Source organism: Pagrus major, chromosome 11 (assembly GCF_040436345.1).
Source record: "Pagrus major chromosome 11, Pma_NU_1.0".
In the NCBI taxonomy this organism is placed as follows: domain Eukaryota; kingdom Metazoa; phylum Chordata; class Actinopteri; order Spariformes; family Sparidae; genus Pagrus; species Pagrus major.
In genome coordinates this window covers 29008879-29153057 of record NC_133225.1, presented here as the reverse complement: position 1 = coordinate 29153057, position 144179 = coordinate 29008879, and the positions used below count along the sequence as shown (strand labels likewise).

The 144179-nt window shown below is 40.0% G+C and overlaps 2 protein-coding genes across 2 annotated transcripts; both read left to right on the top strand.

Annotated features, from left to right (window-relative positions):
• The first annotated feature begins 79307 nt into the window (after window positions 1-79307).
• On the top strand, window positions 79308-106051 carry LOC141004308 (complement factor H-like). The gene is made up of 27 exons (XM_073475738.1): window positions 79308-79783; window positions 79877-80059; window positions 80306-80411; window positions 80585-80661; window positions 80821-81003; window positions 82662-82844; window positions 82985-83179; window positions 83262-83441; window positions 85255-85419; window positions 85525-85692; window positions 87749-87913; window positions 88789-88956; window positions 89833-90000; window positions 90877-91044; window positions 92365-92532; window positions 92876-93064; window positions 93160-93354; window positions 96241-96361; window positions 99002-99111; window positions 99409-99591; window positions 100836-100941; window positions 101351-101427; window positions 102351-102542; window positions 102705-102893; window positions 104378-104563; window positions 104896-105075; window positions 105811-106051. Exons 1-27 carry the CDS (start codon window positions 79714-79716, stop codon window positions 105999-106001), a joined length of 4266 nt encoding a protein of 1421 aa, XP_073331839.1. The 5' UTR covers window positions 79308-79713; the 3' UTR covers window positions 106002-106051.
• Window positions 106052-108502: 2451 nt separating this feature from the next.
• Window positions 108503-142826, top strand: LOC141004499 (complement factor H-related protein 1-like). The gene is made up of 7 exons (XM_073476014.1): window positions 108503-108682; window positions 109843-110025; window positions 110152-110346; window positions 110464-110634; window positions 141018-141206; window positions 141536-141715; window positions 142501-142826. The coding sequence occupies exons 1-7, from the start codon at window positions 108613-108615 to the stop codon at window positions 142689-142691; spliced, it is 1179 nt and encodes a 392-aa protein (XP_073332115.1). The 5' UTR covers window positions 108503-108612; the 3' UTR covers window positions 142692-142826.
• The last annotated feature ends 1353 nt before the right edge of the window (window positions 142827-144179 follow it).

Sequence of the window (144179 nt, the reverse complement as noted above, 5' to 3'; positions counted from 1 at the left end):
TTAAGGTGTGAGGATGTGTTTGAAAAGCTTTTTAATTAAATCCCTGCAGCCATCTGAACACATCATGGCATGTCACATCACATGTGTTGATAAATCTGCATCCTCCTGGTTTATGAAGTCAGAGCCCTTACGCACCATGTTTACCTTCATTATATTACATGCCAATGACACCAGGCTGCCCACATCAGACAGGTTGATTGTAACTCACTATTCCATCTGTTTATGAGGGAACCAGATTTCTAGAGACATTTACATTTACATGTCCAAAGCAACTTACAGTAAATCATACATTCACACACTGATGATGGTGGCTGCCATGCAAGGTGCCAACCAGCACATCAGGAGCAGTTTGGGGTTCAGTATCTTGCCCAAGAACACTTCGCCATGCAGACCAGGGGAATCGAACCAGCGACTTTCCGATAACAAGACGCTGGCTTTACCCCGTTCTTCATCAATCCTGTGCATCACAACCACCTCTATGTTTTTGTTTTGTTTTGTTTTCCATATTTTCTTAAGTGTTTAATGTTTTATTCCTGAAATGATTTGCTGTGCAAACATCATCATGTCATCATGTTTTTACAACACTATATGACAACTTCCAACGTGAGATACAGCAGAATTTAAATCAAAAGTCATTGGATTGATGTGATCATGTAAAAGGTTTCACCAAACTTTTTTTCATCAATTATTTCTATCCTCATTGTATTAGTTGTTAAAGCAACATTATGTGACTTTTTACCTTAAAATAACAGCTTCCAAATCATTTTGATGCTACAGTGTCTTGTAACAGGGTGAATGGTGTCTCAGTCTCAGCCTCTCCTCCCCCATCACTTGTTTCTGCACTATGTAACCTCAGTGAGAGGGTAGGATCACAGCGTTACATACACGTTTATTTCAAGATACAAGTTTTCAACACACAACATGGTTATGATGTAATGAGTTTTATTTGTAGTCAGCACCTACATTACTCCTGACAAATTGTTACAGACCTGGGATTTGTAGTTACGACAGTGGTGTTGCACTCAGAAACTGTGGGGGGCGCCAAATCGCACTAAATGCCAAATGTAAACACTAACTCTTCCTCTTCTTTTGAAGCGATTCATGATGTTGTTTTTCCGGTCAGTACCATCTCTGCCTCCTTTGTTTTTTTCCATCTTCACCCACACAGCATTACAGACACATTATGATGTCAACAAAAACAGGAGTGTAAGTAGTGCTTACCAGCACTGACGCAATTTGAATCATTATTTCTGTCCCTAGTGTGGACTAACCTGCTATTGAAAATGGAAGGAAAATAGTATTTTAATTGGTTTACTCAGGGCTACAGGAAAACTCAATTTCATGGAATCAAAGGTTCATGTAAACAGCTTAACCCCGACGACACCTCCATCAGACTGTGACCGACGGCCTCTATGTTTCTGACACATAAACACGACGGTAGTTCAACCTAAAGCCAGCCTAAATTTCACCATTTATCTTATGTTCAGTGAGTAATGAACAACAGAGGTGGAAATGTACTGAAGACAAGTGTGCTGGAGATGTGATCATCCACCCTGAACACATCACGCTGCTCTCCAGTAGTGCAATAATGGATGGTAGATGGCTGCCATTACGACCTTCCCTCTGCACGTCGGAGCACTGTGAGCCACATGAAATCAAATTACTGCTCAAGAGGAGGTTTACTCTCCTCACCCGGCGTCTGCCCTCTCTCTCTCGCCCTCTCTCTCTCTGCATCCACTATCATCTAGGGGCAGGTCTGACAATGTTTGGAAAAAATAAAAAAACACCTAAATATTCTACACTATGTTCAGAAATAGCTGCTATATGCAACCCCAAATGGGTTACATCCATGGTCAGATTGGACACAGACATGTAAAAAGCCAAACCACCACAGAGACTGACACCCAGACTGTTGTCATTTTGTGTCTATTTGTGGTCAATCTGTATCTGCTTGTGGTCATTTTGTTTACCTTTTCGGTTGTTTTGTGTCTCTGTGGTCATTGTGTGTCTCTGTGGTTGTTTTTTGTTTCTTTGTAGTCATTTAGCTTATCTTTGTAGTTGTTTTGTGTCTTTTTGTTTATTGCGTATTATTTGTGGTCAATTTGTGTCTCTATGTAGCCATTTTGTGTCTCTTTGTGGTTGTTTGATTGATTAATCTAACAAGAAATGTTACCAGTCACTTGATAATGAGGTTTTGTCCTGCCGCGCCTTGCCTTGTACCTGCTGTGTCCACTCCCTCTGGCTCTACCTCTGTCTACCCCTCTTCCCATCTTTTCAGTTCTTCCTCCCATGCCGTCTTTTCTCACACTCTGTGGAAGAGGAGAAAATGTACGAGAAAAGAGAGTGCACCGATCCTTTGAGATCTCATAAATTCAATATATTCATATTGCCTAGACTCCCTAAAAGTGCTTGGGAGTGCATTCAGTGGGTCCATAAGTCACAACATTGTCAGAGAGGCGATGGTGATGCACGAGGACGCCGGCACTCAGTTCATTCCAGAGCAGGTACTCTCCGTCAGATAAGAGCAACCTTAATTCCTTCCGTTGGCCTAATGTGTTTTTAATGCAGCCTTGTGACTTATGTTGCTGTCAGTCGGTCGGCCTCATAGGGATGCCAGGATGCTAGTGGGCGGCACACGGGGACCAGGAAAAGGTGGCAAAGATTAATCGGAGCTGCAGAGGCATCACACATTTGATCAAATCCGTATTGACTGAGACCACTGAGAGGGCTGCATCTCTGGAAGTAAAAAAAAAAGGAATAAAAAGCGGGATGCTCCGGCTTGTCTCGGCTGCAGGATAAATGAACTCGGTTTGTTCAAACCCGCATTTGATGAAACAATACAGATTGATCTCAGAGGCAATTTATGTCAGCGATACCTTGTGGAGGCAGGTAAATTTCTCATTGCAATGCGGTTCTGTGAGAACGTTATTAATTGTCTGCATGTTTTCAAGCTTTGGAGACTTATTGTAGAATCAACTCACAGCAGTACATCATAAGGCACATGTCACATTGTGATCAACAGGCACTTCATTTAAAACCAGAGGGAATTCACAATGTATGGTTCTGCTCTCTAAAATGTCCCTGGAGGAAATGTACAGGGTAACGCTGTTATTTCCACACTTTCACATAGCCTGTATTTACATTTGTATCACTTGCAAAGATTTATTTGTCTCACTCAGATAACAGCAAGGAAGTCCAGTGTATCTGACAGAAACACTGCAGGATTTTCCAAACAGTTTCTCCCACTAGTGGGCCGACAGAGGAACAGCATGTGACAAGGGGCTTCTACACTACATCAGGCCTGTTTTTCACCTTTGTTTTCTCTTTTGATGACTTGCCTTTTTATTGATCATACTGTGAGTGTGCGCAGGGGGAGGGGCCACTTACAGTCTCTCGTCTCATCTCGTCTCTGTTGCTAGGTCGTTACTAAGGGCCGGCCTACTTGCTGGAGAATTAAAGGTAGGGATTGTTTTGCAGTTATAAGTCAGACCCATCCATGGAAACAGAGCTAACATTAGCAAAAAGTGTATTTATTTTGAGAGCTAATTTCCCCACAACACAAATACATTTTAATTTTGTTGTTTATTTTGTTGATAATAGTTGTATGATCACAATATTACACTCCAGGGGGAGCTTTAATCATTTGTGGCTCTCTAGTGATGCAAACAAGACGTCCGGAAGCATCTCCTGTAATATTTCTTAATTGGTGCATGGAGGTAAGTGATATAACCTGTTTCTGTGTGATCCTGCCACTTCAAACCAGTGAGAGGAGAAAATAGAAACAGAAATTCCCCAGTTAAAATAACTAAAACTGTTAATTCAGGATCCCATTACTCAAGTCTGTATAAAGGGTTTTACACTCTTTATCTCTCTGCCTGTACAAAAAGCAAACTCTGTGGCTGTTGGGGTGTTTAATCAGAAAAACAGGGAGCAGAATAGTTTCTAGAAGATTCATAATAATAATATGATTTAAACCTGCATTCAATATCTTTTGATCAAATGACTCTTTGGGATAAGGAATTGCCATGCAGCAACATATCCTGCCATTTCCAGCAAACAAGCTGAGTGTGTGTGAACCTGTGCAGAAGGGTTTGGATTTGACTCCCAAAGGATTCCCCATGATTAATCTGAGGGGTTATTTCAAAAATGTCCTTCTACCCTTTCACTTTTCATCAGCATCAGTCTGTAAGGCCTCAAGTTACAGGCAAATTGTGCTTTCAGGATAATTATAGACAGAGTTAAGTTGATAAGATGGAGGTATTTATCAGTTATGATAAACAGATTTTTGTCCCCTTTTTTCCCTAAAGTTTTTTTTTAGACAAATACCGGATGCTTCTCCCTCTGCAGGCCACTAGAAGTCCTCAATAAAAACAATCTCAGAAGAAAAAGAACAATGACGATGCTTCGTTTTAAAGTCACAAACCAAAAGGATTGGGAAACAGAGTGAAAGAAGAGTGAATCATTGTACTTTCATTCATGAGGTGGATGAAACAAAACTCTAATGGGATGATATTGCTCTGTTTCTGCAAACATGCAAGCAGAAATTTGCATTGCGAACATGTCGGCTGAAACAATTTAATAAGCTGACAGTAGCTCATAATCGCTGACTTTTGGTGTGTGTTTCTGCTCATTAGTGGCCAAATATTAATTAATGCCGTTTTAATGATAATTTATAAAAGTCAACAGTTTTATTTGTCACAGGCACAAACAATATGTGCAGTGAATAAATATGTGAAATATAAATATATAAATGTAAATCTGTAGAGTCAGTAGATTACATTAAATAGTACAATAAATTAGTGAGATTCTGCACAGAACCCAAAGGATAAAAGACAACGACCAAGTCAACCACAGCCTGTTCATCCTGGTGGCCATCAGAAGATACAGAAGTATCTGCTGCCGTACCAACAGACTACAGAGCAGCTTCATTCTCCAGGCCATGAGACTCCTCAACTGAAATCAACGCTTCATTTTATAAAACAGATGTAGCACAAAGGACTCAAACATAGATTCATTTTTTAAACCCTTGCTATATTATATATACTCTTACTATACTATATAGAACTGGTTTTCTATACCAACACATAGCGGAGTTACATGTTTATGTAATGTTACTGTAACATTAATGTTGATTGCTGACTGGAGCTGCAGGACAAATGTGTTTTACTTCATGAACAATATTACAGAGAGGAGAGGGGGAAAGAATAGAGTACCAGAGCCTCTGGTGAGTGGGCTGCTGAATTCACTGAGAGTTGTCCTGAATTTAACCACACAGACACACACACCATCGGCCACCATTGGTGTGTGTCGCCGCTTGCTAATGTTAGCTTAGGGCTAGTGTACATTAAAGTAAACTGGCTGCTGAGAGAAGAAAAACACTGCATGAGAAACGCAAGATAAATGCAAATGTTCCTGCCGTCAGATAGATAGATAGATAGATAGATAGATAGATAGATAGATAGATAGATAGATAGATAGATAGATAGATAGATAGATAACTTTATTAATCCCTGATTAATAAAATGCTGAGGTATCGAGAAGTGAAGGTAAGTGGAACATAAGGTGCAAGAGTATATGGTGCAGTTTTATTTATTGTAATATAAAATGTAACTACAGTAATAATAATTTAAGATCATTTGTGTGTTTTGGAGATTTCCTGTGCCGTTCTTTTAGGCAGCGGTGTTGAATTAGTGAGAAAAACGCTTCACTGTCGATGTATACACCATTAAACAACCGCCACTGCTGATGAAAATCTATCTGACGTGACTCAGGCACAAATGTTCACAGATGGGGTAATGTTTTAAAGTTTTACTCACTCAAATTTAGTCTCATTTGCTGACTTTCCTATCCTGGAATTAGCAGCGGAAAACTAATGAAACGCACCGTTAACTTGAGTAAACTTCTCTGGGTTTGAACATTGGTGGAAATATTTGGAATAATGTCTAATGTCTAACTTCTTTGTTTCGCTTTTAGAAAATTTAATGCAGAATTCTTACATATTATACTTTTAAATAGTAACATTTTGTGCACATTGGGGTGTAGATATGTAATATATAAGTTGTTTAAAAGGATCTAACTGCACTGTCACCTGCTTTAAATTCATGTCTGTAATGTAATGGAAAAAATCTAATAATTTCATCCTAATGCATGCGACTCTATCTCTGCCACAGTGAATGTAGTGTGATGTCCTCTCCATGTGAGTCACCACATGTTTTTTTTTCTATGACCAAAGGTTTCGCTGCAGGGCCTCCAACATGTCCCCTGCTACACATGCTCATCAAAATGTTCAAAAGGAAACCTTCCTTTAAAACACCAGCATGCCTGTTTTTTTATTTTTTTGCTTTTCTTTTCTGGAGTTCTGTCCCCCGGCCCTGATAATCCCCCACATCCTTGGCTAATCAGCGGGAAAGGAACAGGACAGCAGTGTGCTTAGGGTTGAGTTTTAAAAATGCATGTTCTTCCTCTGAACACACACTGCCACTCACTGGGGAGCAGGCTTTCTCCCTCCTGTGGGGGAGAGAACCACAGGCAGATAAAAACTCCACACAGGGTAATGACATGCATGACTACCGCCTGCATGCACATGCGGTAGATCAGTGCTGAAGGTGAGGACATTTCTTGAGCGGAGCAGAGATAAACAGAGAGGAGGCCGAGGCCACGCAGGTGTGAGGTTGTGTATGTCTGTGTAGAAATGCGGGTTTGTACAGGGTGGGAGGTCTTCTGCCAGCTAATTGTGTTTTCCCGGCCTTGTGCCTGCCAATAAATTGGCCCTGTGGTCTCTCCCCAGCCAGCCCGGCTGCCACAGAAAGGTCACAGGTGCTGTGGGAAAACAAAACTCCAGCACTGCATTCTGTATGAGGTGCTGAAAAGTCTGAATTCATTGTTTTTTTTATATTATTTCCAGCAGGTTTCCAAATGCTTAAAGGGGCTGTGTGTAGCTTTGGAGAAAAAAAATCAAACTCGGAATTTTATATTTACAATACTAATGAGGTAATAATACAAACTCGGAATATTTATTCCGATTTAAATTTTTTCTTCCATAACTGAATAAACAAGCTGTTCAAACTTTGACATGTTGGTGAAGCCACACTGGTCCTTCCCATTATAACATATATCTACCTCCTTATTACCCACCATCTTGTTATTTAAAGGGCCTATTTGTCAGAAAAGTTTAATTCCCAACTCGTCAGATATTGATGCTTTGGGATTGTAGGTCGGGTCAGCTGCTGCCTCAAAGCGTCAGTTTTTACTGAGTTGGGAATGAGACTCAAAAATTAACTTATCTTACAAATAGGACCTTTAACAGATTTCTGTAAACTTTCATGAATAGAAATTAATTCAGGAATTCATGAGAAGATATCTGGTGAAGGTCCTGGACTCAAATGTTGTATTTTTAATAAACTCAATGAAAGTATCCAAAAACTCGTCTTTGATTTCATTTATTTATGCAGCTGTCTGCCAGGTGTACAGACAGTTTTCGATTTATCTGGATTTTTTTTGCAAATGTTACTATTTTCTCATTAATTTCAATAAAGGACAGCTACAGCGTCTGTTACTGTTGATCATTTCACATGCAAGTAAGATGTGAACATGCCAAGTAACAGCTTAGCACTGACTGCTGCTATACAGTGATACTGACAGTAAAGAGAATATAAACATATAAAATATCACACAAACAGTTCACACAAAAATTAAAATTCAGTCATTATCTTCCACCTCCATGCAGATGGAAAGTCGGGCAACACTTTGCAATCCAAACTTGTTTTAAGAAACAACTGAAAAAAACATCTTTCCAAATCAGTCTGGGTTTCTGGGTTTACGTAGACCTGGATTACACTGGACGAGCTGTTTGGTGTTTTGTTTCCTTTTTCTAAAACTTAAAACAAGTCCCCATCGACTTCAGTTGAACGCTGCAATGCTGTTTTGCTGTGAAGCTCCAGAAATGTTATGTGTTCTACGAAACTTCACCTGACTTTCCATCAGCATGTGGGGAGGAGATAATGACTGAATTTTCCTTTTTGAATAATTTCTCCTTTAAAGAACACAACATATTACAGACATGTAATTCATTTAACATATTTGTGTGATATAGCACAATGTTCTGTAAGCATTGCTTCTGGTATAACATTGTTAGGGGTTCAGCCACCATATCACTTCCTCTATTATATATAGCAGAAAAACCTTTATGTAAGAGATGAATGCAGGAGAAAGAGAAATGTGATCACACAAGAAACTAAAACAGAAATGATTTAATTAGGTATACACTGTGCATCACTGGGTGAGTAAAAAGTGCATCCCCACCCATAAATTTATCTGACAGCTGTCAGCATCTCTGTGTATCTGCTGAAATATTCTAGAAATATTGCTCCCGAGGCGACACTGGAGGGAAACAAGCTTTTACTGCAACTCTTGTTTCAGCCCCGGAGTCGCAGCCTATGGACGCTCCTCTATAATTGTTTGTGTTTGTTATTGATTGGATCACATGCCACAGTCGGGATGAGTGACAGCTGCTGGAATGATTCAAGTCCACCCAGTTGCATTCAAAGGGTTAACTCTTCACATGCAGCATTCCTGTGAGATGAAAACTATCCAAAAATCCAGCTGGAAGCCAGATATTAATCTTTAATCATGCACTTAGGCGACTGTACGGTAGGTTTATGATCACAGTCTGTTTTTCTTTTTCTTACTTTCTCCTTTATGTCCTTGTTTATGCTTTAACATGATTATTTATGTGCCATTGTTTCTGTGGGCGTGTGTGTGGGTGTTTGTTTTTTGGCATATTTTTGAGAATCTACCTGTGTGATATTCATTTGTATCGGCTCTTGCATTGCCTTTTTCACTGTAACCCCCCCTCCCCGTGTTGTTTTGTTGCTGTTATACCTAAGAATTCTCATTTCTCTGAGCTGATGTGGTACTCCGGGGCTAAGCTGTGGACAAATAGCTGCATTATTTATCTCATTAGTGATAAATATAACCCATTGCACTGCTACATTTGCAGGTAACAACACAGATAATGGCGCCTTGGCATTGCTAAGTCTTTTTTTTCCCCTGTCCTTTTCTTCTCCCTGCCTCATTGCTGCAGCGAGAGCCATTTCTGTGAACAACAGGCACACAGTTTTATCTCCGGGCCATTTGGATTTTCACTCATTTTTTTCCAAACCTCATTTCATCTGTGTTGAATGGTGCTATCTTTAGCTGCAGGCTACAAGCTGTGACTGCCTTCCAGAGTGGCTCCACAACGGCTACATGGACGCTGAATAACAATCGCATATTGCTTTGATTGGACGGTTCATTAGCGCCTGACGTCACGGCTGCGGCTGACTGTCCATCAACATGATGCAGATGGACAAACTATTATATTGGGATCTACACCACTTGTTTCATCTGCTGGGTGATATGAATTAGAAAAAGATTTTGTATCGATTTTTTTTGCTATTGATTTTCTCTCTCTTATGTGCCTGAAGCAAGCGAGCCAGTCACTCTGATTGGCTACATGGGCTCTGGCTGTGTTTATGTTGGATTAAGGAGCCTGGGTTTAAGAATACACTGTTCTGTCATCCTCGCTGTGTTAGTAAGATGCAGTTCACATTAATGTTCTGTTTGGGATCCAGGACACTCAGGGCCCTCTCACAGCTCAGAGCACAGACACTTAAGAATGTTTTAACACACTAATACTCATGACTGCTCCTAATTTAATGATTAGGCTGTTTAAGATACAGTGGCGTCTATTAAGAATTCCTTCCCATTTAGCAGTAAAGGTGTTATTAATAACATTCAGCTACTAAATGCGGCATTTCATCTCCCCTTCCATTGCATTCACATCACAACACTGCTGCTCAAGTGGTTGCCAGTTTGTTGCACTAGCTAACATCGCTAGCGCTAGGTAACGTCCACATTGCTAACCCTACTTACTGGCTACTTGCTGTGGGCAGGAAACATGACTTTTTTTATGAAAACATTGCCAGCAACCGTTTATGTCTCACTTTTCCATCATTGTTTTGTCGCTGTGTCTCTCTAAATAAAGACAATATAACATCCATTCCTTCAATGTACAGTATGATGCTACATACACTGATAAGAACAAATCAGGAAGAGAACGTGGGTGTCTACGTCATCGTTTCAAAAGATCTCATTTTCTCAAGATCCAGACGTAAACACAGACAACAGAGTTTTTGATTATCTTCACCCGGGAAGGAGTCTCAAAAAGGTCAGTTTTCAGTTACCCAAAAATGCAACCCAATCGCGGGAATAAATGTTCACCAATTGCATTTCTGCAAAACCACAGATAACTTAAAACTGGACATTTCTTTATGTTGCAACTTTCCATTTGTTTAAGTTGCATTTTCTATTCTACAACACTTTGCTTATGCTCTGTTTAGGTTTAGGCACGAAAACCACTTGGTTAGGATTAGGAAAACATCATGGTTTGGCTCCAAATACCTGTTTTGGTCTCAATCACGGATGGAGATGGTCCGACTTCCTGTAAGAAATAGCTACTTTTGGTCACCACAAGAACTGCTGGAAATGCCTGCAGCTGTTCTTAATAAACACCCAGTTTCAACGCCAAAAAAACAGATGAAAATGTCTTCAGGTGTCCCGAAAAATATCCAGCGGTGTGACTCAAACTCCGGTCGCCCATTGAACTAATACCTTCCCCTCTACTTCCTGCTGCAACAGTGGCTGATAAGCATATAATGTGAATGTGATATACCATGTTTGGTCAACATTGGACGTATCTGTGGTTTGCAGAAATGTTAAAGGAACATTTTGTAACTTTTTGACTTTTTAAATATCAGCTTCTAAATCATTTTGATGGTACAGTGTCTTGTAATAGAGTCAATGGTGTCTCTGTCTCAGCCACTCATGTGGCTCAGGCACCTCTTGGCGATGCCTCGGCCTGCTCAGTCATCCTCCTGGATCCACACACTTTTCATTTCAGTGTTTTCATAACATCATTAAAGGTTTGAGGCAAAGGGTCACCACTTCTCTACGTATCAAGTTTTAATACTATTTAAAGGATTTAAATATTTGATATTGCAACTATTATTAATATCACTTTCACCACAAACAGAAGCTAAAGGCTCAACCACTGCAAGGCCACAGTAAAATATGAATGTGAGAAACATCTCCTCCCTCCTCCGTTGGTGTTTGTGAGTGAGAAATTTCTACATAATATAGTTACGGTCACACATTCTCCAGACTGTCCAAAGTATTTCATGGAGGATAACGTAGTTTAGTTTGAAATGAAATATCTGCGGCTTTGTCTCTCACTCACTGCTCTTCCTCTTTCTCTCTTCTTCTCCTCAGCCCAGTCTCACACATTGCACTTGCTACTTTATTTCTCTCTCCCTCCATGTATCAGTTTCCAAAGGCTAATGCACTGAAGCAGATAATTATACACACCCCCACCCCACTTCCATACTGGCTTCTCAAACAACATCCCTCTCCTCCATGTGTGCACAGTGAACCTGCATTGATGCAAGAGAAAGAGAAGACAAAATCACATATTCAGCGTGCGGTGATAAATGAGGACACATATGCGGCAAACAAGCTGTCGTTGTGACATTGCTGAGGGCATTTCACCCAATTACCAAAATAGATCCATGTTTTTTTGTGTTTTCCCATCAAATCACATCGACGGATGCTGTGCGAGTTAAAAGCTTAAGACATCACTTAAACTCAGAGCATTGCAAAGGCAGTGTGCGGAGTTGTTGCTTACTGAGGAAGTTGGGGCGATGACAACATTTCCTCTGACAGAAGCAGGCCTAATGGTTATATTTTAATGTGTAACACTGTGTCTGAGTGTGCTCAGGGGTGAAGTAAAGGTCGGGGAGGTAAAATAAAGTTAAGATGAAAGCCTTTTCAATATTCACAGCCATACTCTGAGATTTTCAAAACTCTAACTTCCCCGACATGGTGCCTATAAATAGGCAAAGTAAATGCCATACTTCATCTTGTCTCCTGCTTGTCTTTACTGAAGCATAAAAAATGATGATATGGTCCTCTTTTTTTCTCATTTCCACCAGGATTCCCCAAGTTATTATTTGCCGAGTTTAGTCCTCAGTCCTGTGCCAAATTAATCTTTTGTGTGATATGTAAGTTAAGTCTTTTATTTGCTGCAGGAAAGTGAATTCCAACACATTTTTTTCCAAGAACTTCCATCAGTGTGTCCTTTGTGTACCCAGAATTAATATGTGTGTGTGTCCAAAATTAATGCAGCATAGTGACATATTTTTAATAGTTTTGAGACAACAGTGGAGCTCGTTGGCACAGGGGATTAAGATACCAGGCTTTGACTACATGTTAGTTCATTGTTGTTTTTGTGCTTTTTATGGGATTTGTTAACAGCAAGAAAACAAAAAAGTAGGATATCACCAGACTTCTTCTTAACATTCAACTTCAGTGGCTGACCTCACTAATTCTCTTGTTGCTCACTGGGGGGCAAATACCTGAAGCAAGGTTGCAAAATCCGGGGGCCTGAAGCCTGAAACCAGAGGCTGTTATAGCAGCATAAGGTCCGTGGGTTTGGAACAAGGGTAACACTTTACAATAAGGCACATAAAAATGAAAATAGATACTGAGGAGCAAGTAAGGAACGAATCAGGAACTACTTGATAGTTGATGAACGTTAATGAGTAATTTCTTGATAACTGAGATTCCAGGACTAGTAGATAATGATGAGTTACTGGAGAACAGACCAGGAGATAATACATATATGAATCATTAGGTAATGATTAATTCATAAATATCTGTGAGTCATTATACTATCAACCAACCAAGTCACACTGAGTAGTTAGTTACTTGATATAGACTCATTGGTTACTAATTACTTTATCATTAGTTACTGTTTTTGTGTACCTTCAAGTAAAGTGAGCCATCATGATGTGTAGTTACCCACTTCTTTTCTTTTTGTGTACTTTCATATGAAATTATATATACTACTGAGTAGTTACTAACTAGTAACTCATTGCTTAATGATTATGTAGTGAGTATTTTATGGATATTCACAATTAGGATAGATATTTCACTTAACTTGAAGGAACACAAAAAGAATAACTAATGATGAAGTAATTAGTAACTAATGAGTTTACAATGGGTTAGTACTCAGTATGATGTGTCACTTTACTTGTAAACAAAATGAGTAACTAATGATTCAGTAATTTGGAATTAATGAGTTGTCGCTACTTCATGCTACTCAGTGGCTGGTTGATGGTATGTTGATTCACAGATATTTATGAGCCAATCATTACCTAATCTCCAGTATGTCATCATTATCTACTCCATAGTCCCTGAATCAGAGTTAGAGGAGATATTCATTAAAGATTAATTGATTATCATGTCATTCCTGATTCAGTCCTTACGCGCTCCTCAGTAACTACTCACATTTTTGTGTACCTTTATTGTAAAGTGTTACCAGAACAAGCTGTTAAACATTTATATATGGGTGTCCACATCCTTTTGGCCACATACTGATTTTCTGTTTTTATTTGTGTGTATTTGTTGGAGTTTGTCTGTGAATGTGCACACTTCCAGCATGCCTTCTTGTTGTCAGCATCATCACAGGTAAAGAGTGACAGATCAGCACAGCATTCAGGTTAGCCAGCCTGACCATCTGTGCAAGGTGACTTCCAAGAGGTATGTGTGAGTAGTCATCGATATCATCACTAGATACCATCTCAGACTTTACTGCTCTGCTGCTGCCACTGAATAGCACCGCGCATGCATGCCCACAACTTAGGAAAATAGATTACTGGACCGGTTTAGAGGTCTGTGGCTCACAGTGCTGTGATGCCTGAAGTCCATCTGGAGGACACCAGATGAAGAACTGATTATAGAGGACATATACAGGATTGGACATGAGAAGAACAGAAGAGAGGATTGGATCAATAATCTGTGCTAGCAATTATCATAACTGATAGTATGCATCCATACATTATTGAAGAGTGCTCCTTTGTTTTCTCTATCTAAACGAGCAGCAAAGAAAAACTCACTCTAGTTGTTTCAAAATAATAAACCCACACATTTTAATAGATAAACATCAATTCTATGGCTGCTTTACATAATAAAGGAGTGATTCAACCCACAGTTCATGAGAACCCTTACATTTGTTATTTCAAAGGTCCTTTGTGCAGAAGAAGTGATGCTTCTGCGGAAACGGAGAAATCTTTGGAATAAACAGAAGAAGGGGGAGGTAGTTAGCGTGCAATCAAAGACAACGCAGATAAATAAGAGAGCGCCACCCACGACCGATAGTTGAGCTCTGGGAAATGAAGTGCAAAAACAGCACTAAACGCTTTGACAAGAGCCAAAAAAACATGCTTTCAAACAGCAAGACAGCACTGCTGTGCCTCTGCTGTTTCTCTATGTAAATATTGTTTCTTTCATGACTCTCCCTCTTGTATACTTGACATGTACAAGAAATTGTCTTGAGTTGAAAAACAAAGAGGTGAAAATTTTCCAGCTTGTGACAATGTGCTTGTTTGTGTTATTTGGAAATTATCTGCTAACCCGTTAGCCATTACAACTTCATAGGGCAAAAATGAGTTGAAGCTGTGTGTTTTAGAGTCCTTCAGATTAGATTACATTTAACTGTATTGTCATAGCACAACGAAATACAGTTTAGCCCCAAACCAAATAATGCAAACAAAAGCAAAGTGCATGTCGATGTATAAAAAGATAGATATACAGAATGACCAATAAACTAATGGAGCACATTGAACAAAAAACAATAGACTATGACCATATACAGGTTAAATGAACGCAGCTATGATATGTAAGTTATGATGTGCTTTATACAGTAGAATGAGTCTGGTTACATAAAGAATAAACAACAAGCAAGTACCTGATATGTGTAGTGTAAATAAAGCAATAATATAAAGTTGAATGAGGTCAGTATGGTCAGATTCGCTCCCTGGTGACCAAAAATTGATGAATGCAGCTTTAAATCAAATCCAACCTTCACCATCCAGGCTGTTCATAGTCAAAAACAGGAAACTTCAAACTTTCAACCTCTATTAAGTCTAATTTGGGGTAAATAAATATTTGAGCACCATTTCACTACTTTTAAAATCTCTAATTAAAAACATGGATTACTTCTACCCAAAGGTTAACTTGATAGCTTGCAGGAGCCAGTGAAAGATCCAGACAGAGTGGTGTTCATTTGTTGATTTCTCCATCACATAATGTTATAGGAATAGTTGAACATTTTAGGTTAAACGTTTATTTGCCTTTTTGGGAAGAATTAGAAGAAAATATTGATATCACTGTCATATCTGTGCTGTAGTAAGGGAAATAGCCTAGCTTAGCATGAAGAGTGGAAGAAGGGTGACACAGCTAGCCAAACATACAATAGATAGCAGATAGCAAAAGATGATTAAATCAACAGTGAAATATTGTCAGGCAGAATTATTTAATCTACACTGATGCCGACATTAAAACCACATTGAAAGAGCTCCAAATGTTTAAAGATTAAGATTAAGTTTAAAGGATTTGAAGGTAGTTTCAAAACTTTGGGGGGCAGCATTACCACTGACTGCTGCTCGCTATACTCTTTTCTGTAGCTATCTTAGGCCCTATTAACTGAAGCAACTCTGCCTAGACCAAAACGTCAGATCATGAGGGAGTCACTTGGCAAACAGGGCTCAGCAGACTGGGACTGAACACAGCCTAAGACTGCCAGTTTGAAGACAGAGGATACAGTACAGAGACCTAATTAAATAAGTATGCTTAATAAGTGTTAAAAGGTCACTGTTTTTAACTTTGGGCAGAGGCAAGCTAGCTGTTTAGCCTCCTTCCAGTCTCCACACTAAGCTAAGCTAAGGGAAGCTAATTGCCTCCTGGGTTTAGCTCCATAACTACAGCACAGACATGAGAGTGGTATCCCATCTTACTCTTGTAAAGAAGGTGAATAATCTAAAATTGTAAAGCTATTTTTTAATTAGTTTTAAACACTGCAAATCAAGAGGTGCTTCATTTTACAGTACTTAACTTTGAGCTAAATCTTAACTTAGCTCAACTCTTAGCTCTTAGCCTTTTGGGTTTTGTTTTCGGTGTCCATGATTTTCATAAGTTTCTTCAATTTGATGTGCCTGGAAGGGTTTTCCATCCTGCCGTCCAATGCATGCTGGAATACATCTTTCCAAATACAATATATAAATATGTTGGTAGACAATTTATTTAATGAATGGGTTCCTTGCTCCCTTACCTGCCCAGACAAACTGTTGCTCCATTTTCTCAGTGTCACCCTGTACCTTGTTATCAACAAACAACCCTATTTTAATGTCAACATGCTGCAGTATAGTCCATCATTAGCATAAATAGCAGATATATGATATTTAGTCCCTAATTAGCTAGCTCGGCATGTACAAAATGGAAGTAGTGTCGTCTTAAAAGAGGAGAGAGAAAATTCATGGATTGAAGCAGAAGGAGTTTAGAAGTTTAGTATGCAGAGGCGAATGCAAATTTTGTGTACTACCAGACAAAACTTCTCATAATTAGCCCCGCAAATAAAGGCACACAAAGACGTGGCACATATTGGTATTCTGCCTGTGTGTTTCTGCTGTGGTGGGTGGTCAGATTGCAGCGACTACCCCACCGAGACTGAGTGGCACCACACACCACATGTGCTTCAGTAGGTGGGAGTGTGTGTGTGTGTGTGTGTGTGTGTGTGTGTGTGTGTGTGTGTGCGTGCGTGTGTGCGTGTGTGCGTGTGCGCGCGTGTGTGTGTGTGTGTGTGTGTGTGTGTGTTCAAGGTGAGAAGGAGAGAAGTAGATGGATGATTTGTGTATTCAGTTACTAACTGAAACCTCAAGCCGTTCAGTTCATCACACAGGTCGACAGCTTTTACTTGAAATGGAAATTGCATTGCACAGTGCGTACTCTTTATTATATTACATCCTATTGTATGTCTGTAACAGCTGATGCAAATTATTCCCCTCTTATTTTTTTAGGATATTTAGAATTTTAATGTTTCTTTAGAGTGCAGGAGTCTTTCAGTCGTGTTATTGATGGAGCTGCTTGGTATCATCCCCCCGCTCTTGGTTATATAAGCGTATAGCTTATTTATTATTTAGTTCTAGTCAAAGTGAATAGTAATTAGCCATGACCCTGTTTGATGCTGCAACTGGGGCCTGTTAAATTGATGCTGTGGAATAACTCTGGGTCCAAAACGAACTCAGTTCAAACCTGTTCATTTATTCATGTCAGGCTCATCGGCAGTGCACTTACATAAAACTTTCCCTCTTCTTTGCTGGGGTTGCTCGGTTCATTTTTCATATGGTAGTGCATTGTGTGCATGTGAGATTTGATGCTGGCGGTGGAAAGGCAGAGATAAAGATTGTGAGATACTATCAGAATTATCCACCGTACATGATTATAATTTGTAATTTTTTCATTCACACAAGATTATTAACAATGCCTTGAGGTCTATCAGATACTGTTAAACAACCCAGTACTGAAAATGAGCCTGGCATGATACCGTAGAGGGCAATTTACACAATGACATGAGCCTGTAAATAGCTTCAAATTATGTGTGTCATTATTTTTCCATAACACATTAGCGCTTACTTTCATTAGCAACTCCAAAAAGTCTAACAGGGTGTTGAAAGTGTTGGTAAAGGGAAAACAGAGCAACATTAAAAATAATTCCTTGCCTTTGATGTAAAATCTTCAAGAAGATTTTCCAGAGTCAGGGCTAACGGGGGGATGATCTCATATAGGGTTTTTGCATTGCTTGAGGTATATATTTTAGTCATAGTTTAATTATTTTCCATAGAGCATGCACATGAGGGGAGCAAAGGTTATGAAAAAAGGTAATCAACTATGCCAAATGAATACACTCCAGCAACTGTGCTCTGGGGGATAATACATATTTATTCAAAATCATTCATGTTTATGAGCCACAAAGATTCGCATGACTTCCAGAGTGGAAGAAGACACACACTATTTATGCATTTTAATGTTCCATTGTGGATACAAAATCTTAGAGAGTTCAAGTTTCAGCTGCCTCCCAGTGTTTAAATATTGGCAAAGCTATTCAGACCGCAGGGGATTTGCTTAGAGACAGAGCACTTTCTAAAGACTGGCATTAATGAGAAACTATTAACAAACTCTGCACAGTCAACATGTAATGACCTGCAGGTTGGTATAAAGGCTGCAAACCGTTCAGGTCAAGGGTGAGGTTTTTTTTCTATTTCAAGTCCACCACTGCTGATTAATTCCCCATGCGTGCACAGATGTGTTCAAACATGTGTCTGTTCCAGTTATCACCACTTCTCTCCCAGTGATATCACCAGAAAAAGACCCCAGATTACATTCTAGCTTGACACCAACATTTTTACAATGGGAAATGCAACAATTGTATACATCAGAGTGTGTTTACAGGTCTTGAGGATAACTGAGGAAAAAAGTTATATGAACATACCTGCCAACATTAGGCTGTGAAAAAGAGGGAGATTTTATGGGGTATTGGCAAATGGCCGACCCTCAGTGCCCCCGCTCCCATTGAGCCCACCCCACAGATTAGTAGAGAAAACACAAGGATGTGTAAGTAAAGTGACTTATAATAAGTCTTGAATTCATTGCTCAGTAAAATAATTGTTTAAAATTTCCATCGGACCATCGTATCATGCCGAGACGAGTTCTAAAAACCTTCCAATTTACACCAATGCAACTACATGTGTCTGTACTTCCATTTTCAGTGTCGGGTTTTCAGGCTTTTTTATAACAGGATATATTGTTGTAGCGCCCTATAGCATGATCAACAACGAGCGCAGTGATTTGAGTTACTTGATACAGTTGCATTTCTAGTAATTGTGAAATGGTGAAAACAAAAGGTGTTGCGTCACATATTGAAGTTGTCAGTTAAGCATTAGGCGCTGATTACATTGTTAATGTGCGTCACGTTCTGAAACCAGCCACTGGCAACTCGACGAGCTGAGTCGCAGGCAACGCCATCGGCTATCTTGAGTAAAGCTGATACGTGACGGGACTTTCTCCTCCAAAGTCCTAAATTGGTTTTGACGCCTTACAAATCTTTGGTCTGAACTGGGCTTAAGTGTGTGCGTGTGCGTTGAGGAGCCCTCATTGCCAGGCAGACCTTCAAAGAGAAGACAAAGGATAAAATTAAGCAGGACTACGATCTGCAGAGTGGAGGCAAGAGGACAAGCAAGTGAGACGCGGGGCATGTGGAGGAAGGGAAGGTTTTGCACCAAGTTGAGTGAAATTTGAAAGTATATTTTCTAGTTTCCTTCTGTCACAGTGAATGATACCAGTCTAAATACAGTGACTTCCCTGCCCGGTCCTTTCCCCTGCTGCTTGTATCCATGAAATGCAAACACAGTTACTGCGGGGCATATAATTAGAACACTGTAAGACCCGATCATGTATGATTCATCACGGGACACATCCAATTCCAAATCAAAATCTACACCATAGCTATCTACAGGGGGGCTGCGGTTAACCTCATGCGTCGACCATAAATCTGTTTTCAATCGCGAAGCTGACGGGATGCAAACTCTCCAGCATGAAAGTCAAAACTGCCACACGCCGCTCCACCACCCCGACAACCACACCCTTAATTCCCACTTTGGTATATAAAAGCACTGGGCGTAAATTGTTTACTTTAATAATCAAATCCTGGGGAGACTGTGTCCTCTGATTGGTCAGTCTGCCTCCTTCTAGTTTGTCCTCATCTATGACTCCCTGCTGCTTGTCACATTTGATGTTGTTATATATATTTTAAAAAGTGTAGCTACACTCCGTGTGTTGTGCGAAGGCATTCTAGCCTTGACATTCTGTTGATCCTCACAGCAAGAGAAAGAACAAGCACAAGAATATCCACAGGGAGGTCAAAGGTCAGGCTCAGCTACAGAACACAACCCTGTAGGGGGTAGAGACTCAGTAGTTTGCTAAATGGCACTTCAGTAAGAGGATGCTTGCACTGATAGGCGACTGGACCAGTTCCTTCGGTCCTTCCGTCTGTCTCTGACGCCTGATACTGAAATTGCTGCACTGTTGCACACTTGACATCTAAAATAAAGCTCGCAACACAGGAAAAACTCAAGTAATTATGCAATGCCAACAATGTATTCTTAATATTTAATGGGCAATACTAAACATATTATTATTTTTGATACGCAGTTAATTTCTCTCATATTCCAGGTTCTTGGAGTGACTTTCATCATTATTCACTCCCAAAAAGTAGTACAAAAAAAGTACCAAAAAAAAGAAAAAAGACAACAACACAAATAGCAGCAGCCACATGGGTAAACAGCTCCACCAACACTCTGCCCTGCTGCATAAACCGCATCATGTCATGCTTTTCATACTAATGAGAGACAATTAGTCCTGAGAAACAGTGAGACACCCTTTCATGTGTCAAACACAACGTTCTCTATCTAATGCAGACTCATTTGTTATGCACCCAGGGCTTATTACTGGATGGATGGCTCTGGTCATGATTGTTGACTCAGCACTACGGTATGAGAATTTAATTGCGAAGCATTGTCTGCATCATGTGGCAGCCCAACTGTGCGCGGCTCCCCGATGTATTATCAATTACGTTACATCAGATTTATTGAGTGTGTTTTTAAAAATGGATCTCCTCCCAGTCAAGTGCTTGTTGTGATTTGTCCTGACAGGCATGCATGAGTTATCAGGCCTCTTTGAAACACAGTTTGTCAGATTTTCACTTGAAATGTAAAGTAGAGGCGTGAATAGCAAGAATGCTTCATTTGGTGCCCAATTCAAATGATTTTGTGTTCATTTGAATCATAAAACATGCTATTGTACGGAACATCCGAGGCAGGGCCGCCCAAAGTGGGGCTTGCGGGCCAAAGTTGGCCTTCGTAAGGTTCGGCATGGCCTGACAGATGTTTCTCGTGAAAAATAGCAGAATTCATGTAAAATACAAATATGATATAAATTGTTGTTTATGCTGTTTTATTTTTTGTGGAGTAAAAATGCTCTATGTAGAGTCCCTGCTTTTTTTTCTTAATCTGAGTACAGCATTTAATTTACACTTTGCCCAGGAAGTCAATTAAGGGAACTCTGTACTGCATCTTAACAACACAATACAAAACAATACAATATGTCTTTGCTTTTTGCCAATGGCCCACCATTAAGTTTCCATTTTTGCCTTCCAAGTGTGGGCAAACCCTGGTCTAGTGATTCAGTCAGTTGGCTTTTTATGCACAGTTTTTATTTCACAGTTATTCTCTCTAGAAAATGGACCGAAAACCTTTGTCCTGTACTTTTTTGTCAGTGAGGTAGACGCATGAAATAATAAAGGCCCCCATCTGACATCAAACTGGGAATAACACTCAACAGAAAATACATCTGTGCAAATAAATTATTATTATTATGATGATTATGATTATTATGGTTATAATGAGATGAGTTTTGTTGTGAACTGACGCTATAAAAATAAAGATTGATTGATTGATAATATAATTAATTTGGACTCATGTTGCTGATAATTAAAGTCCAATATTTACTCTTCTTTCAGCTCTGTTTTACAGTTTATATACGTAGTAGCCCACCTAATCTAAAATAATCTGTACTCCCAGGTTCTCATCTAATCAAATCGTGATCATTGATCAATGTAACTGTTTAATGTTATTGTATGTAGCCTTATATTTGTCCATTATGTTTCCTTTTATGTCACACTTTATCATTGATCAAAAAAGCAAATAAAAAAAGGTTGTGAATGAACAAATGGAATATATGCTTTGACCTTCAAGGAATTTATTTTGAAAGAATAATGTTAATCTCATCAGTAGATGAACTGGAGACTCTCAGTGCCACAGTGCACTGAAGCTGTTTCATTAAACACATTACAAAGACACTTGTCACCCACTGTAATGTAAAACAGATACGTACATCCGGGGTCTGTCTTCATGCTGTTATAACTTATCCAGCAGTCATTGCAGTGGATGTTTTAATTAAATCACCAACAGCAGGACAAACATCTGTATAAACTGCTACCAACATCTGCCCAGACTGCACACAAACTGGTCTTATACTGTACTGTCCCTGTTGGAGTCCTCTATGTAATGCTGCTTGACTCTACAGTGACCGCCCAACGCTGTATTTGAAATTCCAGTTTTTTGCTGATGATTACAGATTGGAAGTGTGAAATTTATCACATGCAATACCTACTTCCACACCCTCGTCTTGCATTCGTCGCATTCGCCTCTGTTGATTCTCTATATGTTGCAATCATGAGAGAAGTGCCAAGTCTGATCAGTGTGAGATAGCCCTCTGTGGTACAGTATGTGTCACCACGACACAGTCACAGCTACGAACAGCAAGCTCGCTAGTGACTAACCTGATTCCATCTGACAGCTTTCACATAATCTCCACATCATCCCCAAATAGAAAAAAGGAGGCTGTGAAAGTGGAGGCTGTGAATTAATCAAAAGCAGGCTTCAGTTTTCGGCTGCTGTGCAGTGCGGAAGTCTTACTATCAATTTTAACTGCCTTTGTTTTCTTGTGATAACACATATGATTATTTCGTATTAAATGGCATGATTAATTTACCAGTTTCAAAAGATATCATCAAGTTCATGCATCATTTTCGTGGATTTTGGATGTTCGAGGATGGTTTGGAGGTTCTCCTTTAATAGGATTTTTATTGCTAAAGGGGAATTTTGGTATTGTTAAATCTGGGCCCTTTAATTACATGTTCTGATGGGTGAATGAATCATACTTAAGTTTTGGAGTTGGTCCAGCAGATTGCCTTAGCTGTCAGCTGTCAGCCGCAAGATGGTGGCAGTGGTTGCAACGTAATCCTTTGGGCAACGGCCGAGTTACATCCTCAAAAAGTGGCTGTTTTTGCCACTGACTGTCTGACACACCTACAGCAGTAAGCAGTGACTGTCGTAGGCTTGTCGGGTAGGCTTTGCAGCACTACTTTGCTTGTGTTTATATGGCATTTAACAGAGTTGTTTATTTCTGTGTTCATTAGGTTAAAAAGCTACGGGAGCTTGTTGAACGAAGTGAACTAGACACTAACACACATCTGCCTGCTGGCCAGTGAGAGCTACCGGGCAGTCAGTGTGTTTGTGTGTTTTGGGGGAGTTCTGGAGGGAGGGGGTGAGATTTTTCTGGTTGGATACTTTCAAAAATGTAGCTTGCTCTTGCTGGTTTCTACAATCCTACCAACCTCAGCTTTGACAGTTTTTTCTTCTTCTTTTAAAGGAATACTTGAAAAATCTTTCTTTTGAGTGTCAAGTACTCACCCCTGTAGGCTTACTGTGTGTCACTGACGAGAGGCAACAGACCAAAAAATGGCATCAAAACATTCCCATGAATTTCTCAAGCCACTCCTGCAGCATTATCCACTGCTCTCAGTCACCATTGGCATACATTGTAACTGGTGTAAATCCAAGCTGACAAATGCTGCAGTCGCAGTGCTGAAGCTCAACATTTCAAGCCAACAGGGAATGAGTGATTTTAAATGGAATATTTCATGCATTTTCTCTGAATTTCCTTTAAAATGGACACTAAATTTTACCTAAAGGAGACAAGAGGACTGTTGATGAAGGTTCTCAGTCATCCTGGTCATGGTAATTCTAAGTGCTGTATTGTAGGCAACTGGATGTGTTTCAGTTTCCTGAAGAAGTTTCACCTCTCATCCAAGAGGCTTCTTCAGTTCTAACTAACTGGAGGGGAGTTGCAGGCTTTTAAACTTTGTGTGGGAGTGTCCTTACAGAGTCGTTAAGGACACGTGTGAGCTCTCAGTTGTTAGGGCCACTTGTGGGTCGGTGACATAACCGGCCTTCATGTGGGTTGCTAGGGCTAGGTGAGCCCAGGCTCAATGTTGAGGCTCAGATTGATTGAGATTGAACATATTGGCCAGAGAAGACAGGTGGTTTGAAAGAGGAGTAAAAGAATCTCACACGTGTCCTTAACGACTCTGTGAGGACACTCCCACACAGAGTTTAAAAGCCTGCAACTCCCCTCCAGTTAGTTAGAACTGAAGAAGCCTCTTGGATGGGAGGTGAAACATCTTCAAGAAACTGAAACAAGTCCAGTTGCCCACTATACAGCACTTAAAAAGACAAGAGGACTGTTACCCTAATGATCCAAACGTTCTCTAAAGCCTGACTCAGCTTAAGCAGTGCTGCCTCTGATTCATAGACTGAGACTTCAAATGAAGACCAAACAGAGGAAAATTGAGTTTAATGACCATATTCTGCTTCTTGGATGATGCAAACCTCAGCCACATCATGTCTGTCCTGACGGCCACTCATCATTGTGACAGCCATTACTGAAATGAAGTCAAACAACATGTAGCAGGAGGAGAGGCCTGAGAGTTCCTTTACAGGGCAAAAGGAATACAGCAGACAGCCATGAAAGACAAGATCTGAAAGAAGAAAGGAATTATGGGTCATCCCTTGTGATGAGAATGACTGTCACAGAATAATGAGTGCAAATCAAGTGGAAGGCAGATAAACTCCCATAGAATGTGTTTTTATCATCCCTCATTAGCATCTGGACCTTGCACCATTCCAGTACGCAGACTCATAACTTTACCAACAGTCAAAAGAAATTCTAATTGAGCAGTTTTATTAATGCTTTGCAACCACTCAGTCTGTCTCTCTTGCCAATGTGATGGCATTGTGCTGCTATTTAAGAAGTCAGGGCATTGTGATCTGTTTCCTGGGAATGCAGTTGTTGTTTTCCCCATTCTTTTTTTTTTTTAAGGGTAATTATTTTTTTTTCTGCGTGCCTTTTATCAACTGCTTTAGTATTTGCGGTTTATCTGTCACTCTAATGAGGCTGTTTTTTCCCCCCATCCCCACGGGGTGTACGAAATAATTTAAATCTGTCAAATTATGCAATCCCACTGCACATGGAAAACGACTGAAAACAAGACAGTGGGAAATTAATTTGAAGTGATTTGAAAGCAAAGTCTGCACCGGGAAACAAAGAAGCAAAATGGGAGTGGGCTCATTCAGCGGGAAGAAACATTACTGAGCCCTTTGAAAAAAAAAAAAAAAAGAAATCCTTGAAACAGTCGTCTCTCTGCACAGGCTTTAAGTTTCCGCCAGCAGTGCTATAAAAGCTTCAATTTGAATACTAATATCACATGTGCTTCAGTGGCTCAGTGGTCATGTGAAGACTGCAGGGATGCACATGGACTTTATAGCTCACTGTTCCCCAATTTACATTCCCCCTTAGAAATATGCATAGATCAGATATAAGCGCTCTGCAGGAGAGGCCGTAAGAGATTAGGCAGGTTATCAAAGGTGTCTTTTTCTCAGTAATTCTCAACTTCAAGTCTCTCTGATCTCCTCCAGTACCACCGCTTGGAGAGGCCCTGAAAAGAATATGTTGTATTCAGTAAAGAAGATAAAAGACATTACATCTCTCTTGAAGATGATTTAGCCACCCGGTGCATCAGTGCAAAGGTGAATTCATCTCCATCATCATTATCATTCCCACTACTGCTGTCCACCATATGTCCAGATCCATATATATACATCCAGTACTTGCAGTAATATCAGCAATTTTTCCCGAAAAGTCGAATGAAATGAGAAAGATTTTAAACATTAAGGTTGAGGGAGGACAAAATTCTGTATTCTGTCCACAAATGTAAAGTCTTATCCACAATTGGTCCCCTAATTATTGCATTTGAGTGTTTCACTGGAGCGTGGGTGACCCATTTCAAAGTAGTTCATTTTCATGAGAAAGTATATGTTCTTAATTACGTGGCAGGGGAGTCATTCTGCTTTCATAAAATGTTTCGACTATGTCTGCTCTCGCTTTATCACCAGGGAAATGAAAAATGTCAGAAAACATTTAATTGTGCTCTGTAAGTAAGGTGCATATGTAATGAAGACGCAAGACAGTTAGTTTTTTTGCTACAGTGAATATTTTTGGGACTCTGTTAGTATCAACAGAAGAGATTCATGAACATAAATGTGTATGCTCGTTGGGAAAATATCTTCCAGAAAAAAAGCACAAGGTGAGCGCTGAGCAGCATGAGTGGATCGCCACTCAGCCTTCATTCTTCATTCATGTGAAAGTAAGTGAAAGTTGATTGTTTAATCAACGTTTACTTTATAATATTATATATTACTTAATATCCGGTTTAACCTTATAGTACAGTGTGCCTCAGGGATCGAGCCTAGAGCCCCTTTCAGACATGCACATTTATCTGAAGGCAATTTAACATGTCAAGTACCCTGGTCACTTTCACACCAAATCCAAGCATTTCCATAACATTTTCGACACAATTTTACAACACAAATCTGAATTGAACGCTTGCTTTGATGAACATAAAGGCTGCAGGAGCACAACAAGCAGAGTGAGAGAGAGATGAAATGTAGATGTTCATCACTGTAATGTATCTAATATCTCAATCATCCTCGCCATGATTTTCAGTCATGTCAACATCCTCTTAGACTTTCAAAAAAGTGTGCTGACGAACAGTTCACTTATTATGACATATTATGACTTTTGGATTGTTATTAATGTTGTCAAACGGTTGTCTTGTTTTGGCTAGGTTTAGGCAAAGAAACTACTTGAGATTTAGTCTGCCTTTTAACATACTGTATAAATTTCATCCAGAGATATGTTACAAATAGCAAGGCTCTTACCATCATTACTCTTTGTGTACTGAGTTCAGTTTAACCTCCAACAGGTTGAGCCACTGACATAAACTTATTTATAAAGCCATTCTTGAGTTCATAAATTATGTATTTAAGAAAAAAGACCACCTTTTTAATATGGATACATTCAAGAAAAATGTGTGAATATCTATGCCGTCCTTGCCAGGGTTTTTGTTAACAGTCCCCAAGGCCGGCACTGAATAGGTAAGAGCGCTTTTATTGATGCTGTTTGCTGAACCAACAACCTTCTGCAAAAAAGGCTGAAAACTGCAAACAATGGCCTCTTCCAGGAAGTTTAGCCTACATCACTGCTCTTCTGGGTCTGGATGGTTCTAAAGTTGTTTTTAAGGATTTACGTTAGGGGGGGGGTCTTTTCCTTGCAATGTTATTATTAATTCAGAAACTAAATTTAGGCTTATTATCATAACTAAAGATTAAATCATTAACATTTTGAAATCAGAATTATATTAATTTATCAACAAAATAAATGACACCTTCAGGGTGTTGATATGGTTGCTAATAGTAACAATATATTTTGAATTTGAACAGGTTTGAAACACAGACATGTGTGGGAGGAAAGGCTTAATCCAATCATTGTTGTTGCACATCCTGCTAATCCTACAGATTAACACTGAAGGATAATTAAAGGTGCCCCGTGCAGTTTTCTTCCAAACAAAATAAGTTTGGTGTACGTGAAGTGTTTCCCATCAGAACACTTTGTGTGTATGCTGGAGGTTGAAATAACATGTCAACTGAATATCCTTCCTTGTGAACACTTTTAAATCCTGCATTGTTTGCATCTATGTTTCCTGGCTTCTTCTTCCCTGCCTGTGGTAGATCATTGCTGTGTATATCGCTGCAATACTGCCACCTTAGATCAGTGGAATAGTGTGAAACCATTGGCAGGACTGTGTATTGTGTCATCTGCACGTGCCTGCATGTAGGCCGTGAATCATGAATCCACCATTTAGACCTGATACAGCAGCACCGCTGACAGGACCTCGAACTGCAAACAAGGTCAATTCTGACTCTTTCCTCAAATGCATGACATCATCACAATGGAAATTCTATGGGCCAAGTGGGAACTTGTGAGAGAAACTCTACTGCGCATAACCAGGAAGTGAACCCGGAAGCTGTGGTCATATGCGCCAGTCAAGCAATTCTCATTAGACTGAATGGGTGCCATCTTTGCATCCATCTCCATCTATGTCTGTTTTACATCATATGGTCATGTTACTACAGGAGGATTTGTCTGGCTATTCACGTTATCTAATAAAGTTTACCTAAAGCTGTGCTTAACTTTAATAATGGGGAAATAAACAGAATAAATGTGATACAGTTGACAGAAATGTTGCTGGAGTTGTCTCCTGCGTGACCGTGGGAAAGAAAGGTCTGTAAGTCAACCAGCCGGGCAGTTGGCCGGTGGGCTGGCTGGCTACCCCCGCAGGCACTTGTGAAGCTTCTCAACTCCAAAAACGTTGGAGCATATTATCATATCATATCAATTTCCATAAAACTGCCCAGATTTGAAATCTACACAGTGGATTTCTGGAGGAAAATATTCTCTGAGGTGAAGTTAGAGATGAAACGGCACACAAAAATTGTAAATAAAACTGCAGTGTGGTGCTTGAAATGTCTGCCTCACAGCCTGCCATCGGACAGTCTGAGGAGACGCAATGCATTATGGGGCGCCTGAGTATGTGCAGTAAGCTGCCGGCGTATATTCAGAAAATCAGAATTCAGAAATAGGTTTACTAATGACAGACTTCACTAAATGGTTCCTGTTATATCAAATGAGTATTAAGGACACTTACCAATAAACTGATAATGATAATCTTTTGTAGTCACAGTCTTTTTCCTGCGTTTCAATGTATTTTTAATCAATTAGTTAGTTTCATTACAGCAGAAAGTATTAACAAGAGCAGCAAAACTTATTTCCTTAAATCGTGTCCTTATATGGAACTCTCACCGGCTGTACGTAATTTAACTTTATCTTAATTAAATCAATAATATTACCTTCATTATGTCTGGTTTAATTGCATGCTAATATATCCACTGGGTTTTCCTTTTATTTTTTGGTCCTGTTTGTGTTTCTTTCTCTCATTGAGTCGACCTTGAGTCTTAAATCCCTGTGTGTCCTTCATCAGTAATTAACAGCTGTGTGCTCTTCTCCAGAGATGTACAGATGTCTGTTGCCTTTGTCGGCAGCCACGCTGTTTCCTGTTTCTGCGGCGGTGTGAGTGCTGATGGTCTTCAATTCTCTGTACAGCAGGGGGAAATTATCGGGACCTCTTGAACTCCGGAAACCCCTTGTGTGAGCTGAAGGAGTTGAATTTATTTCCCAAAGATATAGCTCCCAGAATATGGTTGAGCTCTCCCTGGAAAGCCAGCAGATGTCACTCAAAATGGAGTCCACCAGAGAGAGTCACAGCTTTCCCTCCACTGGGGTCTGCTGTCAAATATTTATAATTTCCTCATAATACTAGAAAGATATTCTTGCTTGCATTCAGTGCCGGCCCAAGCCTTTTGGGGGCCCTAAGCACCTGTGCTTGACAATTATTGACACAGATGTCACACTATAATGTTACATTATAAATTGTATTAATACAGTGACAGATTATGAACTACTGTCCCCCTGGGCACAGATGCACAAGGACCCCCCCTACCTTATTTGTACGAAAGTTTCCTGTATTCTGGTGCATTTTTGGGATGGCCAGCTGGAGAAGGGCAATACCTAACGTTCAGATTCATGGCCTTTTGCTTTTTGACTTATTGAGGTAGTGACTTCACGCAACGACTTGGGCTTCAGGGCCCCTTGACCTCTTGGGCCCAGTAGGCTCATTCAGTAATCCATCCTTGCTCACATGCCACAAATGTTTTGGGGCTCCTGGCCCCTCTAGACCTCTGGCCCCCTGGGCTTGGTAGACCCCTGTATTAATATAGTTGTTATTTACACCAAATCAGTCACCTTTTAACCTTAGAGGGTACTAAAATCACAAATGTATTTTAAACTTCCATATTCAAAGTGAAGCACTTAGTGTGGTTTACTGAACTTTAATTGAAAAATAACAAAACACAACAGCAGAGATTGCATTTGTTGAAAACAAGTGTGGCCAGGTCATAAATGAGGAGACTGGACACAGTAGAATAATTATTGTGGGTCTTTTATTCCCCGACTGCAAAAAACAGCATTAACACTGCAATTTTGAGGATTTGAGGTAAACAGTATTAAACAAAGACAATATTTTCCCTCACTGTACGTCACACTGATGGTAAACCTCAGTTAGCTTATGAACTTCAAACACTTATCTCTGTGTCCTAGACATTTGCTCTAGTTAAAAGTGACTCTAGACTTGACTAGACAACAGTAGTGGCTCTGCAAATCATCAAACTAATCATCATCTTATTTGCTGATACTCGTAACCATTCTTGTACTTTATCGATGTTAATAGGGATATTTTTCACACGCGACATCAAAATACGCATTTCAGCAGTCCGTCTTTCAGTCCCACTACTGCTACTTCCGTGTAACTAACTCTGCACGGGAACGCCGTGATTTCCCATGATCATGTGTGTTGATACATGTGTGTTACAATCCGTGTCTGAATTCCAAATGCACACAAATATCACACAGGATTTCAAGAGAAATTAACAACGTTTCTTCATTTCACATTAACTTTACACAATAAACCCTATTAGAATTGAGAACAAGGAAACAAAAGGAAATGGAACAATCCAACAACACAATTAAAGCAGCACAGCTGGGGGCAATGATCCAGAACAAACTTCTGGATAGATTTTTGTTTGCTGATTTTCACTGGGGACAAAGTTGCTCACAATCAGGATTCCGGACCCAAAATGCAACAGTAAAGGTTTACCACCTTGGACAGCGACCGCCTCACACAGCTCCCCAGGAGGAAACAACAGGGATGTAAACCTGCAGACTGGGACACAGCTGCTGAACCACAAACTGAGCAGAAGAGGAAGTCCAAGGTGAGACACTGCACAGCCTGCATGAATGCTGCTCCCACCCTGCTGCTGCATGTCCTTACAATCCCACACACCTTGATGATGTCCAGGGCTCTCAGGTCAACTGCGCTGCCTGTCCTTCATCCTCCACACTGGATTCTCCTGGCTTGCTCCGTGCTATAATCCAGCTCCAGTATTTTGTTTAACTGGTGTTGCACAAGCTCCATTTGTTCTACGTGTTGTCTTTTTCTTCAAAAGCATATGGACAGTATGGTTAGAGATTTATGAGTTTATATTGTGTCAAAACTGTTCCAAGAGGAAAATTCAGTCGGTGAATCACCACTCTTTCATCTGTAAACACTGAGCTGTTGGCAGCAAGTCAAACAGCTGCTTGTTTGCTATTGTGCTCTTTTATACTTTAATATCTGGTTCATTTCACACCCACAATGAGACACTAACAACTACTTGCTTTGATGAATAGTTAAACTGACTAAAAGCTTTTATTCGTGGGCTGGTTAAGGCAACGTTTTTGTCAAACTTACACTTAAAAATATTCTTAAGAGTCAACTTCAAGGATAAAAGTTATTAAATGAAGCGCAGCGCAAGGTCAGTCAGGAAGACTATCCTGTGCATTCATCCACTATTCTCCCTCTCTCTGTCTCTCTCTTTTCCCACTTCTTAATCAGCTGACTTTGGTCGTTTACTCTTTCAGTTAAACCATCCACATTTTGCAAAGATTAAGTCAACCAATCACGTCGTCGCTGTCAAACTTGAAATCCCTTCTCTGCTGTTGTCAGCCGTCGTTTTAGTGCAAAATCGCTGCGACCCTCCTCCGCCCCATTCACCTCCAGTTTATCATATCCAGCGCCCAGGTCGAGCTCACGGGAGTTCACCTCATTAAATCCAGATCACTGCCACTAGTGCCTTGGCTCCACTTGGGAGGTTTCCTGTACTACTCACGACTTCACCTTCCCTCTTGAAAATAAGTGATGGGGCCTAATCATCAGCCCATACGTTCTGCACTGCTCCTCTTCATCCCAACACCCCCTCTGCCCTCCTTCCTGTCTGTAGATAAACTATTCCTTTGATCACCAAATCTCTGGTCCCTCCCTCTCTTCCCTCCTCTTTCTCTCCCAAAAAAACCCTTTCAAATGTGCCGCCTCACGCCCAAGTCAAATACTCCCTTAAAATATCTAACCTGGACTGACCTACGCAGGTTTGTGCTCGCTGTTTGAAAATATATTTTAAAAATAAGTGACTGTTCAAGTCAGATTAGAGGGCATTGAAGTCTCTTCATCTACTTCTCCCCTTCAACAGCTGCAACACCAGCCTCACACATTTTTTCACCCCACTGTCATAACAGCAGGTGAGCTGTACATTCTAGTTATTGTAAAGTCCATTAACATCTACAAGTAACACAAATATTCATCATGGACTTCTGAAGTATACTTCAGTGTGTGTGCACATATTACCTTCTCTTATTTTCCCTTAATGAATGGTTTGGTTTGGAAGGAGAGTGGCTCCTACGTAACGACAGTAGACTGGAGTGGATCTGAGGTGTCGTGGAATTGTGTAGCCGCCTCGTATTGGCTGTGAGAGGAAAACAATGGTGTCAGTAACACACAAATCCACTTGTTTGCTGGTGCAACTTCGGCCTGGAGAACATCCAGTAAATGTGTCGGATGTGTGAAAATCTGCACGCTCGCTCTCTTTCCTCCACCAACAGGGTCGTGTTCAGACACACACACACACACACACACACACACACACACACACACACACACACAAACAACACAAACCTTCCCATGCCTCTCAGTGAGGAGATTGTCTGGATCTTGCCTATTTCATGGATTAGTTACAGGAGGGGCTTTTAAAATTGTATCTGAGTGAACGTTTTCGGATGGAACCGCTGTATAACCTTGCCGCTTCCACACTCTCTGCCAGACTAAGGCTCATCTTCTCAGTATTAAAGGCAGACACAAAAGAATATCCTTGCTCCTGCCTTGTACGCTGTGAATGCTGGGCTTCTTTTCTTTGTCCATCACAGAGTCTTTTGGCTGCGCTATTCACAAAGCATTTTTCAGCAAAATATCTAATTTAGTATTGTTGAGGCTTTGAATAGGGCGGAAAATGTCGTGCATAGAACACAGAGAGAAATAAATAATTAGTCAGGTTTCTTTAATGGAATGAATGAATCAAACTAAACTGAAAAGGAAAAAAGCAAATGTCATAAAATGAAAGAAAATCAAAAAACGCCTGACAGAAAATATTACTGAAGAAGGATATGATCTGAAGAACTCAAACCTTTATTGTAATTCTTTAAATTGTGGCCAAGAATTCAAGTTAAACTCCCCAGAGATTTCATGACAAGAACAAAATGGGTCTCATGCACATATAATCCATCTAAGAGTCACATTCAACAAGCTTCCCTTATGTACAATGCTATGCTCACTAAAACCAATAACAATGTGGTTAGTTTTGCAGAAGCTTACTCATAAACTAAGGATCTGGAAAGATTAAAAATCAGAACTGATGATGAAGCTGAGGGACAGTGGAGGGATTACCACAGTAATGAGTTCACCCTGAAAGGAACATGAATGTTTGCCACATTTCATGGTGATCCGTCCATTGCAGTAGTTGCTGAAACCACAAATGTGAACTTAATGGTGGCACTGGAGTCCAACCCAGTATCACACAGGGCCTTAGGGGTGAAGAAATTTCATGTATTGGATTTGCGTAAATGGGCACAGATGGTCCATTTTTTTCCTGCCAGCACAATTTTGAAAGGGAGAATTAGCGTACATGTACACAAATCCTAAAGATTAAATTGCATGAACTATTTTGTAATTAACAAATAACCAAAATGCCCGATCTTCCTGTACTTTAACCCAAGTGACTGTGACATTCACACCTGTAAGCTGCTCAGTACAACCACAGTTTGATCCACTGGCCACTGAGCTGCTCCACGAGAGCAGTTGGAATAAGGGCCTTACTCAAGTGCACCTGCGGAGGGGCAAGTGCTGCTTTCACTTTCCCCTCCCAGATTCATCCTGTGACCCTCCTGTCAGAAGCTCGCTTCTCCAACCTTTAGGCCACCACTGCCCCTACTTTATGGACTTTGTACATACAGTAGTTTCTTTCAGTCAAATTAACATGGTGCAGGCACGAAAGATAGTCGTGCTGAGAGTCACAAAGCTCAATGTCTGCTCACTCAGTTATTACAGTTGGGGTGCCCTTAAGCCAGGCATTTCATTCCCACCGGTTGCAGTGAAGTTAGTTTAGGGTCAATACTAGGGTTCACATTACCATCACTGTAAGGGAACAAGCAGCAAAGGCAGAGGCACACGGTTAACCTTGAATAAAGTTAAGGCTTCATTTTGCCAATCAAGTGTTCAATCAATGCAAAACAAAACAGGGTTGCAGAAATGCTTAGAACATATTAGCAAAGGAAAAAGTATTAACCAAATAGTTCTTAATCTGCGCCCTTTAACTAGTCAACTAATCAATAATAACAGAGGTGTGAACTGCACAAACCTGACCTTCTAACACAAAAAGAAGGGTCTATATACACATAGGCTACCAAGCACAAACCTGACTCCATACCATTAAATGAATCCAGTAACCAATAACAACAAAGTACAAATAAACAACATGACCAGGACATACTGAAAATATTAATACCACCCAAAAAATAACCCAACAAAGTGTCCACATGCAGTCATTCTTCAGATGTTTCATAGCTCAGAGTTCCCCTGCCCAGCAACGGGAGTTGGTTCGTTCCACTTCCTGCTCCTCAGCATAAAAAGCTGTCTCAGACTCAGCTCCCTCTTTGGATGGACGACTCATGTGGAGACAAAAACAAGGTACAATATATTAACAATTCCACACAACTGATAAACGTATGACCACTTAAAGTTAACCAGAATGTGTGCGCTCAAATTTGAAACTTGATATCATAATGTAAACCAGAGTAACTGTAAAAAAAATAAATTAAAAAAATCTTAAATACTGAAATAGAAAATGGTTAGAAAATAATAACACTGTATAGTGAAAGCCATCGATGGCGCCATCACAGTCACTTTCATTCAAAAATTGTTAAAAACTGGCGGGGGCGAATATCTGACACTGACCGAAAACTGCTTTTTCACATCTAATGATGTAATGTAGCCTACCAAAGGCTGCCTTTCCTTCCCTTTTCATGTTTAGGGAATCAAAACCCTAGTTCTTTAATGTACATCAAAAGGATTCTTGTTGACAGAGTTCTGGTAACATTAAAAATAGATGTCCCTTACCTTTAATGAACAAGTACAAGCCTGAGGACATTCTGTTAAAAGTCTCACTTCAAAGTTTGCCGGCCCTGTTATGAAAGAGAGCCTCCAAAGCTCTATTTGTCCTTCAAGACTTCTCATCAATTCACTTTTCATGACCCGATCACACATGCCAAAGTGGAATACATCAAGGGGAATTAGATTATGGTGCCCGCTGCTGTTTGTTAATGAGCTATCACTTCGTGAGAAATCAACTTGAAGGTTTATTTATTGTTAACTCTTTGCCCTGGAGTGCCAATTAAGCAGCTTGTGGGACCTTTTGAATGCCAGTAATTAACAGTCATGATGAGGTGGGTTTTGGCCAACGTTTAGGAGAGCCAACAGATAAACGTAAGATTTCTAATTGTAGCAGAAATAATCTATATAAAAATACACTCATAAAATAAAAATAAAAATCACACTGTGGGTCTGCAAAAGACTGACCTGCCTACAGTAATATGATACAAGTCAAATACAAAAACACCATAAAACTGCATAAGCATTTCATGGAAGAAGAAGAAAATAGATGGGATTGCTGTATTAGCCTAATGTTTTGGCGGGGATACAGATGTAAGAGAGTGAGTGGAGGCTTTAAGATATAGAATATATATCAAGATCTCTACACATGTTAAAGTTTAGTGTTTTGTGGACAACATTTTTTGTTCTATTGTTTATTATGTGGGTAGATGAATTGTTTGGTGTTTGTGTATTCATATCTGCAAACTGGCTTGCTTAAAGAGTCTTTTTAATTGAATCTGAATCATATTCAACTTTCCTGGTATGTTCATTTGTCGGTAACAGAAAATATGTAGTAGAAAGTATTTGTAGTATAAGTATTTACTTCAGAATAATAAGTTGAAGCCAAAAAGTAATTTGTGAACTTGATAATTTGAATGTTCAAATCTGTTACCTGTTGTTAAACAGCAGGTTTTCATTAAGCAACTGCCAAGTATTTCATAAAATCCATTTTTTAATTGTGAAAGTTTGATTAAAATTAAAGCACATTTCCTCCATGTTTACTTGAACACATTTGACTTCACTCTGTTTCAGAGCTTTGTCCACATCCTGCACCGAATGATTATGGGAGCTAGTGGAAATCTGCTTAGACTCCAGGCTCCGTGGGACTAGCAATTGGATGAAATGCTTAAAAGCCAGACTATTTTTCTAAATTATTATTTAAATGTGCCTCAGCTTTTAGAAATGGCACAGAATAACACCTGTGCAGCCACACATTCAAAATAAATCCCCTATTCAAAACCGGTGTAGCTCACAACAACATGATTTTGAGTTCTGGTAAATGTGGGTACTCTGCCAGTGGTAGCAGTTGACCCTCCCCACTCTCCACTTTTTGTGCTATACAGTCACAGGCTGCTGAATCCATGCTGGCACTTCATCACTTAGACTTTCTCCAGAGCCTTGTCTTTTTTCCCTGGCAGGCCTCTGACAGCGCACTGTGAAAACAACAGCAGAGGATGCAGTCTCTCTTTTTTTTAAACTGACTTCCATTTACCTGCTATGACACCAGCTAATGATTGAGCTGACAGTGTGTCTTGTCTGCTTCTTATCCAGGAGTCTGGCTGCCTGTTAAGCTGAACACCAGGCTAGGTGTTTAACAAACTAACATTTTGCAGATGGACTTGGCCACACAGCAGAGTTGCTATGCTTCAGTGCTTTTCAATCAAAAAGTTGACTCTGTAAGGACACTCCCACACAGAGTTTAAGAGCCTGCAACTCACCTCCAGTTAGTTTGAACTAAAGAAGCCTCTTGGATGAGAGGTGAAACGTCCAGTTGCCTACGATACAGCACTTAGAATTACCATGACCTGGACGACTGAGAACCTTCATCAACATTTCTAATAAACTTAATACCAAAGATTGTTCAATTTCGACAATGTTACATTTAAAAAAAAAAAGAAAAGAAATAAAAACTACTTGCTACTACTACACTACTACTAAATACCTCAGCTCTGGGTTTGGAGCCAGTACTCCTGGAGGAATAAACCCAATCACATCAGTCACTGCATCAGAGTCTGCTTTGATCCAGAGCCAGATACCGATGGGAAGAGAGCTCAGAGATTACTTTTTAACTTTTGGGATTAAAAAGTGGTTTTATCTTCACTCCTATTTATCATCCTGACTGCAGAAGCGATACGTGGAGGTGACCTCCATTGTCGGTGTTTATTAACTATAATGTTGACTACTGATTGGAGCTGGAGCGGAAATGAGAGAGTTAAAAGAAGAGAGAGAAGAAGAGTCTCTGCTGAGTTAAGGTTGACCTGAATATAAACACAAACATACACTTGGTGCGTGCTGTTGTTTGTGTAGGAGATACACTAATAATAAACACTCGTTAATGGGGCACCACCTCCGTTATTTTGTCTATTTGAATAATCCGGAGGTAATTAATCAAATTCGACTGGACAAGTTTAACTTGTATCAATTTTAATCAATTTCAGATCAATTTATTCATCTCATATATGAAGCAGTGAGATTCTACACATATCCATCGGTTCTCCACATTAAAACAAACCTGCACAGACAACGACATGCGGTTAAATATGTTTATTGACTAAATAATTCAGGTTAAATAAATGAAATGGCAATTTAAATGAATAACACAGGTAACAGGAAATGTGAAATAACTAAGTAATGGGTTATTAGTGGAATATAGGCTGATGGTGAGATCATGGGTTAGGTTGAAGCATTTAAATATTACGGTAGTAATTTTAATACTAACGAGACCCTAACCGAATTTCTCTTAAGCTAAAAGATTAGAACCAGAGCCATAGACCATCTCATGTATCATGTGTGAATCCAGCTGTTGTGAGTGATGGAGAGCCTACTTTCTCAGCCGAGTTGCGGGGCCGCGGCAGCGGATTCCCTCGGGTGATTTGCGACTCTAGCTGGCGGTCCGATGGCCGAGGGTCAGCTCGTCCGGTATCAGTCGGTTGGGCACCTCGGTCCTTTGTCTTAGGAAGAGGGCAGCTGGTCCCGTACCGATCCGGTGCAGATCTTGGCTCAATGCCCAGCGGGATGATACCGCTAGCGAGCGCTGGGGGCTTGTCAAAGAGTCTGTCTTTCGTTGGAAACCGCTTGCACGGTCTCGGACACAGCAAGTTGCTGTGTCGTGATGATGATTGTGATAAAGATGTTCTTCTTCGTTTCTTCGAGTGGTTTTCAGGCTCTGACTTTGTAAACTAGATTTAACTTCTTGAATAAAATAACTGAGGATGATACCTTGATCAGGCGGATCTTCCGTTGTTAGTTAATGCAAGGTAATCTAAATTAAGTTCACTTCTTCAAAAGCGGGTTACGATACTTAACGGTATAAAACAAATTAAAACAGAACTTCGTTCTGGTCCAAACTTAATAAAAGAAGCTAATCAATACTGCGAAAAATATAAAATGAGAAAAATCAACGCGTGAGCACTTCTGATGAGATCGCTGTCTTGGAGCGTGTTTCAAAGTAAAGTAAAGAGCTTCAAAATAAGTTTCAAAAGAAAACTAAAAACAACTAAAAACTTTAAAACAACTGAAAAAAACAAAACTTTAAAAACAACAAAAACTAAACTAAACCTAAACCGAGAGACGTGATCTCTCCGTTTTATTACTTGCAAATCGAGGCGTGTCTAGGCGGGGCTTACCGGCTTTTATCTCCAAGATTTAGTGGAGGTGTTAAGATTCACAGAAACTCACTGAACTAAACCGTGCTTCACCTTCTCAGTTTCTCACCATGGCTCAATAGATGTACTTTGTCTATCATGACAAGGATTATGACGTGATTAAACATTAATTATACATATTCAGCTTAATACTTGTTAAAACAAAGACATATCAGAGTCATTTACTGGTTATAACCGTGAACATATTAAACAGAATATTTCTCGTCCAACTGCATCAGGACTCACCATCAGGAGGTGCTGTGGTTCCACCGAACACAGTACAGATTAAACATTAAAATTTGATTTCAGTCAATCTTAATCGTAGAGAAACGGGAGAAAGATCAGTTTTATGAGCTTCTCTTACTGTTTCTTAATGTGTTAGAAATAAGATTGTGAGATACTGACTTAATGGTTAATTAGACATGGTCTGAAATCTGGAAGAATACAGAGGCCATTTGAATGGAATGTGAGCAGATAAGGTACCAGGCATAAGTCGTAAATTAAAAAAAAGACAGAGTAACAGCATAGAAAAACACGTCAGAAGGTGTCCGATGTCCACTCTGTGAATGTTTGTGGATCAGAAGTCATAGAGACAGAGAGAGAAATAGGTAGAAAGTGATCAGGCGTGTTACTTAATCTGCAAATGTAAAGACATTGTATTAACACATCCTCTGATGACATTGGTTCGTCCCTCCTGGTGAACTGTCACAGGACTCACATGACCTGTGGGAAGAGTTTTATCTGTTCAAAAGGGGAGAGAGAGTTCAGAAATGGGAGAGTAAGTTCATCCAAAGGCTTTGGGTTGTAAATTAATTACAACTGTCCTCATTTGAAGTCTTTATGGTCCAGAAGAACACTATCCTCTCTGCCAGGAGATAAGATGGTCAGCCTGGAAGGCGCCTCCTTCCTGTAAATAATCTTCATCCAGATGAGAAGAATTAACAAGAACAACAGGGCCCCAATTTAATGCAGAGGCGATGGACAGAGGTTCCTACATTTGCTAGTTGCGGGCTAACGTCCAGTAAAGTAATCTGGCTGTTGGGGCGAATAAACACTCATATGCGACACAAGTAAACACAGATGATCCCATGGTCATACTCACATGAATATCCCAAGGGGAAATTTGCTTCGCTGGCAGTGAATACACAATATAACGACCACCACTGCTGATGAGAATCTGACATGACTCTGGTACAAATGTTCACAGACCAGGTAATGTTAAAGTTTTATTCTTATTAAGTTTAGTCACATTCTCTGAATTCCTTCCTCACTCTCTGACTCTCCCAGAAGTTATAGCCGCAGGCAACCTCATGAAACACACCGTTACCTTCAGTAAACTTGTGGATCTCTCTGGGTTTGAACACTGTTGGAAACATTTGGGATAATTTTAAGTGCACAACTCAACAAGATCTATAACAAGGAACTAGTCGATTCTAGGCATTTGCAGGAATCCTACTTACTATATCATACATATAAAGCACATAAACCCCTTTAGGTGGTATACTATTACAGTATATACTTTTGGATAATTAACAGAGATGCATTAACATTAAAGCAGCAATTCAGAGCCAATTGTATCCATGTCATATGCTGTTGGTTGTTTAATCTTTCACAACGCATCATATTTTAGAAGCTCATCATATGTTTTGGATGAAAATCTTGATGTAACTATAGATGTTAAATAATGACTGTTGTGGCTTTTTTCAGGGCCGATACCGATTATTAGAAATCAAGGAGATAGATAATCGATATTTGGAACGATATACATTTGCAGTTGAACTGAGAATATTAGTGGCTGAACAACCAGTGATGGAATAAACATAAGTACAATTTACTCAAATACTGTACTTAAGAGGTACTTTACTTGAGTATTTCCTTTTTCTGTCACTTTATACTTCCTCTCCACTACATTTATTTTGATAGGCAGTAGTTACTAGTTGCAGATTCATTATATTTTATTCTTAAATTAGTTTATTTTATCTGCAATCTGACAGAAAAAAATATTGATACCAATAATCAGAATACTATTGGCCCTGATATTTGGCCAGGTTGATAATTGGTCAACTCCTTTACATAACTGTAGATTAGTAATAAAATACAGTATTTTGAGAAGTATAAAGTACCATAAAATGGTAATACTCAAGCAAAAACATGTCAATTAATGTTCCTTTAGTTCTAATATGATGTATGACTACTGGAAACTATTCGGAGACATTCAGCACTATAAACTTCTTCCTGAGAGGCAATCAGAAAGTACTACTCAAAACAGGTGTGCTTTTTGGGTCCTGAGTCCCATGCTAGAAATACAGGTAAAGCCCCTGAGTTCCTAAAAGGTTCCTGGATTCCTGGAAATGGTCCTGCAGGGGCTTTTTTTTGTCCTTAGGTGACAATCTGAGGGGCTATTTTCCCTTCTGGGTGGCAGTGAAGGAGACACAGCAGCTCGTACTGATCAGGATTCATGTCACACGTCTCAGGGATGCGTAATCGTTCAGCTGTGGACCCAGCAGGTCAGGGTCTGACTCAAGGGTCCTTTCATGGTCGCTAACCTCAGCAGGGACATTGCATTTCAGCAGAATGAGGATCAGTTGAAGACACATTACAGAGGTGGCTGCAGCACTGGGCTGGCAATGATGATCTTTGACTGTTCTGCCTCAGCAGCCACTCGTGTGAAATTTATATCAATCAGGAGCAGTGACTTTTCGCTGCTGTACTTGCCAAGCATTAGAATGTGTTTATCTCACTGCGGCTACATGGATTTTAAATAAATCCCTCAAATGCTGATCTTATTATTCCCAAAGTCTTCTGCTTTTGTTGTATAACTTACGACTGAAAACAGTTTGAAGGTCTGTGGACAAACTAAAGTATAAATCTCCGGAATTCAGCTACCAAACAAGTCACCAATAAACTAATTGTCACTTTTAAGCAGACTTTTGACTATTTTCATTCCCTAAAAGTTGACATTTCATCTTAGTCTTGCTTTGCCGTTGACAACTGTCCACAGATCATTTTCAGGTGTATTTTTGATGAGAACTGCACATGTGACGTGGAAAAAATAGGCTAGTTTCCAGGATCCGTTGCCTGCAGGCAATGTGTCTGTTATTATTATTACTATTATTATTATTTTGACCTTTTCTTGGCTTTATTAAAGACAGGTGAAGAGTGACAGGAAACAGGGAGAGACAGAGGGGAAGACATGCAGCAAAGGGCCACAGGTCGGATTTGAGTCTTGGGCCGCTGTGGCGAGGACACAGCCTCTGTACATGAGGCGCAACTACCCGGGCTACTGGGGCACCCTTAATGGCTGCTCTAACCAGTTTACACGGCCGCAAAAATAAAAAGTGAGGGGTTCTGCCGCTACAGGACCCCCTAAAAAGGCATTATAAAACCATCAACTGATTGTTCACATGATATACAAACTTTCTTTGATCATGAAGCCTAATGTTACTTGACAGTTCTCTGCTTTATCAGCCAACTGTCTTAACTATACTGCAGACTGGAGTCTCTGTTAACAGTGACAAACAGATCCAAGTCAGATATGCTCAATGTACAACATCAGCAGAATTTACAAGAAGGACCAAATTACATTAAAAAAAATTGTCATATACAGCATTTCACAACGTTTAAATATCTCCTAACAGATTTTATAAGGGAGTCTGGGGAATTTCTTGCCCTCTTCATCTCCTTGCTGTTGTTATACTAAATAAGTATTGGATGTAAGTTATCTAGGCTGTTTAAATCAAAGGGGCACAATTTAGTTTTAGAGAAGAAATTCAAACTATACGATAATACGAAGTATTAACAATATTAATGAGGTAATAATACAAACTCGGAAATATTTATTTTTTCCATAACTGAATAAACAAGCTGTTCTCAGAGGAAAATAAGGTCCCAGAACACTGTTTGAAGCTAGAAAGGTGGCAGGGTCCGCCAAATATAAACAAAGTAAAACAGTACAAAAATGTGTTGTCCTTTGAGGTAATTTTGTCGGTTGTTTATTCAGTCATGAAAACAAAGAGAGTTTGTTTATTTGGTTTGTTTAAATAAAATAAAAAATAAATCAATGAAGATCTTTCTCTTCTGATTAAAAATTTCTTTCTTAAAACTACATACTGCACCTTTAATGCTAACACCTGCAGTGTGCCTAGGCGTAACTACTGTATCATTGTGTCTACCGCTGCCGTGGTATCAATGGGTTTTTAGTGCCCATGAGGATCTTGCAACCAGTGTTTGTGTGTACTTTAGCGAACACTATGAATGAGGTTGTGTGTGTGTGTCTGTGCACCTTTGTTGTGAATGCTTTGATAAGCTTTGAGACACACCGGGGAGCCTCTCTTCCCTCTGTTCCCTCGGCCTGGCAGCGAGCGCTGATTAGAGGCTGAGCTCGTCTCGCCACATTGGAAGGTTTTTCTCCTGATTCAGAAAACGTGCCTCATCTGAGCCGTCAGAAAGCCATCGACTGACGCACAGCCTCTTTTCAGCGGGAGACACGGGTGCATTACAAGACACAGTGTGCCTGATGAGCCTGTATGTGTTCGTGAATATGTTGTCACAAGTGCAGAAAAGTCTTCAGTATGGGGGGATGGAGCTCCTCAGCTGGTTGAAGCGATCATAAAGGCTTAAGGTGGATTTATATTCCTGCATGTTAAGATGGTCTTGTAGATGCCTCCAGTATTGTAGCTTATAGTTCAGCAAATAGTTTCTGCCCATTTGTTGTAGCACCCCACCGGAACTGGATGGATTTATTGTAAATGATCAGTCTTGTCGATCTTGTTTTATTTCTTACATGTTCTGTTGGCTTGTGTGATGTTACACCTTGTCTTCCTACTGGCAAGGAGGGCATTCATCAGTAGCTGAGGCAGTAAAAAAGTTTGGTATGTAACAGGTCCAGACATTTATGTGTTGCTTCCGGGAAATAGCCACAACCTTGCACTCTTGATTGAAACTTACTCGACCTCAATGATTGATAGAGTTTAGCACTTTAAAGCAGTTCAGGTGGTAAGTGATTTATAAACAGCATGTTTTAAACTCCAGGCTTACCATAGCTATTAGTGATGTGCGGGTCAAGGTTTTTTATGACTCGCACCTCACTAACCCGTTATGAGAGCCAACCCGTCCATCCAACCCATTAAGTATTGTGCTAAGCAATGACCCATGCCCAGCCCGATCTGCAAAACAGTTGTTAAGACTGAGGAATGAGACAAAACTGCGTGTCGTTGTGCTCAGCAGTGCTGTGGTCGGGAAATCTTGATAAAATAAATGACAATATTATTGTTGAATATAGCAGCAAAGTCTCTTTCAGTCTCTGACACACACATAAACGTTTTCTTCACATCGTAACATCAAAATAATAGCCACATGTGTCAGCCTACTATGCAGTGTTTTAGTCTATTGTTCGGCTGCACTTTGTGGAGTCAATGGTTCCAGGATTTAACCCATTTCGACGCGCTTTGAGCACATGGCCAGCTGAGCTGAGAGTGCTTTCACTGGATGCGCGTGTTGTGAAAGCACAGCACCATTCGAGCCAGCATGGAGAGGAGAGGGTCTGTGTGGGTATTTGAGGACATTTGTGTGTTTGTAACTGAGAGACTGAGAGATTGACAGAAAGAGGGAAAGGAAGTGGAAAGTGGACTACTGCACAATATGTTTCTGTTAGTCTTTCTAAGTTATTAACTTATTCTGACCACTGTTTTCTCAGTCATTGACCTGTAATCTCCTCTTGTAAAGCTGACCCAAACCATGCCTGACCCACAGGGCAGTTCCTGGGTCCTGCGGGTTATGGGTTGACCCGCGCATCATTATTAGCAATACACTTGCTGTTGAGATCATTACTAGAAACCAATACTGTATACCCGGCTACTGGACTCACAAGCTGCTGATACCAGCTCCTTAATGTCCTCGACACTTTCTGAAATGCAGAAGAGACCACTAGGGGGCGTCAGGGCTTGTCGTATTTAGTTATTTACCAGAATCAGACAGATATGAGTTTGGTAAGAGGTGATGCTGCAATTTAATTGATAGTTTGTGCTTGTAGTGCCTGTTAGGGGTAATAAATGTTGTAGATAATAATTCAACAATTTGTTGTTGTCCTCAGTGGAAACTTGCCCCCCCCTAGCATTTCCATACCATAATGGTATCATTGTTGGCGCTGGATCGTTTCTGTTTTCCTCAGTCACAAATAACAACAACACAGGACAAAACATGAGTTTATTCAATCATTTAGTCTAGAGACTAGAGATTTATAGGGAACCAATGCAAACACATATGGCTTCATTATTCTATATCCATTACATTTTGCAATCAGCATTTACTTCATAATGATACGTTGAAGCAGAAAACTTGTCTATTGCTAGTTACATTTCTTATTGCTCCTAGTGTTATATAAAAACACTGTACCACGCCACATGTGTTCATTGATTTTTGTTCATTTATAGATAAAAATAATACACAAGTAGAATCAGCAGTAATAAAATACAGAGTAATAAAGCAGTTCTTCAGCAGGTCTTTGCAGTGGTTGAGGTACTATAAAACACAGCTGCCGTTCAAAGAACATTTTAAGCCCCTGTATGGTTCTTTAGAGGTTCACAACTTATACTATTTGATCTCAGAAAGGATAACAGGGATTCAGAAACAAAGCTTTTGCCATTGCAGTAGTCTTCACATATTTAAAAAGCCATCTAATGATGATTTCTATACAGTTAATAAACTTCATTTTAGCTGTGCTGAGCATTATTTCAACATTTTCATACTGTAAACCAGCATCATTTTCAAAAATCCTCCATCATTCACTTCCAGCACATTTACAGGCCTCTGTTATGAATGTGAGATTAACTACAATGTCAAATACCTTGAGAGTATTAGTGGATCTACCAGGTACTCCACAAGAAGGCCACTAAAACCAGGACTGTAGAGATAAACCAACAATTGTTCGGCTTACATTTAGCCCATGACCCTGTGGTCAGCAACCCCCAAGAGATCTGAGGCACTCTGATGAAGTCCTTTATCAACTCGTGGGAAACCACTGTGTTTGGACTCAGGAGACTCTTTATAAGGGCCACGGAAAGACAGTTGTCCCTGATGCTTTAATAAAGGACTTTTAACTTACAACAGAGTGCATCAGAACTCTCGGGATTGCTGTCCACAGGCTAGTGACCTTAACATGAGCTGAGTAATCATTGTTTTATGTCTGACTTGCTCCATCCTGAAGAGTATCTGATTGTGTGGAGATTATCCTCCACTTATTAATACCTGGTGTAGTGCTCTCCATTGTATTTAGTCATGCAAGTGTCATGGCTCTAAGGATGGCAATGTCAGACGGTTGGACAGTCCACCACTTTAGTTGTCACTTTAGGCACATTATATATTACTATAGGACAGACTGTCATCCCAGTTTTGGTCCCTACATTCACCCTCACATACATTCATGGCTGTCTTTTTAGCATCACCATGAGGATGACATCCTTTGTTTTTCATTTAAATATAACTTGAATGAATTCCTACACATTAAGGTTCATAGCTTGACATTTTGGTAAATACACTAGTGTGTTTTTTGCGGAGAGTTAAATGAGCTTGATACCACTGGTATGTCTGAAAAGTAAATATGAAGCCACTGCAGCCAGCTATTTAGCTTAACTTTAGCATAAAGGGTAAAAACGGCTTGCATGTATCTCTTCAAATGTAAGAAAATCAGCCTACCAGCACATCTTAAAGTCTGCAATAACTGTAGTAAGTTGTATCTCATTTAAAGGTCTAATATGTAAAAACGTTTGCATTAAAATGTCCAAAAGCAACTATACCATTGTTATATATATTTTGTTGAGTTGTGTGCTGACTTTATTCCAAATGTTAAGAGCAGAGAAATCCACAAGAGACCTCAGGTACCGGTGCATTTCTTTTAGCCGCCTGTCGGTATTTCTGGGACAGGGAAATTGGCAAAATTACCTCATCACCAAGATTTTCATCAGCGGTGGGGGTTATTTAACGGTGTGTTCATCCTCAATGACGAAGGTTTGACTGCAGGACCATTTGTGTTTATTAATGTTACTCATGCAGGGTTCATCTGTCCCAAACATCCAGATAAGTCCAAGTCTCCGGAAGCCCTGAGATCCCAAATTGGCTTGCGCTCGTGCACGCACCTCAAACGGGGTGCACGCAAACGCATTTAGCTTAGCAGCTACAGTGAAGATTTCAGCTTAAAAAAGGGTGTTAAAAATCAATCAGTTTGGGATGTCAGGGTTTCTGGAGACTTGGATTACACCAGTTTGGAGCCATTTAATTTTTTTTCTGTAATTTTTTTACAGTCCCCATCTACCTCAGTCGCTTTGGAGAATGCTGGAATGCTGTTTTGCTGTGAAGCTCCAGAAATATTTTGTGGACTTCGTAACAACACCTGACGTTCCATCACCCTGGGGGTGAGGAGATGATGACTAAATTTTCATTTTTGGATAAACTGTTCCTTTAACATCAGCCTATCAGCAATGTCATTGTGGTCATATTCGCACGAGGACATTAGTGTTTAGCTCAAAGCACCACTTTGTCAAATGTAGCCTCAGAGCCCCTAGAAATGCTGTAGAGTCTGAGGGATCTACTTTAATTACACAAGCGTACGTTTTGAGAATAAAACATGACACACCACTTTTGCTAAAAAGAAAGTTGGAAAGGAGATGGTTCCTCTCAGTATTAAAGAGCTGCAGAAATCTGACTCCCACAAAGACAGAATTCTGAGTTATAACTGACCAGCCTGAAGTTTGTCGAGTTGTGTAATTTGCACATGATATAATGAAGGTAAACGCAGTGGACAGCCGAAAGTACCGGCACTCTGGTGGGGCACTTCTCAAATCAGAGGTTGCAGATTTATCAACATAGCTGTTGTTGCACCGCCACAAAAGTAGGGCCCTTAGTCTCGTTTTCTTTTTAAGAGCACAATTGATGGTCCTCTTGCACCAACCATTGCTAATTAGATCATGAATTACCCTTGTTTTTATCCTTTATTCTATTTGCTTAAACAGGCCAATCTAAAATTAAACTGCAGATCTTTGAATATTAGACCATAAAGAGCAGGCTTGCAGTCCTCTTTAACTTTTAACTGTACACACAGCACCTATTGCACTCCCCACATTACTCAGAGTGCTTTAATTTTCTAAGCATTTACAAACAACACCTGCTCTAAACACCGGCAATACATTTTGAGTTAGCTCCCCCCAGCCAGTGAGCCGTGTGGTCTGAATGGCTCATTGGCTTTATGATGATTGCATTTTGTGAGATAACCTTTTCTTGCTTTCCACAGATGTCAGTAATTTGGGGGGCAGTTTCTGTTAATAGTCGGAGCTCTTTGGTATCCAGCATCCTCAGAAATCAGTGGTGGCTGAGTGTAAATGAAATCTTCAATCATCACCATCCCTGTTTGAAGGTTAGATGAGAATATAATGTACAGTTGATGGCACGTTGAATCTGAATTGAACTCCTTTTTATGTTCAACACTATTTGTTTCTTCTAAAATCTTATTTGCTCTGCTTCTCTCTCTCGCTCACCGTCTTTTCCCAGTGAGCTAAAAATGGTGTAAGTTGCTTCCTAATGACCTATCCTCTCATGCATATTTTATGCAATGTTCTCATTCACATTTGAAAAGAGGCTAATTCACAGCATAAATATTTGATACGGACCTTTTATATCCCCACCTCCCACATTTCAATTAACTGCAAAATGTATCTTTGGGCTCACCATTTGCAGCTTTGTTAGCCACCATGGAAACTATTCCCCTCATTACCGTTATGTTTGTAATGCTACCATAAAAACAGGCAACACAAAGCATTAGTAAGATTGCATTTGCCATTGATTAACCTTTGAAAGCCTCCTCAAGCCATCCCTGTTGACCACGTTAAGCACACTTCACAGGCCATGAGCAGACTTTTAATTTCCGATGATTCCAAGACAAGTGGCCATGGCTTCATAAGTTGTGCAGTACCGTCTCGGTTTCACTGTTAGACCAGAGACACAGGAGGCCAAAGCACCTCATCAATCAAACTGGGAGTAATCAGACACAGATTGCTGCAAATCGCCCAGGAGGATGAGGATCAATGTAAAGCAAAATTAACCTGGGGACAAAATTGACAAAGATGAAACAACTGGTACAAAATTGGTTATGAATTCCAATTATGATAAATACTAGGGCTCAAGGCGCTAGCCCTTGTTTGTTGGCAGTGGATTCTTTAAAGGACGCCAAGTGGAAATCTTCTGCATGTGTTGATAAGGAAGGAGACTGGTCTCCTGACTAAAAAGAAATAAAAAGTACCGGTGTTCACCTTATCATTATTAGATTATCAGGGCACCTTATAAGACCCCGAGGCTAGTATGATACTGCAGGTCACACTGCTTGTTTTAATACAAAGGAAAGAGCTCTTGAGAAAACAGAACACAGAGCACTTTGTTTCTACATTTATTAGCAGACTTGTTTTCAGTCATTGTTTTTCATTTCATTCAGGAGTGTGAAAGGAAGGGTGCCAACAGTGAATCTACAAAAAACTAAAGATGAATCCACAAGGATTTAGGAGGATGGACAGCACTGACAGATATAGAGTATCGCATCTGGATTTGTAAAGATCAACAGATCACTGGTTTAATGCCCTAACAACTGTCAATTGCATTTTCAAATTTGTCTCGAGGGGTATTTTTCAACAATAGCTTGACTTTATTTGGGGTTTTTCTTGCAGGTCAGCGTTTGGCGTCTTATTTTTCAGTGAATTATGATTATTTGAACTTAACTGAGCCAAACCAAAAAACACCACACTTCTGGGAATCAATAATAAACAACAAAAGATAGAGATTCAGTTTGTTACAAAATGTGGTTTCTCAAATCTGCCCATAGTAAACCCTCTTCTTAAACAAACCAATAAAGGATCTCTGCAGCTGCAGGCTGCTGGTAAGCTAGCTGTGTTGTCTGCTTTGCAGACACTGCCTTTGAATTTGATGATCGAAATTGGAACCAGACAAGTTTTTAAATAGTGCAAGATAAATACATGCAGTCCTCGCCTACTGTGTGCTCTTAAAATTGACGGTTATGGTCTTTTGAAGTGCATGTTCAAAATGTGCTTGTTCAGAATGGGCTTGTTGCTTTCCCTCTGGTATTGCTCCTTGCAGCTTTCTCGTGAACCGTTCATCCAAACTATTTCACACTCAACACTAACTGAGTTCTCAGAACTTTACATAAAAACTTAAATAAGCTGACGAGTCGTTGGGGACATCCAGCACTATTGTTTCGTGGGTTTTTTTCTCACTTGCTTACTGCAGCAAATTGTTGCATCATGCAAATCCCCATTTTGTTTAAGTCTGCTTCTCCATGAGATCACGTGATGTGGGGGATTCGCTCCCTCTGGTGCGATACCCTTATCTGTAGTGTGTGACTTGCCATTATTTGAATATCTTGCCGTGTGTGCATGTTTAAAATCAGAGGGAAGAAATCTGTTGAGTTCGTCCTTATGTTTGGGACAAAACCCGATGACAAAATCAATTAGGATTTTGAAAAGTCCTGTAGGGTGAGCCCAGTTTCAGTCTGTAAAGCCATGAAGCCAGAGCGCTGACGCCACGGCCCCAACACTGCACAGAGCAGTGTTCACTCTTCATTCAAAATGTATTAGTATGAAACATGTTGTACGTCTAAATTTTGTTGTCTTTTCTGTGTGAAATCCTTTAACTCTCAGTATGCAGAATATCATGTGACACTTAATGCAGGTTTTCACAGAATATAATATATATGTACCTCCTGGATGATTCTGATTATAAAATTATTCATTAATAACAAGACACAATCATAATTTATGACATCTTTTTAAAAAGCCAATATCAGTATAACCCTGACATGCAGTGTGTCAGATTTTCCAAAGAACGAACCGGAAGCCTTGACAGGCGTCTAAAGCCTGAATAGAACCGAGCCATCCTCTCTATCTGTGACAAGCCACTGAACCCCAACCAGTTTAACTGATCCTTTCTAGAGCCGAGTTCTGCCGTACTCTTATCTGAAGGAGTGTGTTGATGTGACTGTGTCATGATAATGAAGTTAGGGCCACAGAAGCCTGTCTCAGTGACTGAGTGATCGCCTGAGGGCTTCTGCCACCACCCTCATTCATCACAGCGATGATAGTTTTCCCTCTCTCTTTTTTTCCCCCTCTCTCTCTCGTTCTCCTTCTCTCCATCTGTCTCTCTCATTTCCCATTCCCAGTCCCTGCATTTGCATTTGTACCCTCTCAGCTGTTCATTAACACTTGATGAATGCTGCCGTGTAAAAAGGTTTCCTTAAAGTCATTTAGTTTGTGAGTCATGAATATTTTCTGCAATAACACACACCACACCCATCATACACTCTTTTTCTGGCTCCACGGCTACAACAAGGTTCCTAATGCAGGTCATCTGTCAGACACCCACTCCTTATTGTCTGCTGCCTCCGTAGATGTGACACAGTCCTGGGCACCAGCACCTCCTTTCACCCCCGAGCAACCTGAAACCTTTGAATATGGGCAGGAGATTGGTGTGGTCTGACTTCACATCACCATAATGTCCCTCTATTTCACCCCACGAAGCAGAGAGGGTGCACGCCAAACATGCCCCCCCTTCCCCCCATCCCCAAGAATCTGGTTGGCCACTGGGCACTGGGTAAGTCCAGGGGCCCCTGGACATTTTCACTGTTTTTGATTCACAGTTTTTCTCAATTGCTCGGACACATTTCTTAAAATTATGCTCCATTTCTTAAAACTCTAAACACAAATGCATAACTGCACACTCATCCTCACAAACTTCAAACTTCCATGCCAAAACCACGTTCTCTTACATCTAACCAACCTTTGTCTGTAGACCTCACACAAAAGCTATCAAATACACATACACTTCAAAATAGCCATAACACACTGATGAGATCAATTCACATTACTACCAGTTACACAGAAAGGACCCAAACACAAACACAAAAATCCAAAAGTGCAAACAATAAAAAGCAATGCAACAAAGGAAAATACAAAAGTAATACAAAAACTAAGGACAAACCAGAAAACCATTAAATTTATCACACCAGTGTGTAAATGATGCTCGGTAAGAGATATTTGTATGATAGCTGTGTGTATTGTTTTGGTGGAAAGAATCAGTTTTGACAAGAGAATGTGTTTTGAGTGCAGTGTCTCATTTTGCAAGAGATATGTGGAGTTTTGACAAAACGGTTATGTTGTGTTTAGAGTTTCTAGACCATAGACCTTCCACAGCCATGCCGAAGAAAACACTGCTCTCTGGGGTTTAGGTTGGGAGAATACGCAGGTAGAAAGATGTTGCTGAAACGTGTGCTGTTTGTGAACCAGCCGTCTCTAACTTCAGATGTTTGTGCAACCATTGTTCCAAAACCTTTGAGCTGAACCATGGCCCTTTTACCTGTCTGCCCTGAAGTGCAGATTGGTGTGTGAACAATTTTGACTCTTGTGTCTTCATGGGTTCAAGAAATGATGTGTAAAAAGAGGGAAATAATGTTTATAGTTGTGGGAAATGTGTCTGTCTTTTGGTAGATGGTGTCATGGTTTGGGATGTTTAGTTAAAAGGCTCAGTTTAATTGTGTAAGCAATCGAGGAAAACTGCAACCATTTTTGTTGGAGAGTAAATCAAGTTACCACAAAGAGGCACAATAGATCTAAAGAGACATAAAACGACCACAAAGAGACACAAAACGACAACAGCGAGATGCAAAATGACTACAGAGCCCTGAAACAACTGAGATGTAAAATAACTAACGGATGCAAAACGACCATGAAGACACACAAAATGACTACACAGAAATGCAAAATGAATACAAAGACATGAAAAACGACTATGAAGAGATTCTGCTCTACTATAAAGCGATGCAAGATGCCCATGAAGAGAAAAGGAAAGACTACACTGAAATGCAAAACGACTACATAAAGATCCAAAATGACGATAAAGAGATGTGAAATGACAACAAACAGATGCAAAACGACCATGAAGAGACACAAAATGACTACAAAAACATTCAAAATGACTATAAAGACACAAACAAGTCTTTCAGTCTGGTGGCCCTGCTCCTATGTGGGAGGGTTGGGGGAGTGTTAAGAGGTCTGACTGTCGGCTATTTAGAGTTTTAAGGTAGCAGCTATTATTGAGAGTTCATATTAGAATACATTATTTCATTAATTACAGAAGAATTACATTCAAGCCAAAATAAGCATTAACACGAAGAACCAAGGCTTTAAATGTGTCTAACACATTATTTCCTTTCAAAGGTTCTGAAGCCCACGCCTGCCCATACGTCACCTCTGCTCGCAGTTTTTCCTGTCATCCTCCATCCTTTTTCAATCACTTCCACTGTCATTTCTCTCCTTCTCGCTCACTTTTTCGCCTCTTGCTACTCTTTTTCCTCACATGCCCTGCTTTTGCACTTTGCTGCTGCCATTAGTCTAAAGTACTGTCTCTCATGCATTAACCTTTGGCCCACATTGGCTCCCATTGGATCTGCCATGTCTCACGGAGGAAGAGCTGAGGTGTTGGAGGACAGACTGAGTGCACAGGCCTTATGCTTTCACAACAGCCACAAGAGCGCAAACCAGTCCTGTGCTGATTAACATCGTGCTCAGTCATACCTTTAGCAAAAGTTAATACTTTACAACGGGAGGGTTTATATTAGCAGCGACAGAGGAACAAGATGAAACACGCGCTTTCATGAGCCTAATGACTCGTATACTAATTGTGATTGGTTGATTTGCTGCGCCGCTGCCAGATGTAATACCGATAGAGAGACAAGAGCGTTTTGATGATGGGAACATGAATGTTAAGACATCGGAAATGACCTTTATCGACCTTCTGCACCTGCTGGCTCTCTAATTGGCAGCGTTTTGATGTTTCACTTGGTGTAAATAATTCAAATCTTTATTAAGTCCTATCTACTTGCACTGCCATTGAATATTAGCAGATAGAGGCAAATGTCAACTTACTGCAGTCTTATCTGTGGTAAAAGGGGTTTGTCGCATTGATTCAACCTGTGTAGTATCTGTGGATATCCACCACGGACTGTATTTTCAAAGGTAACGACCTCACAGTTGAACTTAAGCCTTGCTTTGCAAAATAAACAGCCTGGAATTTGGGCTGGAATTAGTCAAGGTCAGTCCTAAAAGGGTGGGACATGGTAACATGTGAAATTAAGTTTCAAGTCTGTGCTTTCGTTGTTGTTGTTTTTTCTGACAATTAGAACTCCATTCTGCTCCTGCTGATTACATTTACAGCAGGTATCAATTAGCCCCAATACCAGTTGTTATGAAATTAAGTCCACGTGAGTGCTTATGTTTCACCTAAATGCTGCATTGTAATTAAACACCAGCTCTGTCTAACGCTGTGTTGATGCTTTCTCTCAGGCAGATTTCACAAAAAGTTCATCTGTGTGGTTATTCTGTACATGTGTTCAAAACTGGTGGTTACCAACAGAATAAAATCCTGAGGGGTATCCAGGAGCATGTGACAGGGGGCAGAATTTAATGTTTGCTAAACTCCTCCCCCAAACAGCAGCTGCCCAATCATAGCTTAGCAACCGTAACTGCTACAGCAACATGTTCTCACTCCCAACTCGTCAAATTTGGCAGCTTGGTCAGTGGCATTAAGCTTTAAACTATCACGCTCTGCCTACTTCTCTAGCGTCAGTTTTGCACATGAAAGGCTCCACTGTCAAGTTAGAACTTATACATTATATGCAACATCTGGTTAGACTTTCAAAATAAAGGCGCTGTGCACAAGTTTGCAACAATACGTAATGTACAACTTCTTGTCAGGCTTTCAAAAAAAGTGTACTGACAAACGGTTCACATTGTATTGCATATTATGACTTTTGGAATTGTATTAACATTGTCGAACAGCTGTGGTTTGGTTAGGCTACAAAACGACCCGTTTGGGGTTCGGAAAAAGATCATTCTTTCAATTAAAATAAGTAACCTAACTCACTTCACGTACATGACATCAGTTTCTTCTTTTACGTACGTTCACTTACATACGCTACATAAATTAACAAATCACTCTCGACTCTTGGTCACAAAAAGGACAAGAACCCTGGTCTACGGAGGGACAGTCCTGTGAAAGTCCTGTCACCATATTAAACAGATTAACAATAATAACATTGCTGCAAAAGCACAGATAAGTTAAAACTGTTGTAACTTTGTTTCTTTGGGATCAATTTCCAGTTTTTTCTCTCGTCACAATGCTGTACTTATGCTCTCGGTGAGGGTTTGGAAAACATCATGTGTAGGCTTAACTGCTAACATTTTTTCCGGGCTGACTTTATTGTCTTAAATGACATCAGTGGACAGAAACCGTAAACTTACTGGGAATTAAATCATTCTAAATTATTCAAAGCATATTTTTCTGTATTGTTATCTGAGTTTTCATATCGGTGCACCTCGGGCAGCATATACGTCTATAACCAAATATATTTGTAATAAGTCAATATCCTGTGGTGTAATCCAAGTCTCTGGAAGCCCGAGATCCAAAAGTGATTTGAAAAGGCTTCATTTTCACCCTTGATGCACGATTGTGCACCCTCTTGGGACGGGGCGACGTTAACACTTTGAATTTAGCAGCTACTGTGACGAGTTTGGCTTGGGTGTGAATAATGTGTTTATAAATCAATTAAGGATCTCGGGCTTTGGGAGACTTGGATGATGGTTGACGAGCTGTATGGAGACATTTTATGTTATTTGTTTTGCTCTGAAGCTCCAGACATTTTTTGTTGACTACAAAACTTCACCCGACCTTCCATCAGTAGGCTGAGCACTACTCACCCAAAACCCTCTTATTAAACTACTGAATTTTCATCGTTGGGTGCACTTTTCCTTAAAGTAATGCATTACTGTAACACATTACTCTTTTATTGCATTACCTTTAACACCGGTCACAATCTGTCCCCCAGTGGAAGAATCAGGTGTTGCCTGTTTAATCAAACCAGTGGTAATGAACGAGAAACAACATATTTAAATCATCTTTCATAATCATAAAAAAAAACATTGTATTGGATTAAAATACTTCGCTATTGCCAGCTCAGTTTGTGTCTCCAATTAACAGACGGCGGCTTGCAGGTTGGATGTGGCTGTGACAGGTGATAATACACTAGACAAATGTGCACACTGTCATTGGAATAACACAACAAGTATTATGAAACCAGATACCAGCTAGGTAATTAAAAGCCAACTGTACACCTTTCTAACCTGTATTGTGTAATCTCTGTGTCGTTCGGCAGTCATTTCCTCTGATTTTCAGAAAATAACATCTGTAAATAGCATAAAATGTTAGAACATTCAACTTTGTAATTCATGTTAGTGTAGTCCATGTCCAAATGCCGTTGACATCCTGAGATTTAAAGGCTTTGTTACATGCACACAATGTCTGACAGAAAATTTGTGATAAACCCTGAAACAACAACAATAAATATGTCCTTAGGACAAACTAGACGCACACAAAATAGAGTCGTTAAGTGGGGAATAAATAGGGTTTGCCTGCAATAAGACTGCAGTGTGGGCGTTGTGTAGTTACAGGATTTTCTGGTGTGACAGCCTCTGTTAGCATGTTGGATTAAGCACAGTGAGCTCTGTAATACCCCAAACCCTGCAGCCAGCAAACAGAAACACTGTGAGGTGGGCTATTGTAACTGAGAGAGATAGCTTTGGCGCTCCTCAGTCAACTTTGAATTCCTGCTTTATCAAAACATTTTGAACTTAAATCAGTTTGCAGAGACACTGCAGATTCCTAACTGCATATATTTTTGTGTGTGTGAAATGATGTCTCTATTTTGAGCTCTTGGTGTGCTGCCTTCCTCGCAAAGAGAATGTTTGTTTTCCTTTTGCTACTAAAACAGTCTCTTTGAATCCCCGCAGGACTCGGAGGCCTCCACTCTTGCAGCCTTGATATTGATGCAATTTGATGTTCACATCTGTGTATCTGTAAGGCATTTTTTTCTCTGGCTGGTTTCTTCAAGCACAATCTACAGTATACTTCAGTTTCCCTGCTGGAAAGATGATATAATTGGCCCGCACACAGTTATGGTTGCATCTTTTCGCAGGAGCCAATCAGGCATCATTAGTATATAAGCTAACTGAGAGCGTTCTGTGTGTCAGTGTTTCTCAGTACAAGCTGCTCTTGTTTTCTATCCTACCGTGCTTATTCAGAGGATCAAGAGTCTTTCTCAGCACGACGTGCGACACAGAATTGCAGAAGCTTACCCGCACACATACACATGGTCTGAGACAGAATTGCTTTTAACCCACTGGCAAATGGAGAAGCAGGAGGAAGAGTTCAGGTTCAGAAACCACGTTTAGTGTGACTGGCTTACATTCAGAGTGTACGTATGGCGGCCAGTAGGGTTGTAACACAACCTGTCTGTGTTTGTATGCGTTTATCTCACAACATGAGTCTACAGTCATGCTAGTGGCTCCATGAGGCTGCACTTAAGCACAGCTGTGTTACATAACATGCCCACAATGAAACATGCTGATGTTTAGCAGCAGCCCAGTTGCCATTACAAAATGTTGGCAGCTACCGTGTCTGTAAACCACTGAAATGTTCATATTTGTTCATGTCATCGGCCTGTGTACCACATTGAAATTTCTACAAAACATGTCAGCACATTCACATTACATGTTTATGACTTGACTTCCCAATCAGGAGGTGCCAAGCCAGTGACTGCAGTTCAATACTGTGTATCAACATTTGTAAGCACGACATCACTGGATATTTTAAAGTGATAGTTTGGGTCTTTTGATGTGGGGTTGTATGAGGTACTTATCCCTAGTCAGTGTATTACCTGCAGTGGATGACCTTCAGCTCTCCCCCTGCGTGGAGAAGCAGCGCGTAGCACCGTACTGCTGTAAACGATACCGGCAGCAAGCATATTTTAGCCACCTAAAAGAAGGCACGTATGCGTTTAAGTGTACGCTATATTTTGAACATTTTTGGCGCTTTACATCACTGTCAGACAGCCGCTGAAAGTCTGACCCAAACAGCTGATCTGTGGCGTACTACAGCTCCTGCGTGTGAATACAGACATTGTACGGTTGATGGCTGTCTGACAGCAATGTAGAGTATGAACCTGAATTTTTTTCATGATTTCTAAACTGATTTATGGACATCAGATATCCTAAAGTCACTGCATAGTGATCTGCCGACTGTTGGAAGGTTTAGCATGTGGCAAGGTGTTTGTGTTTATGATGTTTAGATCGGACTCAGCTAGCACTGAGAAGTAGTGTTGTGGTGTTTGTGGCAAATTCTGTCCCACTTGATCCGTTCATATCCTGATAATGTATTCATATTTTGCCTTTGCCCCTGTATTAAGAATACTGGACTCAAAACCCTAGATCCCTGCATTTGATGAAGAACACAACCATTCCCTATATTTTATTTAATCATATCATTGCAGGCTTAAAGTCTACAGTATCTACAGGGTGGACGCCAAGCAAACATCCTGGATATGTTTCCAGTCCAGTGGAGGGCAGACACACATTCAAGCAGACAGCTGACAGCTGAGGAAGACAGTTAGACTGTTTACTGCCTGAACGTCAAAGAAGAAGAAAAAGGCAAAGAAATAAGAACAAAATGGCGAGCTGGAATGAGCAGATGTCAGTTTTTATTCCAATGGTGTATTCAAATTGTGAATATGTGAATGCTTTGGTCGGGCAGTTGGTTAGTGAAACTGCTTGGTTGGTTTGAAAATCATTTTGTTTACAATTCAAAACCCTTTCATCCTGTGACCAGTAAGCAATATCCATCAACAAGAGGAAATATGATGATGTGTGTTGTAAGTTTACTTGTGCATACTTCCTGTATACTTGTGTGTAAAATGAAACTAACAATGAAAGGATGCTGTTACATTTGTTGATTTTAACACATATCTATTTATTATACAAAAAAGAAAAACCTTTAGTCCTTTGAATTTATCTGTTCTCGTGATTGTGTGAAGTACCAAGTGGTTTCACGTCCGCAAATATTGAAACACCGCCTCCAACACTGGCAGCTGGCTTGGCAGCCATCCCGCCTACTTGTCAGGACACCACCGTTCACGCCGTCTCTGGATGTCATGGCAATATCTTGTGAACAGAGGACCAACCGCAGGAGAGAGTAGTCTTTCTTTATTCAAACACTTGCAGGTGGACACTTCAACATGCAATGTTTCTGGCTGAAGGCACAATACATCCTCTTGTGGGTTTTCTTACATATACATGCACACAACCCAAACTCACACCCACATCTGGAGTCTATACATCACCACTCTTGACAGTTATTACCTGTTGGGACTCCAAGCCAAGGATGAGACAAAGGGGGGATTGGTAACATAAGAAACACAAACACAAGGCATAACTCCTAACCCCGGAAACATGTCAACTCCACACAGAACGTGTTGTCAATAAACATAATCCCTGCCTTTTAGAGGTGACGCTGTGAGTTCCTGTGATGCTCTGCTGACATATTGAATTTGTTGATGAGCATCAGGACCTCTAATGAAAATTAAACAGCCCCTCAAGTGTTTATAGTCCTGGAATAAATTAAATCTTATCCCAACAATTCTCTCTTGTCCTGTCCCTCTTTTGAGAAAATAGATGGAGAAGCTGAGTAAGGAAACAAAGAAAACTCTTAACTCTTAACTCTAAAACTAATCTCCTGTTATTCTCTCCTTAGAGATCCGACCCCGTCTTGCCGCCCCGTCACTCCCTCTTCCTCCCATCCCTCATCCTCACTTTCCTTTCGTTCTCCCTCTTACCTCGGTTTTAATGCCAATTCTCAGAGGCCTGACTGTGCATATAACCCTCCATGTCTTGATAAGCCTCTGATAAGCAGTCTGTCTCCTCTCCCCGCGGACCCGGGGTTTGAGTTTCTCTTTCTGACCTCTCTTTGAGGTCCAGGTTTCTTCCCTGCGGAGCAGCCAGACCCAAAGCTCTCATCCGATGACCCGTCCGAGAGAGCCATGCAGAGCTGACAGGATCAAAAGCAGAGGCGTCGAGCTCAGGGAATAGAAAGCTCTGTACATGTTCAGACTGGAGAGAAGGGACAAGACTCACCAGCATTTCATGTACCTCTCTCTCTCTCTTTCTCTCTCTCTCTCTCTCTCTCTCTCTCTCTTCCTCTCTCTCCCTTTCTTATAGCGGGTTATTTTTTACTGTACACATGTCCAGTCGGATGTGCTGCTGCATACTAATGTGTTCACGCTCTCCGCGGCTTTGAGTTTTTTCCTTTGCTGACGTTCCCCGGCAGAGGTGTGATGTGCTGACCACAAGATGTTAGTAGGTAGATGTAAACAGAAGCACTGAACCAGAAAGAGAGGTGGACATGTTTTCCCACAAGGCAAAACAACTAATCACATGATATTGTGGACGGATCCCACAGCTGCTGCAAAGAATTACACAAGTTTGACAAAGGCAGAGTGCACTTGGGAAGTTGAAGCCAATGCAACACGTTATGTCTCTTTATTTCTTTATTCATTATTTTTATTTTCATAAACTTTGCATGTGTTCATGGGTCAGTCCATCAAAATTCAAAAAAGACATTTTCAATTACATCTGTATTATCATCTAGCCATGCAGAAGGAGTTTGACTTAACCTGAGTTTGACACTTCTGTTGCCAAGCCGACATGAAGAGAGTAAACGGATTTGTTTCCATTGTACTCTAAGCCCTGAAAAACCCTGTACCAAGAGGCTGCACTTAGTGACAGTGGTGCAGTGGGACTACTTGCTAAAATGCTCACAATGACACTGCGAATATGCTCATGTTTAGGAGGTATACAGTAATGCTAACTCTAGTCTTGCATAGCCAGATCTATATCCACAGCATTGTATCAGATAAGTGCTGGGTTTTTTGAATGGGTTTTCATTTAAAGAAATTAAAGCATCATTTACTCTGAATTGAAATGACTAAAATAAGGTCTGTGGTTACCTAAGGCTTAAGACATTTACATGTTTTCTTCTGCGACATAAAATACATCATTACATGTCCCACAATTAAATTATAAAGCGCTCACGTGTCTTACAAATGGCTAAATGAGACTACAGAGGTCGTCAGGGACATTACACATCATCTACTCACTAGTCCGTCTTTAAAGGCCGACTTTAGTTCTAAATTATTCTAACTGACTGTATTGTAGTCAGTCTGTAGCCTTACATTAGCTTTTTACTTCTAGCGATTTCATTTATGCCTTGAAAATTCATAAAACTGGTGTTCATCTGTGAAGATAATCAAAACAAAAGAACAAAACGTGTAAGTATCATAAACTTGTGTTTATCACAAATCTTATTTTCAGCTATAATCCAAAATCCAATTCAAAAATCTCATAGGCTTTTTGTCGAGGGAACCAGGGCGATGCTTACATCTGGGTTAGCCTTCAAAAATATGTCATCCCTACACCACTCTATTCTGGTACAGGGGGAAATAACGCTTTGGCTTGTTTGCGTGTCTTCAAACCGATCACAATCATCTTGGGCAGCGCTAAACCCTTTTGCACAACGTTGGTTTCTAGTTGACAACTGGGTGATGTGTGCTGTGAACATTTAAGAACCAAAGTTTAACTTTTTGAAAAGGTGTATATTAACTCAAACCATGTTCTCCTGAACCTAACCAAGTAATTTTGTTGGCATAAACATCGTGATCTTGAAGAAGGCCTGAGGGCCAAAACGTCATCTAATTAAAGAGAACTGCATATGGAGCCAGCAAATGAGATGATTTTTTCACCTTCTAGCATTAACCTAACCAAACAGGGACAGTAAACTGAAAAGAAAGGGAAGAAGTGAACTTGAAACTTATTGAGAGTCCTACATTTAACCAATCCAGCTTTCTGGCTTTTCACGAAGTTGACACGACTGTGATGAAGCAACATTAATTATGATGATGAAAGAAACAACAATACGAGCCGCAAAGCAACGACATCACAACAGCATGACTGACCTCTGACCATGCAAAGCTCCCTGAGGTAGATGCCTTGCAGAGAGGAGGTGAAGAGGGCACCAATGCTTAATATCACAGTTTTACATTCATGTGATAATTAATTCTATTCAAAGTAAGTTGGCTGACTGAACTATCTGCATAGTTATATACCACCCAGGATATATTTGACAAAATGTTAAATTGAATTTAGGTCAGCTGACCCTTTAATGTAAAACAATTAAATGTTTTGCTTTCTTTTCATTGAAGAACTTCCAATTCTCTTTCCAACTGGATTCATTGACATTCAGGACGCCTGCAGCATGTTAAATGTTATCCGTGAGAAAACTCTTGCTTCTGCCTTCATGTAATTCCTGGTTGTGTGTTTTCTTGCCATTCCTGAAATTTGTCAAAATTAAATCTGGATTTAGTGGAGATAATTTCTACTCCCACCGGCAACCCATAATCTCCTTCTTTTAGAGGCTTGTCACCCGACGAGATCTAACTGTGAGGAACAAGTTACTTAAATCATAAATTACACACGTCTTAATGGGATCTGAAGAGGTTTTTCCATTTCTTTTTAGTCTTCTGTACTGACATGTGTGTTTACCAAATGTTTTTGCAATCATAACGCTCAATTTACGTAGGACTAATTAAGATTTTCTACCAGATGATGGCGCTGAGTGAAAGCCAGAGGATCACCAAAGTCTTTTCAATCCATCCTGATGAGAATATCAATGTCTTTGTTAAGTTTCAGGGCAATCCATCCAGAAGTTGTCAGGATATTTTTCTCAAAATTACAAATGTGATCCTCATGGTGGCGCTAGAGGAAAAGTAAAAGGATAACCAAAAGTCATTAGAAATCATCATCTGTGGACTATTACACCGGATATGCACAGTAGATTGGCCTGCAGTAGATGCATTTTGGATGCATTTTAAACCTGATTTAAAGAGACAGTGAATGTAGTCAGGTCACACACTGATGCCTGAACCTGAGAGGTTTCTTGCATGGCACATGAGCAATGCTGGCATGTGGTCTAATGCTTTTTGGTGTCTATATATTTTTACATATGATTACTGTGCAGGTACACAGCTCCTTCTTGAAACAAAGCTTCTTAACGCGTTTTGGCCTTTCGTACACTTAAAGACGTTTTAGATCCCTGAAAATGGGCCTTTGGAAAAACACCTTCCAGGGTGAAGATATTCGGAAACTCTTTTTCAGTGTTTACATCTGGACTGGAAGAAATTGAGATTTTTGGGACCAATGATGCAGAAACACAAGTCCGTCAGTGTATGAAGCATCGTTGGTAAATGTGAACAGAGTATGTGTTATGATGATGTTGGAGTATGTGAGTTTGTACAGTGACAGAATGAATGTTGTATTATTTGATGTAAGACACAATCTCTTATTTGAGACACAAACGGACATCTATAATACAATGATGGAAAGGAGACACAAAAACGGCTGCTTACAATGTTTTTCTCCAAGAAGTGTGAGGAGCAGTCACGCTTCCCTCGTTCATGTATTTTCTGTACACAATCTGCTCCCTGTTTACAAAGGCATGTGTATGCCCAGTGTACACGAATGGCCATTTGTTATGTGTTTTCAGGTGTGTTGTGTTGACGGAGAAACGGTGCTAAAACGCTCATCTCCACAGATTTTTTTTTTCTTTTAATGTTTAATTTAGCTCATTGCAGAACCTGCAACTTTGATTCCAAAACATAAAACTACACCTTCACAGCAGGGCTGCGGTGCCGTTTAAATCTCATGGTGCGTTAGAGCGGCTGCTGATGCACACTCTCATGACAAGGTCTTTCATGCCAGTGCAGACAATGCGGTCGAGGCATCCAGGAGATAGTGCCTGGCAGAGACTTGCTCGACCCAACTCTGATCACCAGCAGCGAAAAAGCAGATAAGAAGTGACAACGCAGTCTCCAAGATAACATGGGCTGGATTTAGGTGACAGTAAAACAGACTTGGGGCGGTTTTCTTTTTAAGTTTCAAGAGAAAGAACATTAAAAACAACATCAAAGGTCAGAAGATAAAATGCCAGTGTTAGCTGTGGGGGGGCTTCACCAAACCCAGGCACAAAATGCAAACGTAACAGATAGTGTCTCTAAAAAACATAAAGATCAATTATTCATAGATAGAAGAAAATGCAACTGGAGACATACTGAGAGTGAAATAGAAGCCATATTTTCAAACTATCTGAGCTAAATTCAGACACCAGAATCAAACTGAATATAGAGGAGGCACAAATGTCACTGCACAGTATTTGCAAACAACACATCAAGTTCGACAATAATCTACAATATATGTGCTATTTTTGGGGGGTTTCTGTCTTTTTTATCAAATCTGAACATCATAAAAATAAGCTTGTTACTGTACTCTAACTTCACTCTACAATCACTTTACTTTGGCAGGGTAGGAAAATTCTTTTCTCGATGCTTGAAGAATAAATCAGTCAACAGTATATCTGCCTGAGTAAACATTTCATAAATCTTTTCACTTCTGCCTTTCTTGGTAAAAAATACAAGAGAGACAGAGTTCCTGGTCTGATTTTCAACATCAATGGGACAATAATCTTTGCTCTGAGATTAACTCCTGGGTCCTTGGTACAGCACGCACCGTAACTGACCAAAGCCATTATGAGTCATCTTACGAGCACCATGAATGTCTGTACAAAATGTCATTGCATCCATGTAGTAGCTGTTGAGATATTTCAGTCTGGACCAAAGTGATGCCTCAACCAAGCAACAGACTTACATCCTTAAAGCAATGTCTGCATCTCAAGAAACACCAAGGTTACAAAACTGCTTTAATCTACATAACATTAATATGTCCAGGTAGGTTTCCACTTCTGCTGGTCCGGTGCACGAGCATAAAGGAAAAGTTCCCAAAAAATGAAAATTCAGTCCTTTTCTACCCATCCCCATGCTGATGGAAAGGTGGGTGAAGTTTGTAGTACGCGAAACATTTCTGGAGCTTCACAGCAAAACAACGTTGCAGCGTTCTCCTAAACAAGTGAAGTTGATGGCAACTTGTGTGAAAACATAAACGGCTCCATACAGCTTGTTAGGGCACAGACGCCCCCTGATCCCAAATTGATTTGAAAAGATGTCATTAACTCGCTTTCAAGCAGAAATCTCCACTGTAGCTGCTTAGCTAAAAGCCTGAACCGTGGTCCACACTGACTGCTTGGTTAGTGCGTGACGGCTGCGTTGCTGATCTGCTGCTCGCTCGCGTGTTCGTGTGCCTTTGGTAATTATCAACAAATATGATGACGTGATTTTCATTTAACCCAGTTGAAAGAGTGAGAAAGCGGGAGGGAGGGAGAGAACGAAAAAGTGTGCAGGAAAAGACCTTTCCTTTGCCTTTCGCCTGTTGTGTGTATTATCTCAATGTCTGCGACATAGTCTAAAGATACACAGATCGACATCATACCAGCACTTCACTATAGTTTTAATGACTTGATTTCTCAGGTCTATTTTTGCCAAGAACTGCACGTGTCACAGAAAAATAGGGACTGCTCATGCAGGCTTTGTTAGCGCCTGTTAGCATGCACTTCATCTGAAGTGTGTGCATGAGTTTTTTTACATTTCAAAACAAGATCCCATCTACTTCAGTTGTTTAGGAGAGTGCTTCAACGCTGTTTAGCTGTGAAGCTCCAGAAATGTTTTGTGAATTACAAAACACCTTTGTAGTCAATAATGACTAAATTGTAATTTTTTGGTGAACTTGTCCTTTTCAATGGATCGATTTTATCTAGAGCAGCAGAACCAGTATTTGTCAGGTCTTGGTGGACATCTGACAAATGCTGGACACATCTACGGAGCCTCGGGATAGCTGATAGTAGTACCCAGATGGTTCAGGTAACGTTGTCTATGTTGCACAATAAAAAACTTTTGTACAAAGCCTTGTTTTGATCCGCTCCTGTTGGCCCTGTTACAGTTACTGCATTACGCTGTTAATCAGTTAAAAGCCAGTGTAAAGACACCCTTCATTTCTGAATAAGGCTTTTATTGTGGAACATTTGAAGGAACATGTTGTGGACAACTCATTGAATTGCAAGGTTCCCACATGCACTTGAGAATGCTTTAGAAACTTTAGAATAAGCAAAGTTAAGTTGAATGGACAAATGAAAACACAAAGAGTCACAGATGACACGGTGGATTGTGGTGCGGCTACACTCTCATTCATGGGCTCTCGTTATGTCCAACTCGGGAGCGGCTGAGTCATGTGCAACACCAAGTGGTAAAATTCTGTATTACCGTTCCGGTCCGGTTCTTGGCCTAATACCAGTTAAATAATAAAGCAGTTCCTGTCATTACATTATCCATACAAGAAATGGAGTCAGATGTTCTACAAAGGAACTTAATACTTTAATTGCAGTAAATTAATGATTCAGTACAACAACAAAATGTCCAAGATACTTACATGTATTTGCTGTTTATCATTATTAAATATTATTATTATTATTATGACTGTATTTTATCTGCCAGGTGTTACAAACACCTGGCAGATAGAAACAAGAGTTGAGATCACATTCAGCTTGAGCCATCAGGTCTTTATGACATCTCCTCAAATGCACCTACCTGTGTACCTAAGTGTTCATTTGTTCTTACTGTACCCCAGAATGTCAAACAGCAGCACCCATGACATCTTGAGTGCACGTCTCTCTGCCTTAGCTCATTAACAGCAACCGTAAGGATGCATGTATACATATTCAGTGACCCGGTTTTGTGTAATGCTGCGGTTGCTGCAGCTGAGCACAAACACAGGGCCATCTATAAATAATAGTGCAGCAGTGAGTTGGCTTCAGTTTGTCCTGACCCCGCAGAGTGACTGATTTTAGAGCAAGTCTCCAGGGGAGCCACTGAAACTGTCATCAGGGAGCACCTACAGTATGTGCAGTTCAAGGGGTTTGAGGTGGGAGGCTACAGTAGGTTTCCAGTTGTCTCGTGGGGTTAGTGCGACTTGTCTACTATCCCTCGTTGTCTTCTACATGAATAGCCAAAATTGTGAGGGCAGCTGGACAAAATCACATTTAGAACAAAAAAAACCCATCCGTCCTCTCACCCTCTGTGACCTGCTTCCAGTTGGAAGCCTGTCTGAGCCTTCATATACCAAGCAAGGAAGACAAGTACGTAAACACACAAACACATATTGTAGCAGCGCTGAGCTTTACGCCCACTCTGTTTCAGTGGATACTGTACATGCACAATGAGGTTGAAACAAATTCTCCTGCTTTTGGAGCAGCTGGCAGGTTAAGTGCCTTGCTTCGGGGTATTAAGAAATTACATTGTTGCTGATGGAAGAGAGAGCAATACTTCCCATTCATGCAACAGCAAAAGAAAAAAAACCTGGCCAGTGTAGGGATTTCAGCGACACTGTGTAGTATTGGATCAGAAACAGTAAGCCAACAGGGATCCTCAGCAGATATCACTGTGACTTTAGACTACTGTGTCGCTTTATCAAAAGCAAAGTGCTACATTCAGTGTAACTGTTATTGCCGCTAATCTTGCCCGAAAGCACATTCACAATTACATTCACAAACAAGTTGTGCAGAAACTTCAATGTCTTTGAATTTCACACCAGCTGAAAATCTTTATTTTGCTTCCAGGTTGTTTTTTTTTAACTTCTCATCTCGTTGCAGTGTACTTCAGGTGTGACCAACACACTGTTATGTTTTTCACATTTGAACGCCGGACAGTTATCCAGAGAATCAGATCAGGATATTGTCCACACTTACTTGTTCACACATGCAGCACACAACAGGAGATTGTCCGTGTCAGACGGCTATGACTTCTCTGTAATGATGACTGTTTTTGTGTTGATATCAGTACCACATGTATTTGGACATATCTGCAATATAAACGAAAGAGTGGAAAGTAATACACAGGCAAGCAGAGAAGAGTACGAGGCAGGTACACTCGGTGCATGAAGATCCCACTGTGGAAAGAACGCTGCAGCATTTTGAATTTGTGTCCAGCAGCATGAATGGGCCATATGGAGGCGCGAGGGAGTGAGCAGGGAAATGTTTTGCTGAACTTTCATAATGAGCAGTTTGAACGCCATTTTTGCATGTCCTGGTGTACGGTTCAATTTGTGTTACAGCTGACTAGTGGTGTGTGGCAGTGTGGGTGGGGAAGCCTCGTTCGATCTTCCGCCACAAGTGTCACTGTTGCGTCCGCCATCTGTCTATTTTTGTCACTGACCACAGCTTATGGATTTTTCCGATATTTCCATATTTTGTTGCCCGACTTATTAAAACATATGGGGAACGGTTCCCCTTTTATTTGTGACTGTTTAGTTATCTAAATTCTTAAAGTACATCCAAGTTTTAGTTCTACAAGTCAGATGAGGGGAAAATCATTAAGTTTAGACTAAATGTGTGTTTTTTTATAGTAGATGTCATTTATGTTCAAGATATAGTATCAGTTGCCATACCGCCAGACTATGGAGCAGCTTGATTCCCCAGGCTGTGTCAATTCATCGTTAACACTCCATTATATATAATAGATGTAGCACAAAGGACTCAGACATAGTTTTGTTGTTTTTTTAAACCCTTGTGTTTTCAAAGATGACAATAAATTGACCTTGTACAGTAACCTTTTATATACCTATACAACAGGCATGGAAAACCGAAAAGAGTTATGAAGATCACACTGTTGCAAAGGCAGCATTAACTGGCTCTGATTTTAAACAATCTTAACTTGCACGGTTATTTCTGCTTTCACAGCAGCGCTGCTTTTGAAAAATATTTTCACTGATCAAACTGATCAGCAAACGATTCATCAAAGTGGCAAAACAATGGCTTCATTAAATTCAGATTTTACAACCACTAATCACAAAGCAATTGTGGTGCAAAAGAACCCACAATTCACATATTGCTCACATGTTACTCCATGGTAATTTAACACAGTTTACTTTGCATATAAATCCACTGAGTGCAATTTCCCAAGTCAGTGACAAAGCTGGAATCCAAAGGTAAGTGACAAGTGTTTCTTGCGGACATATTTGACGCATTCATCACACGAATCAGGAACAACGTTGTTAAGCTCAGTGGAAGAATCACACACAGCAAGCCTTTCATTCCCTTTCAGCTCTCTCTGAACTAATGAAGAGTTATTACTGAGGTTAGTCGACCACAGGAAAACCCTGTCGCTGACTCGCCTGCTGTGGAATTAAAGTTAATTGTCTGTACCGGGGATTAGGTGTAGGCCAGAACCAAATCAGTCTGCTGTTTGAGGTGCAAAGTCATCCCACATCCTCAAATTGAAGTATTACTTTCAAACTGTATAACATCACTGTCCTCCATATCTTTGTCACTTTTAACATCTCCTGGTAGCAATGATGCTCTCTTTTTTTTTTTTTACTACCTTTCAGTTCAAAGTGAGCTTAGACCACAAAATCCATGACTTTCTTATTCCAAACCTTTCCCCAAGGATGATAATTCTACACTTAAAGTCAGACTGTAATAATCAATAACTCATTCCAGCTTTGTGTTTTATGTCCCGGTGTCATGCTGCCAACTGCTCTGCGACTGATAAGAGACTGCTGAATTAAAACATACGTAGTCTGCTGAAAGTGAGCAGTACAGCATGTATATTTTTAATGATTAACAGGGAAACTGGATGACTTCAAAAATACAGATTTACCAAAGTGTTTTTCTTTGTATGGCTGAAACTAACCAACCTTATCCACAACGAGAATGTATGAGTTGCAGTTGGGGTCTAAATTAGGGTAAATCGATCCACAACAGTGTAAGTCACCTGTGTAAGGGCCCTGACACATCAGGCTGATTGGTTGGCTGTCAAGGCCATTGTTGAGAGTCTGCGGTCATAGTATTTGCGATGTGTACCTACACTAGTGGCACTGCCGTAACAGTAGTATAGTAGTATGCTGGCTAGCATTAGCCTCAAGGGCTAGAATATTTGACGTTGATTGGCAGGATTGTCATCTACCACAAGATGCCTCTCTCACTGGCTGTTCAGAAAAAGTACAGATGTAATCATCCAGATTATAAATTGTAAATATCATAAATGTTTGATATTATCAGGGCAGCTTAATAATGGATGTGTAAACCCCTCATGATAGATCATCTGTGCAGAACAAATACATAATAATAATATAATACATAATAATTGTACAACCTACAGGAACAGCGTCATTAGACTCATCAACACAAGCAGTAAATATACCTATTTTAAAAATAATTACTTTACCCAGTTCACATTTACAATGTCACAGATGTTTACTACAGGTTAAATATAATAATCCTTGATAATTGAATGTGTTACACATGACACATGAACAGCCAATCATATAACAGACAAATCCCACTTGTGCTCCCTCCCTAGCTCATTTAAACAGCCTATCATATCCCTACTAGGGTTGGGCAATACCAGAAAATTTTGGTTTCGATCTGATACCAAGTAATTCAAGGCCAATATCACCAATAACAATACAAATACTTTTTATTATGAAAACAGAACAGTTTTTAACGGCAAATAACAAAACTTAACTTATTAATGTAAAGTGAAAGTGCACACATACAAAAAAAGGTTATCATATACAATAATAAATATTATGACTTTATATTTAAAAATGTACTCTATTCAGCTATATTCATATTTCAGTTTTTTTCAGTTTCATTAAAATAATCAATGTAGGTAACAAGTTGCATTGGGCTCAATATATTATTTGGATGTCTGAATATAGTGTGCAATATTTAATCAGTTTGACTAAAACATATATTTTACTGTATATACCTGGACATTCCCTGCCTCTCTGCCAGTGAACTCTGTCTCGGTGTCAGGGGTCTGGGTGCTGATGAGGCATTTCCCTCCTCCTCCTCCTCCTTTCTTCTCTGCTGAGCTCCGTGTTCTTTCTTGTGTTTTTGTATATGTTTAAATAAGTTTGTGGAGTTGCCACAGTAGTGAACAATCATCATTTCCATTTATAGCTGTGAAGTAGCTCCAAATGAAGCTCCTCTTGTGTTCAGCCATTACTGCATGTTGGATGAAACACATGAATAAATGAGCATTATGTACAAAAGTGAAACTGATCCCTTTATATCAGTCCAATTGAAGTTCGATCTACAAAAGGAGTACGCAGTATAGGTAATATCAATATTTTTGGATCGATCCACCCACCCCTGATCCCTAGATGTTAAAAGGGACATGTAAACAATCATTTAATATGTGTTTAGTTTGATTGCACCATTGCCATGAGACTGACAACAACAGAAGAGAAGAGTGAAGGCGTTATTATGTATCCCGCCACAGCTCTCACAAGACCAGCCCGACTCTGCCTGCAAAACTGTTAACTCACACAGTAGCTCTGGGAATGTCTGCTTCTCTTGCGGTCTGTTATGGCAGTTTTTGAGCTGTAGTTGCGCTGGTAAACACACCAACCTCATTGGCCTCTGTCCCTGTCTTCTACTGCTCCTCTCGGGGTCACTAATCCTCCAGAGCTGCCCTTCGCTGCAGGAATGTCTGAGGGCTCGTTAGGCAGAACAGACATGCTGCTGCCAAGGTGCCGCCACTGCTCTGCCACCCGGCCTGTTTGCTCTACCTACGAGCCCAGAGACACTGCAGTTAGGCCAAAGTAGCTGGTTTGATTATCAGGGTAACTACGACTCGCAATCTATACTATCAGCACCTAGCTGAGAGATAAATACAAGCAGAACCCATTAACACCAGAGTGAGAAAATGAGTGCTGACGGAGAGGAAATTGTGACTAAGCAAGATAGGTCAGCTTGTAATTTTATTTGTGGGGTTTTCCTTGTGTGCCAATACACAAGTGTTTGATGACACAGGCATCAATACAGCACAAACATATCAGACACAAACTACATGATGTTTTAGAGCCAGCTTAGAAAAATCCTGAATTGTTTCGAAGTGACTTATCACTTGCAAGCTTTTCATTTTGCTACTCCAAACATTAGGCTGCAATTTCTTAATTTTCAGGTGTCCAGAGTCAAAGTTAAAACTAATTAGACCCCAAAAACCCAACCTTTTGTGAGACCTTAAATATTACCATAGGCCACAACCAGTTTGGGCTTAAGGTTGATACAGATAACGTTTAAGCTGAGATTTTTGCCAACAGTCAATCTATCTCCACATAATGCTCTTCTTTTCAGGCTGCAAAATGACATAAAGTTTCTGTCTGTCAAAGTATTTGCCTTCAGGGAATAAAGTTAATTTCGTTACATCAGCTTCCCATGCTGCATTGTTGAATTATTTCTGTAGAGTGAGAACTGTGAGAGCAGTGAGCTTTGCAAACTTCTTAGTTCCCTCACTGCTGACAGAGCAGAAAGACAGAAGAGATACAGACTCAGTTTGGACTGATATAGGATTCTGAAGACACATTTCCAGTATTTTTAGCCTACATTGAAGATCTTAACACTTTGACCCTTCAAATATTCTGTTTTTCTCGCAGTTGTATTCTTGTCAGGGTAGGAAACCCACTAAATGCCCTGCAGACCACACTGAAAGTTCTACCACAATAATATATTGTATGTATGTCTTGTTTACAGCTTTACAGCTTCCTACACAGGAACCCTTAACCAGGCCGTCCTCTTAAAAAATAACAATCATATAGACTGACTGTAAAAGCAGCTTATTACAACCTATATTTACATTTCCTGACAGGTGGCGACTTCTAGTGGCCGAAGTAATTATGACAGCAGCAAAGGAGGATGTCAGCTGAAGTAGTATAAAGAACGACAACGTCCGCACTGGGGGACGGTTGGGTTGAACAAGTATAGGACTTTAATCCAGGAGACGACTGGTTTGTCTTTTAATAGTCACCTCTGGTTTGGTCGAAGTAAATCCTGAATTCACAGAGTCAAGATGTGCTTTGGTTGTCTGGCAAAATTCAGAGTGATCTCCTCTATCTTCTGTCTTTACTGACATCCATCTCATTGCCTATCCTGAAGTTGGTTCTCACTAGTCTCTGTATGTTGAAGTCTGAACTCTGCAGCGACCTCCTGTTTCATCACTCTGAATCATTCATTATTCCTTTCTGAGCAAAGAGCTGCAGGAGGCTCCACTGCGTAGAAGAGATGGATCGGATTTGAGTCAGTCAGCCATGTGTTTTAACAGAGACTCTCCTCTTGACAGTCAGCTGTAAGAAACACGAGGATCAAAGTAGAAGAACTGGAACAATAAATGAATATCGACTCTGTGAAAAGACAATGACAGCTAAAACTAAGCTTGTTGTGGCAGTCTCATTTCCACACATCAGCCATTGCAGTTCTGCAAAGAAAATCTCTCGCTCGGTCGACAAACACCCAGTTCATTAACCTGTGGTAAAAAAAATGTTACCGCTGACTGTATATCATTAGCATTAAGCTGAAATCCGTAGGGAGGGCTTGGCTGTTTGTTTGCTGTGAGCTTAAACATTCATGCTCATCCTGTTGAATAAACAGGCTCGGATTATCCTAGCAGCCAAAGACAACATGCTAGCTGCTCCAGCAACTATTTCAAACAGATCCACTAAGAAGCTCTTCTCATCAGGAACACTACAATATTTGCTCGACATGGCAGATATTGAGACATATGCCAACTGACCAGCACTGAAAATCTGTTCATTTATCCATTTAAAAAAAGGTTAAAATTTCAACACATTAAAAAGTAGCAGAATTATTTATGGGGCACATTTTAGGTTAATTGAGGTATGTCAGTCAGATAAATTATTGATATCCTTAACATTTGAACATCATGTATAATTAACATATACTAAATTATGACCTTACTTTGCCCAAATTAGATGTATGAGAACTTTTGATGATGAGAACAATGTATGGCCTATAATTTCAGAAAAATAAACCATTGCTAATAGTAATTTGAAAATGAAAAAACACCATTTGCAGCACAATGTGGCATTTTTTCCCTTTAGTCAGATTGTATTTATAACTAATTTAAGTCTCAAAATTCAAAAGGAAAAACTGAAGAGGATCAAATATTTAATAGTGTCTGTGTGGAGTTGAAGTCCATGTGTGGTAAAAGATGACCACAACAGCAAAAATAGTCTCTCTAGTACTCTTAAGTACTCCATCTATCCCTTCTGTGTGGATATGTGCAACTAAATGAGTGAAGCACAGAGTTGCTGAAACAGAGCATAGAAAATGTTCTCCCTCAAATACTTAAACAGCGTAAAGGTCAGATAACAGGCATTTCTTTTTCCTTTATGTCCTTTGCATATTTTTTTTTCTCAACATGCAACCAAACCCAACTGAGCAGGAATGTTTAGGTCAATAATGGGGTTACTGGAAGTAATAAAACCAGCTGGTGTCCATTTTTGTTCCTATCCAACCATGCCTTAATAATAGAAAATCTGTCATTTAAAATATTCCAATTGATTCTTGAATTATTATTATTTATTCATCTTTTCTCTACATTTTCCCCTCAGTTGCTGTTCTTGCATCCTTGTGGATCACTTCTGTCCTCTAGTGGAGAAATATGGAAAGGGTCTAAGGAGTCCTGTTTATCAGCAGCTAATATGTGAAAATAATGGCTTGGATGACCTCTGTTAATAAACAGAGGCATTGCTGAGTTTTTACAATTAATCTTTTTACCCATTTTGTGATTCGTACTTGTACCCTCTACAGTATGACCCTTTAGTAACCCATAAGCTTTTACTGTAGGATATTTTTAGCCAATGCACCATCACCATAGGCCCACAGTAAGTGCATCAGTACATGGAGCATGGTCAGTCCCTGCAGGAATGGATCGGAGTGTGGGTGGCCCAGTGGGATTTCAATCTGCCTCTGTTCTCACAGTTGCCTCTCAGCTGTGCACTGAACAAGACTGACCCACAAGACACAGTAATTAACAATTGATTTTTAATTTCTGTTAGCTTACAGTAACCTTGTAGAGGAGGTTAAGAGTTTGTTTCTGATATTTAACCTACTTATTCTTTACAAACTTAAGCTCATTAAATCAGCAGAAGGATCAAAAGAAAGTTTATCAAATGTATATGACAGTTTATTTGATTGTATTGCAATGTGTGCCATATTTTATGGTCACTAAAAGTATTACTTTTAAAGGAGTATTTGTAAGATATGGCCAGAATTAATTCACATTATCAACACAAAAGAAGAAACAACAGTGTTGACATTATGTTGAAGACGTCTATGTACTGTGCTGTGAAGATATCTACTGAAGTTAGCATGCTAACCAAATAGCCCCGGCTCGTTCTGTTTGGTAATATCACTCTGTACACGATAGTCTGATACAGTAGTCCCCTTAGATTCAGCTGGTTTAACATGATAAATGATCAATATGAACTCACAAAATGTCAAGAAATGAAAAACTCTTACTTAGATTTCCTTATTAAACAGGAAAATACAACTGTACAAATATGAATTCAAGTTTCTCTCTTTTAAGACGAGTTGTATTGCTTGGGTAACTCATCGTTGCATCATTCGAACTCTACATAAGCTTAATCCAACTTGCCTTACCTGAGCCATGAGCTAATTAGCAAACGGTAGCTAGCTACAGCCAACCTTTAAAGGAAAGTTAAAAAATATTGCGCATAAATTGTAATGCCTTTCACTGTTTTACCTATATAACATCCCAGATCAAGCTGTTGCACTGGGTTTGCAGAATGAGGATAGGTGGACTCTGTGTTTACATCATTGATGCTTGGTGCTCACACACAGTGAAAGCTGATGGACAGTGTTTCCTAGATCTCATACTTTTAATATGATTGCACCCGGATGCAACACATAAGTATAGAACAGGAATAAAAGTGGCCACAAGGTCTAGAGCAGAAGGGTGATGTCTTCATACTAAAACATGTAGTATGTTCCAAATTCTTCACTAAACAATACTACACATTAAAATGCACTTAAGTCAGTACTCAAAATGACTTAGTTTTGAGCGTGCTGTCAGTAGACACTATTCTTCCACAATGCATTGAACAAAAAAAATGGCCGAACTGCTCACAGGTGGAAATTAATTTGTAGGTGATGGTGAGAAAGCTTCAGGAAATTCAAATCTTAAATATTTTGAGGGCATTTACATGCTATTAATAAATCTTAGGACCAACAGGCAGAGACGTTCCAAAAGTGAAGCTTTGATTGACGTCCAATTTTAAATATATATATATATATATATATATACATATATACATATATATATACATATATATATATATACATATATACATATATATATATATACATATATACATATATACATATATATATATACATATATACATATATACATATATATATATACATATATATATACATACATATATACATACATATATATATATATATATATATATATATATATATATATATATCAACATAAGTTACCATTTTAACTTTTAAATTGATATATTATCAGTACTTGTATGTTCTATGCATGAATTAAATATTTACTATGGCATTAGGTTAGTGTGGTTTTAACAAAAAAGTGTTATCCTGATGTCTTTCTGTCTTTTTCCTTTTCTAAATGATTTCTATAACCTCATTCAAATGAACACCCAGCAGATGGACTTTTTCTAGTAGAAGACATAAACACATCTTAGTTTGTATTTGTTGCATTCTGCTTAGCTGTAATTGCATATAATTGGAATATGCAGTGCCATCTGTTTTAACCTCTGCTCTGTATATCCGGATGTCTGACTTCCTGCTCCAGTGACTGACTTCGTAAGTGTTGGTGCTGATCTTTAATTACATATGGCACAAACACAAAACTTTAACCTGAGTACATTAAAGTTATTGCTTTGTAGAAATGTAGCTTATTACAGTATTTAAACAGTTGCTGTAACTGTAGTTTGGCACCGCCGGTTTATAATGTCCTCACTGTCAGTGTTTCATGTCTGGGGTCTAACCACAGGATGTCACTGTTGAACAACTCCTGGAATGGCTATGTTCTTCTGTGCTGGTATCTGTGTGTGGTAAGGGTAGATTAAATATTAGATAACAACCTGTCACTTTTTTGTGACCAAGTTTTTATTGATAGATGTCTGTTCTGGGGCATCGGTAGACATGGAAACATTTTATGTGCCATAGTAGCACAAGGTAAGAAACAAAGACCATGCATACACATATACGTAGGTGTGCACATGTAACCAGTAACAAGTGTATCTATACGTTGTTGTTCCCTTCCTCAACAAATAAGCCTATTTAAGCCTACAAATATTATTTTATAGAAAATCTTGCGTCTTTCATTTTTTGTCATACAAAATGCAATAATCCTTTACCTAATCCTAATCCCATGATGTGTGTCCTTGCAAAGGTTACCCAGCATTGAAGTAAATAAACAGTTATTTTCTAGCAATCGTTTCAGTCAACTTCAATTACACTAATTAGACAGAGTGAATGGAAAAAACAGTGACGGGGGAGAGTAGTCCATAAGTGTTTTCCATCGTCGCACATGGATTGACACCGTGGCACAGCGCCGTCTGTACTTAATATTTACAGCCAGTTACTGCTAGGTGTATCTTAATGAACCACCTAGCAAAGCTAATCTTAGCTTGCTAATGCTTTCCCTGTTAAGACTGAAAAGTAGTAATAGTAGTTATATGGAATATGTAGTAATATGGAATATATCTGACATATCTGACCTGAGACTTGGCCAAAATGCTGTTAGCGGAATAATTTAAACTGAAAAGATTTTACATTTCACATGAGGGGGGTCACGATATCAGACTTTTACTACAATATCACCGTGACCTAAAAAATTCACAATAAAAGTATTATGGTAACATCTATGGAAAATTTTAAACAAATAAGACGATTAATTCATCTTTAACTTTGTTACAGAGTGTTTGCATCTTTTTTGGCAAATGAATGCTGAATTACAGCACCTGAGATATATTATCTACAGATATTCTAACAGGTACGGTGCCAGATTTTTTACTATTTTGCTGTTTCTGTGTAGATCTGCAGTCACAGTGAGTTACCTGCTTTATTTCAAACCTTACCCCTGCTATCGGATTTTGGATTTTATGGCCTGGTAGCCTAGCAGGCCTAGTGGTGTCCAAGAGAAGACTTACGGCAACACATCTCTCTGTATGTGAGTCTGTCCTTCTGTTACAGTCTCTCTGTGTGCAATCCTGCAGCTGAATCGACAGCTGTATTATTTATGTTCGCACTTGTATGTTTGAAATGGAAACTGGATTATTCTTGTGGGTTTTAACTTCAGTCACTGACTTGTTCCGAATGGATTCGTGGAGAGCCACCAGTCATGTGAAGCACTGACACTCATGCTGGATTGTCTGGTTGTATTGGGCCTGTTTCTACACGATGAACTGGTCTGCTGGATCTCCTGTGCTGCTGGACATTGGTGGATTGCTGTCAGCTTGCTTTGAGTTAACGTGCTAACATGAGTAAAAGACGTAGCCTAATATGAAATTGGTTGTCATACTTTTGATTAAAACAAAGTGTTAAATTACTTAACAATGCAAACTTTTTAAATGAGTGTATTATTAATGTAATTAATAATTTTTAAGATTATTTCACAATACTATTAAAACGTGAGAGATGCAATTAGTTCTCCCTAAAAGGAATATTGGAAGTTTAACTGAAATAAGTTGTAAATGTTATCCCTCTGTGAACAACCTAAATCATTTTTCTCAGCACGTTATATTTGATCATTTATTTAGTTCCTGTTTTTATTTCCTCTATGAATTTTTCATTTTGCATTAATAATGTATTCCAAAGTTTTCATTTGCTGGCAACCAAAATCAACTCTCCTTAAAAAAATAAGGAAAAAAAAAAGCGATTTGGGGCGCCCTTGTGGTCCTTGAGGTTTAAGATGCTGATCATGTAACTGCAACGTCCCTGGTTTGAGTAGACATCCATCTCTTTCTCCCTCCTCAATCAGCCTTATACTGTATAATCTTAAAAAGGCAGGTATTTTCAGTATATATTTATATTAAAAAGAAATTGGAATTGGTTTTAAGTGTCCATTTTGTCATGATATTCTTCACATATAAAGATACTAAATGTCAGCACACAAAATATCCAGTATCTTCAACTTCTGTCTAAATTACAGACCCAAAACAAATCCTCGAAAACCAGTTCAGTTGAACATTACTCCATATCTCTCTTTCTGCTTTGTCCACCGTGGAGGAGGAAGGTAGTTTGCTGAAGAAACAGCCCTTACAATCCTCAAACGGTCAACAGAAATAGTTCAACAGTATAGCAACTTTATCAGGCAAGGCAAATGATAGTTTTATAACTTTTGAGACAGATATGAAATGTAACCTTGATTTCTTGTGGGAAATATTTAAAACACAGGAGAGAAACAAATTGTTAAAATAATAGCTGAAAAGCACATATGTGCCTCAGAGTTTGTTTGGTATCTGACTTACAGATTAACAGTTCCTTAACTCAACTTTGTAACAAATGTCCTGAGGAATGAGTTTGTGCAATCTTTCAGTGACACACACTTAACTTCTGAAAATGAAGAGAATCCTGCATTGCGTAACAGCTGCGTCTTGTTTTAACAGTTACCAAACTGAGGTCAGAATCCACATTATTTGTTTACAAGGCCATCATCAAACAAACACTTGTATAAACTGTGTCGTGTAGTGTAGTGTAGCTTTCACGGTGACATACTTCTTTAGTGTGATTTTAAAAAACTACGTTACGTTCATATTTTTTAAAATAATGATCATACTTATGCTTTTCAACTGACAATCTGCTGTGCTTATTTTTTTTATTTCATACTTACTCAAGAATAGAAGAGGCCAAGTCGACTTGCTGAGATGCAACCTATTCTGTTTGCTCAATTGATTTCTGCAAATGATTACAGAGAAGGTAAAAACAAATAGACCCTTACAGGAATAGTCTTTTTTCATCACTGAATGATAAACAAAGTAAAGCCTGACAGCACAGGGGCATGAAACCATTGAAACATTTACTGCGTTACGCCAAAAAATACCCTTTAATTTTTTTAAAGGGTATGACTACCACTGTCATCAGTTCTATTATTTTGCTTTGTTTTTGACATAAACCGATATAAGGTGTTTTCAAGGTTTTCTTTAAAGGATCCAGTGTGTCATACATAGTGTTGTGTGTGTTCACCTTCCCTTTTTTCTGTTCCCTGTCAGCCTGAGATTGTAGTTGGAGGCCGGAACAGACTTGCGTAAATCATTGAGCAATCTCTTTTTGCCTGTGAAATCCACAGCTCTCTCTGTGTATAACAGTGTTTCAGTCTCCAGTTTTTTGTTCTGCTTGGCGGCTCAGGTCGATGGAGATAAAATGCACGTAATAACACAAAGCTGTGTCCTACTTTTGTGGATGTGTGCACTGACCACTGTGAAAAGTCAAGGTAAGGCCAAGAAGTTTAAATAATTTGTACCTCGTTTTTTATCTTATTATTTAATTTATTGGGGGTTTTTTTATTTTTCTTTCCATCCCACAGACTGCACACGTCAACAGTTTTTAGGGAGCAAACTGTATGATGCAAATTTTGACACAACTAATCTGGAGGAAAGTTATCCTGGTGGAAAACAAATAAGAGTGGGCTGCAAAGTTGGTTACGCAGGCTTTTTCAAAATCATCTGTGTCGAGGGAGACTGGATATCTAGAGGCACTAAATGTCAGCGTAAGTAAAAATCTTTTGCAGTTTGGAATTCTTTTTTTATTTTGTCATATTGAGTGGTGGAAAGTACAACACTTAATATGCAACATGTAATAATAATTTATTGTATTATTATTGTGGACTTTATATCATATCATACAGTTTTCTTATTGAATACATTTGCTGCTACATGAACCATTTGCTACATTGCTGCAATTTGGGCCTCAGCAGTATATTTAGTCATGTTCTCTTTCATTCAACATTATAAAGCAAGATCATGTGGTCACCCTGGCGATGCCCAGTTTGCAGATTTTCAACTTGAAGAGGGAGACGATTTTGTCTTCGGGTCAAAAGTTGTATACACCTGCCACAAAGGGTATGAAAATATTTATAATCATACATTTATACTGTGTCTCCGATGTTTGGTTGTGCTTTGTGAGTATAATACTGTATCCCCATTGTGTGCCCTGCATAACAAGTGTGTAATTTAAATTATGCCCTTTAATGAGACATTTAAATTGTTCATTTTCTATATTATACTCGCTTCAGTTACCAAATGGTGAGTCGCATAACCTACCGGCGTTGCATGGCTGCAGGCTGGGATGGTGTTGTTCCTGTCTGTGAAGGTAAGAGCTGAAATAAAGGATCTTGTTCATCCATCATCATGACACACAGAGGGAAATGTCACTGTGTGTTAATGTCTTTGTTACTTCTCTGCTTATAGGTCAATACATGTTAGTCTTTTGGTTATCTAATTTATTTATTTATCATGTTTTTCCTTCCAGCTCAACAGTGCCCAGTGATTCATGTCAACGATAATGTCCAGGTGAATGGGGACCCAGAAGAAGCAACCTATGGCAATGTAGTTCGCTTTAGCTGCAAATCTAACACTGAAATCCTGCTCGGGCCAACGGAGATCTATTGTGATGAAACTGGATTGTGGAGTGGCGAAGCTCCACAGTGCAAAGGTAAAGCAAGCTTTATAAACAGAAGGAAAACAATGAAGCACAGGAATCCACTACAGTTTAATCACCCAGCAACTAATAAAACCAACTACTGACCACCTAGTAGCCACCATAACAGTCAACAGAATTCAGTCAAGTCAACCCCAGGATTCCTGTGTTAAAAACTGCTTTCACACCACAGCCTGTTGAACTGTTAACTCATACTGTAGTAGACAAAAAACAGTTGATTTCTACCAGAACACGTCAAATTCTTCACTTCAACAACTGATGAATGTGTGACCCAAAACTCAAAACACCCACTGTGTCAATCTGAAATCAAATACAGTTGTATCTGTAGGTGTATCTCAACCTGAACTTATGTGATAATAGAACTGATTAGGCCCCTTGAATGAGCATCATGGACGTCACTGAAATTCTTAAAGCAATAGTTTGACATTTCAAAATTGATGTCAAGCTGCTCAGGTCCAAGCTACCACGAGCCACTCACTCTCTGCTGCCCTAGCACCCTCTATTGACCAGCCGCCTCTGATAAGAAGACTGTTACCACTCTCGTATCTGCCCATTAAATATGGCATGAAAGCCAGCTGATGGTTAGCTTAGCTTAACACAATGAGTGAAAACAAGAGAAAATGGCTAGCTTACCACTGTCTGAAGGTCAGGTCAGAATCAACACTTTTATTGAAATTACGTAAAAAAGCTATTTATTTATTTATCATTATTTACTTATTTAAGATCATAGACACCAGCCACCGATATATGCCTGATTTAGTCATCATGATCCATGCATTATTCCCTGAGAAGTTAACAAAAATATGGAAAAATGCCCTACCTCACAATGTTAAGGAAAGTGAGGTAAAAATTCCTGGATCCGTCCCTTTATCTGGATCTGTACCAAAAGTTAATGGGGTCTATTCTGGGCCAAGATCCATCCTCCATCCAAGTTTTGTGGAAATCCATTGAGTATTTTCTGTGTAATCCTGCTAACAAACCAACCAACCAACAAACAAATGGACACGGGCAAAAACATAGTGGTGGAAGCAATGATATAAATTTCCATTTGTACATAACAGATTTTTTTTTAAGATAAACATAAATCACAAAAAAAATATGCAGAAAAAGTGGCATTAAAAGGAAAAGCTGGTTCTAACAAACAATTCCACCTGTTTTCTGAGTTTTCTGGTATAAAAGTATAACTTTGATTTTGCTACGATTTGCTGTGATGCAAACTCAACACTCTGTTTTACACTTTAAAATGTTAATAGTGGTCCAGGAGGGATAATCGCTTTTTTAGGCATTCTTGGCTTAACTTCAACAGCAGAGATGTGACATGAAATGATAGAGATGACATGCATCAAACGCCCCCAGCTCAAGCCGGGGACGTTGCCAACACAATGTTCAGCGTCTTAAATACAGTCAGATTTTCAGCAGGTTAAGTTCAATTACTCAGAATAAATCAATATATTAATTAATTAATAAAGTGAATCAGAACAGTCGTTTGTTTTCAGGAATTCATTTTATAAAAGTGACATGTTGGTAAATGGGAAATGTCATGTCATTCATGACTTTTACTTCTGTATTTAATCCTATACTACTCCATAATATTTGTCTTCCAGTGGACACATGTTGTAATTCTGTTCATGCTCGCTTGTTTTCTTCAACAGAGATAAAATGCAATGCACCCGAAATTGAAAATGGTATTGTGCATGGAAATATCCGTGAGTACAACGAACATGAAGTCCTGCATTTTGAGTGCAAACCCAAATATAAACGCACTGAAGACAGACCTTCAAAATGCATAAAAATCGGAATAAGAGCAGAGTGGAGCCCCACACCTGTGTGTGAACGTAAGCACGAACTGAGTAACCCAATTCATTGGTTATATCACACTGCTCCTGAAAATAAGTGCTGGATGGCTGACATAGTACTACTTTGTGTCTTGGTGCAACAAACTGACAGATTGTGTTTAATTTCCCACCAAATACAGTCGCAAAATGTAGACTGACACTGCCACCACTTGAAGGAACCAGCTATGAACCTGCTTACAGAAATGTGTTTACACCTGATGAACAAGTTACAGTCACTTGTGGAGAGAAGTACTGGATTTCTAACCCTCGGGACACCTCAGCAGTAACTACATGCACTGCCACTGGAGACTGGACTGTCAGACCTGTATGCAAAGGTAAAAAACTACATGAGCTTTAGTGCTGCTGATGATTATTAATCTTATGTCAATTGACTTAAAATGCAAAGTTTCATTCCAGAGGTTACATGCAGAAATCAACGCGAGCAAAATGTGTATTCTTGGGATGTCTACTGGGGTCAACGAATAACACTTGGTGATACTGCAAGATATAGGTGTAGGTCAGGCTACAAGAGCACAGATGGCACCAACCTGGCCACATGCACCAGAGATGAGTGGAGACCAAAACCTCTTTGTCAAGGTATTGTGAAGTTAACCATGTGATTATGACACTACTGTTTTTATATTTTATTATTTAATTTTGTGACATTGGGTGAGGAGATTTTTGTCCTGTTAGGATCAAAATGTTTTTTACCAAAAAGATCCAGGAACTTAATTTCCATTATATACAGCCACTGAAAAACAAAGCATTATGGGTTTTTTTTTTTAAATCAAGCATCGTACAGCTGTTTATTCAACTTTACCACGGACCTGGTCCTTGTCCCAGGAGTAATTGAAGGCCCAGACACTGTCAGGGGAGAGTTTGATGTCCTGAATGTCTCTGACTTGTTGAACTACGACTGAAGAGCAGTCATTCACACAGTTAGCAGTTACTGGGAGCCAGCAGTGTAAATATTGCAACGATGAGAAAGAACATTAAGTGTCAGCTATTTCAATAATGGATTCATTGTTTCAGTCATTTTTCAAGCAAAAATGTCAAACATTTGCTTGTTCCAGTTTCTTAAATGTGAGGAGTTGCTGATTTTGTCCTCATTTCTGACAGTAAATGTAGAATCTTTGGGTTTTGGACTGTTGGTTGGACAAAAGAAGCTGAAGACTCTGGGAAACTGCAATGAGCATTTTTCATAATCTTTTTACATTTTACAGTCCAAAATATTAATCAATTAATTAATTAATCATGAAACTAATCTGCAAATGAATAGATAATGAGAATAACCGTCTGCGGTTGTGTTGCTATTCTAAACTTTTTAGTCTCCAGTTACAACGTACAAGGTAAATTATTTATTTTTTAAACTATGTTTTTCTCCTTTGAGACCTGCAGAATCTACTTTAAAAAAATGGAGTGGTGATGAATTGTGTAGTCTGGTGGTACAGCAGCAGATACTCCTGTATCTTTTGCCAGATGGCAGCAGGGTAAACAGACTGTGGCTGGGGTGGGTGTTGTCTTTTACAGGCTGGACACACAGGATGTGTCTGCATCGCTGCTGCGTGGTGTTAGCTCTCACTTTTCATTTCGGCGTCCATGTCAACAGGTCAGACCGTTCACACAGGATGCATGAGATATGCTTCTCACACGAGCGTTAAGCGTGGCTGCTGGGTCGCGTCATCTAGAGATTCGCCTATTTCTACCGCAACACACACGTGGTTCTCAGCAAAAAACAGACATGAAAACAACCTGTAGACAGTCATATGGACATCATACCAGCATTTTACTACAGTTTTAATGTTTGTATGTGTAGAATATGTCACAGACATGAAGACAATACACACAACAGGTGAGGGACAATTGTTTTTTTTCCTGTGCACTCTTATGCCGCCACCACGCAGTACACAGGCATCCAGTGTGTCCAGCCTGTTAGTATCCTTTGGGCTCTGTACAGTCATCTCACTTCACTGATGTCACTGATGCTCTGAGCAGTTTTAATCCCCCACTGTGGAGGCTTTCTGTCCTGGGCCACGCACAAACCATGTTAGTTTGTGATGGTTTCAGTCAGGATGCTTTCTGTTGCTCCTCTGTGAAAAATGACCAGAATCTCTACTAGTTCCACCAGGAAGTCTACTTCTGAAGCCTTTCTGTGCTTCTTCTAACAAGGGTGGTTTAGTCTCCAGTTCTACCTTTAAGTAATGCTACTACTACCACTGAAGTCACACACTCTCTTGATATATATATTGATGACAAGCCAATACTCTCTACATCGCCATCAGTTGTTTCTAGAGAGAGATCGAGAGAGAAAGAGATCGAGAGATCTAGAGAGATCGAGATAGAGAGATAGAGATAGCTAGACCATTGTCTCTGCAAATAATAGTAAATAAATAACTGCATTTGTTTTTAGAAATCATTTGTGAAACAGAGGACATCCCAAATGCAAATATTGTCAACCCCAAGTGGAGATACAGAAACAATGAACGGGCCAATTATGAGTGCAAGGAAGGTTATGAAGGACGTCCAACTCGAATCTGTGGGGCAAATGGTTGGACCGGGGATTCACAATGTACAGGTGAGGAAGTACAGAACACTTCATTGTTGGCAACTTTGTTGTTTCTGTTTTTATTTCTGTTTTAACATGCATGCTTTTAAAATAAATTTTAACTTTTTTTCCCAGAGATAACATGCAGAAGACAAGATTTTGAGACTGCAGAAATTCATGGAAACATTCAGCCTGAATACAGTTACAATGAGCAAGTTGAGTATGTCTGCAAGAGTGGTTATACGGGACGTTTTACTCTAACCTGCGGGCAAAGAGATTGGATTGGACAGGAACAATGTAGAGGTAAGAAAGTACAAATGAATGTACTTATCATTGGCATGTTTTGTTCTTTCTGTTTATGTTTAACATTCATGCAGAAAGTACAGGTACTGGGGGGCTACAGTACTCTCTAAAATGTGGCATAATAACAAAAGGTTCATGACAAACTTTAGGTTATAGTGTAGTACACTGGTATTTGTGGCAGGAAAGAGGTTTTACTTTGTTTTGTATCTGTTGATCATCATTATGTACTACAACTGTTGTATATATAATACTTCCTACAGTGTGATGCATCTCACTGCAGGTCAGAGCTTTTCTTTAAGAGTATAGTGTGTCATTCTAACAGTCTGTTCACATTTGGTTTTAGTATCCGTTCTGAGTGATCCAATCACAAGTGGACATTTAAAAGTCCGTCAATTCACAACTCAGCTCTTACTTCCCCGCTCCATATGCAAATATACACCTACATATCCAAGAAATATCTTCATATATAACGTTTGCCGAATTAACAAGTAGGCCCAATTAGTTCAGAATTTCTTGTAGACAGCATTTTGCAAAGTTTATAAAGCATCTCGTAACGCGACAAGTCTCAAAATTGAGGTTTTTTTGAAGGGAGACTTTCTCCATGGGTGACAAAGAAGCCTTTATTAGTTACGGTGTAATGTATTGGCAAAATTTGACATGCTTACCGTCGGTATCTTATATTCTTTAATAAATCTGGTAAAGAAATAGAAACAGACAAGCTGGTACAGCAAAGCTGTGACAAACTGACACTTTTTACAATGGAAGAAACATCTTAATGTTTTACACTGAATGCCGAATACACAAGAAGTCACCAATGATTTAAAATTTACTGTAGCCATTTCACAAAGTTTAAGATTCTACTCATGCAACAACTCTTAAAATCACACGATTTGTAAGGGAGTCTGGTCATATTGCTATTACCAGTTCAGTGGTTAGTTGAAACAGACAGTACGTTCACAAACATTGGCAGGTTAAGAGAGAACAAACACGTGATTTACATTCCAGTGAACCAGATGGAAAACAGACAGCATTTAATCCATTATGAATCTTGTTGTGGCTTCTTCTTGTTGTCATGCGGTGGACAGCGGTTGAGGAGGCGGTCCTCAATTCGTCCAAGACCACCTCCGAATGTGGTCTGACTGATCTGATCTTAAAATGCGCCCTCAATGCGTCTTGGGGTGGTCACACCTGTACTTTGAGCTGCCCACTTGTGATCACTCAGAACGCGTGACGATACCAGGTCACCACTGATCATCCTGTCAGACAGACTGTGGAGAACATGTCCACAGGGGCGTGATTTCAGGCTGGACGCCCCTGATGGGGCGGGCAACTCAACACCCCTTCTCTGAAAACACAACACGCCGCTATCAGGATGCATGGCACAGCTTCCTACATAGATAATGAATGGGAGGCATTAAAATGACAGATCCTGTGGACATGTACCTTCAGAGAGTTCAATCCAGCCAGCTGTGCCCAGAGGAACTGTCATTACTACTGCTGTACAGCGACACTTGGAGACCATTTGTTCAGTGGGACGCCTGCTACTCCACTCCCCTGAACTAGACTAGAACTAGAACCCAGGGTCCACTTTCAATTTCTCAGCCATTAGTTTTCACCAACTGAAAGTCTTTACTCCAGCAGTAATCAATGACCCCAGAACTATCAGGGTACACTTTGCTGTGCTGAATGTCTCTGACCCACTGAACAAAAGCCTCACGATCCAGCAGAATAAATCTTAGGGCTAGAGACAGAACAAGTGAAGTGAAATATAACTCTGTTAACCTTTACCACCAAATTACCACAAAGTAGTCAGCTGATCATTACTGTTTTGTACACAGCTGTGTCACTACTCTAGCCTTTCAGGTCTGCATTTCTAACCTGTAATTCTACCACTACTACCAGCCTGTTGCTTACAAGTTCATACTCTCCACACGGCCAACGAATGTGAAACAAATGTGTATGGTAGTATATAAATGCCTTTTTTTCCAGAGATAACATGCAACAAACTGGATATCCTGAACATATCTAGTAAATAAATAACTGCATTTGTTTTTAGAAATCATTTGCAAAAGAGAGAATATCCCGAATGCAAATATTGTCAACCCCAAGTGGAGATACAGAAACAATGAACAGGCCAATTATGAGTGCAAGGAAGGTTATGAAGGACATCCAACTCGAATCTGTGGGGAAAATGGTTGGACCGGGGATTCACAATGTACAGGTGAGGAAGTGCAAAACACACTTTCATTGTTGACGTGTTTCTTTCTCTTTCTATGGATTTGTTCTTTTAAAATAGATTTTAGGAAATAACCATCCAGTCAATCCCAAATGTACTGCCTTCTGGATAAGTCAGTTAGAAAACTGTGAAGCTCCTCTGTGATAAATAAAAGTAACCACAAGAAGAGTGAAACGACAAACTACTACAATTCATGTGCCATTGAGTCCAGTAGATCACATGTCCAATCTTCAGCCTGTAATGTGAAAGCCATGGGACATGCCAGCATCATGCCAGGGGAGTTATGTGCATGGTCTTGGATTCCTGAGCTGAAGTAAAAGTGATCACCAAGCACCGAACAGCTCTAATCGCTGTTGTAGCTCTTTTTATGACAACAGGGTTTTAAGGTGGTAGAGATCAATCTAGCTGGGGAAAAATTAATCACTATGTGTAAAGGCAACACAGAATCAGTGATTTAAGGGCAAACAGGCTGACTAAACAACAGCAATGACACATGACAAAGGTGTGAAGGTTTGTAAGCATCTGTTACCTGTTCTTCTTCTAACCAGTTTTCTGGTGGGTGTGTCTTATTTTATTATTCCACTATTACAGAATTTCAGAGAGACACAAATTTAAAACTGATAACAATCTGTTCTGAATGCAAAACTAGTTGGTACTCCTTTATGATGATTGTTCAATGATTTGATAGACAACACATCCATGCCTCATTTCCATTTTTACAACATGTCTGGCAAATACAGTTGTTTTTTGACATTTTTAAACATTATACATGTTTACTTTTGGGTGTTTTGTTAAATGTTCCATATTAGTGTGCTCATTAGTGTGTGACTGACTTCACAATTTCATTGAATTTGTTTCAGAGGTACTGTGTAACAAACCAGACATCCAAGATGCTGACATTATCCACAATAATAAGGAAAGTTACAGCCACGAGGAACAAGTCCAATTTGAATGCAAGAATAACGTGAGAAAACGTTTTACTGTTACCTGTAAGCGAGGCAATTGGATCGATGTTCAAAGTTGTGCAGGTAAGAACGTACAACTACAACAAATACATTCCATCGTTAGTTTAGTTGGATTAATCTAAATAAAAATCAGGTTTCTACTCGATGCACGGTCCCTCCCATCAAGACTTTCACAAAGTCACAGACAGCTTTTAAGAAGATTCCAGTTTTAAAGCAAAATGTACCCCGCTGCATTTTTGAGATTTTGAATGTCATTAGGTATGTATAGAAGAATTGGAATTTAAGATTTCTAGGTTTGTGTTTAGCCTTTCAGTGCCCTTTGTACAGATGTGCAGCATATTCAAAGGCTCTAGGACGCACCTGAAGTCACACCCATAATTTGTGCAAGGTATCATGGGAACTAGAATAATGTAGATAGAGTTTGGTGCACTTGCCGATTCACACACTTTCTTTAATTTATTGATTTGTTTGTTTTTGGTTTTTGATTGATTGTTTGTTTGTTTGTTTTTTGACAGGCCAGCTATTGAAACAGACAAACACATGTGATTTATCAGATTTACAAAGGCAGTAGAAAGATGTTTTGAACATTAATAGATGAAGACGGAGAACTGTTAGAATTTCAGAAAAATTTTATCCAACACTAAAACGTCTCAGGCGGCCACAACTCATTGAGAACAGCCTGTCCTCACTCCCAACGTGTCAGTACTGCAGCCTGGTGGCCTTATGCGTCTCAGTTTGACACTGTAGTCACTCCCATGGCTTCACAACCTTTAGCACCCCTGTAGTGTAGTAGTATTAAGCCTGACACAAGGGGCGGTATCTCACCTACAGCCTTTATATATACTATATATGAAATATTTTGTTTTAAAATATTTGAATGTGACAGTAACACCTGGAGGTAGTCTGACTGACTTCACAATTTCATTGAATTTGTTTCAGAGGTACTGTGTAACAAACTTGACATCCGAGATGCTGACATTATCCACAATAAGAAGGAACGTTACAGCCACGAGGAACAAGTCCAATTTGAATGCAAGAATGATGTGGAAAAACAGTTTACTGTTATCTGTAAGCATGGTAATTGGACCGAGGTTCAAAGTTGTGCAGGTAAGAACGTACAACTACAACAAATACATTCCATTGTTAGTTTAGTTGGATTAATCTAAATAAAAAACAGGTTTCTACTCGATGCACGGTCCCTCCCATCAAGACTTTCACAAAGTCACAGACAGCTTTTAAGAAGATTCCAGTTTTAAAGCAAAATGTACCCCGCTGCATTTTTGAGATTTTGAATGTCATTAGGTATGTATAGAAGAATTGGAATTTAAGATTTCTAGGTTTGTGTTTAGCCTTTCAGTGCCCTTTGTACAGATGTGCAGCATATTCAAAGGCTCTAGGACGCACCTGAAGTCACACCCATAATTTGTGCAAGGTATCATGGGAACTAGAATAATGTAGATAGAGTTTGGTGCACTTGCCGATTCACACACTTTCTTTAATTTATTGATTTGTTTGTTTTTGGTTTTTGATTGATTGTTTGTTTGTTTGTTTTTTGACAGGCCAGCTATTGAAACAGACAAACACATGTGATTTATCAGATTTACAAAGGCAGTAGAAAGATGTTTTGAACATTAATAGATGAAGACGGAGAACTGTTAGAATTTCAGAAAAATTTTATCCAACACTAAAACGTCTCAGGCGGCCACAACTCATTGAGAACAGCCTGTCCTCACTCCCAACGTGTCAGTACTGCAGCCTGGTGGCCTTATGCGTCTCAGTTTGACACTGTAGTCACTCCCATGGCTTCACAACCTTTAGCACCCCTGTAGTGTAGTAGTATTAAGCCTGACACAAGGGGCGGTATCTCACCTACAGCCTTTATATATACTATATATGAAATATTTTGTTTTAAAATATTTGAATGTGACAGTAACACCTGGAGGTAGTCTGACTGACTTCACAATTTCATTGAATTTGTTTCAGAGGTACTGTGTAACAAACTTGACATCCGAGATGCTGACATTATCCACAATAAGAAGGAACGTTACAGCCACGAGGAACAAGTCCAATTTGAATGCAAGAATGATGTGGAAAAACAGTTTACTGTTATCTGTAAGCATGGTAATTGGACCGAGGTTCAAAGTTGTGCAGGTAAGAACGTACAACTACAACAAATACATTCCATTGTTAGTTTAGTTGGATTAATCTAAATAAAAAACAGGTTTCTACTCGATGCACGGTCCCTCCCATCAAGACTTGCGCATTCGCTTGAAAATGATGCTTGCAGCTCATGTAGCATGATGCAGCCTTGGAGAACAGTTTTTGTCTTGTTTTAACACTACAAAGAGTCTTAAAGCCTCACTTGTGGCCAGATGAGGCTGTACTTGAGCTACTTTGAGCGAAATGCCAGCATGCTAATGTACTCGTAGAAACCCTGACAGTGCCAATCTGCAGATGTAAATCAGATGTAGTGTTTACCAGGTTAATGTTAGTGTAGCGTGTTAGCATGTTAATATATGTTCATTATTACTAAATCAGAAGTACACCTCCTTAAAGCACAAAAAGGGTGAAACCCTCAACTACTGTAATTCATGCTGTATGAAAGCCTTCCCCTTCACTTGATGAAATGCTTATAGCAGTCTGAGGACAGCAGATCAGATATGTGTCCAATCTTCAGCCTATAGTGTGAAAAACATGCCTTACTCAAGCTAAAAGGCATGACCCATGCTGATCATACGTGAGTACTTTGATTAAATCATAGATACACTGAACCAACAGCTAGTTGTGGCTCTAATCCTCCCGCTGTGTCCAATTCACAAAATGTCAGTGCTTATGCATGATTTCAAGACTAGTGTGTTTATGACCAAGATGCAATGAAATTTTAGATCTGTATTTAGTGGCAGGGGAGTTATTCAAAGATCGTGTTGATAACATTTTTATGTCGACAAATCATTTTCAAAAATAAAACATTAAGGCCTTGAAGAATGTGCATAAATAAAAGTATCTCCTTTCCTTAAAAGCATTATCATGATTGTGAATCAGTAATTTTAAAATTATTGTTGGGTCCAAAATGATTGTGTTGTTTTTTTCTGTGTAATAATTCTGACAGTTGGTTACAGATTGTAAAAAGGTTTATTGAGCCAATAGTATATCGCCGTTGGTATCACGTAGTGTCTGTGTTTCTTAAGCGACAAACAGTCTTGGTTGTTGCCAGTTTTTGGGAAAAAACATAAAAATGGCTGATTATGCCCCAGTATACTGAACTGTCCTAAAGTTAGCCTGCTAGTTTACATTTGCTAACTAAGGTTTGCAACTAGATAAAATAAACAAAATCCCTCATCTAAATTTAACATAACCAACTCCACATTTCTTTTCATTGGACCTGACATTGTCATGTCTAAAAATGTGTTGATACTATCTTTGTATTTATGTTATCTGAATATAAGTTCTTCATTTGTTCTTCATTGACAGAATGTCCAAAACCTGATGTTCCCAATGGATTTGTTATAGTTAGCAAAGACAACTACATGCTGTCCTACACCTGCAATACCGATTACAAGCTTTTCACCAATGGCTGGTGGGGTGAAGCCACATGTCTTGGCAGCAAGTGGTCTGGACTTGAATCAATTCAATGCATCGGTAATTATTCTTTATTGGCTTACAGGTGAAACTGAAGTTTAACTGAGGTTTTGGAATCGGTGAAGAATTCCTGAGGACATGAAACAATTGGTATTTCCTGAAAGACAGATCAATCCCACTCTACATTGGAGTAAATGCATCTCACCCATTCCTCATACAAAACAAAATCCTATTTGGCCGTAGCAACAGCATATTTTACAACAGGTTACATGAATGAATTATGTGTTGGATTGAATTCATGAGATCCCTGTGAGATGCAGGCTGATTTTAAAAGATGTTAATTAATTGGTGATATCTTATTAATTAGCCTAAACCTAATTGTTTGTTATTGTATCCACTCTAGAGAAAACAAAGTGTGGAGAAATTCCTGCAATCCCTAATGCAGAAATGAAACCTCAACATACAGCTTATGAATCAAACAAAAGCGTCCCGATTATTTGTAAGCCGGGATACCAAGCTCAGGTTGAACACTTAAATTGTCAGGAAGGAGACTGGACTTCAAATGGAGCATCACTCGAAACAATCTGTACACGTGAGTCATTTTCAGTCCTGTTTTATCAGAGGTAAATATTTATAAAAAGATTACAGGGTGTAACTTAATGCTGTCCATATTTATATCCCTTGCAGCTAGTTCCAATTCCTGCAGTCACCCACCTGAATTTAAGAATGCCGTTGTTGTTGGGACTTTATATCAGAAGATATTCTTGTCTGGATCTGTAGTGAGTTATCAGTGCCGTGCTGAGTATACAACGGCTGAAGGAGAAACAGAAACACTTCGATGCAACAATGGGCAATGGGAGAATAAGAGCATCACATGCGAACGTAAGTAAATTGAAAAACTTTCACAAAGTCACAGACAGCTTTTAAGAAGATTCCAGTTTTAAAGCAAAATGGACGCCGCTGCATTTTTGAGATTTTGAATGTCATTAGGTATGTATAGAAGAATTGGAATTTAAAATTTCTAGGTTTGTGTTTAGCCTTTCAGTGCCCTTTGTACAGATGTGCAGCATATTCAAAGGCTCTAGGACGCACCTGAAGTCACACCCATAATTTGTGCAAGGTATCATGGGAACTAGAATAATGTGGATAGAGTTTGGTGCACTTACCAATTCACACACTTTCTTTAATTTATTGATTTGTTTGTTTTTGGTTTTTGTTTGATTGTTTGTTTGTTTGTTTTTTGACAGGCCAGCTATTGAAACAGACAAACACATGTGATTTATCAGATTTACAAAGGCAGTAGAAAGATGTTTTGAACATTAATAGATGAAGACGGAGAACTGTTAGAATTTCAGAAAAATGTTATCCAACACTAAAACAGACAAACACATGTGATTTATCAGATTTACAAAGGCAGTAGAAAGATGTTTTGAACATTAATAGATGAAGACGGAGAACTGTTAGAATTTCAGAAAAATGTTATCCAACACTAAAGCTGTTAGAATTTCAGAAAAAATTTATCCAACACTAAAGCTGTTAGAATTTCAGAAAAATTTTATCCAACACTAAAACGTCTCAGGCGGCCACAACTCATTGAGAACAGCCTGTCCTCACTCCCAACGTGTGTGGTCAAGAGTGAAGAGTGATTTGTTTTACGTAAATCATGCTACATTAACCTAAAGTATGATCTTTTCCTAAACCTAACCAAGTACTTTTTGGTGCCTGAACCTAAACAAGTCATTTTTGTGGCTGAACCTAACCAACCTTCAACCGTTTTACAACAGTAGGAATAATCCAAAAGTCATCATATGTCACAATATGTGAAATGTTTCAGCAAGCATTATTTTGAAAGTCTAACTGAAAAGAAATTCTGATATCACCAATCAGCCAATATTCTTGTAGAATATATCCATAAACGCACATTTTTCAAGTTTAGAGTTTTTAGCCAAACTCTCTTCGTGTTCCCCTTTTGTGAAGAAGCAGTGTGTAGCACTAGCAGGGGAAGCACAGCATTGTGCTGCTAAATGGCACTGACAGCAAGACGTATTTTAGCAAACCTAAAAGAAAGCCTACTTAAAAAAAATATATATATATATATATATATATATATACATATATATATCCAATAAATGTCTGCTATATTTTTAACATTTTTGGTGCTTTAGTTTGCCGTCAGACAGCAGCTGAAAGTCTGACCCAGGCAGCTGATCTGCGGTGCAATAAAGCACACGGCTGGCACAGCTGCATAGGAGCTGGTCTGGATGGTGAATAGGAATATGGACATTGTAAGGATGAAGGCATGTAGTGCCAAAGAAAAGAGGTGGCTGACGGCAATGTAAAGCACCAAAAATGTTCAAAACATAGTGTACACGTGTATATATATATACACATATATACACATATATATATATATATATATATATATATATACATATATATACATATATATACACATATATACATATATATACATATATGCACACATATATACACACACATATACACACATATATATACACATATATATATATATATATATATATGTATATATATATATATATATATATATATACATACACATACATACATACATATACATATATATATATAAATTTAAGGTGGGCTTTCTTCTTTTAGGTGGCTAAATTACATCTTGCTGCTGTCACTGTTTAGAGGTACAATGCTCTGCTTCCCTGTCATTGCGACATGCTGCTTCCTCGCATAATGGGAGAGCTGACAGTCATCTACTGTAGATAATATATAGACTAGGGCAGGGGTCGGCAACCCACAGTATTAAAAGAGCCATTTGGGGCCATTTCCCACCAAATAAAACCCACCTGGAGCTGCAAAACCCTAAATTGAAGATACGCAGCATATATAGTTTCATTACACTTGTGCTATGTATATAAGAACTATAGTTTGTTTCATTTATGAAATCAAGGAACTACAAACAGAAAACGACTGACATTTTATTTCTGTTTGTAACAAAGCAAAACACCAAATTATTTTGAACTCTTTTGAAACTGGCAAGTATAAGTTTACTTTCAAATAAAATACATAATGCAGGCCTGTTTAAGTCCCTTATTATTTCTGGAATTAAAAAAAAAGAAATCAGCCCGCTCCAACATTCTAAAATCATTCAGCTGCAGCATATTTACTTTAATTAAAAAGAGTAAACAAAAAAAAATGCAGTTTATATTTTGTTATGACTATATTCTATTTCAGTACGCTGTCATCCTCTTATATCCACAGTCGCGTACAGCAGTCAACCTGAAAATAAAACAACTACGTCAGTTCAGGGTCCAATATAAAAAAAAATATTTGCAAAATAATAGCTCATTAAATGATTTCTTTCACCTGGTTAATGTGATTTCTGCTCCCTAACTTCACTGCACAGCTTATCGATATCAGGGCTGTAAGACGTCACTTTGATCTTCACACAGGATTGCAAGCTGTCATCTGTGAGGCGGGAGCGATGTTTGCTTTTTATGTAGTTCATGCTGGAGTAAATCTGCTCGCATAAGCATGTGGATCCAAAGATCGAAAGGACTTGCATTGCGATGACTGCACGCTGCAAATGCTCGTAATTTATCTGACTGTGTGCTTCATTCAACTCTCTCAAAGAGGGAAAGTGAGACAGCGTGAAACACCTTTTAATTTAATGTTAAAAGATCACCTCAATCTCAAAATTAGTAACTATTACATTGAAAAACTGTACAATTTTTAAATTTAAATAGCCATTATTTTTTTCAATTTTTTTTTTCAAAGCTTCAGGGAGCCATGGCAGAGGGATGGAAAAGCTGCACGCGGCTCCCGAGCAGCAGGCAGATCCCGAGCGGCCCGCGGATCCCGAGTTGCACGCGGCTCCTGAGCAGTTGCCGAACCCGGACTAGGGGTAAGTACCTCATATAACCCCACATCAAAAGGCCCAAGCTATCACTTTAAAGTACAGGATATGAACCACACATCACCATGAGTGATAAAACATACCTAGCTCAGATTAAACCATAATAGCTTTGTTTTTCTGCAAAACATAGACAGGTTATTAAGAACCAGGTGCATGATTTAGAACCACTGCATGTTGAGATGTGACACTGAATACAGATATTTTCTCCTGGCCCTTCCAGCTCAGAAGAAGTGATGCTGATGTTGTTCCAGGCCCAATGAAGTCTCAATAAAGATGCCAAAAAACAGAGCTTTTCTATGGTATTTGTACATCGGCTGTTTGATGATGCATCATCTTCATAAGAATGATCCTGGTACATATAATCATTGGAATGGCTAACATCGAATGATTGATTCAATTATTTGTGTAAAAATGTGACCCGATATTGTGAAGGTCTGTCCTGTTGAATAAAAGAAGAGAAAAAAAGCTGTATTTGGTGTTTCCATTTTTGTGACGAATAAACAGAGAGAAAATGCAAAGTGAGGTAAAATTTTATTCAAATAGTCTGGTGGATTTGAAGAGGTCACAGATCAAGATCACAAATTCCACTCATAATTTACTCATCCTCAGTCACCGTTGTCACATTGTCTTTATAATCTGACAAGCATAAACAATCAACAGGTCTGCCATTGTCAAGACTTGTGACGTGACGTCTGTTTCACACCATATGATTGGTTGATGCCTTAATTCAGGATGTGGAAGTTTAGAAAAATGACATCATTACAGAAAAGGGAGCCACTTTTCTGCCATTAAAATAAATTATGAAATCGAATCAAATTTAGACAAATTAATCGCACGTGAAATAATGACCAGAGTGTGTAGGTATAAAAATGTATGTAAGAGCAGTACATTTTATTAGCCTCAAATACATTTGAGGGTTTTTGTTTGTTTGTGCAGTCAATTCATGCAAATACAAAATAAAGTTTCAAAAAGAGGCTTTGGCTTTTTCAAAATAAAGTTTCATCTTGGCATAAAAATATACTGTGACGATTGTCTTTCAATAGAGACCCACTAGTTATGTTTGAAGGGAGGATAAAGTGCAGTTATATAAAGCTTGAAAGACATCGAAAAATGTTGAAATATGAATAAATTGAAATAAAGCAAGAGCACATCGCACTTCAATCTCTGCAGATGTTTTTTCTTTTTTAAATTCTGGCCTAACTGCAGCAATAGAAGTTGAGAACAGTTGAAACAGGTAAAAATGGGACGTAATATAAAGTGGAATCATTAAAGATCCCTTTCAATGAAAAGTACATTTTTACCCTCGTTGACCTGTCTAAATGGTAAGGAACCAATCCAAGGTGGTCCATTTTGTCACATTAACATAACGTTGCTGGGAAATGAGCTGTATTTAGAAGAAGTCCGGAGTGCATATGTCATTTTCTGTATTTTGCATCCTGAGTTTCCCTACTTTCTAAAAATGCAGGTACATTCAAGCTGCTGTGGAAACGAAACATCTCAATTTGCATATCAATAGAACCTTGCATACTTAATAAGGCAAAGTCATAGAGTTGCATCCAAGCCATTTTAAAGCCACTTACGGATATTTTCAAAGGAAAAAACTTTCAAATATGTTATTGTGAAGAACAGAGATGCATTTTCAGGGGTTTAATGAACTTCAAATCACGTCCAGAGCGGCTATTTAAGACTGGATGTTCACCATGTCGCAACTTCGAGGTGAATGTAGTTCCATACAATGTCTTCAAATTGAGAACATGACTAACAGCAACACATGTTTTGTAGGAATCCAATTTGGATATTTCCTCAGCGGTTTTGCTCATTGGATAGGCATGAATCATTATAGTGCAAATAAACAGTTTTGTTCTCTCAGTACCATTTTATCTTCTTGTCTTATTTACTGATTCAACAGCATGATTTTCACAATGGACTTTGTACTTGTATTATCAACACTATGCATGCCACATTGAATGTGGCAATCAATCCTGGACAGACACTGACAACAGACATCCTGTTTATATCCTGCATAAAAACACAGAATTTAAAGCTGAGAGTCTGATATGTTTGTAAGTATCTGCAGATGGTTAAACTAGTCTGTATGTGCTGCCTGTAAGTTAAACAATGTATGTCTTATTTAAAACTGCTGTGTAATAGATATATTATTTGGGACATTTTAGTATGTTTTTAGTATAAAACCTCAACTGACCATCCCATTGGTGTGATTTATCATAAATGTGTTCTAAAATCTGTCAGAAATTAAGTTATGTCAGTAGATAAATATTTTCTCAGTGGATGCAGGTTGAAAGTGTTTTTGTTATATTCTGGTTGAAAGGCAGATTCCCTTTGCTGCATCATATGACTCATCTTAAAAGGAGAACAAGGACATGTGTTATTAAGAGTCTATAAATTGATCAATTCTTCCAGAAAGACAGTGTACCTGAACTTTTCTGAAGTTTCCAGTAATATGTTAAAAGTGCCTGCTGTTTGTTCCCATGTGTCATTTTGTGTTCCTGCAACCTTGTGCAATCCCACTGGGCAGTTCATGTTGTGACCCATAGTGCTCCCTGTGGACTGCAGCCGGGGACAAACATACAGGAATTGCAAAGAAAAGAGAGTTCGTTAAAGGAGTGAGCCTCAGTTTGTCACTGCACAGCCGCTTGTCGAAATGCGGTCGTCTTTAATCCTTATCTTTCTCCAACTGTGGGGCAACGTACAAGTTTCTGTATCACAGAATGGTAAGACAGACTTTTTTTAATTCTCGCTTTCTGAAAGAGCACGTTTGTTAAGTTAAAGGGAGCGGAGACACTCAAATGTATCCATGTTAATGTGTTTTGATTGTTGTATTGGCTTATTACGTAGGATTAGAGCATGAATTAAAAATTACAATCTCTCTAAATTATTTTTTTCACATACAGAAAGATCTTGTGATTCACATGTTTTTGATACAGCTTTGTAAACTGGCATCCGTGGCACACAACTGTTGAGAAGACTTGACCATTTTCCTCTTTTTTCCCCATGTTGCTGTTTGTTAGTAACTTGTTCAGAGCTCCCAGATGTTCCTCACGCCTACTTGTCAGAAGAGACCGAAAGAGCTGAGTACCAAGAAGGACATGTGATACATTTCACTTGTGAAATGGGTTACATATCAGGTCCAACCATCAGATACGTATGTACAAGTGGAGGCTGGGTGGCCATCCACAAGGGACAATGCTACTGTGAGTTACAAGTCTTTCTTTTCTACTCTTTATTTTGTTGCAACTTGGGTGATTGCAGTAATCAGGATGGGGTTAGGGTCTCAAATGTGAATGTGAAAGCTGCATTTGATTATATTTTCTAAATATCTATTATCATTTTTGACTTAGGAGAAAAACTGAGTGGATGAGAATTTGTTTTAGTAGAGTGCATACCTCCACCAAGGTCTAACAGTCCTATTAAATTCAATCAAGCCTAATCCAATATCAAATAAAACATTTCAACCAGCTAGATCTGGATTTTTATTTGGATCTGCATCAAACTGGATTCATATATAGCCACCTAATCCTCCATGTATTACTCCCTGAGATATTAAAGTAAAAATAGACAACTTCTCAACTTAGGGTTTCCCCGTGGTATTACTGTTGCTGCCATTGACAGCGTTAGCAGCATGGCTACCACTAGCAGCCTGACTACTGTCAAAAGCAAAAAACAACCATAAGAATCCCAATTTGACTGCAGAAGGCACAGTAAAATACTCGGTTGTACTAATAAGTAGGCACCTTTTGTTACTTACTGATCTAGTACAAAGAAGTTGGTAAAGGAAGACAAATATGAACAAGGGGACAGACTTCACTGGAGCAGTCTCCATTGAGTCAATGCCCATCTGTTCTTGTCTAACCTCGGTTTCTATCGCTCTCCCTCTTCACCTTCTTTGCCTCAGTGCTGTATCATAGGCAACTGGACGTCCAGTACTTATAATTACAGCACTTATAATTACCATGTCCTGGATTGACTGAGAACCTTCATCAACATACCTGGGGATAGTGACCGAGGAAAACAATGTCTCTTCCCATTTTGGTTGTGCAATTGCAGACACGCTTCCCTTGTGTCATAATTAGACCTCCATTTTTCTGAGAATTCTGAGAGAATAGTTCACTATAAAGCAAGGTTTAAAGTGAATAAATCTCAATACTAATGATGACAATGTTTGTGAAAGTGAGAAAAAAATCCTGGAGGTAATCAATCAGATTATGGTATTGAGAGACAGCTGAACAAATGTTCACTTATGTTGCTGACAACAGTTTCTACTAACTACAAATCAATCTGCCTCTTCAAAGCAACAAACCAATAACACAAAATCCCACCCAACAGTTTTCTACTCCAACAAAGTATAAAGCCCAAAGTTCAAAATCAGATTTGAAAAAAAGGTCACCTTATTTAGAAGCTCTTTGGTTGATGAATAATCTTTTTTTTTTCCTTTCAGTGAGACCATGTGAACTTCCTGATGACACTCCCAATGGTTATTATCAACTTATCCATGGAGGAGAATTTGTTTTTGGATCAATTATCAGATATTTTTGTAATGAAGGGTACGTGGATCTGGAGTGATTTACAGAAACTAAAATTAATAGTCATAGTATTAATGTATGTCAGTTTTATGAAGACATATCTTATCTGATTAGAACGATAAGTATTATGTCGTAAAACACTGTCATTGCCTAGTGTACAAATTACATACTGAAAGCCAAATACATTAAAAACACAAAACAATATTTTTTATATTGTGTTTTAAACCATGTGTTATGTGTATATATACACAGCTTAAATACCAAATATGGTGAGTTGTCATTAACATGGTGCAATTGTTTTTGAATGGTGTATGAGTGAAAACACAAAAAGTGATATCAACCTGGCATATTGTTTTTTTCTGTCCAGTTTCTCTGATTGATGGTGTTTTCATCACAGAATGGTAAGCTTTATCTGTACTGTTAATTGCAGGTATCAAATGGTGAGCAGGGTTGACACCAGGACTTGTATGCTGAACAAATGGTCCAATCACGTGCCAATTTGTGAAGGTAAGTCTTTTTAATTGGCAGGACTTGCTGCTGTATTGTCAACTTCAAAGCAGCACTGGAAAGTATTTTTGTACATACAACAACATACAATTCGAGGGCTTTGACCCGTAAGACTGCTCATCGTGTCCCGTGTGAAACCAAAACGTTGACTTATTTTGACGAAGCAACATAGATAAGTGAGCAATAAAACACAAAAAACACAAAACTGTGGTCCAATGTACTTTGTCTGACCTTCCCTCTCACAAGAAGTGCAGAAAATTTTGTCTAGTCCATCCACCTTTTCATACCCCAGTGGTGTACGTGGTGCATCTGTGGAGCAGGGCTTTTTTAGAAACGATGATGTGTCGTTTTAGGAGCCATTGGCAATCGGCATTAAGGTTAGAGGATGTGTCCCGCTAACATCTGGCTTTTGTCGTGAATGTCAGTGCATATATCCTGCATTTACTCCTGCGTCAAATGACTCTGCAACAGTCATGGGTATTATCGGCTTTGGCTCGGTTGTGATGAAAACACCCAGGTGTAAACACTAATTTTCAGCTTTTGTCAGGCACGCTGCTATGACGTGTGTTGAAGTTAAGTCTGCTGGCTTTAATACTTTTCCATCTATCTCTGATCAAGCAGCGCTCGAGCATTGTTCAGGCAGCACTGAGTTTGAAAGAGAGGCTGAAGTAAAAGATAATAAAAAAGTAACCATCATTAGGGTTTTACGTTTTACATAATCAGAAGGGATCCGTTGTTTAGTAATAATAAGGATATTATTAAAAATGTATGTGGACAATCAGCCCCTCCCACTGTAGACCTCGATCAGGAGGATCTGCCCACTGTTGAAACCCCACTGTGGGATTTTGGCTGATAAAATAATGATCTATACAACGATTTCTTGCCTTTTTTTCTTCATTAACCTGACTGTTGTGTTCACTCAGCTTTGAGCTGTGAACCTCCGCCCGCAGTTGAACGGATACAAATAAATGGTTTACCAGATAATGAAGGACCCATACTTCCTGATCGCTTCCTCACCTTCAGTTGCGACGATCCAGGGACATATCTGAACGGCAGTTCAATGCTGATATGTGGTAAAGATGGAAAGTGGGATAGGCCATTCCCCTCCTGTGAAGGTAAACACTTTAAGATCAAAAATATTTCTACACACAATATTGATGTAATAAAAATATACATAGCATACATACATTACAATGATGGCCCCTGTGAGACATAAACCCAAGTCAACTGAACGTCAGAGTTTTTTCATCTGATGATATCTGTTTCATTTGTTCCAGACGTCACTTGTCAAGTTCCAGGGATGCACAGTCATCTTAGTGTAGTTGGACTGTCACCAGCAAATAAAACAGTGAGGAGTGGACATACAATACGGTTTCAGTGCAAAAGTCCACACACACTGGATGGATCTGAAGCGATTGAATGCCTACAGTCTGGGGAGTGGAGTGCACCTTTTCCAACTTGTGCTGGTATGTTCACTTTCATTAGCGGTTAATCCCATTTTTGTTTATTTTACCCACCTTTTATTTGCATATGTGAGTCACCCATATTTTTAGGCAAACTTGAAAATTAATTTGCAGCACAGGGAAGACAGAGTATAGAGATTTACATTAACACTCAAAGAGAATATTAAAAATGTATGGTAATAACATGAGGACCAAAATCCAAATATTTATGGTCTTTAGAGAAAAGGGCTCCTACACACAAAACTTGCTGCAACAAAGGCCGACTGTGTTGCTTCACTTCATGTCTCCTTTATCTTAGCCAAAAGACTACAAAAGACTACAGCTGGCAGCCAATAAGCTCATACATTCTGCGCCTGCATGAAAATTAATAAACTAATATAGCCGTTCCAGCTCGTCCAAGTCTCAGGAATCCCTGAGATCCTAAATTGATTTAAAAATTATACCCTTTTTAAAGAAGAGCTTGACCGCACGTCCAATAACATCTTTTCAAATGACTTTGTGATCTAAGGGCTCCTTGGGACTTGGATTATGCTGAGCAACTGTATGGAGCCATTTCATGATTTGTTTTTTTTTACAGTTGTTTTTTTACATTTTAAAGCAAGTCCCAAGCTACTTCAGGTGGTTTGGAGAATGCTGCGAGACTGTTTTTTGCTGTGAAGCTCCAAAAATGTTTTGTGGACTTGATCATGAGGCTGAGTTGATAAAAACTGAATTTTATTTTTGGGAGAACTCTTCCTTTGAGCTAGCAAATATCAAACTATTGATTTTGTTTTTGTATTGATTGTTCAAAGGCTCTTGAGGAAGGCAAGAAACAAGCTGTGGTACAACACTGACATTTATATTTAAAGTTGATATGGTGGACTTCTGAGTACTGTCTTGTCTATGTATGCATACAGCAGATGTCAAGCAACATGAGCATTCATTCAGGTGTGTTTTTAACTCTGTTTTGGTCTCCCCCACTTCACAACAAAATTATTTGGCTCGGTTTGTTCACTTGAACGGTATGTTCACTTGCTAGTTGTTAATGGTGTCTGTTATTTGGTGCTGGGCAGGTACCAGTCGGTTTTTAGAGCTTTTATTGTAAACAGCTGCTGGCTGATGATGAAAAAGACCCTATAAGAGCCATGACAGTGGACCAAACAGTAAATCTGTGGGCCGTCAAGTCAACAATAAGCTACCGCAGAGTCGGGCGATGTTTCTTTTATGCGTTCACCACCGACCTCTTTTACATTGAAATAGAAAAGTGATTGATTGCTAATATGTAAAATTGACTATAGTTTCTTTTTAAAAAGAAAAAAAAGAAAAAGAAGAATAAGCTATTTTCTATGTATTATGTATTGAGGTACAGTTTTATATCTTTGGGCATACATGTAGAATCAAATCACATTTGGATTGAAGAAATACAAAATGTCTGATCTTAAGTCTCAAATGCTACTGTTTATACTGTATAAACGTCTTTACAGAACAGATTCTCTTTTTCAAAACAGAAAAATGCCAAGTCACAGGTGTACCAAACAGTGTACACATCACCCCATCTGTACCGAACAAGCAATTAAGGAGAGGACAGCAGTTAAGGTTTACTTGCCGCTATCATGGACACTTTCTTCAAGGGAAAGCGATGGTTGAATGTTTGGCAGATGGACAGTGGAGTGCTCCCTTCCCAACATGTGGAGGTAAATCAATTCTGTCCCATTGATCCTTATAATGTGCAACGGAGAAAAGAAATGATCCATGACCCAACTTGCGGAAGTTTCCCACAGTGAGCAGAGAGGATTTGATTTGATTTGATGCTTCCTTGCCAAAGAATATTTTAGTTTTCTTGTTGCTTCTTAGTTTGTCAAGTTACTGCAACTTAAGGCATTTTCACAGGTATGTCAACATGTGACTGCGTAAACACTGTGTAACTGCCTTTCAGAGAGAAAGATCTTCTTTTTTTTTGTCTATCCAGGTAAAAAAAACTTCAAAATTGCACCACAATAATGTTTAAACTTGTACTTTCTTTTAGGTCCTTTGGGTTGTAATAATCCACCGTCCCTTACAGATGGAGACACCAGGGAAAGTCTTCGAGGCCGTTACAGTCATAATGAAAGGGTTGAATACGTCTGTCAGAATTTATACCAAATGGAGGGAGAGCCTTACCAAACCTGCAGAAATGGTGAATGGCTTGGAAGGATGAGATGCCTCAGTAAGTTAAAAATCCCTTTACATGTTTCATGTTGCGTTCAGTGTGGATTTTACTTAAAACATGTCCCACCAGTGTCTGCATGTTGCAGCTTTGTTAGTATTAACAGAATTTAGTGATTAAATTAATTAAAGAACTTTTACTCAAGCTCAGTATAAGTTTAAAGTGCTTGTCTCTTATGTGGGTCTTCTCTTTTAATTCCACTTTATACTTCTACTCAACTACATATTAGAAGGGAAGTATGATACTTTTTACTTAAAGGTGCCATAGTGTTGCCTTCATTTCGGTGGGCAGCCTGTATAGCGTAATGAAGGCAAGGTCTGTCGGGAATCTGGATCCTCATCGAAAGTTGATGTGGTCTTTTCTGGGCAGAGACCCATCTTCAATCCAAGTTTTGTGAAAATCTGCTTAGTAGTTTCTGTGTAATCCTGCTGACAAACCAACAAACAAACAAACAAACACGGGCCAAAACATGACTTCCTTGGCCGATAAAACTGTTTTTTCTTTATATACATATATAGTTTTCTGGTCAGTTGTGTATTTATGCAAAATATTGTAACAGAATATGTTCCTTGTTACATTTAGGAAGATGCATTTAGTTTTCAAATACTGAATATATGTATTTAAAATAATTTAATGTATGTTATAGCCAAGACTAGCAATCATTAAATATATACAGTATACTGTACAGTCATCCCTGACGTTAACAAAGTCTTATTTGTCTGTTACTTCTTGCAGGACCCTGCACTGTGGATACTGAAGCCATGAGCAGACATAATATTGCCTTCAAATATAAGGATGATAATAAGCTGTATGCACCCCATAATGATCACATCACGTTCACATGTGTCAGGGGAAGACATGACGGCAGATTGAACATGCGTCAGAGCTGTATTGATGGTGTGATGCACCTGCCTACCTGTCACTAAATGTTCAAAGTCAACTAGTGGATGGGCAAACATGTAAATGATCCACCAAAGTAAAAAGTTAGAACAGTTATGTACTGATTCACTGTCTATTCTTGAGTGCTTTGTTTGGTCATTTCAATAAAACGTGTACTTTCATTTGGTCTGTTTCATACCTACAACATCATAGGCATGAACATATGTTATGAGGGTAAATTGAAATGACAGATTCAACAGTCTCACTGTTAATCACTGTTGACGGTTCTTATGCGATGAAATATCTTACATCCTGCAAGCTGCAGTAACAAAAACAAAATCTAAACATTTCAAGATCCTTTTGTCTAGAAGTGGGTTACAGATAGTCGACTAAATTGGGGCTCCATCTAGCCCAGACGTCCAGATGATGTGTTTTGCTTGCTGGGAGTAATCATATTGTCTCTCATTCAACCCACAAATGGACAAATCATTAAAATGATGACACAAATTTGTGTTTTGTGAAACGATGTTGTAACCACAGTCTAGCTGGTTGCTGACAGTCTAAATCAAGGCTGTAGTCAAGAAGTTCTATTTACATTCATTGATTGGCTCGATTTCACAGGATGGGGCTAAAATCAGGCTATACACAGCCTGTCCAATTCAGAGCGAGCTCAGTGCAACACACAGACCATGCCGAAGAAATTATACCAACACTTTGTATTTATAACTGACACTACAAACGTGATGTGATAAAAACTGCAATAGGACAGTTTTGGCTAGAAGTGGAAATAGCAGGTTCTGTTGGGAGATTGATTGTGGCTGAGCATCGACCATGTCAAAGAAATAAAAAAAAACATGCTTTAATCACTGTTGACTTTTCCTACGTGATGACATATCATGGATCCTGCAGGCTGCAGTAGAAGCAAAAAAGAAATCTAAGCAATCTCAACATCCTTTTGGCTAGAAGTTGTATTCTGCCAATGTTTTTAATTTTTGTTTTGTTCTCATGCATTATGTGAGGCTTGTTTTAACCTGTGTTTTATGTGCAGCACTTTGTCACCTTGTTTAGATAAGTGCTATAAAAATAAAGTTATTATTATTATTAGTAATACAACCCCTAAGTTGAGAACCACTAGAATAAACTACCAAACTCTAAGGAGTAGTTTGAACTAACTCCACCCCGACTGACTACAACAGTGAAAAGGTGCTGACACAATGATCCATCAGTATTAACCGTCTAATTATGTCATATATAAATCATCAGTTACAGGGGGCACTTTTACTTTTGATGCTTTAAGGATATTTTGCTGGTACTTAGAGCAGTCATAAGTAGGATTTTGGATGCATTCTAATGCATGGAGTTTATTTTCACATTGTTGTATTGGCACTTTCACATCAGCAAAGCATCTGAGCACCTCTTCCACTGCTGTATGTATGCAGAATGCCGTAAAGTCATTCCTGCCATTAACAACATTTGTCTATGATCTCCTACAGGCTGAATGGTGATACCATTAAAAAGAACCTAATAATGGATTAAAATTTTGCCATGACAGAAAGCCCATATTCAGCCCATAGTAGTGAACTTGAGGTCAGGTGGGTGTGGGTGTGTGTGTGTGTGTGTGTGTGTGTGTGTGTGTGTGTGTGTGTGTGTGTGTGTGTGTGTTTTGATGGTGTAATGACCCGCCCGTCTTGCCAGTAAAAGCTTTAGTTGACTGGAAGTGACATGAGCTGGCGGGACAAACATGTAAATGATTAACCAGAGGAAAGAGGTAAACAAATACTGTAGAACAGTTCGCCATCAATCATCCGTCCTCAGTTCAGAGTTGTCATATGTGACAGTTTGAATCAAACTTACAGTAAATTAACTGTTTTCTGCTTTCTCAAATGGATTTCATTGTCTCTGCAAACATTTATATTTTTCCTCTTTAACAATACATATAAAGACTTTCTGGATATATATTATATATTCTGGCAGCAGGTGGGTTATATAAATAAATACTGTGAAACAACAGGAAAATAACAGTCATTGTCTGTAATTAAAGTCAAAACTGGTATGACAGTTTTTAGCTTTACTTTCAGGGGAAATCTTGGCCTTTTAATGTTTTATTAAGGATATTTTTGCTTGGTCAGACATTTAAAATCAAATTACAGAAGGGGTTGTTATTTGTTTTATTGAAAAGTTCCATGTGTAAAACCTAAATCCAATTCACATTTAATGTAATGAAATTATATATCTTGAAATCTGGAGTAATTACAACTTTGTGCTGGTACTCAGCAAACTTTACAGCCAATATTAGCATGTCATCAACACATCAGTATTATGGTACGTGTCCACAGGATCCGTTGTTTCCACACTTTCCATTCATTGTCTATGTAAGCAGCCGTGCAATGCATTCTTTCAAGAAACAGGGTGTGTGTGTGTGTGTGCGTGTGTGTGCGTGTGTGCGTGTGCGTGTGCGTGTGCGTGTGTGTGTGTGTGTGTGTGTGTGTGTGTGTGTTAAGGGAGAATTTGCCCCATGTTCCCAAAACTGTTTTCATCGCCCATGTGTGCATTAGCACTGCACAGGAAGATTTTGATCTGTAGAAGTCAAGGCAAAAAACACTTTAGTGAAACAAAGTGATTATTATTCCTAAAACCAGCAGTTCCCGGATCTTCATAATGAGACTCTTTCACCTTCTTTGGCTTTTTATCCTGTCGCTGAAAATGGAAAAGTCTTCACAGAGGGACGGTAAGATTGTCACATTTCAGGCCCATTTTCTCGGCGGTTTCACTGCAGTTACAAAACAAAACAATCATTTATTGATTTTGTCAGTTAATGCTTTGGGCCATTTGAGAAGAAAAAATGTTTTTTTATTGCAAAACTAACTTAAGCCTGCTGTTTGCTATATTCTACTCTGGCAAAACGGTTAATGCTCCCTTCAGCTCTGGCAAAACAGTCTTTGCTGGTTGCAGCACAGGAAAGTTGCCACCATGAATGTAAAACAACAAACTGTCTCCATCACTCAGAATCTCGATAATTAAGCTTTGATCACTGCTAGACGCTCAAGAGAGTAGTGTGTGTCATATAGTAGGCTGACTGAAATACTCACATGGTGGAAAATATTTCATTGGCATAAGGAATTGTTGAAGCCCACATTTGTCAAGCATGAATTTGGCATATTTGGCATATTTTTCCTTGGTTGTTCCATGTGGAGTCGACCCTAACTAATCATTTAATGTACATTAAATGGGCAGAAAGTTTTTTACATCACTGAAACTGCTCCGTCTGTCCATCCATCACTTTTCTTGTGCTCCAGGTCGTATAACACAGCTCACTCACTTTGAAATACTGAAAAAATTGAAATAGTACATCTGTATGTACTAATAATTTCACATTATTGACAAAAATGGCAAAGAAAATTGTTGAATATAAAACGAATAGTGAGACAACGGCAGTCTTTCTATATAACTTTCTGTATTTTTACAGCAGTAAAGGGCTACAGATAAACTCAAGGACAGACAGTTACAGACAAAGACAATCATGAGATAAGATACAACTTTATTTATTATCCTAATTTTATTATGGTCATATGCCATTATATCATTATAGTATCCACTACACACTGTTGTTGCTTGCTTTGTTGTGTTTTTATATATATAAATGCACTTACATTTAACGTGATAATAAGCCTGATTGGTTTGGCCTAACTCTCAGTTTTTTCTATAAACAATCACAAAGATTACTCCAGATAATTATTATTAAGTACCTGTCATTTCTGATATTTAATCTGTTCAATGTTCAAACTTGGCACTGCAGCCACTGAAGGAACAAAGGTATGAACCGGCTTTCAGAACAGATCTTTTTTATGAACATTGTAGTTATTCATGTTTCTGTGTTTTTGTCAACAGCAATAAAATGCACAGTACCTGTGATTGAAAATGGTAATGTGCCTGGAGACACCCAAGAGTACAATGAACATGAAGTCCTGTATTTTGAGTGCAATCCTAACTATATACCCACTGATCACAGACCTACAACGTGCACAAAACAAAGAGGTAGAGCCGAGTGGATCCCCACACCTTACTGTGAAAGTAAGCATAAACTGAGTAATCAGGTACATTGGCAGGTGATTGGTGAAAATGAATAATGGATGGATGTAGTGAAGTCTGTGTTGTTACAATAAACTAAACTTATGTTTAATTTCCCAACAAACGCAGCCACAAAATGTAGACTGACACTGCCGCCACTCGAAGGGACCATCTATGAACCTGCTTACAGAAATGTGTTTAAACCTGGTGACACAGTAAGAGTCATTTGTGGAGAGAGGTACGGGATTTCTAACGCTCAGAACACCTCAGCAACAGTTACATGTAATGATGATGGAGACTGGACTGTCAGACCGCTATGTAAAGGTAAAAACCTACATGAGCTTTAGTACCAGAGACAGATTACAAGATCTTCTCTACTGTGACGATGATGATGATTATTCTCAATTAGCTTAAAAGGCACAAGTCTTTCTCTCATTCTAGAGGTTACGTGCAGTGTTCAACGAGACCCTCTTGTGGATAATTGGAATGTGCAACGACTAACACTGAATGGTACCGCAAGATATACTTGTAGGTCAGGCTACCGGAGTAAGGATGGCACCAACCTGGCCACATGCACCAGAGATGGATGGAGACCAAAACCACTTTGTCAAGGTATTGTGAAGTTAATCTTGTGTTTATGACATTAATGGGTTTTTTTTTTTATTATTTCATTTTGTGAAATTGGGTGAGGAGATTTTTGTCCCGTTAGGATCAAAATGTTTTTGACCAAAAAGTCCCAGGAACTTCATTTCCATTATATACAGCCACTGAAAAAGAGTTCCAGTTTGTTAAATGTGAGGAGTTGCTGATTTTGTCCTCATTTCTGACAGTAAATGTAGAATCTTTGGGTTTTGGACTGTTGGTTGGACAAAAGAAGCTGAAGACTCTAGGAAACTGCAATGAGCATTTTTCATAATCTTTTTACATTTTACACGTACACACAGTTCTCAGCAAAAATAGAGCTGAAAACGACCTGTAGACAGTCATGTGGACATCATACCAGCATCTTACTACAGTTTTAATGTCTGTATGTGTAGAATATGTCACAGACATGAAGACAATACACACAATAGGTGAAGGGCAGTTTTTTTTTTCCTGTGCACTCTTACACAGCCGCCATGCAGTACACAGGCATCCAGTGTGTCCAGCTAGTTTCTCTAGGAAGTCTACTTCTGAAGCCTTTCTGTGCTTCTTTTTACAAGCGTGGTTTTAGTCTCCAGTTCTACCTTTAAGTAATGCTACTACTACCACTGAAGTCACACGATAGATCGATAGATAACAAGCCCATACTCTCTGCATAAAATAGTAAATAAATAACTGCATTTGTTTTTAGAAATAACTTGTGAAAGAGAGGATATCCCAAATGCAAATATTCTCAGCCCCAAGTGGAGATACAAAAACAATTAAAGCTGCAAGCAGCGATGAACGGGCCCTCGCAGTCCACGCGGGTCGCGGCATGCTGCCGTCGTTACATGCTGCCGTCGTTACATGCTGCTGTTGTGACATGCTGCTGTCGGGGCTTGTACTTGCAACAACTTCCATTGAGGAAATGAAAGTGAAGGCAGTGAAGCTGTCATTTCGTCATTTAGCAATCAAAGCGCCACCTATTGGTCGATTTGCACGAAATTTTGTAGAAATGCTCATCATGCCATGGAACACAATTGCCAAAAGTTTTGTGTTCATCGGACTGTATTTCATCAAGATACACAAGAATGTCTGTTTGACCACAATGCGCAGGAAATTGTTGTTTTATATTTTGGCCGTTCTGTGGACTAGCACATTTCTTTTAATAACTTTTTGTCAGGAGGGTCCAAAGATGCTGCGTGCAAAGTTTGGTGCAAATTGGAAAAACTGCCTGGGAGGAGTTCGAAAAAGTAGGTTTGCGACATTTGGCGAATTTGCAAATGGAAATTCAGTGCGAACGTGGGCGTGGCCTACATCACACTGTTCGGCTGTATTCAGGGAACACGTAGATATAAGGTTTAACAATGTGCACCATATTATGTGGGAGTAATTAGCAAAAAACGTTTTTTCTTGATAATAGCGCCACCTGCTGGTCATTTTTGGTGTGTGAGTTACAGGGGCCGGTCTATACCATCCCTATGAATTTCATATCCATAAGTGTTATGGTGTGGGCACAGTGGCAAATCTAAAATGAAACTGCCACCAGAGCGCCACCTAGTGTCATATCGGTAACCCCTTTGTCACCTGTCCTCAGGAGGCCATTGGCAATGAGTGTACCAAGTTTTGTGTTAATCCGACCAACCGATGTCGAGATATTAAATACTTCAATTTAAAGAGCGCCACCTAGTGGTCATCGGCCAAAATTTAGCACAGAGCCTTAGAGCATCATGAGGAAGTAGGATCCTGAGTTTGACGTCATTTGGACAAACCAATGTGGAGATATGCAACACTTCCTGTTTGGAACGAAATCTGCAGGAAGTTGTTATTTAATAACTTGAGTATTTTTTGGAATATCAAAATTCTTTTAATAACTTTTTGTCAGGAGGGTCCACAGATGATGTGTGCAAAGTTTGGTGCAAATTGGTGAAATTGCCTGGGAGGAGTTCGAAAAAGTAGGTTTTCGACATTTCGCGAGCTAGCATAAAAACGGTAGGCGGAAATGGGCGTGGCCTATATCAGGAGATTCAGCACAATTCACTGAACGCGTGGATACAACGTTTTTGAATGTGCGACAAAGTATGTGGGAGTTATTAGCCAAAACGCACTTTCCTTATTACAGCGCCACCTAGCGGTGAAAATCCACAACGACAACAGATTATAAATTTTCGCCAGGTTTGATATATATTCCAAGTTTGGTGACTTTTGGGGTATGTTCAGGCAGTGAAAAATGCGATCATTTTGGCCGAAAAATAATAATAATAATAATAATTAAAGCTGCAAGCAGCGATGAACGGGCCCTCGCAGTCCACGCAAGTCGGGGCGTGCTGCTGTCGGGCGTGCTGCTGTCGGGCGTGCTGCTGTCGGGACATGCTGCCGTTGGGGCAAGCTGCTGTCGTGACATGCTGCTGTCGGGGCTTCTACATGCAACAACTTCCATTGAGGAAATGAAAGTGAAGGCAGTCAAGCTGTCATTTCGTCATTTAGCAATAAAAGCGCCACCTATTGGTGGATATGCACCGAATTTGGCACGAACCCTCATGTGGGCATGGAAGACAAATCAAAAAAGTTTTGTGTTAATCGGACTGTATTTCATCAAGATATGCAAGACTGTGTGGTTTACCACAACGTGCAGGAAATTGTTGTTTTATATTTTGGCCGTACTTTAGACTATCACAATTCTTTTAATAACTTTTTGTCAGGAGACTCCACAGATGCTGTGTGCAAAGTTTGGTGCAAATTGGAAAAATTGCCTGGGAGGAGTTCGAAAAAGTAGGTTTGCGACATTTGGCGAATTTGTGAATGGAAATTCAGTGCGAAGGTGGGCGTGGCCTACATCACACGGTTCGGCTGTATTCAGGGAACATATAGATATAATGTTTAACGATGTGCACCATATTATGTGGGAGTAATTAGCAAAAAACATTTTTTCTTGATAATAGCGCCACCTGCTGGTGATTTTTGGTGTGTGAGTTACAGATGCCAGTCTATACCACCCCAATCAGTTTCATATCCATAAGTGTTATGGTGTGGGCACAGTGCCAATTATAAAATTAAACTGCCACCAGAGCGCCACCTAGTGTCAGATCAGTAACACCTTCGTCAGTTGTCCTCAGGAGGCCATTGGCAATGAGTGTACCAAGTTTTGTGTTAATCTGACCAACCGATGTCGAGATATAAAATACTTCAATTTAAATAGCGCCACCTAGTGGTCATGGGCCAACATTTGGCACAGAGCCTTAGGGGCTCATGGGGAAGTAGTATCCTGAGTTTCACGTCATTTGGACACACCAATGTGGAGATATGCAACACTTCCTGTTGTGACCCGAATCCACAGGAAGTTGTTATTTAATAACTTGAGTATTGTTTGGAATAGCAAAATTCTTTTAATAACTTTTTGTCAGGAGGGTCCACAGATGCTGTGTGCAAAGTTTGGTGCAAATCGGTGAAATTGCCTGGGAGGAGTTCGAAAAAGTAGGTTTTCGACATTTCGCAAGCTAGCGAAAAAAAACGGTAGGCGGAAATGGGCGTGGCCTATATCATGAGATTCAGCAAGATTCACTGAACGCGTGGATATAAGGTTTTTGAATGTGCGACAAAGTATGTGGGAGTTATTAGCCAAAACACACTTTCCTTGATTATAGCGCCACCTAGTGCTGAAAATTCACAATGACAACAGATTATAAAATTTTTCGCCAGGTCTGATCTATATTCCAAGTTTGATGAGTTTTGGGGTATGTTCAGGCATTGAAAAATGCGATCATTTCGTCAGAAGAAAAAAAAAAAAAAAAAAAATAATAATCACTACAATTACAATAGGGACCTCGCAGGTTCCCTGCTCGGGCCCTAATTAAAGCTGCAAGCAGCGATGAACGGGCCCTCGCAGGCCACGCGGGTCGGGGCGTGCTGCCGTCGGGGCGTGCTCCTTACCCGGACCCATTGCCCCGTTATTGTGCGCGCATGTCTTAACTGATAGCCAAAAACGGTATTGTGTTGATAATAGCGCCACCTGCTGGTGATTTTTGGTGTGTGAGTTACAGATGCCAGTCTATACCACCCCAATCAGTTGCATATCCATAAGTGTTATGGTGTGGGCACAGTGCCAATTATAAAATGAAATTGCCACCAGAGCGCCACCTATTGTCAGATCGGTAACACCTTCGTCAGCTGTCCTCAGGAGGCCATTGGCAATCAGTGTACCAAGTTTTGTGTTAATCCGACCAACCAATGTCGAGATATAAAATACTTCAATTTAAATAGCGCCACCTAGTGGTCATGGGCCAAGATTTTGCACAGAGTCTTAGGGGCTCATGGGGAAGTACTGTCCTGAGTTTCACGTCATTTGGACACACCAATGTGGATATATGCAACACTTCCTCTTTTGACTGTAATCTACAGGAAGTTGTTATTTAATAACTTGAGTATTCTTTGGAATATCAAAATTCTTTGAATAACTTTTTGTCAGGAGGGTCCACTGATGCTGTGTGCAAAGTTTGGTGAAAATCGGTGAAATTGTCTGGGAGGAGTTCGAAAATGTAGGTTTGTGACATTTTGCGCATTTGCGAATGGAAATTTAGCGCAAACGTGAGCGTGGCCTACATCATAGAATTCAGCTGAATTCAGGGAACACGTAGATATAAGGTTTAACAATGTCTGACAAATTATGTGGGAGTTATTGGTCAAAAACTGCTTTGTGTTGCTAATAGCGCCACCTGTTGGTCATCTTTGGTGTGTGAGTTACAGGGGCCAGTCTTTACCACCCCTATGAATTTCATATCCATAAGTGTTATGGTGTGGGCACAGTACCAAATCTAAAAATAAACTGCCACCAGAGCGCCACCTAGTGTCAGATCAATAACACCTTCGTCAGCTGTCCTCAGAAGGGCAGTGGCAAGAATTGTACCAAGTTTTGTGTTAATCCGACCCACCAATGTCGAGATATAAAATACTTCAATTTAAAGAGCGCCACCTAGTGGTCGTCCACCACAATTTCGCACAGAGCCTTATGGGCTCATGGGAAAGTGGTATCCTCAGTTTCATGTCATTTCGACAAGGCAATGTGACGATATGCAACACTTCCTGTTTTGACCCGATTTTATAGGAAGTTGTTATTTAGTAACTTGAGTATTGTTTGGAATTCCAAAATTCTTTTAATAACTTTTTGTCATGAGGGTCCCCTGATGCTGTGTGCAAAGTTTCGTGCAAATCGGTGAAATTGCCTGGGAGGAGTTCGAAAAAGTAGGTTTGCGACATTTTGCGAGCTAGCATAAAAAACCGTAGGCGGAAATGGGCGTGGCCTATATCAAGAGATTCAGCCCGATTCACTGAACGCGTGGATATAAGGTTTTTGAATGTGCGACAAAGTATGTGGGAGTTATTAGCCAAAACGCACTTTCCTTGATTGTAGCGCCACCAAGTGGTGAAAAATCACAACGACAACAGATTATAAAATTTTTCGCCAAGCCTAATGTGTTTGCCAAATAAAATTGACTTTTCATTCACATTCAGGCAGTGAAAAATGCGATCATTTTGGACAAAGAAAAAAAACTAAAAATTAAAGCTGCAAGCAGCGATGAACGGGCCCTCGCAGTCCACGCGGGTCGCGGCATGCTGCCGTCGTTACATGCTGCCGTCGTTACATGCTGCTGTCGGGGCTTGTACTTGCAACAACTTCCATTGAGGAAATGAAAGTGAAGGCAGTGAAGCTGTCATTTCGTCATTTAGCAATCAAAGCGCCACCTATTGGTCGATTTGCACGAAATTTTGTAGAAATGCTCATCATGCCATGGAACACAATTGCCAAAAGTTTTGTGTTCATCGGACTGTATTTCATCAAGATACACAAGAATGTCTGTTTGACCACAATGCGCAGGAAATTGTTGTTTTATATTTTGGCCGTTCTGTGGACTAGCACATTTCTTTTAATAACTTTTTGTCAGGAGGGTCCAAAGATGCTGCGTGCAAAGTTTGGTGCAAATTGGAAAAACTGCCTGGGAGGAGTTCGAAAAAGTAGGTTTGCGACATTTGGCGAATTTGCAAATGGAAATTCAGTGCGAACGTGGGCGTGGCCTACATCACACTGTTCGGCTGTATTCAGGGAACACGTAGATATAAGGTTTAACAATGTGCACCATATTATGTGGGAGTAATTAGCAAAAAACGTTTTTTCTTGATAATAGCGCCACCTACTGGTCATTTTTGGTGTGTGAGTTACAGGGGCCGGTCTATACCATCCCTATGAATTTCATATCCATAAGTGTTATGGTGTGGGCACAGTGGCAAATCTAAAATGAAACTGCCACCAGAGCGCCACCTAGTGTCATATCGGTAACCCCTTTGTCACCTGTCCTCAGGAGGCCATTGGCAATGAGTGTACCAAGTTTTGTGTTAATCCGACCAACCGATGTCGAGATATTAAATACTTCAATTTAAAGAGCGCCACCTAGTGGTCATCGGCCAAAATTTAGCACAGAGCCTTAGAGCATCATGAGGAAGTAGGATCCTGAGTTTGACGTCATTTGGACAAACCAATGTGGAGATATGCAACACTTCCTGTTTGGAACGAAATCTGCAGGAAGTTGTTATTTAATAACTTGAGTATTTTTTGGAATATCAAAATTCTTTTAATAACTTTTTGTCAGGAGGGTCCACAGATGATGTGTGCAAAGTTTGGTGCAAATTGGTGAAATTGCCTGTGAGGAGTTCGAAAAAGTAGGTTTTCGACATTTCGCGAGCTAGCATAAAAACGGTAGGCGGAAATGGGCGTGGCCTATATCAGGAGATTCAGCGCAATTCACTGAACGCGTGGATACAACGTTTTTGAATGTGCGACAAAGTATGTGGGAGTTATTAGCCAAAACGCACTTTCCTTATTACAGCGCCACCTAGCGGTGAAAATCCACAACGACAACAGATTATAAAATTTTTCGCCAGGTTTGATCTATATTCCAAGTTTGGTGACTTTTGGGGTATGTTCAGGCAGTGAAAAATGCGATCATTTTGGCCGAAAAATAATAATAATTAAAGCTGCAAGCAGCGATGAACGGGCCCTCGCAGTCCACGCGGGTCGGGGCGTGCTGCCGTCGGGGCGTGCTCCTTATTCGGACCCATTGCCCCGTTATTGTGCGCGCATGTCTTAACTGATAGCCAAAAACGGTTTTGTGTTAATAATAGCGCCGCCTGCTGGTGATTTTTGGTGTGTGAGTTACAGATGCCAGTCTATACCACCCCAATCAGTTTCATGTCCATAAGTGTTATGGTGTGGGCACAGTGGCAATTATAAAATGAAACTGCCACCAGAGCGCCACCTAGTGTCAGATCGGTAACACCTTCGTCAGTTGTCCTCAGGAGGCCATTGGCAATCAGTGTACCACGTTTCGTGTTAATCCGACCAACCAATGTCGAGATATAAAATACTTCAATTTAAATAGCGCCACCTAGTGGTGATGGGCCAAGATTTTGCACAGAGCCTTAGGGGCTCATGGGGAAGTAGTATCCTGAGTTTCACGTCATTTGGACACACCAATGTGGAGATATGCAACACTTCCTGTTGTGACCCGAATCCACAGGAAGTTGTTATTTAATAACTTGAGTATTCTTTGGCCTATAAAAATTCTTTTAATAACTTTTTGTCAGAAGGGTCCACAGATGCTGTGTGCAAAGTTTGGTGCAAATCGGTGAAATTGCCCGGGAGGAGTTCAAAAAAGTAGGTTTTTGACATTTTGCGAGCTAGCGAAAAAAAACGGTAGGCGGAAATGGGCGTGGCCTATATCAGGAGATTCAGCAAGATTCACTGAACGCGTGGATATAAGGTTTTTGAATGTGCGACAAAGTATGTGGGAGTTATTAGCCAAAACACCCTTTCCTTGATTATAGCGCCACCTAGTGCTGAAAATTCACAATGACAACAGATTATAAAATTTTTCGCCAGGTATGACATATATTCCAAGTTTGATGACTTTTGGGGTATGTTCAGGCAGTGAAAAATGCGATCATTTTGGCAGAAAAATAATAATAATAATAATAATAATAATAATAAGAATCGCTACGATTACAATAGGGACCTCGCAGGTTTCCTGCTCGGGCCCTAATTAAAGCTGCAAGCAGCGATGAACGGGCCCTCGCAGTCCACGCGCGTCGGGGCGTGCTGCTGTCGGGCGTGCTGCTGTCGGGGCGCGCTGCTGTCGGGGCGCGCTGCTGTCGGGGCGTGCTGCTGTCGTGACATGCTGCTGTCGGGGCTTCTACTTGCAACAACTTCCATTGAGGAAATGAAAGTGAAGGCAGTCAAGCTGTCATTTCGTCATTTAGCAATAAAAGCGCCACCTATTGGTGGATATGCACCGAATTTGGCACAAACCCTCATGTGGGCATGGAAGACAAATCAAAAAAGTTTTGTGTTAATCGGACTGTATTTCATCAAGATATGCAAGACTGTGTGGTTTACCACAACGTGCAGGAAATTGTTGTTTTATATTTTGGTCGTTCTTTAGGCTATCACAATTCTTTTAATAACTTTTTGTCAGGAGAGTCCACAGATGCTGCGTGCAAAGTTTGGTGCAAATCGGAAAAATTGCCTGGGAGGAGTTCGAAAAAGTAGGTTTGCGACATTTGGCGAATTTGCGAATGGAAATTCAGTGCGAACGTGGGCGTGGCCTACATCACACGGTTCGGCTGTATTCAGGGAACATATAGATATAATGTTTAACGATGTGCACCATATTATGTGGGAGTAATTAGCAAAAAACGTTTTTTCTTGATAATAGCGCCACCTGCTGGTCATTTTTGGTGTGTGAGTTACAGGGGCCAGTCTATACCACCCCTATGAATTTCATATCCATAAGTGTTATGGTGTGGGCACAGTGCCAAATATAAAATGAAACTGCCACCAGAGCGCCACCTAGTGTCAGATCGGTAACCCTTTTGTCAGCTATCCTCAGGAGGGCAGTGGCAATGAGTGTACCAAGTTTTGTGTTAATCCCACCAACCGATGTGGAGATATAAAATACTTCATTTTAAATAGCGCCACCTAGTGGTCATGGGCCAAGATTTTGCACAGAGCCTTAGGGGCTCATGGGGAAGTAGTATCTTGAGTTTTATGTCATTCGGACACACCAATGTGGAGATGTGCAACACTTCCTGTTGTGACCCAAATCCACAGGAAGTTGTTATTTAATAACTTGAGTATTCTTTGGTGTATCAAAATTCTTTTAATAACTTTTTGTCAGAAGTGTCCACAGATGCTGTGTGCAAAGTTTGGAGCAAATTGGTGAAATTGCCTGGGAGGAGTTCGAAAAAGTAGGTTTTCTACATTTCGCAAGCTAGCGAAAAAAAACGGTAGGCGGAAATGGGCGTGGCCTACATCAGAAGACTCAGCACAATTCACTGAACGTGTGGATATAAGGTTTTTGAATGTGCGACAAAGTATGTGGGAGTTATTAGCCAAAACGCTCTTTCCTTGATTATAGCGCCACCTAGTGGTGAAAATTCACAATGACAACAGATTATAAAATTTTTCGCCAGGTCTGATCTATATTCCAAGTTTGGTGAGTTTTGGGGTATGTTCAGGCAGTGAAAAATGCGATCATTTGGGACAAAGAAAAACAAATAATAAAAAAAATTAAAGCTGCAAGCAGCGATGAACGGGCCCTCGCAGTCCACGCGCGTCGGGGCGTGCTGCCGTCGGGACATGCTGCTGTCGGGTCATGCTGCTGTCGTTACATGCTGCTGTCCGGGCATGCTGCTGTCGAGGCTTGTTCATGCAACAACTTCCGTAGAGGAAACAGAACTGAAGGCAGTGAAGCTGCTGTTTCGTCATTTAGCAATAAAAGCGCCACCTATTGGTCGATTTGCACGAAATTTTGTAGAAATGCTCATCTTGCCATGGAACACAACTGGGAAACGTTTTGTGTTAATCGGACTGTATTTCATCAAGATACGCAAGACTGTGTGGTTTACCACAACGTGCAGGAAATTGTTGTTTTATATTTTGGTCGTTCTTTAGGCTATCACAATTCTTTTAATAACTTTTTGTCAGGAGAGTCCACAGATGCTGTGTGCAAAGTTTGGTGCAAATTGGAAAAATTGCCTGGGAAGAGTTCGAAAAAGTAGGTTTGCGACATTTGGCGAATTTGCGAATGGAAATTCAGTGCGAACGTGGGCGTGGCCTACATCACACTGTTCGGCTGTATTCAGGGAACATATAGATATAATGTTTAACGATGTGCACCATATTATGTGGGAGTAATTAGCAAAAAACGTTTTTTCTTGATAATAGCGCCACCTGCTGGTGATTTTTGGTGTGTGAGTTACAGGGGCCAGTCTATACCACCCCTATGAATTTCATATCCATAAGTGTTATGGTGTGGGCACAGTGCCAAATATAAAATGAAACTGCCACCAGAGCGCCACCTAGTGTCAGATCGGTAACCCCTTTGTCAGCTATCCTCAGGAGGGCAGTGGCAATGAGTGTACCAAGTTTTGTGTTCATCCGACCAACCGATGTTGAGATATAAAATACTTCAATTTAAATAGCGCCACCTAGTGGTCGTCGGCCAATATTTCGCACAGAGCCTTTGGGGCTCATGCGCAAGTAGTATCCTGAGTTTCACGTCATTTGGACGCACCAATGTGGAGATATGCAACACTTCCTGTTGTGACCCGATTCCACAGGAAGTTGTTATTTAATAACTTGAGTATTCTTTGGAATATCAAAATTCTTTTAATAACTTTTTGTCAGAAGGGTCCACAGATGCTGTGTGCAAAGTTTGGGGCAAATCGGTGAAATTGCCTGGGAGGAGTTCGAAAAAGTAGGTTTTTGACATTTCGCGAGCTAACGAAAAAAAACGGTAGGCGGAAATGGGCGTGGCCTATATCAGGAGATTCAGCACAATTCACTGAACGCGTGGATATAAGGTTTTTGAATGTGCGACAAAGTATGTGGGAGTTATTAGCCAAAACGCACTTTCCTTGATTGTAGCGCCACCTAGTGGTGAAAATTCACAACGACAACAGATTATAAAATTTTTCGCCAGGTCTGATCTATATTCCAAGTTTGGTGAGTTTTGGGGTATGTTCAGGCAGTGAAAAATGCGATCATTTTGGCAGGAAAAAAAAAAAAATAATAATCATTACAATTACAATAGGGTCCTCGCAGTTTCACTGCTCGGGCCCTAATAATAATCACTACGATTACAATAGGGACCTCGCAGGTTTCCTGCTCGGGCCCTAATTAAAGCTGCAAGCAGCGATGAACGGGCCCTCGCAGGCCACGCGGGTCGGGCCGTGCTGCTGTCGGGGCGTGCTCCTTACCCGGACCCATTGCCCCGTTATTGTGCGGGCATGTCTTAATTGATAGCCAAAAAGTGGTTTTGTGTTGATAATAGCGCCACCTGCTGGTGATATTTGGTGTGTGAGTTACAGGGGCCGGTCTATACCACCCCAATCAGTTTCATATCCATAAGTGTTATGGTGTGGGCACAGTGCCAATTATAAAATGAAACTGCCACCAGAGCGCCACCTAGTGTCAGATCGGTAACACCTTCGTCAGCTTTCCAGGAGGCCATTGGCAATCAGTGTACCAAGTTTCGTGTTAATCCGACCAACCGATGTCGAGATATAAAATACTTCAATTTAAATAGCGCCACCTAGTGGTCATGGGCCAAGATTTTGCACAGAGCCTTAGGGGCTCATGGGGAAGTAGTGTCCTGAGTTTCATGTCATTTGGACACACCAATGTGGAGATATGCAACACTTCCTGTTTTGACCCGAAATCACAGGAAGTTGTTATTTAATAACTTGAGTATTCTTTGGGGTATCAAAATTCTTTTAATAACTTTTTGCCAGAAGGGTCCACTGATGCTGTGTGCAAAGTTTGGTGAAAATCGGTGAAATTGCCTGGGAGGAGTTCGAAAAAGTAGGTTTGCGACATTTCGCGAGCTAGCGAAAAAAAACGCTAGGCGCAAATGGGCGTGGCCTATATCAGGAGATTCAGCAAGATTCACTGAACGCGTGGATATAAGGTTTTTGAATGTGTGACAAAGTATGTGGGAGTTATTAGGCAAAAACGGTTTGTGTTGATGATAGCGCCACCTGCTGGTCATTTTTGGTGTGTGAGTTACAGGGGTCGGTCTATACCACCCCTGTCAATTTCATATCCATAAGTGTTATGGTGTGGGCACAGTGCCAAATATAAAAAGAAACTGCCACCAATGCGCCACCTAGTGTCAGATCGGTAACCCCTTTGTCAGCTGTCCTCAGGAGGGCAGTGGCAATGAGTGTACCAAGTTTTGTGTTAATCCGACCAACCGATGTCGAGATATAAAATAGTTCAATTTAAAGAGCGCCACCTAGTGGTCATCAACCAAAATTTAGCACAGAGCCTTAGGGCCTCATGAGGAAGTAGGATCCTGAGTTTGACGTCATTTGGACAAACCAATGTGGAGATATGCAACACTTCCTGTTTGGAACGAAATCTGCAGGAAGTTGTTATTTAATAACTTGAGTATTCTTTGGAATATCAAAATTCTTTTAATAACTTTTTGTCAGGAGGGTCCACAGATGCTGCGTGCAAAGTTTGGAGCAAATTGGTGAAATTGCCTGGGAGGAGTTCGAAAAAGTAGGTTTGCGACATTTCGCGAGCTAGTGAAAAAAAACGATAGGCAAAAATGGGCGTGGCCTATATCAGGAGATTCAGCAAGATTCACTGAACGCGTGGATATAAGGTTTTTGAATGTGCGACAAAGTATGTGGGAGTTATTAGGCAAAACGCACTTTTCTTGATTGTAGCGCCACGTAGTGGTGGAAATTCACAACGACAACAGATTATAAAATTTTTCACGAAGCCTAATGACTTTGCCAAATAAAATCGAGTTTTCATTCACATTCAGGCAGTGAAAAATGCGATCATTTTGGACGAAGGAATAAAATAACAATAATAATAATAATAATAATAATAATAATCATTCGAAAAACAATAGGGACCTCGCAGGTTCCCTGCTCGGGCCCTAATTAAAGCTGCAAGCAGCGATGAACGGGCCCTCGCAGTCCACGCGGGTCGGGGCGTGCTGCTGTCGGGGCCAGCTCCTTACCCGGACCCATTGCCCCGTTATTGTGCGCGCATGTCTCAACTGATAGCCAAAAACGGTTTTGTGTTGATAATAGCGCCACCTGCTGGTGATTTTTGGTGTGTGAGTTACAGATGCCAGTCTATACCACCCCAATCAGTTTCATGTCCATAAGTGTTATGGTGTGGGCACAGTGCCAATTATAAAATGAAACTGCCACCAGAGCGCCACCTAGTGTCAGATCGGTAACCCCTTTGTCAGCTTTCCTCAGGAGGGCAGTGGCAATCAGTGTACCAAGTTTCGTGTTAATCCGACCAACCAATGTCGAGATATAAAATACTTCAATTTAAATAGCGCCACCTAGTGGTCATGGGCCAAGATTTTGCACAGAGCCTTAGGGGCTCATGGGGAAGTAGTATCCTGAGTTTCATGTCATTTGGACACACCAATGTGGAGCTGTGCAACACTTCCTGTTTTGACCCAAATCTACAGGAAGTTGTTATTTAATAACTTGAGTATGGTTTGGAATAGCAAAATTCTTTTAATAACTTTTTGTCAGAAGGGTCCACAGATGCTGTGTGCAAAGTTTCGTGCAAATCGGTGAAATTGCCTGGGAGGAGTTCGAAAAAGTAGGTTTTCGACATTTTGCGAGCTAGCGGAAAAAAACGGTAGGCGGAAATGGGCGTGGCCTATATCAAGAGATTCAGCACAATTCACTGAACGCGTGGATATAAGGTTTTTGAATGTGCGACAAAGTATGTGGGAGTTATTAGCCAAAACGCACTTTCCTTGATTGTAGCGCCACCTAGTGGTGAAAATTCACAACGACAACAGATTATAAAATTTTTCGCCAGGTCTGATCTATATTCCAAGTTTGGTGAGTTTTGGGGTATGTTCAGGCAGTGAAAAATGCGATCATTTCGTCAGAAGAAAAATAACAAATAATAATCACGAGAAAAACAATAGGGTCCTCGCAGTTTCACTGCTCGGGCCCTAATTAAAGCTGCAAGCAGCGATGAACGGGCCCTCGCAGTCCACGCGGGTCGGGGCGTGCTGCTGTCGCGGCATGCAGCCGTCGTTACATGCTGCTGTTGTGACATGCTGCTGTCGGGGCTTCTACTTGCAACAACTTCCATTGAGGAAATGAAAGTGAAGGCAGTGACGCTGTCATTTCGTCATTTAGCAATAAAAGCGCCACCTATTGGTCGATTTGCACGAAATTTTGTAGAAATGCTCATCGTGCCATGGAACACAATTGCCAAAAGTTTTGTGTTCATCGGACTGTATTTCATCAAGATACACAAGAATGTCTGTTTGACCACAATGCGCAGGAAATTGTTGTTGTATATTTTGGGCGTTCTGTGGACTAGCACATTTCTTTTAATAACTTTTTGTCAGGAGGGTCCACAGATGCTGCGTGCAAAGTTTGGTGCAAATCGGAGAAATTGCCTGGGAGGAGTTCGAAAATGTAGGTTTGTGACATTTGGCGAATTTGCAAATGGAAGTTCAGTGCGAACGTGGGCGTGGCCTACATCACACGGTTCGGCTGTATTCAGGGAACATATAGAAATAATGTTTAACAATGTGCACCATATTATGTGGGAGTAATTAGCAAAAAACGTTTTTTCTTGATAATAGCGCCACCTGCTGGTCATTTTTGGTGTGTGAGTTACAGGGGCCAGTCTATATCACCCCTATGAATTTCATATCCATAAGTGTTATGGTGTGGGCACAGTGCCAAATATAAAAAGAAACTGCCACCAGAGCGCCACCTAGTGTCAGATCGGTAACCCCTTTGTCAGCTGTCCTCAGGAGGCCATTGGCAATGAGTGTACCAAGTTTTGTGTTAATCCAACCAACCAATGTCGAGATATAAAATACTTCAATTTAAATAGCGCCACCTAGTGGTCATGGGCCAAGATTTTGCACAGAGCCTTATGGGCTCATGGGGAAGTAGTATCCTGAGTTTCACGTCATTCGGACACACCAATGTGGAGATATGCAACACTTCCTGTTGTGACCCGAATCCACAGGAAGTTGTTATTTAATAACTTGAGTATTCTTTGGTGTATCAAAATTCTTTTAATAACTTTTTGTCAGAAGTGTCCACAGATGCTGTGTGCAAAGTTTGGTGCAAATTGGTGAAATTGCCTGGGAGGAGTTCGAAAAAGTAGGTTTTCTACATTTCGCAAGCTAGCGAAAAAAAACGGTAGGCGGAAATGGGCGTGGCCTATATCAGAAGACTCAGCATAATTCACTGAACGTGTGGATATAAGGTTTTTGAATGTGCGACAAAGTATGTGGGAGTTATTAGCCAAAACGCTCTTTCCTTGATTATAGCGCCACCTAGTGGTGAAAATTCACAATGACAACAGATTATAAAATTTTTCGCCAGGTCTGATCTATATTCCAAGTTTGGTGAGTTTTGGGGTATGTTCAGGCAGTGAAAAATGCGATCATTTGGGACAAAGAAAAACAAATAATAAAAATAATCACGAGAAAAACAATAGGGACCTCGCAGGTTTCCTGCTCGGGCCCTAATTAAAGCTGCAAGCAGCGATGAACGGGCCCTCGCAGTCCACGCAAGTCGGGGCATGCTGCCGTCGGGGCGTGCTCCTTAGCTGGACCCATTGCCCCGTTATTGTGCGCGCATGTCTTAACTGATAGCCAAAAACGGTTTTGTGTTGATAATAGCGCCACCTGCTGGTGATTTTTGGTGTGTGAGTTACAGATGCCAGTCTATACCACCCCAATCAGTTTCATATCCATAAGTGTTATGGTGTGGGCACAGTGCCACTTATAAAATGAAACTGCCACCAGAGCGCCACCTATTGTCAGATCGGTAACACCTTTGTCAGCTGTCCTCAGGAGGCCATTGGCAATGAGTGTACCAAGTTTTGTGTTAATCCGACCAACCAATGTCGAGATATAAAATACTTCAATTTAAATAGCGCCACCTAGTGGTCATGGGCCAAGATTTTGCACAGAGCCTTAGAGGCTCATGGGGAAGTAGTATCCTGAGATTCACATCATTTGGACACACCAATGTGGAGATATGCAACACTTCCTGTTTTGACCCGAATCCACAGGAAGTTGTTATTTAATAACTTGAGTATTCTTTGGCGTATCAAAATTCTTTTAATAACTTTTTGTCAGAAGCGTCTACAGATGCTGTGTGCAAAGTTTCATGCAAATCGGTGAAATTGCCTGGGAGGAGTTCGAAAAAGTAGGTTTTCGACATTTCGCGAGCTAGCGAAAAAAAACGGTAGGCGGAAATGGGCGTGGCCTATATCAGGAGATTCAGCAAGATTCACTGAACGCGTGGATATAAGGTTTTTGAATGTGTGACAAAGTATGTGGGAGTTATTAGCCAAAACGCACTTTCCTTAATAATAGCGCCACCTAGTGGTGGAAATTCACAACGACAACAGATTATAAAATTTTTCGCCAGGTGTGACATATATTCCAAGTTTGGTGAGTTTTGGGGTATGTTCAGGCAGTGAAAAATGCGATCATTTTGGACAAAGAAAAACAAATAACAAAGAATAATAATCACTACGATTACAATAGGGACCTCGCAGGTTTCCTGCTCGGGCCCTAATTAAAGCTGCAAGCAGCGATGAACGGGCCCTCGCAGTCCACGCGGGTCGGGGCGTGCTGCTCTCGGGCGTGCTGCTGTCGGGACATGCTGCCGTTGGGGCAAGCTGCTGTCGTGACATGCTGCTGTCGGGGCTTCTACATGCAACAACTTCCATTGAGGAAATGACAGTGAAGGCAGTCAAGCTGTCATTTCGTCATTTAGCAATAAAAGCGCCACCTATTGGTCGATTTGCACGAAATTTTGTAGAAATGCTCATCGTGCCATGGAACACAAGTGCCAAAAGTTTTGTGTTCATCGGACTGTATTTCATCAAGATACACAAGAATGTCTGTTTGACCACAATGCGCAGGAAATTGTTGTTTTATATTTTGGCCGTTCTGTGGACTAGCACATTTCTTTTAATAACTTTTTGTCAGGAGGGTCCAGAGATGCTGCGTGCAAAGTTTGGTGCAAATTGGAAAAATAGCCTGGGAGGAGTTCGAAAAAGTAGGTTTGCGACATTTGGCGAATTTGCGAATGGAAATTCAGTGCGAACGTGGGCGTGGCCTACATCACACGGTTCGGCTGTATTCAGGAAAGATATAGATATAATGTTTAACAATGTCCACCATATTATGTGGGAGTAATTAGCAAAAAACGTTTTTTCTTGATAATAGCGCCACCTGCTGGTCATTTTTGGTGTGTGAGTTACAGGGGCCAGTCTATACCACCCCAATCAGTTTCATATCCATAGGTGTTATGGTGTGGGCACAGTGCCAATTATAAAATGAAACTGCCACCAGAGCGCCATCTTGTGTCAGATCGGTAACACCTTCGTGAGTTGTCCTCAGGAGGCCATTGGCAATCAGTGTACTAAGTTTTGTGTTAATCTGACCAACCGATGTTGAGATATAAAATACTTCAATTTAAATAGCGCCACCTAGTGGTCATGGGCCAAGATTTTGCACAGAGCCTTAGGGGCTCATGGGGAAGTAGTGTCCTGAGTTTCACGTCATTCAGACACACCAATGTGGAGATATGCAACACTTCCTGTTGTGACCCGAATCCACAGGAAGTTGTTATTTAATAACTTGAGTGTTCTTTGGCGTACCAAAATTCTTTTAATAACTTTTTGTCAGAAGGGTCCACAGATGCTGTGTGCAAGGTTTCGTGCAAATCGGTGAAATTGCCTGGGAGGAGTTCGAAAAAGTAGGTTTGCGACATTTCGCGAGCTAGCAAAAAAAAACGGTAGGCGGAAATGGGCGTGGCCTATATCAGGAGATTCAGCAGAATTCACTGAACGCGTGGATGTAAGGTTTTTGAATGTGCGACAAAGTATGTGGGAGTTATTAGCCAAAACGCACTTTCCTTGATTATAGCGCCACCTAGTGCTGAAAATTCATAACGACAGCAGATTATAAAATTTTTCGCCAGGCCTAATGTGTTTGCCAAATAAAATCGCGTTTTCATACACGTTCAGGCAGTGAAAAATGCGATCATTTGGGACGAAGGAAAACTAAAAATAATAAATAATAATAATAATCATTACAATTACAATAGGGACCTCGCAGGTTCCCTGCTCGGGCCCTAATAATTAAAGCTGCAAGCAGCGATGAACGGGCCCTCGCAGTCCACGCGGGTCAGGGCGTGCTGCTCTCGGGCGTGCTGCTGTCGGGGCATGCTGCTGTCGGGGCATGCTGCTGTCGTGACATGCTGCTGTCGTGACATGCTGCTGTCGGGGCTTCTACTTGCAACAACTTCCATTGAGGAAATGAAAGTGAAGGCAGTCAAGCTGTCATTTCGTCATTTAGCAATAAAAGCGCCACCTATTGGTGGATATGCACCGAATTTGGCACAAACCCTCATGTGGGCATGGAAGACAAATCAAAAAAGTTTTGTGTTAATCGGACTGTATTTCATCAAGATATGCAGGACTGTGTGGTTTACCACAACGTGCAGGAAATTGTTGTTTTATATTTTGGTCGTTCTTTAGACTATCACAATTCTTTTAATAACTTTTCGTCAGGAGTGTCCACAGGTGCTGTGTGCAAAGTGGCGTGCAAATGGGTGAAATTGGCTGTGAGGAGTTCGAAAAAGTAGGTTTGCGACATGTTGCGAAATTGCAAATGGAAATGTAGCGAGAAAGTGGGCGTCGCCTACAGCACACAATTCAGCTGAATTAAGGGAACCCGTAGATATAAGGTTTAAAACTGTGCGACATATTATGTGGGAGTTATTAGCCAGAAACCGTTTTGTGTTGATAAGAGCGCCACCTGCTGGTCATTTTTGGTGTGTGAGTTACAGATGCCAGTCTATACCACCCCAATCAGTTTCATATCCATAAGTGTTATGGTGTGGGCACAGTGCCAAATATAAAATGAAACTGCCACCAGAGCGCCACCTAGTGTCAGATCAATAACACCTTCGTCAGTTGTCCTCAGGAGGCCATTTGCAATCAGTGTACCAAGTTTTGTGTTAATCCGACGAACCAATGTGGAGATATAAAATACTTCAATTTAAAGAGCGCCACCTAGTGGTCATCGACCAAAATTTAGCACAACTCCTTAAGGGCTCATGGGGAAGTAGTATCCTGAGTTTGATGTCGTTAAGATGCACCAATATGGAGATATGCAACACTTCCTCTTTTGACCGTAATCTACATGAAGTTGTTATTTAATAACTTGAGTATTTTTTGGAATATCAAAATTCTTTTAATAACTTTTTGTCAGGAGGGTCCACAGATGCTGTGTGCAAAGTTTCGTGCAAATCGGTGAAATTGCCTGGGAGGAGTTCGAAAAAGAAGGTTTTCGACATTTTGCGAGCTAGCGAAAAAAAACGGTAGGCGGAAATGGGCGTGGCCTATATCAGGAGATTCAGCAAGATTCACTGAACGCGTGGATGTAAGGTTTTTGAATGTGCGACAAAGTATGTGGGAGTTATTAGCCAAAACGCACTTTCCTTGATTATAGCGCCACCTAGTGGTGAAGATTCACAACGACAACATATTATCAAATTTTTCACCAAGCCTAATGACTTTGCCAAATAAAATCGCGTTTTCATTCACATTCAGGCAGTGAAAAATGCGATCATTTCGTCAGAAGAAAAATAACAAAAAATAATAATAATAATAATCATTCGAAAAACAATAGGGTCCTCGCAGTTTCACTGCTCGGGCCCTAATTAAAGCTGCAAGCAGCGATGAACGGGCCCTCGCAGTCCACGCGGGTCGGGGCGTGCTGCCGTCGGGGCGTGCTCCTTACCCGGACCCAATGCCCCGTTATTGTGCGCGCATGTCTTAACTGATAGCCGTCGTTACATGCTGCTGTTGTTACATGCTGCTGTTGGGGCTTGTTCATGCAACAACTTCCATAGAGGAATCAAAACTGATGGCAGTCCAGTTGTCATTTCGTCATTTAGCAATAAAAGCGCCACCTATTGGTCGATTTGCACGAAATTTTGTAGAAAGGCTCATCGTGTCATGGAACACAATTGCCAAAAGTTTTGTGTTCATCGGACTGTATTTCATCAAGATACACAAGAATGTCTGTTTGACTACAATGCGCAGGAAATTGTTGTTTTATATTTTGGGCGTTGTGTGGACTAGCACATTTCTTTTAATAACTTTTTGTCAGAAGGGTCTACAGATGCTGCGTGCAAAGTTTGGTGCAAATCGGAGAAATTGCCTGGGAGGAGTTCGAAAAAGTAGGTTTGCGACATTTGGCGAATTTGCGAATGGAAATTCAGTGCGAACGTGGGCGTGGCCTACATCACACGGTTCGGCTGTATTCAGGGAACATATAGATATAATGTTTAACAATGTGCACCATATTATGTGGGAGTAATTAGCAAAAAACATTTTTTCTTGATAATAGCGCCACCTGCTGGTGATTTTTGGTGTGTGAGTTACAGGGGCCAGTCTATACCACCCCTATGAATTTCATATCCATAAGTGTTATGGTGTGGGCACAGTGCCAATTCTAAAATGAAACTGCCACCAGAGCGCCACCTAGTGTCCGATCGGTAACACCTTTGTCAGTTCTCCTCAGGAGGCCATTGGCAATCAGTGTACCAAGTTTTGTGTTAATCTGACCAACCAATGTCGAGATATAAAATACTTCAATTTAAATAGCGCCACCTAGCAGTCATGGGCCAAGATTTTGCACAGAGCCTTAGGGGCTCATGGGGAATTAGTATCCTGAGTGTGACGTCATTTGGACAAACCAATGTGGAGATATGCAGGACTTCCTGTTGTGACCCGAATCCACAGGAAGTTGTTATTTAATAACTTGAGTATTCTTTGGAATATCAAAATTCTTTTAATAACTTTTTGTCAGAAGGGTCCACAGATGCTGTGGGCAAAGTTTGGTGAAAATGGGTGAAATTGCCCGGGAGGAGTTCGAAAAAGTAGGTTTTCGACATTTTGCGAGCTAGCGAAAAAAAACGCTAGGCGCAAATGGGCGTGGCTTATATCAGGAGATTCAGCACAATTCACTGAACACGTGGATGTAAGGTTTTTGAATGTGCGACAAAGTATGTGGGAGTTATTAGCCAAAACGCACTTTCCTTGATTGTAGCGCCACCTAGTGGTGAAAATTCACAACGACAACAGATTATAAAATTTTTCGCCAGGTCTGATCTATATTCCAAGTTTGATGAGTTTTGGGGTATGTTCAGGCAGTGAAAAATGCGATCATTTGGGAACAATAAAAATAAAAATTAAAGCTGCAAGCAGCGATGAACGGGCCCTCGCAGTCCACGCGCGTCGGGGCGTGCTGGTGTCGTTACATGCTGCCGTCGTTACATGCTGCCGTCGTTACATGCTGCCGTCGGGGCTTGTTCATGCAACAACTTCCGTTGAGGAATCAAAAGTGAAGGCAGTCAAGTTGTTATTTTGTCATTTAGCAATAAAAGCGCCCCCTATTGGCCGATTTGCACCAAATTTGTCAGGAATCGTCATGTGGCCATGGAACACAACAGGGAAAAGTTTTGTGTTAATTGGACTGTATTTCATCAAGATACACAAGAATGTCTGTTTGACCACAATGTGCAGGAAATTGTTGTTTTATATTTTGGGCGTTGTGTGGACTAGCACATTTCTTTTAATAACTTTTTGTCAGGAGAGTCCACAGATGCTGCGTGCAAAGTTTGGTGCAAATCGGAAAAATTGCCTGGGAGGAGTTCGAAAAAGTAGGTTTGCGACATTTGGCGAATTTGCAAATGGAAATTCAGTGCGAACGTGGGCGTGGCCTACATCACACGGTTCGGCTGTATTCAGGGAACATATAGATATAATGTTTAACAATGTGCACCATATTATGTGGGAGTAATTAGCAAAAAACGTTTTTTCTTGATAATAGCGCCACCTATTGGTCGATTTAAACGAAATTTTGTCGAAATGCTCATTGTGCCATGGAACACAATTGGCAAAAGTTTTGTGTTAATCGGATTGTATTTCATCAAGATACACAAGAATGTCTGTTTGACCACAATGTGCAGGAAAATGTTGTTTTATATTTTGGGCGTTCTGTGGACTAGCACATTTCTTTTAATAACTTTTTGTCAGGAGGGTCCAGAGATGCTGCGTGCAAAGTTTGGTGCAAATCGGAGAAATTACCTGGGAGGAGTTCGAAAATGTAGGTTTGCGACATTTTGCGCATTTGCGAATGGAAATTTAGCGCAAAAGTGGGCGTGGCCTACATCACACGGTTCGGCTGTGTTCAGGGAACATATAGATATAATGTTTAACAATGTGCACCATATTATGTCGGAGTAATTAGCAAAAAACATTTTTTCTTGATAATAGCGCCACCTGCTGGTCATTTTTGGTGTGTGAGTTACAGGGGCCAGTCTATACCACCCCTATGAATTTCATATCCATAAGTGTTATGGTGTGGGCACAGTGCCAAATCTAAAAAGAAACTGCCACCAGAGCGCCACCTAGTGTCAGATCGGTAACCCCTTTGTCAGCTATCCTCAGGAGGGCATTGGCAATCAGTGTACCAAGTTTTGTGTTAATCCGACCAACCAATGTCGAGATATAAAATACTTCAATTTAAATAGCGCCACCTAGTGGTCATGGGCCAAGATTTTGCACAGAGCCTTAGGGGCTCATGGGGAAGTAGTATCCTGAGTTTCACGTCATTTGGACGCACCAATGTGGAGATATGCAACACTTCCTGTTGTTACCCGATTCCACAGGAAGATGTTATTTAATAACTTGAGTATTCTTTGGTGTATCAAAATTCTTTTAATAACTTTTTGTCAGAAGGGTCCACAGATGCTGTGTGCAAAGTTTCGTGCAAATCGGTGAAATTGCCTGGGAGGAGTTCGAAAAAGTAGGTTTTTGACATTTCGCGAGCTAGCGAAAAAAAACGGTAGGCGGAAATGGGCGTGGCCTATATCAGGAGATTCAGCACAATTCACTGAACGCGTGGATATAAGGTTTTTGAATGTGCGACAAAGTATGTGGGAGTTATTAGCCAAAAAGCACTTTCCTTGACTGTAGCGCCACCTAGTGGTGAAAATTCACAACGACAACAGATTATAAAATTTTTCGCCAGGTGTGACATATATTCCAAGTTTGGTGAGTTTTGGGGTATGTTCAGGCAGTGAAAAATGCGATCATTTGGGACAAAGAAAAAAAAAAAAAATAATAATAATCACTACAATTACAATAGGGACCTCGCAGGTTCCCTGCTCGGGCCCTAATAATAAGAATCACTACAAAAACAATAGGGACCTCGCAGGTTTCCTGCTCGGGCCCTAATAATAATAATAATCATTCGAAAAACAATAGGGTCCTCGCAGGTTCCCTGCTCGGGCCCTAATAATCATTCGAAAAACAATAGGGTCCTCGCAGGTTCCCTGCTCGGGCCCTAATAAAAATAATAATAATAATAATAATAATCATTGCAATTACAATAGGGACCTCGCAGGTTCCCTGCTCGGGCCCTAATGAACGGGCCAATTATGAGTGCAAGGAAGGTTACGAAGCACGTCCTACTCGAATCTGTGGGGAAAATGGTTGGACCGGGAATTCACAATGTACAGGTGAGGAGTACAGAACAACACTTTCATAGCTCGCATGTGCTGTTTTTTCAGTTTATACACTTATGCTTTTAATATATATTTAAAGAAATTCCAACTGTGTTTGGTAGGATTGCAGAAACCAGCAAAAGCAAGCAAAATTTTGAAAGTATCCAACCAAATAAATCCCACCTGTGGAGGAATTTTCCTTCTTAGTTAGTGACCTCCTTCTATTCTTTGTTAGGTTAATTCTGTACTCAGTTCAGTGCAGCTTTCTTTGGTAAGACTGAAGCAAATAAGCCCCGTTTCTGTGGAAACCAAGGTTAGAGTAAGATAGAGAGACTGTGGTGCAGCAATTGTCTATCATTAAGCAGCACATCTCAGGTTAGACTGATTATTCTGTCTGTGTACAGAATACATGTGCGTCAACCCAAAGATAGCGTATAGCATACGGTTTGACCCAAGTAAACAAAGTAACTCTGGCCTATGAAATACAGCCTTATTCGGATTAGACTACCTTATCTGCACATCCAGCAATAGGTTAAAGAGACTACTGATCGGGATGCTCTTGACAGTGGTAGAGGTTGGCACACTGTACTGATCTCTATTAATCTCCTTGATCAAGCTTGTCAATAAACACAGTTCAAAAGCTGCTTCTTCATAACCACAAGTCCACCAGCTCTACAGAATTTCCATTACACCACTTCCTCCCTTCAAGCCTCTCTTCAGAGCCATTTCTCCAACACATGAATGCCCACTGCCGGACTACAGACTGCCCCATAGCTCTCGATGTTGGCCAGCTGGGAAATGCATTAGCAGCTAGTTTGCTACGTTCAACACGGCTCATAGCTTTTTAGATTAATAAACGTATGAACAAATAAATGCCACGATCATGTAAACACAAGCAAAACAAAGAGGCTGCACACGTGAACAGTTTTTACTGGGTGACCTGTATGATGAAAATTTTGACACAATTTGTGTGGAGGACAGATACCCTGATGGAAAACAAGTCAGAGTGAGAGGCAAAGTTGGCAAAGTTTGGCGCAGGAAATTGTTGTTTTATATTTTGGGCGTTGTGTGGACTAGCACATTTCTTTTAATAACTTTTTGTCAGAAGGGTCTACAGATGCTGCGTGCAAAGTTTGGTGCAAATCGGAGAAATTGCCTGGGAGGAGTTCGAAAAAGTAGGTTTGCGACATTTGGCGAATTTGCGAATGGAAATTCAGTGCGAACGTGGGCGTGGCCTACATCACACGGTTCGGCTGTATTCAGGGAACATATAGATATAATGTTTAACAATGTGCACCATATTATGTGGGAGTAATTAGCAAAAAACATTTTTTCTTGATAATAGCGCCACCTGCTGGTGATTTTTGGTGTGTGAGTTACAGGGGCCAGTCTATACCACCCCTATGAATTTCATATCCATAAGTGTTATGGTGTGGGCACAGTGCCAATTCTAAAATGAAACTGCCACCAGAGCGCCACCTAGTGTCCGATCGGTAACACCTTTGTCAGTTCTCCTCAGGAGGCCATTGGCAATCAGTGTACCAAGTTTTGTGTTAATCTGACCAACCAATGTCGAGATATAAAATACTTCAATTTAAATAGCGCCACCTAGCAGTCATGGGCCAAGATTTTGCACAGAGCCTTAGGGGCTCATGGGGAATTAGTATCCTGAGTGTGACGTCATTTGGACAAACCAATGTGGAGATATGCAGGACTTCCTGTTGTGACCCGAATCCACAGGAAGTTGTTATTTAATAACTTGAGTATTCTTTGGAATATCAAAATTCTTTTAATAACTTTTTGTCAGAAGGGTCCACAGATGCTGTGGGCAAAGTTTGGTGAAAATGGGTGAAATTGCCCGGGAGGAGTTCGAAAAAGTAGGTTTTCGACATTTTGCGAGCTAGCGAAAAAAAACGCTAGGCGCAAATGGGCGTGGCTTATATCAGGAGATTCAGCACAATTCACTGAACACGTGGATGTAAGGTTTTTGAATGTGCGACAAAGTATGTGGGAGTTATTAGCCAAAACGCACTTTCCTTGATTGTAGCGCCACCTAGTGGTGAAAATTCACAACGACAACAGATTATAAAATTTTTCGCCAGGTCTGATCTATATTCCAAGTTTGATGAGTTTTGGGGTATGTTCAGGCAGTGAAAAATGCGATCATTTGGGAACAATAAAAATAAAAATTAAAGCTGCAAGCAGCGATGAACGGGCCCTCGCAGTCCACGCGCGTCGGGGCGTGCTGGTGTCGTTACATGCTGCCGTCGTTACATGCTGCCGTCGTTACATGCTGCCGTCGGGGCTTGTTCATGCAACAACTTCCGTTGAGGAATCAAAAGTGAAGGCAGTCAAGTTGTTATTTTGTCATTTAGCAATAAAAGCGCCCCCTATTGGCCGATTTGCACCAAATTTGTCAGGAATCGTCATGTGGCCATGGAACACAACAGGGAAAAGTTTTGTGTTAATTGGACTGTATTTCATCAAGATACACAAGAATGTCTGTTTGACCACAATGTGCAGGAAATTGTTGTTTTATATTTTGGGCGTTGTGTGGACTAGCACATTTCTTTTAATAACTTTTTGTCAGGAGAGTCCACAGATGCTGCGTGCAAAGTTTGGTGCAAATCGGAAAAATTGCCTGGGAGGAGTTCGAAAAAGTAGGTTTGCGACATTTGGCGAATTTGCAAATGGAAATTCAGTGCGAACGTGGGCGTGGCCTACATCACACGGTTCGGCTGTATTCAGGGAACATATAGATATAATGTTTAACAATGTGCACCATATTATGTGGGAGTAATTAGCAAAAAACGTTTTTTCTTGATAATAGCGCCACCTATTGGTCGATTTAAACGAAATTTTGTCGAAATGCTCATTGTGCCATGGAACACAATTGGCAAAAGTTTTGTGTTAATCGGATTGTATTTCATCAAGATACACAAGAATGTCTGTTTGACCACAATGTGCAGGAAAATGTTGTTTTATATTTTGGGCGTTCTGTGGACTAGCACATTTCTTTTAATAACTTTTTGTCAGGAGGGTCCAGAGATGCTGCGTGCAAAGTTTGGTGCAAATCGGAGAAATTACCTGGGAGGAGTTCGAAAATGTAGGTTTGCGACATTTTGCGCATTTGCGAATGGAAATTTAGCGCAAAAGTGGGCGTGGCCTACATCACACGGTTCGGCTGTGTTCAGGGAACATATAGATATAATGTTTAACAATGTGCACCATATTATGTCGGAGTAATTAGCAAAAAACATTTTTTCTTGATAATAGCGCCACCTGCTGGTCATTTTTGGTGTGTGAGTTACAGGGGCCAGTCTATACCACCCCTATGAATTTCATATCCATAAGTGTTATGGTGTGGGCACAGTGCCAAATCTAAAAAGAAACTGCCACCAGAGCGCCACCTAGTGTCAGATCGGTAACCCCTTTGTCAGCTATCCTCAGGAGGGCATTGGCAATCAGTGTACCAAGTTTTGTGTTAATCCGACCAACCAATGTCGAGATATAAAATACTTCAATTTAAATAGCGCCACCTAGTGGTCATGGGCCAAGATTTTGCACAGAGCCTTAGGGGCTCATGGGGAAGTAGTATCCTGAGTTTCACGTCATTTGGACGCACCAATGTGGAGATATGCAACACTTCCTGTTGTTACCCGATTCCACAGGAAGATGTTATTTAATAACTTGAGTATTCTTTGGTGTATCAAAATTCTTTTAATAACTTTTTGTCAGAAGGGTCCACAGATGCTGTGTGCAAAGTTTCGTGCAAATCGGTGAAATTGCCTGGGAGGAGTTCGAAAAAGTAGGTTTTTGACATTTCGCGAGCTAGCGAAAAAAAACGGTAGGCGGAAATGGGCGTGGCCTATATCAGGAGATTCAGCACAATTCACTGAACGCGTGGATATAAGGTTTTTGAATGTGCGACAAAGTATGTGGGAGTTATTAGCCAAAAAGCACTTTCCTTGACTGTAGCGCCACCTAGTGGTGAAAATTCACAACGACAACAGATTATAAAATTTTTCGCCAGGTGTGACATATATTCCAAGTTTGGTGAGTTTTGGGGTATGTTCAGGCAGTGAAAAATGCGATCATTTGGGACAAAGAAAAAAAAAAAAAATAATAATAATCACTACAATTACAATAGGGACCTCGCAGGTTCCCTGCTCGGGCCCTAATAATAAGAATCACTACAAAAACAATAGGGACCTCGCAGGTTTCCTGCTCGGGCCCTAATAATAATAATAATCATTCGAAAAACAATAGGGTCCTCGCAGGTTCCCTGCTCGGGCCCTAATAATCATTCGAAAAACAATAGGGTCCTCGCAGGTTCCCTGCTCGGGCCCTAATAAAAATAATAATAATAATAATAATAATCATTGCAATTACAATAGGGACCTCGCAGGTTCCCTGCTCGGGCCCTAATGAACGGGCCAATTATGAGTGCAAGGAAGGTTACGAAGCACGTCCTACTCGAATCTGTGGGGAAAATGGTTGGACCGGGAATTCACAATGTACAGGTGAGGAGTACAGAACAACACTTTCATAGCTCGCATGTGCTGTTTTTTCAGTTTATACACTTATGCTTTTAATATATATTTAAAGAAATTCCAACTGTGTTTGGTAGGATTGCAGAAACCAGCAAAAGCAAGCAAAATTTTGAAAGTATCCAACCAAATAAATCCCACCTGTGGAGGAATTTTCCTTCTTAGTTAGTGACCTCCTTCTATTCTTTGTTAGGTTAATTCTGTACTCAGTTCAGTGCAGCTTTCTTTGGTAAGACTGAAGCAAATAAGCCCCGTTTCTGTGGAAACCAAGGTTAGAGTAAGATAGAGAGACTGTGGTGCAGCAATTGTCTATCATTAAGCAGCACATCTCAGGTTAGACTGATTATTCTGTCTGTGTACAGAATACATGTGCGTCAACCCAAAGATAGCGTATAGCATACGGTTTGACCCAAGTAAACAAAGTAACTCTGGCCTATGAAATACAGCCTTATTCGGATTAGACTACCTTATCTGCACATCCAGCAATAGGTTAAAGAGACTACTGATCGGGATGCTCTTGACAGTGGTAGAGGTTGGCACACTGTACTGATCTCTATTAATCTCCTTGATCAAGCTTGTCAATAAACACAGTTCAAAAGCTGCTTCTTCATAACCACAAGTCCACCAGCTCTACAGAATTTCCATTACACCACTTCCTCCCTTCAAGCCTCTCTTCAGAGCCATTTCTCCAACACATGAATGCCCACTGCCGGACTACAGACTGCCCCATAGCTCTCGATGTTGGCCAGCTGGGAAATGCATTAGCAGCTAGTTTGCTACGTTCAACACGGCTCATAGCTTTTTAGATTAATAAACGTATGAACAAATAAATGCCACGATCATGTAAACACAAGCAAAACAAAGAGGCTGCACACGTGAACAGTTTTTACTGGGTGACCTGTATGATGAAAATTTTGACACAATTTGTGTGGAGGACAGATACCCTGATGGAAAACAAGTCAGAGTGAGAGGCAAAGTTGGCTTCAATGGCTCTTTCAAAATCATCTTGAGGGAAAAGACTGAGATATAAGAGGAAATGCACAACTCCCCCTCCCCTTCACCCCTCACTCTCTAAAGACTTTCACACCAGTGCAATAAACCCCCCCCACCCTTGAACTGAAGTGCAATAACCCCTCCACTACAACCTCATTTAAAGAACTACCTGTGTAAATATCCACGTGAACCTCATGTTATTTATCTTGTTGTATATATTTTAATACCATTTTTATCTATTTTTTATACTTGTTTATATTTTATGTTTATTGTCAAACAAAGAGCTGCCATCCATGTTTCGTTGTTTTTGAAACAATTACAATAAAAATCTATTCTATCGAAAAGACACGGGGGAACAGACGTACATGGGGTTTAATAAATGTGACAAAAATACTGATGAAAAGAGTGGTACAAATGACCTAGTTATTTTAATCTAAATGGCAATGTTTTCCTAAACCAAACCAGGTCGTTTTTGTTGCCTCAATCTAATCAATCTGCAAGCGTACAACGAACGACCAGCTGCTGATATGCTGCAATGGTCATGTTGTTTTTGGGAATATATGTGTTATTTTGGGAGTCACTTGCAGTTGGCTTATTCAGTTGTTTGGGTAAGAGGACGTGTAGGTCACTCTGTAAACAACATCGGGTGGAGCAGTTGCTCTGATCTGATCATATATTGCGGCGGATGGGTTTACATGGAAGTTAGTTTAAAGCCTGGTGTGTTTCTTACAAATACTTAAGGGTACCTTGTACGTCTGTATGAGATGCCGAGGGCCATGACAAAATGTTGGTATTGCCACCCTGGCAGTAGGGCGGGAGAACGGATTGTAACTGCAGAGTCGGGTATTTCTTTGTCGGTTCATCATTATGACCCCTTCACATACAAGCAATAAAGTGATCAATAGCTCATATGGAAATACTAAAGCCTTTTTAATAAGAAAAAGGAGCATCTAGATTAAAACCTTTGTAAGTCATATGCCCATCTACTCTTACTGCTTCTTTCTATAATTCAAATAAGTAGGATTTTTATATTCATTTGCTTTGAAAGGTAATTTGAGGCACTTAGATTCACAAAAAAACAGATCTTTTATTTAATATGCTACTGTTCATATTGTATAAACCTCTTGATAAAAAAAGATTATCTTCTTCAAACAGTGGCATTATGCCAAGTCACAGGTGTACCAGACAGCGTACACATCACCACATATATACCGAACAAGCAACTAAGGAGAGGACAGCAGTTAAGGTTTGCTTGCCGCCATCATGGACACTTTCTTCAAGGGAAAGCGATGGTTGAATGTTTGGCAGATGGACAGTGGAGTGCTCCCTTCCCAACATGTGGAGGTAAATCAATTCTGTCCCATTGATCCTTATAATGTGCAACGGAGAAAAGAAATGATCCATGAATCAGCTCAGGGAAATTTTCCATAGTGGGCAGAGAGGATTTGATTTGATTTGATGCTTCCCTGCCAAAGAATGTTGTAATTTTCTTGTTGCTTCTTAGTTTGTCAAGTTACTGCAACTTAAGGCATTTTCACAGGTATGTCAACATGTGACTGCGTAAACACTGTGTAACTGCCTTTCAGAGAGAAAGATCTTCTTTTTTTGTCTATCCAGGTGAAAAAACTTCAAAATTGCACCACAATAATGTTTAAACTTGTACTTTCTTTTAGGTCCTTTGGGTTGTAATAATCCACCATCCCTTACAGATGGAGACACCAGGGAAAGTCTTCGAGGCCGTTACAGTCATAATGAAAGGGTTGAATACTTCTGTCAGAATTTTTACCAAATGGAGGGAGAGCCTTACCAAACCTGCAGAAATGGTGAATGGCTTGGAAAGATGAGATGCCTCAGTAAGTAAAAAAATCCCTTTACATGTTTCATGTTGCGTTCAGTGCGGATTTTACTTAAAACATGTCCCACCAGTGTCTGCATGTTGCATCTTGGTTAATATTAACAGGATTTGGTGATTGGGCAAGATACTGAACCCCAAACTGCTACTGATGTGCTGGTCAGCACCTTGCATGGCAGCCACCACCATCAGTGTATGAATTGTGTATAAGTTGCTTTGGACAAAAAGTGTCTGCTAAATCCCCTAAATGTGAATGTAGAGTTTCCACACTCATGCCAGTTGTTCCACTGTTACCTGGGGATAGTGACCAGGGAAAACAACACTTCTACCTTCCTTTGTGCCGTAATGCTGCCTTCATTTCGGTGGGAAGCCTGTGTAGCGTAGTGAAGGCAAGGTCTGTTGGGAATCTGGATCCTCATCGAAAGTTAATGGCGTCTATTCTGGGCAGGGGCCTGTCCTCAATTCAAGTGGTGTGGAAATCCATTTAATAGTTTTTGTGTAATCCTGCTGACAAACCAACAAACAAACGCAGCCAAAACATGACCTCCTTTTTTTATATACATATATAGTTTTCTGGTCAGTTGTGTATTTATGCAAAATATTGTAACAGAATATGTTCCTTGTTACATTTAGGAAGATGCATTTAGTTTTCAAATACTGAATATATGTATTTAAAATAATTTAATGTATGTTATAGCCAAGACTAGCAATCATTAAATATATACAGTATACTGTACAGTCATCCCTGACGTTAACAAAGTCTTATTTGTCTGTTACTTCTTGCAGGACCCTGCACTGTGGATACTGAAGCCATGAGCAGACATAATATTGCCTTCAGATTTGGGGGTGATAATAAGCTGTATGCACCCCATAATGATCACATCACGTTCACATGTGTCAGGGGAAGACATGACGGCAGATTGAACATGCGTCAGAGTTGTATTGATGGTGTGATGCACCTGCCTACCTGTCACTAAATGTTCAAAGTCAACTAGTGGATGGGCAAACATGTAAATGATCCACCAAAGTAAAAAGTTAGAACAGTTATGTACTGATTCACTGTCTATTCTTGAGGGCTTTCTTTGGTCATCTCAATAAAACGTGTACTTTCATTTGGTCTGTTTCATACCTACAACATCATAGGCATGAACATATGTTATGAGGGTAAATTGAAATGACAGATTCAACAGACTCACTGTTAATCACTGTTGACGGTTCTTATGCGATGAAATATCTTACATCCTGCAAGCTGCAGTAACAAAAACAAAATCTAAACATTTCAAGATCCTTTTGTCTAGAAGTGGGTTACAGATAGTCGACTAAATTGGGGCTCCATCTAGCCCAGACGTCCAGATGATGTGTTTTGCTTGCTGGGAGTAGTCATATTGTCTCTCATTCAACCCACAAATGGACAAATCATTAAAATGATGACACAAATTTGTGTTTTGTGAAACGATGTTGTAACCACAGTCTAGCTGGTTGCTGACAGTCTAAATCAAGGCTGTAGTCAAGAAGTTCTATTTACATTCATTGATTGGCTCGATTTCACAGGATGGGGCTAAAATCAGGCTATACACAGCCTGTCCAATTCAGAGCGAGCTCAGTGCAACACACAGACCATGCCGAAGAAATTATACCAACACTTTGTATTTATAACTGACACTACAAACGTGATGTGATAAAAACTGCAATAGGATAGTTTTGGCTAGAAGTGGAAATAGCAGGTTCTATTGGGAGATTGATTGTGGCTGAGCATTGACCATGTCAAAGAAATTTAAAAAAACATGCTTTAATCACTGTTGACTTTTCCTACGTGATGACATATCATGGATCCTGCAGGCTGCAGTAGAAGCAAAAAAGAAATCTAAGCAATCTCAACATCCTTTTGGCTAGAAGTTGTATTCTGCCAATGTTTTTAATTTTTGTTTTTTTCTCATGCATTATGTGAGGCTTGTTTTAACCTGTGTTTTATGTGCAGCACTTTGTCACCTTGTTTAGATAACTGCTATAAAAATAAAGTTATTATTATTATTAGTAATACAACCCCTAAATTGAGAACCACTAGAATAAACTACCAAACTCTAAGAAGGAGTTTGAACTAACTCCACCCCGACTGACTACAACAGTGAAAAGGTGCTGACACAATGATCCATCAGTATTAACAGTCTAATTATGTCATATATAAATCATCAGTTACAGGGGGCACTTTTTCTTTTGATGCTTTAAGGATATTTTGCTGGTACTGAGAGCAGTCATAAACAGGATTTTGGATGCATTCTAATGCATGGAGTTTATTTTCACATTGTTGTATTGGCACTTTCACATCAGCAAAGCATCTGAGCACCTCTTCCACTGCTGTATGTATGCAGAATGCCGTAAAGTCATTCCTGCCATTAACAACATTTGTCTATGATCTCCTACAGGCTGAATGGTGATACCATTAAAAAGAACCTAATAATGGATTT

Bases quoted from the DNA above. Each gene is read 5' to 3' on its own strand.
- LOC141004308 (XM_073475738.1), top strand. From the start codon at position 79,714: ATGCACGTAATAACACAAAGCTGTGTCCTACTTTTGTGGATGTGTGCA. The intron at 85,420-85,524 runs GTGAGGAAGTAC...TTTTTTTCCCAG, and splicing joins CGGGGATTCACAATGTACAG to AGATAACATGCAGAAGACAA. The intron at 102,543-102,704 runs GTAAACACTTTA...CATTTGTTCCAG, and splicing joins GCCATTCCCCTCCTGTGAAG to ACGTCACTTGTCAAGTTCCA.
- LOC141004499 (XM_073476014.1), top strand. From the start codon at position 108,613: ATGAGACTCTTTCACCTTCTTTGGCTTTTTATCCTGTCGCTGAAAATG. The intron at 108,683-109,842 runs GTAAGATTGTCA...TTTTGTCAACAG, and splicing joins AAAGTCTTCACAGAGGGACG to CAATAAAATGCACAGTACCT. The intron at 110,347-110,463 runs GTAAAAACCTAC...CTCTCATTCTAG, and splicing joins TGTCAGACCGCTATGTAAAG to AGGTTACGTGCAGTGTTCAA.